Source organism: Orbicella franksi, chromosome 13, assembly GCF_964199315.1.
Source record: "Orbicella franksi chromosome 13, jaOrbFran1.1, whole genome shotgun sequence".
Taxonomy (NCBI): Eukaryota; Metazoa; Cnidaria; class Anthozoa; order Scleractinia; family Merulinidae; genus Orbicella; species Orbicella franksi.
The window spans coordinates 15,881,485-16,023,148 of record NC_138157.1 but is presented as its reverse complement, the minus strand read 5'-3'; the positions used below and the strand labels follow the sequence as shown (position 1 = coordinate 16,023,148).

The following is a 141,664-nucleotide window of genomic DNA, read 5'->3' as shown; positions in this document are numbered from 1 at the left end:
AATTGTTTCTCATGTTTTATAAATTTAAGAACTGTTTTTACCAATTTCCATTGTTTATTTTGAAAAAAGAGCTCAGTTCTACAAACTTTATATAATGTGTTTTGCTCCCTGAAAGTAATTACCCCTTGAAAGTAACAACCCCCCAAAGTAAACAGCTCCAAAGGCTGCTAATTCTCAAAGTAATGAGGGTCATTACTGTTGGAAGTTTATGGTAAGTTAGTCTTTTCATAATTAATGCTACTTTCTCTATTAAGGGGTAATTATATACTTCACAAAAAGAGGCAAAACAGCAGCTAAATAACAAGAGCTTGAGCAAGGTACATTGTATCAAGGTCAAATGTAGATATATACATCACAATTTGTGTAATAAGTTATATGCACAATGTAAAACTGCCATAGAAAACACTGGATAAATTGCTGGATTTATACTCAAGATATATCATCCATTTGGGACAAACTTTGGCAACTGACGGTAGTTCATCTGATAATTTGTCTTTGCATAAATACAATGAAACCCCGCCTTACAGTCACCTCGCTAATATGATCACCACGTTACTACGGCCACTTTTTTATGTCCTGGCCAAACACCCATTCATGTACATTTACTTAGAAGAAAACCCCATTAGTGTGGGCTCCCCTGTTACTATGGCTAATGGCCACATTCTGAAATCCCAACCTGTACAATCCCATATAAACTTATTCCGTTTATACCACCACTCGAACCAGTTATGTTCATTTTTCCAGTGTTAATATTGTATGAAATGATTGAAGTTTCATTTTTTTTTAAAGATTATATCTGCATTCCGGGTGCTTATTAAAGAACATTCATTTAGAAGATAGCGCAATTGTGATATATCTTATTAAGGCATCATTTGATTTAGACCAGTCATGAAATTTGGTACTACCTTGTTAATACAGCATGGTCTGTTGGTGACCGTATTAACGGGGCCACATTGTACAGGCAAACAGATGAATCATCCATCCAGGCAAACTATCACTGGCAGTAGTTTGTCCTGACAGGTATCAATGAAAAGTACAAACATGTACTTGAAATACTCTAATAACCACCCAAAAACGTCAGTTACTTAAAGCAATTTGGAGGTACCGTTACAGTAATACAGTTAAGAAATTTGTTTGCAAGAAACTGGGTTGTCACAATGTTTTAAAGTAGGCAGATTTGGCAACTTTTTTTAAAAATAAAATTGACTCCAGTCACCCAGACAAAAGAGAAGAAATGATAACAGAGAACATCCAAGAAAAACAGTTTTAACAACTGATAATATTTCTATTTCTGACCCATTTGCCATAACAGTGTTAGTTACCTTACTGGGCTATTGCTACTAGAACTGCTTGATGTTCTTGAACCTCCAGAGCTTCTTTCACAGCTTTGGCTACGCTTTCTAGATTTTCTTTTCTCCTACAAAGAACACACATGATACTACTCAGAGTAGATTGAAAGGTGACCAAATCCTGCACTTTGATTGATTACCAGAGTACGCAAGAAGAGGATATCGTGCCCACTTAGGATTACATTTTACTGTTTTGTCCCAAAAGAAAATGGTGCTTCATGAAGATGCTAATAAGTGGCCGGGTATTCTGGAGTTTAGCTTCGGTTAGCTTGAAGAGCACTCCGGTTAGCCAAAATTAGCTCAGGTTGCTTGCGGTTAGCCTTCATACTGGGGTTTATTCGACTTCAACTCAAATAAACTATAAGTCGCTTCAACCTGCAACCTGCAATCTGCAAAATTCAACTGCCGCTTTCTGATCTCTTTCTGCTTTTAGTTCATCTCTTGGAGAAAACATATGTACCGTAAGTAAAGGCTCTCCTTGCAGGGTGATCATCAGGTGGTATATATAGTGAGCCATCCTGGTAATAATTATATTAAAGTAAACTTAAAATAAGAACTTAGTAACTCTGCGAAGAAGCAATTGTGCGACTGGAACAGTGGACTTACTTTGGTTGCTTCAGAACTTTTAGAATTCTTGCTCGATCGACGAGGGCTTTCTTCCCGTCTGTCCGCCATTATTGGTCGTGTGGGGCCTGGATTGGCCTGGATCGATCAGATGGAATTTTGTTCACAGCGGAATTCCATGAAAAAAAATATTCTTCATGTAAGGGAACCTGAACTGGATCAACATGGCTGCTTGTAGCGACGGAAAAGTGAGAAAAGGAAAACATCTTTGCTTTTTCACTTTATATCAATCAAATGGTCAGATGAATTCCTCGTGCTTGATGATAATTAATGATTTATTTTTTCTCGCAGGGAAAAGATGAAACCGTTGATAGCAAATTAACTTTGTGGGTCGGGAATTTGGACAAGCGACTAAGCGAGTAAGCTAAAGCTTATGAACTGAGCTTAACTTAATTAATTTTGTGACAGGTGTGTTATATGTGCATGTATGTTTTTCAGGTACAATCTTCTGAAAATTCTGCAGCGTTTTGGAGAGATCAAGAACTTCCAACTCCATTTTCATAAATCTGGTGTTAGAGAAGGAGAACCTTGTTATTGTTTTGTTGAATTCAAGACATTTGAGGTGAGTGTTGATGATAAAAACAGAAGTGCTGTTCACGATGAGTCAATTTCCGTTTGCAAAGGAGATTAGGAGATTAAGGACATCAACCTGCTATGTTTTGTTTTAATATTTACCAGGAAGCAGAAAATGCATTGCATGGATTAAATGGCAAAATGGCGCTCTCAAAGCCTTTGAGTGTAAACTGGGCAAGGTTCAAGCAAATGGCACATGCAGTAAGTTTGTATAAATGTTTATTTTGATTATCTTTTAAATAATTCAGGGTCAAATATATGGATTTGGACTTGCTCCTGACAGTATCCTAGAAATGTGAAAGAAAATCTTGCCTCTGTCAGAATAATATTATTTTGCTTTCTGATGATGTTTACAGTTGTACTTACAATTTGAAAGCCAATTACCCACAGTAAATCAAAGAGGGCCGTGCAGGGTGGTCTCTGACATGGTTCACGAACAGAAAAAATTGCGATCACAGATCATGGAAAAAATTCAATTTCATTTTGAAAAATTTATTTTCCAGAATCACGAAAATAAGCAAGTTAATTACTCTTTTTAATAACCTGCTCTTAGGCTAGAAAGAGTCTTGGAAGAAAGCAAAATCGTGAAGGGCTAAGTAAAGGCTCCATATCGCAAGTTGCATACCTAAATCGCTCTTGATAGACCACTCTAACCATTCATTCACTTCCTGTAGTAAACGGCCAGAAGAAACAACAAATCTTCCAGAGGTCTTGCGTCTCAAAATCATGTAGAATACTTTGGTGAAATCACGAGTATTGGTTAATAAGTCAAGTTCTTCACGGGTCATGCAGAACCTTCAGGTCACAGATCACGAAGAGTAATTTCTTAAATTCATGTTTCATGGAAAATTAAATCAGCTAATCACTCATCACAACAATACCCCTGTATGACCCTCATCAAATCAAATCTAGCTTATAGCTGGTATACCAACTCCATACAGGGAAAGAGAGAACAAGGACACAAGAACAAGAGCACAATGCAATCTGTGGGCTCATCAGGAAACTCACTAAACAGGTGACTCAGACAAACTTGTGGTTATTTTTGTGGCCAGATTGGCGGGGGTTGCAAGGTTGGCAAGGATGATGCAGGTGAAAGAGTGGCAAGAGTTGCAGGGGTGGCGAGGATGGGAGAGTGGCAAGGATTGTGAGGGTTGCAAGGGTGGCGAGGGTGGGAGAGTGGCAAGGGTGGTGAGGGTGGTGAGGGTGGGAGACTGGTAAGGGTGGCGAGGTTGGCATGAGTGGTAAGGGTTTTGCGGGTGGCAAAGGTGGTGAAGATGGCAAGGGTGTCGAGGGTGGTGGGGGTGGCAAGGGTTGTAAGGGCGGCCAGGGTGGCGAGGGTGTCAAGGGTGGCTAGGGTGGTGAGAGTGGGGAAGGTTGCGAGGGAAACCACAAAGGCAATGGCAATCTAAGATATAATGAACAGAACAATGACTGTGCAGGTTCGTTATAATTCCTGATACATTTCTTTGCCATCCTCTGCAAAACAATGTCAAATGACCAAATTCTGGATTGTCTTGAGAACGTGAACCACTACGGATAATTTGTTAAATTTGTATTTCAAATTTATTGCTGTGTTCCAGATTCAGTTTTGAGGTAATTTTGACAATGATAAACAGAGTAAATGACTTTAGAGTACAACAAGATTTGTATTTAACACATAATTTCACTTTTTAATCGATGTTGTCCTCACTGTCGTCTAAGTGGTTACTTAAACTCTCTGATCTTCATTGTCTTGGGGTTCATTTGTAAAATTGATCAAAGTGACAAAATTAGGTAGATACACTCCTTTGATCCTTGGAGAGTGAAGAATAAAATATGCAGTGTTATAAATTATACACATATTTTTTGTTAACATGAGGTTCTCTCTGCCTTCAGCTGTGAATCCAAAATAAGAGCAATTGAGAGCAAGCTCAAACTAATGGAAAGTGGATGTGACAATAAAATGTCTTCACAAGGAAAACATCCCCTCCTTGTTCAGAGTGAGCGAGCAAGATCTCACCCTTACAAGAAGGAAGAAAGATATAGCAGGGGAAGAGGCAAACATGGAAGATGACAGACGCCTCTGCTAGATGCTATTTTAATATTCAATTGAATTTTTGTTCAGCTGGGGAACTGATTGCTTTTGGATTGAAATCTTGTTTTGGAACCTAAATTGACGTAGGTTGTCACTTGGATGTGGCCCTATGGTTAGCTCGGCAGACTTGACTTGACTTGATATCAGGTGGTCCTGGTTCAAGATCATTGTATTGAGTTTTTGGGTGAGACACTTGAAATTGTCCCAGCAGGTCTCTCCATCCAGGTGCATAAATGGGTACTAGAGGAGTTAATGCTGGGGGGTAACCCTGCAAAGGGCTGGCATCCCATCCACGAGGAAGTACAAAGTACTCCCAGTCAATTTATGCGATGCAAACTGGGATAAACTCTGGTAGTATGGACCACATTGCCTGACACTTTTCCCTTTACCTTACACTGTATAATCTGTCAAAAAACTTAAAGATATGGGTTGCTGACCAAGCATGAGGTCAAGATGGCTGGATAGTGGCCAAGATGCTTCATTTTAATACTTTAAAACTTTTATTATATAGCAAAGCAGTGTTGAGGTAAATCTGAGTGTTTTGATTGGTTCTTTCTTGGTTGGTATTTTTGCCTTTCAGACCTTTTCCATGTCATAAGTTGTGTATTTTTTGCTTTCCAAAGCCAGTAAATTCAAGGCCTGTGTGGCTACTTAGTTATGTATTATTATCTACTTACTAACCTTGGCTAGCTTGCTTGAGCTGTACTGTGGAATACTGGCCCTCGTTTGTTTTTTTACAGACTGTACGGCAGTCAGTTTTAACTGCCACGACCTTGGGCCAATATTCCTTAGTACAGCCCTTGTACTGGGTTAGTAAGAGGTTAATATTTTTAAAACGTTTCAAGGATGTGGTTTAAGAAAAATTACAAGGAGCCCAAAAGTTCCTAACCATGACATCCTGGGTGCTCAGTGAATAGCCATCTAATTTATTATCAGGATTGATGTTATATATATCCGTCTTTTTGTACGATTTTGTCAAGCATACACATCTAGACAACTAGTGGATGGTGTGCACTATAGAATGTTTTATTGTTATTAAGATGATTTCCAGTCGGTACTGCACACTCGAGACTTGTTTGTGTTTTTTGCTTTGTTTCATGTAAGACATCACAAAATGTAAACTTTCAAAGTTTCAAAACAACCGCCATTATGTATGCGAAGCAGTCGAAGCTTTATGCTTCATTCCTTCTCATAGCACTTGATGAAACAACTTCACAGCTGTAAAAATCAATGAAGCTGTTGGAAAAAGAATTTGAAAGGCCTCAAAGATGAGGTATGTGGTTCGTAACAAATAACATTGATTTGCATTCCATCAAGTGAGATTTATAGTGTTTACAAACATTAAGATGCTGAGACTACGCAGTATGGACTGGAAATCATGTTTAAGATATTTGTTTTATTAATTGGACAAGCCATACAACCAACAAAGTTTTGAGTTTAAAATAAAAACAAAATAACCACATACTGTCAACAGTGTAAAATTACATACTAACAGTTATTTACTGATTTTTTTTGGTGGCTTCTATAAAAATTATTAGTAGTAAAAGTAGAAAAAAGAAACCCAGTAAAATGTTAATTTGATTTACTTTGTACCTCACAACATTCTGTCTAATATGTTGGGTCAAGTTTAAGGCAATGATTTTCCTCACATGGAAACCCTTCCAGAAATTAACACCCCATTTTAAACTCTTTTCAGCATCTCTCACAACAAACCCATTGGTCATGTAAAGCACCCACAAAAAATCTGGCTTTGGAAAGCCTGGTTTTGCCCAAAATACAATGCTTGATAAGCCACAGTGTTTGTGCAGATTGGCACATAAATTCATTAAACATTTGAAGATGGCAATCAGAAGGAATCTGTGTCTTTATTGTGTATATGCAACTTATCTGACAAACATTGTACAAATTTGTTGCTATAATTATTAATTTGAATATTTCTAATGATAAGAAGGCAGAGATATTGGAGAAGTCTTTTCTGATTTTCACAGACAGGTGTAAATATTGCCTTTTATAATCCATCAAATGCTCATGATTGGTCTAAACATGTCACAGCTACTGTAGAATTGGGAATTTCTGAGTGATGTTCCCCAATATTTTGGGTAATGCTAAAACATTTTTGAATGATAATAAATGCAATACAATGCAGGGATGTCAATAAGGGCCATAACCCATAGTACCTGTTACAGCTGAGCATGCTTGATCTGCCCTTGTCATAATGGGTGACCTTGGCTGTAGTTGAAACAATTCACCCACGAAGTAATATATTTGTTATGGACGTGAAGATGAAGACTACCGGGTGAGTCGAAACTTAATGACAGCCCTGAATAATAGCCTCCATTTGACTTTAAAAATACATGTATACTCAGAAATGCTCAACTAACCAAGCATATTTCCATGTCAAATGGAGGCTATTGTTCATTTACCTACAAACAAGCAGAATTTGTATGTTAACGAAATCCACACAAGTTATAATGCTTACGGTAACGAAAACTGATTATTTTGATGCTCTCACGCTATGGATATTTGTACATGTTGGTTGGTAATAGTGTTTATTTGCAGAAAACAACAGATGTACAATGAGTGCTACAAAATTTACTTTCCAATAACTGTCTTTACATTAATAGTACGGATCATTCACCAAGAACATGTTTATGTTGTTTGTGTTCCAGTTTTATCGCGCACAGACCCTTGACTATGACTTGGCTGGGGCTTGTCTTTTCCTGTCTCTTTCTTTAAAACGCTAAGAAGAGTTTGAGAACTTTCAAGAATCTGCAACCAGAACAAAGTTTGATCAAAATGCAGTGACTAGTAAACAATAATATGACAAATTCAGAGTTTCCACTAGTTTTGATAGTTAACGGTCCTTGGGACCCCCAGTTCCAAAGAGTTATGGGTTCTTTTTGCTTTTCAGGGGTCTTTGCCTATTTACTAAAATTTTCGGACCTTTTTTCCTGTGTCCTTGGGACGCACCTTGCCAAAAAACTGTACATCCTTTTCATTTTTTGTATGTATAAGATACACACCTGTGCATTAATGGGAACTCTGCAAATTACAATAAAAATTATGGTCATCAAATATGATGGACTGCCTGTCTTCATTTAAGGCTACCCTACAACCTTAAAGATGTTTCACCTCCAAGAATTCAGTGTGTCCGGTTTAAACTGTAGATACCAAAACCCCTATTTCAAGCATTCGAAAGGTGATTTGGACCCTCGCATTTAGAGGTCATGAAAAATTTGACAATTCTTTTTATTTCAAAATTCTTGGTATAGTTTAATGGCCACCTATACAAGCTTTAATTTGATATGGGGGTTTAGGCATCTACAGTTAAACCAGACGCCCTTCATCGCTTGGAAACGACAACTCTAAAGGTGGGTATACGGTAACATTAAGGTATGCATGTACCCATTGTCCTAACCCCCTGGCCAGGAATCAATGTTTGTCATCCTAATACCTTGTTCTACAATGCACTAATGTCTATACTTACTATCAGAGAAAATTATATTGAAAGGCAAGTAGCAACTCAAATCATGTGCTAATTAGCAATATTCACACTCTCTTGAACACCTGTCAGCCTTCCCACACAACTTACGTTCCCACCCCACCTCCACCCAGAGGCATCAAACGGTCACAAAAGGCTTAATGGTGGATAATCAGTATATCAAATAGCAAACATTAGTCAATGAAAAGAAGCCAGCATTTAATGATCTAAATTCCAAAGCACCAAATTAATTGCCCATGGCCCAGGGTAGTAAACTCGATATTTAGCTTGTTGGTCAAAAAAAGGATTATAACGGCACACACGGCCAGGTGATTTCTGTGCAGTGAAGATTAGGCTAACCTTCATATAAGCTGCTTCTGTTTCGGCGATTGTTTTGTCATACTCGTTTCTGGATGCTATCTTTTTGGCTAGGCTTTCGTTGATTTTTGCCAACCTCTCGCTGAGGATACGAATGTCATTCTGAATTTTTCCTTTCTCTTCCTCCTCGTTGAGTATTTGTTTCTGGAGTTCATCTCTCTTCGTACAGAGATCTTCTATACCTTGATGTCAGAGTATAGACGCAAATTATTAAGAAGAAAATCACTCTTTTTATGAACAACATGGCGGCAGACATGACATCATATGTCAAAGTTTTCTAACTTCCCTGGAGCTCCCGTGAATAAAAATACTTACATTTCACCAGTTCATTGTTGTACGTCTGCAGTGTTGCCCCTTGTTGTGACATCGCAGCCTGAATAGAGCTGAAAATCCAGTCTTAAAGCTTACAATCGGGAACGACACAAATATCTTGTCATGAAAGATGTTTTTTTTTTTACGATCTCCCGCGTAATGTTTGGTTCGCGTTGTCCTGGAGCTAGTAAGTCCGCAATGCATCTTGGTAATCATATGATATTTTAAAACATTTTCTCAGAATGGCGGAAGATAAATACAGCCGACGCGAGCAAAAACACTTTCGAATTCACCTATCCGATTCACTGGGGAAATTGAGATGATTTAGATGGCAAAAATTTTCAACCTCGCCAACGAGGTGCTGGCCTCGATTTTCAAGCACCTAGATGGTCTCGATCTTGGTACGGTAGCAAAGACGTGCCAAAGATTCCGTAATGCTTCTCTTATAGACCAAATTTGGCAACATCTGTGTGAAAGAGGTAAATATTGCTTGTCGTTGCTTGTTTATCAAGCGAAAGAGAACGAAAGGTTCCATTTGTTGTGGAAGGTTGTCAATCACATCTAGACAGGCAAGGGCAAAAGAAACCCTGGTTCAATTCAACCTTATTACGCAATCAGAGTTGAGGAAATATTTATTATTATGTCTACAATTTTTAGACATTTTTGCCGGGGCTGAAACTTTGTGACTGTACAAGTGGCTAGTCTCGGTTGTTTTGTGAACATCATTGTCAGCACTGAACTAAACTGAGATACATGTAAAGAACTGGACTGTTTTGACACCATTCACAGACAGATGCATAGTCTCAGTGTGAAAATTGCATAAAAAACTTTATGGAGCTTACATGCAATAGGAAGCTTTAATAATACACTGACTAAAACTTCATAGTTTATTCATTTCAACAGGAGAGTATTATTGTCATTGATAGAAACTTTTTGCCCATTTACTAAGTCTCATAAATAATATAAAGATGATTTCTTTGGGCTGCAACTTTTCTCAGCTGAACACAGCAGTATTCACATGCATTTTAACTGTGGTTCAGTTTCAGTTTCAGTTTCAGTGATAACTTGTTACCATCAATATTGTCCTACTGTATCCTTGTGTATGTACAAGAAGTGAATTTCTTGAACTTCTTCTTGCTTTGATGCAAACTTGTACGTTTGCATGGTTTCATCATCAGTATGTATTATTATACCAAAATGTTAACCTCTTACCAACCGACCTTAAAAAATGCAATGAAGATGAAAGACAGTGTAGGCATTGGAAACAGGTATCCTCCTCAGCCAGAAAATTTTTAAAATCTAGGCATGCTTTCTACTTTGTAGCATGGTTTTGAAGTAGATAGCTTTATTGTCGTGGAAGGTGTGGATTTTGCCACATCTATGTATCATTTAGACTTCAGTTGTGTCTTTATCAAGCACTATATTCCGCACGAAAAGTGGAAATGATTGCAGGATTAATGTATGCAGTTAGCCTAAATTTACAAGTGAAGACGTGGAGTTGATCACAGTTAATATTAAAGCACTGAATTTGATTTACTTAAAATGACCTTATTTAACTTAACTTCACAATATCATGCATGTATATAAAAATTAGACAATGAATTTAAGATTATAGCACGTGGTGGCTGTTAATTTTATTGTACTATGTGTTTAGATTATGGTGTGTCATCTCTTGATCAGTGGCCTCTTTCTTCATTTCGGGAACTGTACATCATTGGTAGGTTTTTTGCTTTGTGTGCTTTGAGGAATGTTGACCTACATGTTGTTGGTAAATAATGAAATAAAAGAACAAACCATAAAGTTTAAAAATATGACAATGTATTTGAGAAATAGGAAACATATTCGATGTTCCTGTTAAGTAAAAAAAACATGGACACACAAGTTTGGAGGAGCAAGAAATGCTTTGTAAAAATGTGATCTGAAGTTGAGTGTTTCCCCATTTCATGATACAACTCCATAGCTACTGTAGAAAGAAACATTTAATAGATTATGTTATCTTTTTCTTTCAGGAAACACTACATTTACAAAATGTAAAGAAAGGAAAATCAATAATTTATTTCATCATCAAAAGTTCACATGATCAGTTCTGCTCGTCAGAACAAATCATATTAGTTCTAAATTTGCTGCAGAGTTACAGAAGTACATCATTCACCACATGCTTTTTTACAGGGTGATTTCTATGTCAATGTGACAGGGTGTATTACAAGCAACTGATTCATATGGCCTATTTACAAATTGTTGCAGATATTGTAAAATTCTAACTATAACTTCCTGTTTATAAGCCCCCCCCCCCACCCCAACCCACTCCAGTTATAGACCCCTCTTTATGTATCCAAAAAACAGTTGTTCTGGAAATAAGCCCTCCTTCACCTTGTGTACCTTCTCAGCAGTTATTTACCATTATGATGAAACTTATTCATACAATGATCTTTGTGCCCTGTGTACTTGTTTTCTTGCTTAATTTGCCTTGTGTTTCTTGTTCCCAAGAGCATAAAACATCTTTTTATCCTACTCAATGTTGGTTTCATTAGCTTATTTCAATACACCCTTTTATACCACTTATAAGCCCCCCTGGATGACAGCTGCTCTGATTATAAGTCCACCCAAACAGTGTCCCAGATAAGTGAGGGGTCTCAGGTTAAAAACCTGACAAGGTCAGCAACATGACCTGACAAATTAAAAGAAAATTTATAATGATTTGATGGGAACAGTGGGAATTGACCCGTTGGAATTGCTTATTGACACCCTGCATCAAAAAATTATCTGGAACCTTCCAGAAAAACTCCTTATGAAGTTGTATAAACCCAGGGTTTATTAGCAGAATTTTACCGTATGTGAAATTATGAATGTGTAATTTTTATTGTTTAAGCTGTGGTGCTATATAATAATTGTCTTCTCTTAACGCTTATCTATCTTTGTCCCAATTTCTCTGTGTTAAGTGCTACACAAGTTTGGCTGCTTACTTGGTGTATGGAAATGCAACATAAATCCTTATGGTGGTTTGCTACATATAACGGTGATGTTACTGAACATGTTATTATGTAATCGTAAATTAAGGTTGTTGAATTTTGATTTGTTGAGTTGAAAATTAATACCGGTACTTTCATTTACGTGTTTATTCAGTATTTTTTATTTATTTTATTAACATTAACGAAAAAAAATCTTGTTCAAGAGGATTTTTCACTGACTCCCGGTTAAATTTTTTTCCAATCTCCTTCTGTGACAGTTGTTACTTACAGGTGAAATTATAATTATTGTCAGTTGTTTATTGTTATTGCTAACAGGTGAAATTATAGTTGTTGTCAGTAGTTTATTGTTAATTGATTTAATAGTTCTAGTCATGCCTTTTCATGAAATGTTTTCTGGATTTTAATGATTGATGCACGCCGTGTCGGAATTTTTACTAATACTGTCTGAAATTCTGAGGCCAACATGGTTGTCATTCATTTGTTTCAGAACATCTTTTGTTTATTCTTCATTACTTATTAATAATATTATTTTAGAAAAAGCAGTATGGTAGTAATTTATTCTGATTTTCTTCTCCCAGGTTTCTCCAGGAAGGATTGAGGCTTTTGATTGTCGTGCACCATACGACCCTGATATCACAAGTGCATTAAGACCAAAGCTTATGTTCGCTATAGGGGTCCAGGATGGAGAACCAGTGATTCTATGCTATAGCAACTGGGAAGAAAATCCTCACAGTGGAAACCTCAGAGTAAGTTCAGCAATCTTATTAAGCTTTGAAAAGTAATTATTTGTTGATGTTAGCAGATCCTTCCCCCTGGCAAGATTCAAGGGGCAAAGCTCATAAAATAAATAAAATAAAACAAATAGGAATTTGCAGTCTGTGGCACATCCCACAGGGAGGCTCTTCACCCACTGTTTCCAGATCGAATGGAATTTAGAAGTGTTCAGACACTTGGTTTCTACGGAGGGAGGAAAACAGAAAAATCTTTGGAGCAAGGCAAGAACCAACAACAAACTCGGCCCACTTATGATGCCGGGTCCAGGTTTCAAACCCAGGTGACACAGGTGGGAGGCAACTGCCCTCACCACTTCACTGTCCTTGCTCCGCACGAGAATATCCCAGTCCTTCTGGGCTGTGAGATTCAGTGAAACATGTGTCCCATCCAGGGGGCTGGGCAGCATACACGTATGTTTGTGTTTGATTTGTAGACTCCCCCTAGTAGAGTTAATTTAGTTCTGAAAATTATTTGACATTGAATTTCACTGACAGATAAGAGATGACGTTAAAGGAAAACCACGTCAGTTCTGTATCGAGTGCAACAGCTCTTCAAAGCATGAAATCCCTTCAGACAGAGAAGAGGTTTGTCACGACATTGCAGCCTTGTTTTGTGCTTCTTCCTTCATGTATTGGATCACTGCAGGCTTAACTTTTCAAACAAACGTTGAATGGGCAATTCCATAAAATATCCATACCCAGCCATGGACGGCTTCCATATTTTAACCCTTTTCCCCCTTACCTTTGGAAATTCCAAAATACCCTACCCCCCATTTCTTCTGAATTTCAATCATAAGAAAATTTCCAGTGCAAAGAACCTTACCCCCCTTCTCCCCCTTGTGCTCAAAATTTCCAAACAGTTGTCCATGGTATAGGTAAGTATAATTTTCTGGAACTGCCCGATATTACAAGGAAGTAAAGTGTTTTTCTTTTTCATTTATTTGAATCTCGAGTTACTAATTTGTGTCCAGGGGTTTTGAAAGAACACCAAGAACACCAATGAGAGAATCAAAATCAGACTGTGATAATATTCCAAGTTTACATTTAACTATACTGTAAATCCTCAAATTGGCACCCGGGGCACTTATTTCAAATTTAGGAGAAGACAGGGGCGCTTATTTGAGGGGGGCGCTGATTAAATTTTTCCCAAATCGTGGCCTGACATGATCATTTTTTTAATACATCATCTGCGCGTTACAAAAAAAGCTGATCCTAAAGTTTAAATTGTGGCACTGTTAGTACTTAACATGTTCAACGTGTTGACTTAACGTGTTCACAAACTGAAACAATGTACAAATCTAATACTACATGACAAAAACTATACATCCTTTGTTGTCTCATTACTCATCCTCAAAATGGGGGGAGGGGAGGGGGGCACTTATTTGAGGGGCAGGGACGCTTATTTTAAATTTTGGCCGATAGGAAGGGCTCTTATTTGAAGGGGGTGCTTATTTGAGGGGGGCGCTAATTTGAGGATTTACGGTATTTTAGCCTTATTTTAATGGTGTAAAAATGCATTGTACTGTATGCCTGAATTACCCCTCCCCCTCCCCCCTCCCCACCTGTGCTCTATTTAATATAAACCCTTGGCTGACCTTGCGGAATTCTGATTTTCTGGAGATGTGGAACCTGCTGAAATGCTTGGTGAATTGAAGTGTTTATTTCTTTGTATTCACTTTATCAAACAGTGAAGTCTCTTTGACCAATCTGTATTATTTTATTTATTGACATTTGTAGGGCATGGGTGTTTTGAGAAGGTGGATGAAGGAAGAGTACAATAACGAAACCTTGCTATCTTTTCAACCTCACATGGTGCAACTTGTTCTCATGAGATATGTTACTATGCACTCCTTGCACAGGTAATCGTTCATTTATTTTAATAAATAATCTTTGGTTACTTTGAACACCTAGGTGAACTATGGTAGTTAACAAAAAGGTTTTCGAAAACCAAATCAGTTACTTACCAGTTAGACTAGTCAGTCAATCTTGAACTGTATTAAAACCAAAACCAAAACCAGAGTAATTGCCTGATTACTTTTGACACGCAATAGAAAAATGCTCTAATGTAATTATCAAACACGAAAGACTGTGACCATGTTTGACCACATTTCCAAACACTGAGAAGAGAATTGAATATTTTTGATGAACTTAAAGGTTTTGGGAGTGTGGTCAAACACTGTCTTGAGTGTTTGATAGATCTTCACAATTGAAACTAAAACTAAAGAGAAAACGGAGAAAAAGAAGTGCAACTGTAGTCATGGCAATGTGTAACTTAACAACTTATTATTATTAGTGAGTTTGAAACTTCATTGTCACACCACAAATTCATGTACATGCATAATGATTGTACTGTCTTGATTTAGTTCAGATAAGAACTTGTTGCAGCTAGATGTATTTGGAATGGGATTCCATCTTATTATTATAAGATGGAATAACTGATTATTAAGGCAATCTTGTTTATCTGTCTGTATGCTTCATTCCAGACAACCACTTCAGTTTGAACTCCTCAATCTTCAACGGCCTTCCCCTAATGACCTGGTGATGACTCCTGGTGTGTTCAAGGTACTGGAATTGTTGAACAAGCCACTTACATTAGTCAGAATTAATATGTCAGAATGGGTCCTTTCCCTGGTTAAGGTGAACTGAATAAACTGGCCTGCTCCCAATGTACAGTGTAACGTATTTCTTTTAGGTGTTTAATTAGGTTGCTTTGTATTAGTTCCCATTGGGATAATTTTATTAGACCTTTATATATCACTCCTTGTGAATATCACACCACTTGACGCCGACCAGTTAACTCAAGGCTGTTTTTTTTTATAAATATCGTTGTTTAAAATAGCGTGTAACCTTTTCTTTTATGCTCTGGCTTGTAACCTATATTCAGTGTGTCTCAGATTCTTGTAAATGAACTCAATTATTGCTGGCGGCTCCCTTCACTATTTGTTGTATTACTTGTCTCAGATATGTTTTCTATTCGGCTGAGCGAAACAAAATAGATTGAATAGAATGGGTCTTCAAGGTAATTGTGTCACTACAGCACTTATCATTAGCTGATGGTCACTTTTTGCAGGGTACCTACAGCAGTCACGGAGTGGAATTGGTCATGGTTACTGTTGATGACTATAAAATGACAGGCACGAAGATAACGGTATGTGAACAGAAATATTCAATTTAAATATTTATGGACAGCTCGTTAGCTTGGTAGCTGCATTGCTCAGTATGCTGTTTAACTTTTTAATGTTTTTCTTGCTTGTATTGTCATTAAGAAGTTTTCAGTTGTTGCGTTGCAATGTTTACAAACAAATCCTATAAGAGCACTACCTCTGAAACTGTCCTGATTGGTACCACTTCGAAAACGATGGGGCTACGCAGGCTAAAAACGGGCAGGATTATCTTCTAGCCTATACACCGATAAATTAGATACCTTTTTCTTTTATTGAAAACGCTCAACAACGCCTACAGCTCTACAACTTTTACGTAATTCTGTCTTCGGGTTTACAGCGGGTTAGCGCAAAAATTCAACGCCTTATTCGGTTTTTGTGGCCTCGACGTTTTTAAGAGTTTGAAGCGAAAATGGGAAAGACTTTTGTAAGAATTCGAATAAAACGAGAAGTAGTATATCGAATTGCGAGCATGTAACAATTATTAAATTCTCTATGTTGATTCGGCGTTCAAAACGTAACTTTCGGCTTGAAACTGGCGAAATTCGGAAATTTGACATGTTGAGCTGCAGTTTTGGCGTCAAAGACAGCGGAGAACTGCACGCTGCGGAATCTTTGGGTGACTGTTCTAGAAAGGTTAATCTGTTCAACTGTATTCATCTACAGTTTGGAAACACAGAGTGTGTATCTGTTTTCCTTTGTTAAAAGTGTGTAGGATCAGAACGCATCACATTTTAGCTTCACATGGTTACACGGTGGATTGAAATGGTCGGGAAAGCAATACATTGGTCGTGCGTTTTAATGGACCACAGTAAACAGACTGTATAGCATGTTCAGTGTAGCTCACTTCATCGTCTGCTATAGTTTATGCGAAGTTAGCCATAATTATGACCGTGATTTGGACGTCAGATCTTAATATAGTACTTGTTTAAAGTTTTATGATTTTATTCAAGGTTAATTAATTTTGAAGCGTATCTTTCTGTATGTTTGTTTGTCCATAGCTAATTATTTTTCCCTTAGTTTATATGCGTGCAAGCCAAGCGAGATCACTCCTTGAATATCCCGCTTAAGCTGTTTTATTTTGCTTGAGCTTTGTAAATAGACTTGTATGCAGTTATAAGTTCGCTAGCAAGCATAGTGCAACAAATCAGGCCGAATTTTTCATTTAATCGTATCTATGACAAAATTCTCGATTCTGATTGGTTTTCAGCAAGCCTATTTCTCACGTAATTGGCGCGCGATCATGTGGGTGTCCAGTTACAGGTATCCAATGACAACTTGTTTGTAATTTGATATCTGTAAATGGTAATTGAACACCTGGGCCATCCATGTTTTCCTACTATTTGTAAAACTTATAAAACACTACTAACTTATTCGCTCAAAATAACGTTGTTAAGACTTCATAATCTCGAAATTTGCTTTTGATACGATTAGAAATTGGACCTCGAGTCGTACAATTCAGAGAGAAATTTTCTTATTAAAATTTAGGCACGTTTTCTGTAGGTTTTCCTCATGAGTGCTGTTGGTTATTTAACTAAAGAAATTTTTTTAGTCGAACGCGTTGGTAAAAATTCTCCATTATGTGCTAGTTCACTAATAACAAACAATGTACCTACTCACCTGTAGGGAGATCCTAATGTGCCAGGAGGTCAGATAACCTTTGATGTTGACCTCAGACGGCCTATCACTGATGACCTAGAGCCTGCGGAGCAAGAACAAAATTTAGGCGTGTGTCGTGATCGAGAGTTCACCCTACCCTCTGCCTATGAAGCCAGATACACCAATTATCCCAATGTTTGCCTTGCCAGGTATAGACATGATATGCATTGTGCACACGGTATTGCTGGTATTTGCTCCTTAGTCATCTTTAAGCCCTTTGTTCACTTTGTTCTCTTGGTCTTAAGCCATGGTCTCCTGTCTCTTTGTATTCTGTTGTGCTAGCATGATTACTACTAAAGCTGTTTGCTTTCTGTAAGTCGTTTGCCCAGTATGATTCCTAGTAATATACCTTAGTGGGTAATTCTTTGTTAGCTCAATGTTCTAATCTTAACGTTGTTTTTTTCTTGTTAACTCTTTCTTGCTTTACTTGTCCTTCTCCTGAGGAGCAAATTTTCTCAATTTAGACTGTCACGGTTAGTCCCGTATTTTTTCCTTGTGCAGGAAGAGGACAAAACTTAAACCAGGGTCCGAAATTTACTTTTTTCGGCAGGCGCCAACTGGCGACTGAAATTTTTTTTTCAGTCGCCAAATGGAGAAATGTGGTCGCCAAAAAGTGGCAATAAAATTTTTACTTTGCAGCGAAACACAAACCAAAATTTTTGGTCGCCCGGGCTTGCCGGCAAAACATTTTCAGTCGATGTAATCAGGAATTAAACCAGTGCTGAAATCATCTTTTGACCACTTTGACAGATCTACATTTCCGCCTTTTGACGCCCAGAGAATATCTAAATCTTCATCTAATTTCTTCGCGATGTTCCGTCTCCACCTTGTAATAAATTGCGGAAAGATTTCAGAACATCTTTGGACACCACATCGCCTGGATAAATATTCATGGCGAAAGAACGCACGTGGTGTCTTGCACCCGCAATACGTATGTTATGGGAAACCGCTGAAAAAACATGGCAACGAAGCTTCGCGCTGATCGTCGCTGTGAGACGTTGTGGTAGATTTATAATAACAGGAAAATCGGTTTTATACTTCAAAAGCAGCGGAAAGGTAAAAAGGAAGTGACCAATTGGCGGGCGGCTTTGAATTTTATTTTAATCGATTTGGCTGAAAATCAAAGTTATTGTTAGTGTAATTATCGTGGCATGAAATAGTTAATCACCCGCTGGCGACCAGTTGTGAAATTCTGGTCGCCAGTGCAAAATTTTTAGTCGTATTGGCGACCAGGAAAGCGCAGTTTCGGACCCTTTAAACGTAGTCAGAGTTGATGATCAGCTGAAGTTGATCAAGATTAATTAACCGCCTTATAGAATTTGGGGTAAAGTTGACTGTTCGAGTGTTCGCTCATCTTCATTTTGCTAAAACGAAGGGGCTTTGTCCTCCTCTACCGCTGAAGTGATCAGTGCTAAGAGTAAGTGGTTAGCTGTAGTGTATTGTTGGGTCGACTTCTGTATCGTTTCTTGTGAACCGGTACGCGTGGAAAGCACCAACGAAGGGTCAAACCTTAAAATGTATTTGCCAAATTCGCTATCCTGAGTATTTACCTTTACCAACTTCAAGTGAATCAACCACTGTTTAGCTTGGACGCCGACGTAGCACAACGGCTTCTGTAGAAACTAATCCCTGAGGAAAAATGGAGGGACGGTTTGCGGTCCGTGCGCCAAGTCTGACACTAAATTTCTTGAATCCCGCCAGTAACTCGTTTCGTTTGGCAGCTAGTTAACCTGTTTGTGTCCTGTTTAACCTGTTTGTCCCTAGATATCACGGCAGAGGACAGATTGCTAGTCATGGGTTCATGTCTCCTCAGTGGACACCGGGCCACTTTGTGCTGTTTAACGATAACTTGTTTGGTTTTCGCTGGCTTGAACTGATGGCGTTCAGTGTGTACAGTAGAGCTACTGAACCTTACCTGAGATGAGGCCGACACTGCAAGATAAAAAAGCTTCACAAATGTCCATGTCACGTTATTTGCCGCCAGCCCTTCTCTATTCTTCCCGCCTGAACTATTGCACATTTATAAGACCAATTTGCCCAGGCAGTGATACATTTAGTGATGTCTAGCTACAGTCATCTCACGTTAGATAGGCGAGTGACTGAGAAAAACTGGACTTAAAGCCAATTTCCTTAGGAGCAGCATGTCTCTTTAAAGTTACAGAGGAGCGTCGGGGAAGTTTGAGAGAATGCACAGAACGGTGTGGAGTTTCTCTTAGGCTGCATTTAGTTTTCCCAGTGTCTTGTAAGTGTTTGTAAATCGAATGTTTTTCTCATCCATTAGAAATTACTTCAGTCAATTTTTTTTTGAACTTGTGTTGTGATAGAAACATGGCTTTGAGCCAATCAGAGTGCGCATTTATGGGTTATTTAAGGATACTTAGAGACTTCCTCAACTCTAACTTAAGTCTAATGGACCATTTTCGTATTCTTGGTTTTGGAGTGGAACTAGCTTGCAACCGAGGCTAATGCGGTAAGTCTTGTGAAATGCAAATCGCATAAGCCTCCATTGCAAGCTGGTTCCAGAATATGAATATGGCCTATTACTTAAATATTACATCCCTTGTCCTTTAGGGTTATTTTTGAAATCTTTTGTCTTGTGAATACGATTTTCAGGTAATTATTTGACAAGCAACAAACCAAGTTGATATATTAGTATTTCTCATATACAGATGTACATGTCACGAAAAAGAGAAAACGCTAAGTGTATAATAGTTTGTAAACCTTGCAGATTGACTTCTCAAGATGCGCAGTTGTCAAATTAGCACTAAAGTCCGGCCACTTTGTGCTTAGACCTTGGACAAATTGTAACAGAAAAATTTTATAACACCCAATAACATCTTCATATAGCCCAAGTGATTACAAAGGGGAAACGGTAATATTTTAAAATCAATCGCCACTCATTTGCATAATTTCAAAATGGCGCTTTGCTTGTGTTTTGTTTAGTTATAAGAATTTGCAACAGAAATCAGTCTACGCCAAGTAATTAACGCTTAAAGTGATCCTTACCAACATATAAATTCCAGGTAAAATATAATGGTAAATGTAGATAATTTGCATAAATTACACATGCGGCTTTTTGTTCTTTCTTAAAACGCAATTTGCCAAAAAATCGTCAAGGAAGTATATAATGTCAAAACAGTAACAAATTCAAATGTACAGAAATTAAATCGTCACAGAAAAAAAGGTTGTGAGATTAATTTACTGGTGTCGAAAACGGGAAAACGGAAAAACGGAAGTTTCACTCTGAAAACGCAATTAATGTTTGCCGTCCACACTACGCTGGGGGAATTTGAAAACGCAACAATCACCGGCCAGTTTGGATTTGTGGTTGAGGAAAACTCGGTCCGGGAAATCACATAACGCTATCGTTTTCGTGAAGCTCCGGTTTCAAAATGTTTTCCGTCCACGTGAAAACGAAAAGCCGGTGTATACAAACCAAATTCCTAATGCTGGACTTTATATGAAATCCTGTTGAATATTGAAAGAAGTCAGTCAAGGTGTCGAATAGCATACTAGCGTTGAGGTCTCAACCCATCGAGTTTAAACTAGTGCTCTTCACGCATGGAGATATTTTCTATGCCTCAGCGTGGTAAATTAGATGAGTTTCTTTGAGCGCCAGTTTTTGATCATTTGAGAGAGAGAAGTGAGGTTAGAGTCAAAGATGACCATACTGGTGACGTGGGCGTGTTTCACGAAAATTAAGGCAGCGAACGGGTAACGAAATATTTTGGACAAAACTACTACTTCACGTAAACTTAAGGTGGCTCAAAACAGTTTCCAGCACTTTTTCCAAGACATAGATTTTGATGGTCATTATAAGCACACTGTATCGGTTTATGTCACAATCAGTGGTATCAAAGAACTGCCCAATCATTGGTGAACATGTTCGTTTCAATTTCGTGGCACAATAAGTTAAGCTAGCAATAGGATGACCAGTTAAAAACACCTTTAATTTTATAGCTTCCAGCGCTTATAACTCAAAAACGAGCCCGGTGAGCCCCATTTCCTACTATCGAATTGTGGTAGGCATGATGAGATGCTAGGACTTTGTAGCGGGAGGGGTCGCTGACTGATCTGTCACCGGATAGACACGAACCACCCCGTCAATTTTCAGAATTTTAAAAGTAAGTGAAAGCCCCCTGCTGGAGTCTGGTGCAGGCTCTACTGAGTAGGAGCCAGGATGCGTTAATTGCCTTGGAATGAATGATCTGAATCAGAATTAATAATCCAAGAACCCTCAGATCATGGTGCTTCAAGGAACTAATCAACGAATCCTTACCCAGAGCCTGGATTCATCGGCTCCTTTGATGCCTCATGATCCGAGTAATCTTGGATCCAGATACGGATCATTCCAAAGGAACACAGTCTAAATGGAACTTCTTACTAGAGCTGCTACATTTCTGACCATCTGATGAGATAAGCCTACGCCAGTTGTATAAAAGAGTATCGGTTATTTGTACTCTGACGTGACTCGAAGACTTTGAGGTAGAAGAGAATAGATACCATTTTAAGAGTCAGGGAAGAAGTTGGAATTTCGTTGTTTAGGAGCCACTTAAGGAATTGCTGGAAACGAATCTGTGTTGGACTGCCATTTCATCCGGGAAGGGAAGGATATATTGAAAAGTCTGGTCAGTAAAAACGAGTGGAAAAAGAAAAAATAATAATAATAAAACAATGTTATCGATACGTATGGCAGTTTTCGTCTCAGAGGTATTGATGGAAATGCCTATTAAATGCTTCAACAGTTTCCTCCATTGTTTGACACTGAACGTCACAAGCGGTCTTTTTTTCCAGCGGTATGACAAGTTTTAAGTAATCTTTAAAACACTTGAAATAACGTAGCATTCTTTCAAAACATAACTTCCTCAAAACATCTTTACATAGTTTTTGCATTGATTCTTCGTCTTCTTCGCGACCTAAACACTATTGGGTTGTGTGATTTCAGTCTTTCCAATGATGTCCTCAAGCATGGAAAAATTAAGATGGGATAGTTTTGATTTTTTTTTAAAAAAGTGATTAGTTTCTATATTCCCATCTACTGCACGAATGAACTTGTGTCGATTAGTTTGGGAGAAATAAGTTTCGCATCGCGGAAAGTCGTGTTAACGTTTTGGTAACAATAATCCAAGCTCAGTGTTTTCGTTGTTTCACTGGCTACCCTTTCGTTCATTTACAACACAACATTTAATTGAATTTGTCAACAGCTTTATTATCAGCTAGTGGCTCTACCATTGATTACATGTCAGTTTTTCTACTCTAAGAATGCCTCTGTTGTTTGGAATATCTTCATCTTCGTATTTGTGTCTGTCTAACGTCCAAGGGCGCTGTAGGGATTACCATTGCTCTTTGGGCAGTATTTGCACCACCACAGGGAAGGGTTATCGTAGTAATTCCAACCAAAGAGACGAACTGCGTTGTAATAATCCAGAGCAGCCGCCCTACAGAAGGGCTTTTGGACCCAGTTCAGGCTCTGGCACAGCCTGTCCATGTCGCGTTTGAATGCCCGGTCACACTGATATCGACTCCATCCATTGCGAGTGCCCTGTGAAGAGTATTGAAATATTAACAACAATCTTAACAACTACTGGACTACTCAAGAGGGTCGACATTAGGAGATTTTCCTTTAACATTCGATTTTTTTCTTTTAGTTCGTGTTATTTTTCAGGGTAAACTAACGTTTTGTTTTTCCGCCTTTTTGCTACTGGGAAATTGTTAGCTTTTCTCACAAGAGATGATGAAGGTTATAGATTTCTCCCAGTTTTGTTTTCTAAAAATTGACAATTTTGCTCACGTGGACAGCCCTTGCGGTTTTACACGTTTTTCCGTCCTCCACAAAAACATAAGAGGGATTACTTTGGGAATAAGACCCATATGGAGGATGAACTCTTTCACTACTCATCCACTCTTGGCTATTCCAGTATTGGGTAATTTCAAGATCAACTTAAACGATAATTCTCGGTTTTCACCAGTCATGTGATCAAAGCTAAAAATCGTAACCATTCAATAGATAAATTCAAGAATCTGGGATATGATAGATGATTGCTATGTAAACAACCTCGCCAAGAGTCAGGTTTCTGCTGTTTTTCATTCGCCCGTTATTCACAGAAGTGTGTCACCCAAATTTATAGAGTTTTGTATGGAACCGCCATGTTTGCGCCCTTCGGAGGGGCACAAACATGGCGGCCGTAAAATAACAAAAACATCTGTCGTTGAGTTTTGCTATTGAAACGAAATAAATGCTTCTTCTAGTGCATCTAGTGCAAGCACCGTTTATTTCGCAAAAACTGAAGCGATAACTCATCTTTTGATCTACGCGACAGTCTTTTCGGGCCGCCATTTTCATGTCACGCAACGCAAAAGCTTGGAGTGCTCTATTACAAAAAGAAGAACTCTGTCGAGCTAAAACATTGCCAAACGTCACGTTCCTATAGGGTCTTTTATCTGATGAAACTAAAACGGCCTCGGAAGGAAAGATAATTTCTAATTTTGGAATAGGACTATGTTACATGAAAACCAAGAATTCTTACACAGGCGTAGCAGACGTCGTGTTTGTTGTAAGCTGGAGTAAAGCGGCGTTTGTAAAAATAGGGAAGGTTGCCAGGGACACTACAACCATTAGTGTAGCAGAGTGCTTCCACCTCCAGATTCAAAGACAACATCAGCAACACACTGAACACCACAAAGATAGTCATTCTCATGGCAAAGTTCTCCTGGGGGAAAAAAAAATTAGCCAGTGTGTTTCACAGAATATTTTTTTCAGGCATAAGTAATAGCCTGCGAGCAGGCTCACCTTTGAGTCATACACGCGAGCGGCGAAGAACAAAGCGGTCCGGCGGAGAGGAGTCTTCTCGTCTCGCGGCTTTGCCTCTCGATTTCGCGCTCGCGGCTACGCCGCGCGCGCTTGTGCTCCAACGTTAGCCTGCGAGCAGGCTAAATAAGAGAATGCAGTTAAAATCGGAGAATGTCAAACTTTGTCTACCTCAAAAATTAGTCAAAATTGCTTCACAGGTTTAATTTTCCTGAAATTTTAGGTTTGTCCATAACGGTAGATTTTGAGAAAAAAACTTAAACAAAGTTTCTAATGCCCAGTCGTCTTTGAAGTCCTCAGTAGTTCATTTTGGCTGTTTATTAACGTTGTATTGTTCAAGTGTCGCAAAAGTTTTCAACTGTATCCGTTCGAACCGCTGAACGCACGGCAAAACTCCTGACATGATGACTAGGAAGACCACTTTCTGAAAACTTTCTCTGCCATGATTGTGTCGCATGAGTAAAAATTTCTAAAAGAAGAAAAATGTTGATCTGAGACGTGTTGCCTGTTTTGTTTGCAAGCAGAATATCACAATAACTAATCCCACGAAATGGACGTACATGTAACCGAACCAAGAGAAGATCTATGTAAGTTGTTATACCCCCCAACTCAAATACGTTTTCCGATTGGAGTAGAACGTGTCACGTGTCGTGGGTCAAAACTCGCTAACTCCCTGGGGAAACAACAACTTGAACTTTCCACTCGCACGTGATCATGTCGTGCTCCTTGAAACCGCGGCAAATTTGTGAGTCAGCCAGCTCTCTCAAGCGAAAGATTTCTTCGCATTTTTTCCTATTTTGAGTTGGGAGGTATAACAAAACACTTGATGACTGGTTCCGCGCGAAACAGTGAGTTTTGTGTCCCCTCGACCTCAATGAGGGTCTCGGGGAAACATAACTCACTGTTTCCCTCGGGCCAGTCATTAAGTGCTTATTATTCAATCTTCTCTTGACCGAACTTATCTCCCGTTAACATTTCGAACCTCAGTATAGGATAGAAATTTGAGACGTGGAAAATTCATTACAATATCTTAGTTTTGAAAGCGCGGTCTTCAACGTTGTATGTAGATGTGAAATTAGACGAAAATTGTCTTTTCCTGTCTTTCTGTTCTAAAACTTCGATATTTCATAAAAAAGACGGTTGAACAAGTCAAATTCGGTTAAGTTGGTAACACGGTTTACCTCTGAAGCACTGAGACAGTCAATCAACAGGGTTTTGCTCGAAAGCAACAAATCTAAAAGCGGAAAAAAAGAAAAACAATGTTAGTAGTAAGTAGATCGAACGTGAAACGACAGGACATTTCAGTGAAGAGGAAAAATAATTTCCACAACTACACCGTTTGGCTTTGGTCCGTTTCTTGTCCGTACAAGCTCGTGTGTAAAATGCCATTTATATAGACTACTGATATATTGGTCATTGACCAAGGGTGACGTCAGGACGGCAGGATATTTGCCGAGTTCCTTTTTGTGTGTTTGTGGGCCGAGGCGCAGTCGAGGTCCAACGATAAACATGCAAAAATAAGGACGAGGGCAATATCCAGCCATCTTGGCTTAACAAGCTTCATTAAATAAAGGATTTATTATATGACATCAAGGGACCATGATCTCTTGATGGCATTAAGAACAACACTTTCTTGCAGGACCCGAGCAGGCAAAATAGCCCAATCTTGCCGGTTGGAAGGTTCGTCTTGCCAACTCGCGGAGCTGGACATGTAATAAATACCTCTTGATTTCTGCATAAACCTCTGTTGTTGGTAATATCAAATTTCTTGCTTACTATGTAAAACCGCTTGGATAATATCAAACTTTCTGCGCAATATAAAACAAATTTCTCAATAGAGCTTGTAGCTAAATATGAGAGTTGTCTCTGAATACGAATCTTGTGGCAAACCAACTTCCTGCGCAATTTAAAACTTGCGTCAAATTGAAAAACTTGTTGCCCAATACACGCCTAAAACCTACAGCAAAATAGAAAACGTACTCTCGAATTGCTAATAAAGAGCGGATAGAACTTGTGACAAAATATAGTTAAACCTCTACAATGGTCACCTGTTCACCTCGTGACAAAATTATCAGGCCGTTGTAGAGTGGCTTCAGTGAGAGCAAAAATTATGGGTCTGCACCAGGCCAGGACAATAACTCCCGCCCAGCTTTGTGACCAAGTGGACGCTATAAAGAGAAGGCCGTCAGCGGGGATTCAAATATAAGAAACCTTTTTTAAATAGAACACTTCTAACAAAAATTAACTGGGATTGTCCCGAATTAATGACTTGCGGTATAGTAGACACATTTTTGTGCAATATAAGACTCTTAACTTTTTAACAGAAAACTTCTAACATAATATAAGAATTGTCCCGAATGAAAAACTATAATATAGAGCTTACTTCTAAATACCTATACAAATTTGTGGTGAAGTATAGAACTTCAATTCCAGCGTAATGTAATTATACAATTTGTTGCTCCATAACTTGTGAAAAATGTAAAGCTTATTTCTGAAAACAAGTGTAAAACGTGGGAAAATCACTTCCTACGTAACAAAAACTTGTTGGTCAATACAAATAAAAGTACTTGTGACGAAGTATATAAGCTACCTCCGACTATGGATCTTGTGGGAAAGAGGAAACTTGAACTTTTCGTGCAATATAGAACTTGTAGCACAGAGCAAAGTCGTATTAGACTGGCTGAGTAATTTGTGTTATTCCAGAATGTCTTCTCGCATAAGTCTTGCTGAAATATAGGCTTAAACTAAATTTGTCGTGGACTCACTCGGCTGCGTCTCGTATGTCCACAACATTTTGACCACTGTGATGACGCATATCGTCGATAAGACTACAGACAACGCTAAACCACATTCGATTTGTTAACTTAAAAGGCCCTGCGCCTAAGAAACGACCGATGATTTCCGGCTAAAAAATAAAATCGGCCGATTTTTATCTCTCAAGTAGAGGTTACCGAATACTATTTAAAAATGAATTTCTTTTGTTTCAGTTTCGCTTTAAACCAAAAATATCGAGCCGCAAAGTTTTTCCGTCTGAAAGCAGCAAAATCAGGCCGAAAATAAGCCCCCGCAAAAAACTGTTCAGAAATTACTATCGCAACGCAAAATAATGAGAAAACTACACAGTGTTGAAGAAAAAGGCCTTTTAATGCAATATCATTCGATAAACATCAAAAAACTGCCGAAGCGATTAACAAATAAAGTTTCAAATATTGCATACTAAATTAGATGGAGCGTTGGAGCTGATTTTAAAATAATTATTTCTCAAAAGTTCAACGCTTTTGAAAGCAATCACAGTGATGAATGAGACATTGGAGGGATACAAATCACGTTTCTGGAAAAACATTTTTCGGCCAAAGTATATTGACCTTGTACAAAGCGTTCAAAGTTACCGTTTTTACCGTTATCCTGCTACTTCGGCGAAACGCTTCTCTTTTGCCAATACGGCCGTGGATAGCGTGTTAAACGCCACTTTAAACCTTGCTAGGCATTCAAAGACCGTCCTAAGTAGAAGGAAGTAGAATTAAGAGAGAAAGGAAGATGAAAAATACACAGAAAAAGAAAATAACTCGAAATTACCATCTCCTAACGAAAGTTGAATCTGGAAAATGTCGTCGCGTGACAGCGGCCATTGACGTTATTTGTATCAATAGCGGTGGAATCCAAACGAATGCACAAATGGGAAAACAATTTTAGTGGAAAACGTTTAGTGGAACAATGTTATGTTATTTTTCACAAATGATGGTCACTCAAAAAGAAAAACTTCCCCAACCGCCACACCGTTTTGGCCGCAGCGTGATCTGAGTTATGGGGTCACGACTGGATCTCTAGCCGCTGACCGCCCGAAGGACATTGCAGACTCGTTTTCCCACGCTCTTGCGACCTTTACGTGACCAATGACGTCACTGGTCGCTGTCACGCGACGACATTTTCCAGATTCAACTTTCGTTAGCAGATGGTAATTTCGAGTTATTTTCTTTGTCTGCGTATTTTTCATCTTCCTTTCTCTTTCAATTCTACATCCTTCTACTCAGGATAGTCTCTGAATGCCTAGCAAGGTTTAAAGTGGCGTTTACCACGCTATCCACGGCCGTATTGGCAAAAGAGAAGCGTTTCGCCGAAGTAGCAGGATAACGGTAAAAACGGTAACTTTGAACGCTTTGTACAAGGTCAATATACTTTGGCCGAAAAATGTTTTTCCAGAAACGTGATTTGTATTCCTCCAATGTCTCATTCATCACTGTGATTGCTTTCAAAAGCGTTGAACTTTTGAGAAATAATTATTTTAAAATCAGCTCCAACGCTCCATCTAATTTAGTATGCAATATTTGAAACTTTATTTGTTAATCGCTTCGGCAGTTTTTTGATGTTTATCGAATGATATTGCATTAAAAGGCCTTTTTCTTCAACACTGTGTAGTTTTCTCATTATTTTGCGTTGCGGTAGTAATTTCTAAACAGTTTTTTGCGGGGACTTATTTTCGGCCTGATTTTGCTGCTTTCAGACGGAAACACTTTGCGGCTCGATATTTTTGGTTTAAAGCGAAACTGAAACAAAAGAAATTCATTTTTAAATAGTATTCGGTAACCTCTACTTGAGAGATAAAAATCGGCCGATTTTATTTTTTAGCCGGAAATCATCGGTCGTTTCTTAGGTGCAGGGCTTCTTAAACATTGAAGAACAACTTTTGATCATTTTCTTGACATCGCAAGTTGTCGTTGCAACGGTATAAACTATGGCAGAAGTATCCTTAATTTCAGCTTTAAGTGCTTATAAGTAAAAAACGAGTTTGGTATCCCAATTTCATTGTTCTCGAATGGTAATCAGTTTGTTAAGAATTGTGGGAGCGGTAGCTACATCAGTTTTTCGAAAAATCAAATTTGCAAGACAACATATCTCTATTCCTCTTCTTCTTCCTGTTCTTCTTCCTCTCTGGTGCAAGTACATTTAGAATCTTAAAAGCGATGAACTGATATCTTTGGCGGGAAGCTGTCGAAAAATCACCAGCTTCAAATGGATTGTTTCAAGTGGAAAATTAACTAGAACGGTCTTGCCAAAGGAAAATGTTCAAAATAAAACGGATGCCCTTCGAAGTTGTTGCTTTTTTTGCATTTTTACGAACATGATGGGAAAACAGAATAATCTCGATTTTGTCTTTTACATGGGACGAACAAGTGCAACGAAGGAGGCGAGCAAGTACATCTTAACGGGATATCTTTTCCAGAGGTAAGGGAACTCATAATATCGTCTATGCTCCTATAACACCAGAAGGAAAATATGTAGTGAAATTTAGATATTTATAGTGTAATTAGTTTTAAGCGACTTTTCCAAGACATGACAACAGAATGCCAACAATTGTGGCAGACTTTTCCAATTTAACATCACCATCCATAGTCACAATATCATTCTTTTTGAGCGTTCAGTGCGCTATTGCAATTTTTATCAAAAGTAGACCATTAGATCAAGATTTCAATGAATAAACATATGTCGTTGACTCTTAAAACAGCGCCTTTTGTTGGGAAATTGGGCTAATTATCAACATCTTACTCCCGGTGGGGGGGGGGGGGGGGTACTTCCAGAAAAATTGGGTGGGGGTGTGCGGCCCGCTTCCCAAAACCCCTACCCTATTTATGACCAAAATCTGCGATATTCCCTACCCTATTAATGACCTGACCAAAAATTCGAAACCCTATTTTTGACCCTGTTTCAGACCTGCGTTATGATTGGTTCCCTAGTTCAGACCAATGTTAAGTTACCATAAACATAAGTTGTGAAGGGCTTTTGCTGTTTTTCTCTCAGTCGATAATGATGAAAAAGTGGCTTCGTCTTAAAAGCTTACCCATATGAAGGCTAGATTGCAGAAACCATACCCTATTTATGACCAAAATCAGCTAAAATCTATACCCTATTTATGACCAAAACGGCTGAAAACCATACCCTTTGGGGCCGCACATACCTATACAGCCCATATAAGGGAGTACCCCCCCCCCCCGGGATCTCATTCATCCGAGGATGTTGTATATGTAAAAGAAAACCAGAACTGCATGGAAGCTTACATCGTCAGTTTCTTGAATGTGTGAGATATGTCGCTTTACAAAACTGGAGCTAAATGCTTTTTTAGGTGAACAAAATTGTTCTCTCTTCTTTAAGTAAAGAAGTTCTCGTTAAAACAGGTTTGTGACGCACTGTGTAACAAAAATAATAAAAATTCAAGGTTTATTCTAACGTCCAGAACTATTGGCCAAAACGCTGTGTTTACTCTGGATGTGTCCAATGGGATGACGCCTTCTATTCGTGATATGACTATGAAAGTTTGGTTTGTTAGCGATAACAAGCTCGTACCTCTGAGAAAACTGTCTGTTGTTAAATATAGTAAAAATCGTTGTTCTCAAGTTTAAGGTGCATGTTTTCTACCTTTATTTCAAAAGGAAAATTTATTTTGTAACTGAAACCCTGTTGCATGAGTTAGTATTTACACATTATTTAACTTTATACAAATATAACATACACCATGAAGTATGTTAATAAACTGATTAATGCTTTTTGAACTGTAAAAAATACGCTTTTTCCTCTCTACTGAAATGGCAGGAACCTTTCTTAATGATATAATATTACAAACGTGGCGCGTCAGTGTATCGAAATTTCGAAGCCTTGGATCATACCATATTGATTTATCTATTTAGCTTTTGTAGCAAAACTAGCACACTTCTTTCTTCTTTTTCAGTTGTGAGTTGTTATTTTCATGCAAATCGTGATCAAACGTAGCTATATCCGTTAAGTCTCTAGTAGGCCCAGAAACCAGGATCAAGAGAAAAATAATTACAAAGATTAACTCTTTGATTGTGCATAATTACTTGGCTTATTTTATTTATTCCGGACAGTTCACTCACGGAGACGACGAACACGAAAACTGTAAACTAAGGAGAATTTAAAAGTCAAATATATGAAGGAACTGAATTTAAAAACTGACTGAAAAACACGGAGATCCAAGGTTTTAGCAGTATAGAAGGCTTCAATCAAGCATGAGGGCTGTATCAATTTTACGTTACGAAATATTTATTGTCATCATACACATTTGTTGACAGAAAAACTAACCCGGAAATATGTTGAGTTTTGTCTCTGAAGTTTAATTTATCATTCTAGGTGTAAAACATTTTCAACGAAAAGCGCTAAAGGATCAGTTCAGCACAGAGTTTAACTAAGAAAATTTTTCGCTTATTAAAAGTATAGAAAACTCGACCGCTGAGTTGATAAATTCACCAGGATTAAGGCGATCATCTATAATTCTCGCTGACTGCCAGGACTTTGCGAGTTTTAGTTAAAAGTTTTTGTCTCCAGTTAAGGGTACAGAGCCACAAGGAATTATTTTCTTCGTTTTTAAAGCGGTTGAAGTTTCTTCGCCAAGACAGTTGTATTGTAGTTAGTAATCATAGCTTACCTCCAAAATAACTGCGTAGTGTCTTCCGGGATTGTCTGATGCGACAATGGACAGCTAACGGTATGGAAAAAGAATAAGTGCTTTAGATATAAAGTGATCAGATAGCAACAATGAAACAAAAATCACAGGCTTACATCGACAGCTTGTCAAGTTGTTCAGAAAACGCCTCTGAAAGCTCAGATAAATTTTTCATATTCAACTTAACGTTTGTTTTTCATTTAGTGGTTAATGCGCTTCTCGTCTGAACAAGTCTGTAGAACAATACGTATTGTTCTAAGAGGTATTGTTTGATTGTTTTTTTTTTTTCGTTGATTTATCTCTAATGGTTGAAAAAGTCCTCTTGATCTTGTGCTATTTCGACTTTATCGATGGCGATTTTAAACCAATTCGGATCACACAAGGAGTGAAAATGTTTTTCATCGCTCAGTATTCCTTAGAGTATACTAAATTGTCAGTGAGTGAATATTGTAGTTACGGGTGATTGAATTTGTTTGACAGTTGCGGAAGTAAACAGCCTTTGTTTGAGTTTTGTTTTCTTGCTCAGTTTGCATTCGTTATGATATTAGCAGTGGTAAAGAGAAAAAGTTTATTTACAGCATTTAATATAGAATGAGCAAAAACGAATCTATAAGGCTAAATGGCTTGAAATTGTAATCCCTTGCACGTTTCAATCGTGATGGTGGCTTTATTAAAGAGAAAATGATATACTGTATTTCAATTATTTTCAATACAATGAAAAAGTCATTATCTATTCTTAGAACTAAACTACTTAAGTGCTCACAGACGTTTAAACCAAGAACGTTTGTCTCAGTTTTTATGTGGTGCAAGTAATTCCAGTTTGAATTTCGCTTCTAGAACGAGGAATGTTTGACTGTTGTTTCCATTGTGTGAGCCTGAGTGCTGACCGCGGTAGCAGGATTTGATGAGGAATATTTTAGTGACCATGTATTTCAAAGGTTAGCCTTATTTTCATCTAACTGATAACAAAGTCATTATCCCTTCTTTCTACTCGAGTGTGCATCTTATTACTTAAAAAATCAATCAAATTCACATCACTGTTCACAGCAATTATTTTACAGTGCATCTTGTTTCAGTGAGACTGTTTATGTTAATATTGGTTGCAATTATGATTTGTTCATTAATCATTATGGGTCATCATGGCTTTTTTCAATGTTGTAACATTTATTTGATATACAGCTGTCAATGAATATTTAATTTAAATCATTTTCTTTCGAAGCAACCGAGCGCGCGGGTTTTATGAGTGGTAACATAAATTTACTGGATAGCTGACGTGAAGACCGGAGAATGTGTAAATATTTAAAATCAAAGCGGGTGAAAAATAAAGGGGAAAAAAGAGAATAGTAGCTAAAGTAGTCGCTGGGTTTGTTCAAGCTTGTGTTGGGGGTGGAACTTAGCAAGTTTGTGAAATAATTGTTACTTTACTCCATTCTAGTGTTTTTTTTTTAATTTTCGCGACAATTAAATTTCGCAATGAAGTTAGTGAAAAAAGCAAACAGTTAAGAGATCCAGTCTAAATCACTAATTTACGTTTCTGAGTATATTTGTCATCAATTGAGCTCAGCAAATCAGTGATCCATCATTTGACTGGTTTGCGAAATATTTGAGTTCTGAGTTACTGCGGGGTTGCCTTAATTTTCTTAAATTTGTTATGATGATTATTAGTGAAGAGAGCAAGAGTCTCTCTTTAGAATTAGCGACGAAGAAAGGGTACCTTTTTAGCGGAGCTCCGGCGACCCGAAGGGCCGCCAAGCGGAGCCCCATACTCATATAGGAGAGAAAAAGAAACCCATGAGTTGATTTTCTCATGGTTATCATGGCTAGCGGTATTGCTCGTGGGCGCGTATGCACGACGGCGACGACGACGGATTTGCCCAACATGGCGGCCATACTCCAAATAATAGATTGACAGATATGCGACCTTGGTTTACCGTGTACTTCCTTGATATTGGACATCCACGTTATGATCAATTGACACCTGTCAAAACAAGGTATCCGCTGACCAGTATCACGTGACCATATCGCGGGCCCAAGTTTACAGCTCCTTGAGGTCACGTGTTTTTTTGGAGTTGACCGCCGACCAAGTGCTGGTTATCGATTGGATCGCGGGCTAATATTAGGTTAACTTGTTGGAAACAGGGCAGGATTGTTCGGAAGCCAGTTAACGCTGACCCAGGATTAAAAGTTAACCAAAATATAACTTTTTCTTCTATACAAATGTTTTTTGCTGTTTTGTTTTGTGTATAGGGTGATTATTAAAACTTAAACCAGAAGGCCAAACGATATACAGAAAACCTCACCGCAAAGTTTCAAAACTCAAATCAAAATTCTACTTTTTTCTGGGTTAGCTTAATCGGGCTTTGAACAACCCGGCACAGGAGCTACGCTTTTAGGCTGGCCTAAATCTATATATTAGCAGTATACAGCGATCTAGTCGCGATCGAGGACTGTATGACTGTCTCAACTTTACGTTACGAATTATTTGTTGTCATCGAACACATTTGTTGACAGAATAACTATCAAACTAACTAGCTAATATGTCGAGTTTGTTTCGGACATTCTAGCTAGTAGAAATTTAAAAAAAAAAGCGTTAAAGGATCAGTTCAGCACAGAGTTTAGCTTAAGATAATTTTCCGCTTATTGAAAATCTAGAAAACTTTGCCGAGTTGATAGATTCGCCAGGATTAAGGCGCTCCGATGATAAATTAGCATTCTCGCTGTCCACCGGGACTCGCCGAGTTTTAGTTAAGGTCATTCCACTGAAATAGAACCTACACTGAGATTTTCGTCAAACTTTGCCTATTGACTGTTTTATTGTAGGAACTTAAATTTGGAAATAAAAATGAGGGGCCCCCATGTTCGTTTAGGAACAACAGCTCCTTGTTTGTACCATATAAATACTGACAATAGCACCATGATTATAGCCACGATTGCTTGCTAAAGTCACGTTTCCGACGATTGTTTCTTGCTCAACACTGAGAATTGGCCCATATTTATTTTACCTTGAGAAATTTATTACTCAATTGAACACAACAGAAAAAAATGGTAGGTCACCATACCGGTTTTCGAGAAAATGACGATTTACCTCTATGGCGAGGTCCAGCCGTAAAGAAAAAGCCGCCATTTTTTAATGCGCGCGCTAATCACGCGTGAAATTATGCGCAGTAGGGAGCGCAATGCAATACTGGGGAATAACCTTAAAAGTATTTGTCTTTAGTCGAGGGATACAGGACTACAAGGAATTAGTTTCTTCCTTTTTAGAGCGGGTGAAGTTTCTGCGCCGAGACAGTGCTATGGTAGTTAGTAAACATAGCTTACCTCCAAATGACTGCGCAGTGTCTGGATTGTCTGATACGGCAACAGAGAACTAACAGTGTGAAAAAAGGATGAGTGTTTTAGATCTAAAGCGATCACAATAACAACAATGAAGCGAAACTCACAGGCTTACATGCTTGACAAGTTGTTGAGAAAACGGCTCAGAAAGGTCAAATAAAATGTCCCTACTTAACTTAACGTTTGTTTTTCTTTTAGTGGTTGATGCGCTTCTCGTCTGAACAAGTTTGTAGAACAGTACGTATTGTTCTAAGAGGTATTGTTTGGCGGTTTGTTTTTTCCTTGATTTTTCCAAATGGTTGATGGAGCCTTCTTGATCTTGTGCCATTTCGAATTTATCAGTGGCAATTTTAAACCAATTCGGATCACACAGCGAGCGAAAATATTTTTCATCGTTCAGTATTCCAAAGAGTATACTAACTTGTTAGTGAGTGAACATTGCAGTTACGGGTGATTGCGTTTGTTGGGCAGTTGCGGAAGGAAACAGCCTTTGTTTGAGTGTTGTGTTCTTGCTCAGTTTGCATTCGTTATTATATTAGCAGTAGTAAAGAGAACAAATTTATGTTCAGCATTTAATACAGGATGAGTGAAAATTAAACGAATGTATAAAGCTAAATTGCTTGAAATTGTAATCCCTTGCACGTTTCAATCGTGATGGTGGCTTTATTGAGCGAAATTATATATTTCAAGAGACCTCTTTAGCTTGGGCGGTTTGTGTTCCCATTACAGACCTCGTGATGATACTCTTGAGAATTCTTGCTTTCAAATTTTTAAATAGTCGCATGTATTTTAATGAATAATTTTAAGATGGATAAAAGAAAAATTATCTAGAGAACATTACGTGGTCTACAATGGAAAAAAAAAACCGCCTAAGCTAAAGAGGTCTATTATTTTCAACGCAGTGAAAAAATCTTTACCTATTCTAAGAACTAAACAACGCAAGTATTCACAGATAATCAAAGTGGCGATTAAATCAAGAAAGATTGTCTTAGTGTTTACATGATGCAAGGAAATCCAGTGTTAATTTCGCTTATAGAACGAGGAATGTTTGACTGTTGATTCCATTTTGAGAGCTTAAGTGATTTGATGAGGAATATTTTACCGGTCGTGAATTCTGAAGTTTAGCCTTATTTTCAACAAAATGACAAAGTCATTATTTATTCGTTTCATGAAATAATTTACGTATCCACAACTAACCAAAGTGGCGATTAAACTAAGAAAGTTTGCGTCATTTTCCTGCACTGATAAAACAGGTACTTTTCATAAAAAACGACACAACCCTTAGATGTGTATAAACATTACCTACTCATAGTCTTACACTGAATGTGCCAAATTAATATTGATTTTTATGTCTTTTACAATATCAAGAACTGTTACAAAAAAAAAAATTATAATGCAGTTTATTCCTCAAAAACGTTGCAGGCAAACAATTATTTGCTCGATCATGGATGTTTCCAGTTTGTTTTACTCGTGGCAGACAACGATTCAATGAATTAATTTATCTTGAATATTATGTATGTTGAGCCTGTGGAGCTTGTTTATCAAGAACTCAAATAGACCGTGAACAAGCTGTTTTGTCTTCTTTTTCTGATTTTTGAAATACTACGACTGCACATAGTTTTGTGGTTTCACCAAAGACTTGTGAAAATGAATTCTCTGTCTAACACGCATAAATGTTCTTGGTAAAGTTGGAATCGAGTGTAAAGCTCAATTTTTTTGGAGCAGGAAAAACGTTTAACACAATAACAAAAAGCTACAGCAAATAATTAAAAAAATCTACAACATGAGTCAAACAATTCTCGAGCATTCAATATCGGCATTAGACTTCCCACAAGTCGACCTTTTCTTAATCCTTCCCGTGTTCATCTCCCTCCAGCGGGGCAAGGAGACAATTTTGAAGCGACGAAGTCGCGTGCTTTCAACGGCTAAACCAACAGGCCACGGAGAAGTATTATTGGGAGAGGATTTCTAGAAAGTCTATATCGGCAATCTCACTGGTCTTTGTCTGGAGCGAAATTTTTGACTTGTTACTTCCAACATATCTCTGGAATTTTTAGAAGACGTACAAAGCGATTTAGTTTTAAAGCAGCTTACCCTGAAAATACTTAACGGTCAACAAATCATCTGGTCGATAGTGGATGTTTATCGTTTCTTTTCATTCAGTGGCAGTCATAAAGTCAATCAATTAATTTATCTTTAATGTTTCTGGGTTTTTGAGCCTGTTTCCCAAGAACGCAAATAGATTGCCCTCGTATCCTCTTTCTCATTTTTAAACCAAAATTAGCGATACAATGATTAACATTGAAGTTAGTTTACCGTGCTCATTTTCTTGTCGCTTACTAATTCAAGAGTAATTATTTAGTGCTTTAATATATGCGTTTGGTATCACACGCACTTTTTGAGCTGTTTGAATAATCAAGATAAACTAAACTCCACCTTCAGTCAGTTAGCTTTTCTAATCTAAAGTAAAATGAGTGAAAAATGTGTCATTACAAGTCGACCTTGAAGCTAAGTCGCGACAAAGAGAAGTCAGGAAATTCTGACGTAGAAAGGACTTTGCCGCGAAAGTCAGTTCTAGGCGATTATCTACATTCCCATTCCTATCGATTACCTTTCGTCTCACACTTATTACCTTCACTTTTTTCTCCCTCTGTTTGCTTTATTCCCACTCACTCCGTTGTTTTAAATAAATAAAATAAATATGATAATAAAATAACTTTATTTACATGTTTACTTAGTGTCAAGTGTATTCAGAAATGGTCTATTGTAGTGGGTCCATTTTGGTGATTTAACATAAACAATAGCCCTTTTGTTATTAGAAGCGCCGAGTTTCCGAAGCTTAGCGAGGAAACTTGTGATCATCGGAAAAATTGTCGGCATGACAAATTAGCTACCTTAGAGGAGTGAGGAGTGTAATTTTTGTTATCACAAGATCAATGTCCACCGGGGGAGCCCAAAGGGACACTTGACCGGCTGATCGAAGACACTGTAAGTAAGTAAACAAATGTTGCAAATAGAACATAATTTATTAAGAATCCTAACTGGTGGGAGGCTGACCAATTGGCTATTTACACAACGCGCTGGAGGAGTTGAAACTCTTTGCACCATTTCCTTCACCCTCCTCTTCCCTAAAAGCCTTGCCCCAAATGCCTGGCATTTTGTCCTCGCCTTAACTCCCTCACCAAAGTGCCAGTCCTAGCTGTTTGTTTCGCCTTAGTTTCCCTCGTCCTTCTCTTCCCCTTATAGTCTCGTTCCATTCACTTGTCTTTCATTTTGTCTTGCCCCAAATTCCCCTGCCCTCTCCTCCCTCTAATAGCCTCGCCTCATTCTCTTGCCTTCCTCTTTGTCTCGTCTTTTAAATTCCCCCGCCCTCTCATCCCCTTTTAGTCTCGCCTCATTCCCTTGGCTTCCTTTTTTTCTCCTCCTGATTTTCCTTCCCTCTCTCCTTTATAGTCTCGTTCTAGATCTATTCTCATGTAAGTTACAGTTTGTTTCGCCCGAATTTCCTCGAAATGTTCTCTCCTTTATGGTCTCATCCCAATCACTTGGCTTCCCTTTTGTCTCACGAAATTTCCTCGGTCCCTCCTCCCCCTAATAGCCTTGGCCTATTCATCTGGCTTACATTTCGTCCCGCTGTGTTTTCACTTTCGGCGGATATTTCCCCACCTCTCCTACCCTAGTGCGGGCCCCAGGGTTTTACTCAGGTGAGCAAGACCCCGGAAAGGATAACCTGCATGCAGAAAGCTTAACTGTAACAGGGACCAGAGTGGATCATGGAAAAGAGGGTCGTGATTTCTCTTTTACAATGACATTAAAAAAATACCAGAAAATTTAATTTATCAGTGTGGTAAAGAATAAAAAATTGACGATTTATAACCTTCGGATCGGAAATTTTTTCTTTTTTCCCACTTGACATGACTAAAGGAAAATTGGATCATAGTAATTTAAACTTGAGTTTCATGAGGAACATACGCAAACACAGTAAAGTGTAGTTAAGTAACGCCATTTGTTACGAAATTTTCTTAAAAAGTCGCTGATCATCAACATCTTACTGCGTGCACTGGTGAAAACAAGCTTTGGGCCTCAGTGATTGCTGAGATCTGAATAAACACAATCATTCTTTTGTTGCTGTTGTTGTTGCTGTTCTCGTTGCCACGCACGGAATAATCCCACGCGTAAAAATAAAAAAAAGAAAACCGTTCATTCTTCTTAGAGGGCCTTGATGAAGTTGAACAGATACTTCAGATAAGACGTGTTTTTTTTTTTTTAATAATAGCAGAGATCTCAGGCCTGCAAAATTAAGTTATAGCTGAGAATTGGGAGAAAATTAAACTGATAACTTAGACTAGCAGATTATGTCACCCAGACCCTATTCAAGATCATGTTTCTGCAAGTAGAATTAGTGTGTTCATTCTTCTTGGTTTTGTGCTTATGCCAGTGCTTGTGTCGCTGCCGTCCTCACTAGCTTATGCTTATGCTTGTGATTATTTTGCTAATGAAAGCTACACCTAAAAAGAGAGAAATAACCGCCTTTTTTCAGGTAACAGCACATGAGCGCGTGCGCGTAGAAAACGTAAGAGATTTCCCTCAAACTAAGCTCGATAGCGAAATAAATGCTCATTTTCTCTTAAACGAGCATGGTGACCCCCAATTTGTTTTTGAGGTATTTGCTAAGAACAGTCTAATAAAGGGCATATTTGAAGAAGAAAAAAGTTTGATAGTAGAACATGACTTTTTTGGAAAATAGTTCCGTACTGGGTGTATTTTGGCCAAGGCGAGGACTTCAAGCTAACCACGGAACTGTCCGAAAAATTGCAATATTCCCACTACCAGGCAATCAAAAACGCCTTAAATGAAGCAATACTGCTTATGTGAAGAACTGAAGCTTTGCTTTCAAGATAAAATTTTGTCTTTCAAGTAACCAAGACTTGAAGGTGATTTGAATGGTATGAAGGTGATTCGAATTTTTAACGCGCAACCAGTAAAAATACCCCATTTTAAAAATCTGCTGACGCGTAAACAAGCACGATGACCCCATTTTTTATTGCATTTTTTTAATGTTCATATCATGAATGTTAATTATGCCAAATTTCAAAAAAAGTTTGATAGTAGAACAATTTCAAGGGAATTACCTTAGGGCGGAAACGACATTATCTCCTGACGGAAGCGCTCGTTCCTAACCCCCCTCGAGGTGGGCTGGATAACTGTATTATCTTCGTCCGCCATCTAAACCGTTAAGAAAACGAGAGAAAAATGACAAAGTCAGATCGAAAGAGGCTGTGGAATTTCAGTACATTTTAACGTGAAAGTACAAGATGGGTTCCTGGTAATTTTAAAGATATCAGTTTTAAGGTGAAACACGACAACGCAGACCTACCATTCTCAATATAACCACCTTTCCTTGTTATGTCAGCGTAACTGAACTCTCTTTTATTTCTGTTTCTTTAAAATGTAGATCACTCTGTGTTTGTCACTCTAGAATTTTCACTTTACTAAACGATGGTTTTGCTCCAATATATTCATAGATTTGCATGGATACTTTCAAGAACTCGCGAATTCGATTGCAGTAAGAAAAGAAACTGCAAACTCAGAGCACACGCTTCTTCAGTTCTGGGGTATTCAATTACCTCTTTTAAGTCGTGGATACGCGAAGCGTAGAAACGACTATTAGTATGGGGCAAAATATGCAAACGTGTCACTCACTGAGATGTAAACTTTTGGCCGATAACATGGAGAGCCTGGGTACGACTTTTCTCCAAGATTGAGCGCGGCCATTTTGGTTCATGTGTTTCGCTTTTGTAAATATGTAGTATTTTGCCCAGGGCTTTTGCTCACACGTAGATGAAAGCTGAGAGAGGTATTTATGACTGTGATCATGTACTGGTCACAACAGCGCGGTAGGCGAGGTCAAAGAATTGTTACCAGTCAAAGTCAGGAAATGAGATCGTGTTTACCAGAGGTGGCTCATAGCTTTTTTCTTGGGTAAGGCTTCCAAGGTAAGCCTAAGGTAGCCTGTTTCTGTATTGTGTTTTTTTATGTACACATCAAAATTCTGGCGGTGCTGGTATCTTAAATTCGAAATTAAATCCGTGATTTAATTATTTTGTATTTTAAAATAAGCTTTAATTCACTTCAAGCAAAAAATTCAAATTGCTTAATCTTTTAATTTTGTTGTTCTTCACACTACATTTCTTCTGTATTCTATGCAGTTCGACCAGAATGAGCATTTCTTCAGCATCGACGATCGAGTAAATATGCTCTAAAATTTGATTGATAGATGGACAAATTAGCATTCAAGAGATTGTGTAGATCTAGTTTTTGTGAGAGAGATTTACTGTCCAAACATGTCAAACACAAACCATGTCAAACAAGCATAGTGGCTGGTTATGTATGTATAATCTTATTTTTGGTCTAGAAACGAGATACATAAGCAACTGTAATCAAAACTTGAAATAGTTTTGAATATTTCTGCTTTGCTAGTGAAATGAACACAAACAATTCCCAAGATAGGAATAAAATAATGTGATCTCGAGCTGTTTCCAAGAAAGAAGCTGTTGTTATTTTTATTGTCTACGTTACAATCTGCAATACCCTTTTTATTTTGTATTGCATCAAGCTGAGGGGACTCCCTATAGTTGACTCAAGGTGCACTTTTAATCAGGCGGTAGGTATGACAAAAAGGCAGGGATTTTAAACATGCATTGCTCATTTACCCACGAATAGAGAAGTAATGAGTCTACTGTAGATATGTGAAAGGGGTTTCAAGTTTAAAGCTACATGTCTATAAAAGGGTAACCTGTTCTGAAAAAAAAACCGCACTATACAAAAGGGAAAGTATATTACCTTGGGGCAGAGCCTCCTTGTGTAAAACTTGGTAAGGTCCCTTTTCCCAACCCCCTGGGCATAGTTACGTGGAGAAAACTTATATAACTGTGAACAAAATCATCCCCTTCACTTTGGGTTCAAATTCGATAAAACCTTTTTGGTACAAGATGTAGCAGGGGATTTCATGGAAGAGTATCATTTTCAGCCAGGCTTTTTCAAGTGGCCCTTTCTGGGAGGAATGCTGAAAACTGTTTGAAATGATTCTTGTAATATTTGCAGAAATACTTTTCTCTCTATTCCCACTTAACAGCTAGCTAAAACCAAATTGTTCATGTTTGCTTTGCCTGACTAATTAAAATATTTATATACATAAATTTTTTATTATTAGGCAGGGAGACCACTACAGCCTAGCCAATTACAGTGGATCTGTGTCCCGCTAAAGTAAAATTGTGCAAAATATTCTTGGCATTCTCAAGCTGATTGTCTTAAAATAATGAATGACACCATGGCATCATGTGACATATGTTCTGCATAATTGCAATACAGCCTTTTCATAATGCAACACTCGAATGTTAACTTAAGAAGCGCCACAACCAAATTACCTTGACCCAAAATGCACTGCTCAGTGACTCACCAATATTATACAGATGATGACCAACAACTCTAACTGGGTGTTAATTTGGGACTGGTGATTAAGGTGAACTTTTATTTAATGGCTTTGTGCAACAGACTGTAGAAGTCCATTGACACTACATGTACAAGTTAAGGTAAAAATAATTTTTTTCCAATGCCAATCAAAATTAATTAATATATTCCATTTTAAAATTTATAAGCAGTCTGAATAAACAGCCTGTAATTTGATTTTTGTTTGCTTGCCTAGTTACACTGCACATGCACTACCTGAGCGTTCAAAAAGGCTTTCAAAAAGTCATTTCTATAAACTAATTATAGATCAAGTAAATGTATGTAGGCAATGTATCAACGACTTCTTCATAGTTTCCTTTGATTTGATTTGATTTTCATTTCCCTTTAACTTTATGCTCTACATCGTTCTGGAAACTGACTTTGTTCCTTAGAATACCTGATTTCAGAAGTTTATCACAAGCTTTTTTTTATAAACGTTCCTACGTTGGTCCAGATGGTATCTAGGAAAATAATACTCCGAAAATATGACAAAACGTTCTCCCTAGTTCTTTCTCTGGTAAACGAGTTTCCAGCCTGAGTGAAAAGTCGGCAAGCACATTTTGAACATGGTTGCCTGTTGAATGCAATCCTCTTACAGTTAACTTAGCATAGTTGATACAGTTCCTACCTTGTTCCTGTTGCTATCAACTGAAGGAAAATGATGCATCAGCGATGTAACAGAACTTTTTATCGGTCTACAGTGAGTGAGTTCCATGTGAAAACAAGTTTTGCCTATGTTTACTTGTAAAATGCAAAAATAAGACCAGCAGAATTATTGGCTGGTTCAGGTTTAAATCGACCAATGACATGGACTCCTCCATTTTATGTATTCTTTTCTTTGTTGTCAAGATAAACACGTTTATACACGTTCGAAGTTTAATTTAACAGACCTGCAGCCTTATTGGTTACATTTATTCTCAATCAACCAATGAAATAGACTCTTATTCTAAATATACTTTCCTTTGAGGTAATTATGCACGTGGTATGACAGTTTGCAAATTTAGCGCTAGCAAGAAAAGGAAGAAAAAACAATTTACTCGTTGAAATCCACTTTCAAACTGACCTTGGTGGGAAAGTACTCTTTGCAAAAGAGCGATGTTGATGAAAGTGGACAAAGTTCGAAAATTCCGAATTCTCGTAGTTTTGTTGGACCTCCCGGCATGTCCATTTGCCTGGAAGTTTTTGCGTATCATCTTAATTTTGCTCCGTTTTAGATCAATTCTACCTTTACGAATTCAGCAATATTTCGCCACTTTCGGAAAATATTCACAGTTTTTGGATACAGTCTAATCAAAGTTGTTAATTTAATAAGTATAGATAAAGAACTTTTGGACTTGAATTTTTCACGTCTTAGGTTTGTTTTTTTTTTTTCTTTTCACTCAACATAGATGAAGGAAAATTGCACCTTAGTAATTGAAACTTATGTTTGTGACAAAAAATTAACACGACAGAAACGTTTCATTTTAAAATAAGCATGTGCATGGAAAGAGAAGTTCTTAACCTGACTCAGAAAGAAAATACGAAGTTGTTAAATTGCACCAAAAGTGATTCACATGAAAGGGACTTTCTCCGAAAAATGAATGTATTTTTGTATGTTTAAAGTGTTTCTCTGCACCGAGAAAAGTAATTAAAGTAATTACTAAACACTGAACTCAGTTGAATAAGAAAACTAAACAAATTACCTCTTAAGTAACTCAGCGTAACAGCACAGACTAAAAGGTAGAAACGAAAAGAAAAATGTGTGTAAGATGTAATTCAAAAACGAGCGAAAATGTAACTGCAAAATGTAAAAATGTAAAACTTATTGAAAGTCCCTTTCATGCCAAAGATTAATAACTAAAATGATAACTTACATTGTCAGCTTCTTGTATCGTTATTCAGGCTAAGCCGCACACTACTTCTCCTTTCTTTGTTTAATGAATTTCTTGTAAGATCAAGTTTGCCAAACAAGGTAAATTCTAATACGTGATGCTATCGGTCAAAACACTTTGTTTAACGTTCAGTCATGGTTTTGTCCAATAGAATGAAGCCTTCCATTCTTGTTCATTTTTGTTTGTCACGTTTAGTTTCCTTACTACTGATGAAATTATCATAACATACGCGAAATTACGAGGAAACTCGTGGTACTTACATCCCTTAATATGAAAATTTTCACTGTCTCCGTTTGGTTTGAAATTAAAAAACAAATGTCAGTCTTGAAACCAGATTATAACGGCAGTCTTAGACCCAACTCAAAAATCTGATAGAGTAGTCAAGGTTTAGCCTTTTCAATTCTTACACTGATGTGATTCACGTTTTTTTTTTTTTAACTAGAACGAACATTAAACTAGAATCATCAAGAGCATGAGCAAAATAATAAAGTATCTTGACTCAGAAAACAGGCTGGGGCTAATTATCTAACAACTTATCTCATTCTGTAAGAATCATTCTTATTGGATGCTACTGTTTTGTGAGCAAAGGAAAACTTTGCTTATAGGTTCGTTCTTTCTATTTTGAATCTCAAATTTAGTTTGTTATTTAAAATACTCGAAAGAAAGCTACTTGACACATTTTGGTCTTAAATTAATTTTTTTTCAGGGCACTAAATAACTGAGCAGTCCTTTTCCGAGAGTTTGCCATCTTGAATGTAATAATGCAGGCGTCTGTTCTAAGTGATCTTATTTTAAAGCTCGTGAAAATAATTCATTCTTGCTTACAGAAACAAGAATTGGTTTAATGTGAGCATATGACCAAATTATTTATATGTGAAATGCGATTACTTGAATTTGATAGTTTCTCCCAATCAGTTTTGGTGGAGCCAAACATTAATCATTTTCTATTTTCATATAACTAAAGACAAATTTTTAGCTCGACATCTGAACATTTAGTAAACTCAATTAAACGTATCTAAATATATTACCTTTGAAGTAATTAACACAGCGTTTCACTTGGTTTTTTCAGCAGAAACAGCAAAAAACTAAAATTTAGAAGAGAAAAATAGAGTCAGTGAGGGTTAACAACAAATTAAAACGAACAATGGTCTGAAATAAATAACCAGAACGGAATGAAAGCTTACATCGTCAGCTTCTTGAATGCTTGAGATATGTCGCTTGACAAAATTGGAGCTAAATGTTTTTCAAAGCGAACAAACGTTTGCTCTTCTTTATTTAAAGAAGTTCTCGTTAGAACAAGTTTGTGACGCAATGTGTAAAAAATTAAAAAAAAAATCAAGGTTTATTCTAACGGGCAGTGTTATTTGCTAGAACGCTGTTTAGTTTTGAAAGATCCAATGGGACGAGGCTTTATATTTTTGATGTATTTCTTCAAGTTTGATTTGTGAGCGTTAATACGTGCGAAGGTAAACATAATCTTCTGTCAGTTTTTGGGCAAACAATAAAACTGATTTCCCTAAACTTAAAACAATTATTTTCAAAACTTGAGCTTAGAAAATGTATTCACTAACAGAAAACATTGTTGCATGAGTCAGAACTCGATCATCTTTCATTCTTGATTCAAATAATTGAAATGAACGAAACAGAAGTTTGACTAAAAGATAATTAAATCATTCTGAGTATCATTAATGCCCTTTCAATTAGGAAAAGACCCCTCTCTTATCTGTACTGAAATGGCAGGAACATTTCTTTATGAGATAATGTTATTAACGGCCAGTCAGTGTATCGAAATTTCCAAGTCTTGGATCGTTCCATATTGACTGAATTTTTGGCAGCAAAACTGGCACACTTGTTTGTTAACGTTTCGCTTGTCACTGTTATTTTCCATTCCAATATCGATCAAGCATAACTATAGCCTTCAAATTTCTAGTAAGTCTACAAGCTTGATCACCTTGATGGGTCAGCTGTAGGGGCATATTTATGGAATATCTTGACTCTCGTTCTCTTGCACCAGTAGTAATTAAGTTGATCTTTCGGGCCTGTATGTTTGTTATGGTTCAAGCAAACTGTAAGCAGTCCATGTTTAATATTTGCACTGTTTAATTTGAATTTGCTAAGGCCTTAGAGCAGTATTAAAGAGATTGGGCATTCTTCAAGGTGGGTCCCACGGCAGCTTTTTCAGTTGAAGGCGAAAACGAACTCGTGTGTAGAGGCATGTTTTCTATCTAAAGGATGACTTAATTTTAATAGCGAAATTATGGTGGTTATCAAAATGACAAAAGTTCATCACCATGTGTGCGAAAATCTGAATATCTAATTCACTGTCAGAGCAAACTCTCGTTCTTTCATTCATATACCAAAAGTAATTTCAAGATAAATATATTTTCAAGTGAAAGTGTTTTAATCCGTTAAAGAATCGAACGGGACGAACTCTTAATCATGGCTATAGTTCACTAGGATTACGAAAACAGTAATTAAGATTAAAACTTTGATTGTGCATAATTCTTATTAACGACATTTTTTTTTTCAGTCATCTTAAAGCCAGATTTTACTTACTAAAACAGATCATTGGACGAATCTAAAGACAGAACATTCTATAAAACTAAAATAAGGACCTTTTGAAGTGGAAAAGGCAAATTTATCATTAAAGCGCACAGTATAACCTGAAAATTAATTTTAATTAGAATTATCAATTATTATTATTATATTGTCCAAGACAAAATGTTCCCTCGCGTTCAACGGAATTTCACGCGACACCGCGAAAATAAAACTCCTCTAAACTTCTAGAAAGTGCTGAAGTAAAAAATAGACTGTATCTTATTGATATTGAGTTTTACGGACTAGACAGAAGATTGTATTCAAGGCGGTTTGCTTGGACATGTTGCATCGAACGCTCGTATCAGTGTGTTCGTCTTGTTACTGAATGTAAAGAACATACAGACACTCAATTTGGGTCACTGGAGAAGATTTTAAAGCCTGGTTTTCAACAAGCGTAAGCACAAGCGCAAGCAATAGGGATGACCCAAGTGAAAACGAAATTCGACGTAAACAAAAGCACAAGTAAAATCAGCCGAACCTTCCAAACTGTTTAGGCGCGAGGTTATAAGGATCCAATGATTTCATTGGCTAAACATAACCACGTGTGGTAAATATGAATTATTATGTTTGCGCTTGTCCTTGCGTCGCTGGTGAAAACCAGGCTAGCTTAAGTGGCCAAACATAAAGTGTTTGATTTAGCTTCATTGTTTTTACTGCTAGATGGAATTTTCTTGATCAACATTCGCTTGCCAAATATCAGTTGTAAGTTAATGCTCTTACCTGCCTACTTAATGTTCAGCTGGAGTTCATACGATGACAAGAATTGCTGGCGATAAGGCCATTAGTGATCCCTGGAATTACTCGATTATGATCGCCTTTAAAACTTGTCGTTCGCGTATGAAATCTCTATCACGTTCCGGATTACTCTTTCCCTGAAAAGCAAGTAGAAGCCATGCGCCATAACATCGTCGATTTCTGTTTGCCCTTCAGATTTCCTCATGATAGGAATAACACGAAAAAATCCCGTGACAACGAGGGAATTTTTCATAATTCTAAAAGAGCAAAATGTTTGCTTGACAAAGTTTTTCTTTGACAATATTTTTTATGACGCAAGGTTTGTGTTCCTTCCAGTTCCTTATTTACCATGCGTCCATTGTTTTCAATAGTTCATTACGAATACTGACGTTTACGTCATACGTGTGTACATGTATGAAAGCTGTTCTCCGTATCCATTGAAAAAGGTTATGTTCGTTTGTATTTGTTTTCTCAACTCCAAACGTCAAGTTATGTTCAAATCAAAATTAGTGAATGATACAATAATTAACAATGAAGTTAGTTCACCGCACTCATTTCCTTGTCGTGTACTAATTCAACAGTAATTATTTCGATGGTAAAGTCCTTTAACATATTCGTTTGATATCACACGCACTTTTGAACTGCTTGTCAAGGACATCAATATCTAGATCACTTTGATATATTATTCAAAAATAGAACTGAGTGATAGATGTACGTTTACAAGTCGACTTCGAAGCTTAGTCGGTGAGTTTCTACGAGGCTTACTACGAGGGAAGAAGTTAAGGGCGAGCTACTAACGAGGACATCGAGCGAAGAAAGCAAGCCAGAAAAAACTACAAAAGAAAGGACTTTGCGAAAGTGTAATTCAAAGCGATTATTACTCGACCTGCCCTAACTGTTCTTTTTTCCCCCTGTGTTAGCTCCATTCCCACTGAGATTCCCTACCTACTGCTCTCATCTTCTCCTCCCTCACTTAACATTACGCCCACTACCTTGTGTTACTTTTTGTCCACTACTATTACCCTCGCCCAACTCCCCTAGTTTTCTTCTTGTCTCGCCCCAAACACTGTCCTCGCTGTGGGTCACGCTCTAGTTTCCCTTGCCCTCTCCTCCCCCTTGTGCTTTCGCCCCGTTGTCTTCGATATCATTTTATGTCTCGCCACAGTTTCCTGACCCGCATCCTCGTCGCCTTCTTTTGGCGTATTTTTTGTCTCGCCCCAGTTTCTTTCGCCGCTCTTCTCTCTCCTACAGTCTCACCCCATTCTCTTGCGGCTTAATATTTGTGTCGTCCTAGCTTATTACTCCCCCTTTAAATCTAACTCTTTTCTCCGGCCTTACTTTTTGTCTCGATCCAATTTCCATCGCCTTCTTTTCTCTCCCCCCTCTTATTCTCATGGTTTACTTTTTGCCTCTCTTCAGTTTCTTTCGCCCTCTCCTCCCTCTTATAGTCTCACCCAATTCTCTTGGCTTACTTTTTGACTCTCTTCAATTTCTTTCGCCCTCTCTTCCTTCATGTATTCTTGCCTCATTCTCTTGGCTTCAATTTCCTTCGCCTTATCCTCCCCTTACTGGTCTCTTATCTTACAATTTCATAGTTGTCTCGCTCCAAGCCGCCCTGCTGTTTCCTCCCTCCTTTTAGTTTTGGCCTATTCCTTCACATTACCTTGTATGATATATAGTTAAGACTATAGGTTAGAGAAAATTTATCGAAAAAAAATAGTCAAAATCAACAGAAATCGAATGAGTCAAATGATCATCTGTTCTCTGTCCGTTATCGTTTTCTACCTAAAGAAAAGAGTGACTCTTGGAAAATTTCACACCCAAATAGTTTTAAGAGTCCGAATTTGTACGTACTTTAAAAGGATCAAGCCGGATTGAATGTTGCTTAATTTTCCTGGTGTTTCTCATATATAAGCTTTATTTAACAAATAAAGAAGCCTAAACCGTGTGATACATTGTGATAAAACTCGACGGGCATTTGAGAACACGCCTGCGACTCGTGTTTTCTACATTTCTCGAGTGTTCTCAATGTCCGGAGCGTTTTATCACAGTGTAATACACGGCTTAGGCTTCTTCATTTGCTTTATGATATAGAGGTAATGTGGCCATAAACAATAAAACCCGCTTTTTCTTTGTTTTATACTCTGATAAAACATGGGTTTTTGACCATTCTGAGCGCGCGCAGGGTCCTATCTATATTACAAAGTCTGATAAAACATGGGTTTTTGACTAATCAGAGCGCGCGCAGGGTCCCATGTATATCATAAAGGTATATGTGCTTCAAAGGCAGATATATAAACACCACCGAAATGGATCAGCCTAGGAATGGATTAATTTACGCTTTTTGAGCTATGTTAGTCTGAAATCGGGTGTAGTTTGAAAAAGATCTGCAAGACAGACATATTTAAAATCTTTGAACAGAATTTTGAAAAGGACAAGGAGCAAAGTGAAAGACAAGAGAATGAGCTCTTCAATTCACAATGAGCTCTTCAGTGAAATCTCTTCAGGGTGTGTAAAGAACAACAAAGTAAGTCACATCTTTACCACTCTCACTAACGACATCGACAACCAATGTTCGTGTACACCTTTAATTTCATTTTCTGTTACATTTGTGCACCTTTCTAATCTAACGCCATTTCTTTCTCGTTCCCAGCTAAACGTTGAGCAGCTTTGTTGGGTCTCCACGTTGTTTGGCACAGGGAGGGTTGCACCAAGCTGGAGGATTTTTCTCCCAGTAAAGATGGCCAGCCGTTTGAACAGCTTTGTGGTAGACGTCTGCACCAAACGTTTTACACCTCTTCACTTTATCAGCCAGCTTCTTCAGCAAATCCGACACAGAAGAAAACAAAAAGCGTTTTCCTTTCACGGAGTTCTCGCACAGTTTGTACATGTCGCGTTTAAACGCGTCGTCACACTGCGCTTGGTTCCATCCATAGTGCTCACCCTGTGAACCGTGCAGATAGTTAGATATAATTCAAGGTCCCGTCCACACTACGCTGGAGAAATTTGGAAACGGCATTTCCACTCTGAAAACGCATCAAATGTGTAAATGTTTTCCGTCCACACTACGCCGGAGAAGTTTACAAACGCGTCCATCACCGGTCATTTTGGACTGGGACTGGGAAATCACATGATTGTCGTAATGTTATCGTTTCCGGTTTTCAAAATGTTTTCCGTCCACAGCTAAATCGCAAAGCTGGCGTTTTCAGATTCCTTCGGTTTGAGGCTAGGAGCGTCTTAGAAAAGCTCCGTTTTCGTGATGCGGAATTAGTGTCGTCGGTAGACCTAAGCGCAGAAGTAAAGCTGTGTTTTCAAGGTTCTCCGGCTTAGAGTGGACATTACCTATACTATTGTTCCTCAGTTATCAAAGCTTGATGAAGAACGAAATACAAACAGCGCAGTAATAAGCAATGCATCATAAAACAGCGCATATTGTACAACGGAACATACATTTTGAACGTTGGGGAACGACTTTCAACATTTATATTGGTAACGAGAACCGACGCGGGAACCTCAGGGGTTATTTAAAGCTCAGTCCTTCTTTGACTAAACGTATATAACTTATTGTCAAGCGTTTTATACATGAGCCTCTTGCTCGGGTATGGAGGGAAACCTCGTCCCACTCCTTATTAAAGATTATTTCTTATTAATAAACTGATTGATTGATTGATTGATTGTTTATATCACTTGATATTCCGTGTTTTTATAATTGCTCTTAAGAGCCACTCTACCTAACCACCGCGTGAGGTGCGGCACAAGGTCGGAAAAATGGACCCCTTGATATTTCGTCCAGAGATAACCTATGGTATGCTAAGAATCGTGATATAAGTCTTAGGTTCTAGAGTTCTTACATTTTTGAGAAAATTACGAAAAACCGTCCACAACCCGTGAAGCCGAAAAATCACAGAAGTGAGGTCAAATTTCACGATCAGATAATTGAACTCGCGTGAAGGCGCATAGCAAATTATGGGTTTCCTTAGTTTATAATTTTATTTAGGAGGTATTGCTAAGTTGCTTTGATGATATTTTAGACTTACAATTGTAACTCCGAATTCCTGGAGAGCAAGCGAAGAGAAACGAAGTTTCTGGACTTTGAAAATCAAAAATTCCATACCGTTTCCAAACATCTCAAAACATATTCGGTATTATGTAGAATTCTTTCAAAATTCGATTCTGGCAAGTACAAGAGCTGTTTTTGAACATGATATAATTTTTTTCTTGGCAAAAGTTATTTCTGAGGCGAGCGACCCCATGCAAGTTGACCCAATTTGACCTTTAGAGGAGATTTTATTTAATCAGGAAATGTAAACAATTCGACTAGCCTTAGCTCGCTTTCTGAGCAAACCATTGAAAAACCTTGCCATTTCCCATTGAAACTACCCAGTAAACCTGAGATAAAACTTCGATGGCAGCTTACCTTCCAAATGGGTGTTTGAAGGCAAATAATTTTGATGTTCTTCGATAATATTCCTGTGTCTTGCTGCCGCGCTCAGCCACCGGCCTTTTCATACGGCTACGGCATTTTCTAAGTGTCACCTTTCTCTGGCTTGTGCAATATTTTTGCAGGACCTGGATCCATGTCTTGCATATAAAGCATCTTCTGGGTATCTATTGAGTTTTGTATTGAATATTTCTAACGAAAAGAGGCAAGAAGTGAAGGAACTGATTGAACTGAAAAATAGACCCCGATAGATGTCACGCAGTCTTTCCATCTAAGTGATCACGTGCCGCAAATACATCTGCGTGGATATTTTTGTCTTGCTCTTGTTCATTTCTTCATTTTCTTCCTTACTAGCATACAATGTTTTCGTTTTGGTTTTTTGTAACTTTTTTATTTGTAACCACAAGCCTATTTCGAAGGAGAGTTCTTTGTATGCAATACTTTGAATCGGTGTATGTACACGCAACACATTTATTTTTCCCATTTTCTAGTGACTGTGCAACAAGCTAGAAATCCTATCTAGTTTTAGCTCCAAAAGTCAAATGCCTGGGCAGGTCCATTGCTAATGATTTCGTAAAGCTAGATTAAAGGGAATAGTAATATATATATATATATCTGAAAAAGGGCTAGTTACTAGCCGCAAAGCGAGTTTTGGTAATTTGTTTTAAATATATTTACCAATTTGCCCATGGCAGGTGAACACGCAAATAGGTCCTCTTCGTGGCGCATCTAACTTTTTAGGAATTATGTTCAACAAGATACTTTTTGATGCAGACGTAGACGCACGCTTTTATGTGATTCTCGAAAACTATCCCTTTGGAAACTGAGAATGATTTGCTTTTGGTTTCGCGCAAGACATATTTCGCATGTTTCTTTTCGTACGAGCAAAGAGCTCGTAAAACTGTTTTGAGAGTTGCCATCGAGAGAGATCTAAGTTTAAAACAGATTATTACCAAACGCAAATAGATCTGTGGCAAACGCTTTGTTTACCTCTTAAAAAGTCCTAAATATAGAATTCTCACGGTGTTCGAGCTATATATTATCTTTTAAAATCGAACTTTTCGATCACTCGCCCGATAAGCGAAGCTAGCACATGCGAGGCTCCTAACTTCTTGAATTCGGCAAACCTTATTACGCGGACAAACTCCACTGGATTAAAATCTTTACAACTTTACAAAGATATGTGCAGGACAATGGGTTTAGGTCTTTTGAACAGTGTATTGTATAACCTTGAGCGCTCACTTTGTCAAAAAAATAATAAAAAAAACACACTTCGAAATCAAACGTTATCTACAATTCGGCTTCCGAGTAATTAGGACGCATGTGTTTACCTCTGCCGAAGTTGAGTCATTTGCTCTGCGTCATCGGTTGAAAAATTGGAAGATGAATAGAAATTGCTCGTTTCAGCGGCTAGTTGGTGGCCAATGCGGTCAAGACCCTCGAAGCACTAAAGTCCAAGATTTAGTTCCCTTGCTAACTTGTAACAATGATATATCACGCCACAAAAGCTCGGTCATATAGACTTTCTTCTTAGAATCCATCATACTAAGATGCTACAGGAGATTTGTATAAGTTTGCGCTCTGCAGGAAATTTGTTTTCCGGCTTGCGCCCGCGCAATTTTGTTTTCAAAATCTTCCAGTCCCACCCCCCCACCCCGTCACTTTAATAAAAAAATGGAATGGGCCTTCCTTTACCTCAAATACATTTTGTTTTCACTCGCTTTAAATTCAAAGTTAGCACGAGGGTGGGGTAGGGGACTAGGGAGGAGTGAATAGGGTGTGGTTATGAACTCTTGGCTATTTCCACTACCCACTGAGCTGAGCAATAGCTGAGTGCACTAAGGAGAAAAACGGGAACTTGTCCCCTTTTAACCTGAAAGAAAAACGTATTTTGAGCGAAAGCAATTGAGTAAATTACTGTATTAAATATTTTGAACAAAAGACATGAAAAAGTCTTGTGTATGTTTATATCATGATGGAAAATCTTAATTAAATTGCTGCAGTAGCCATGTAATAAACCGTTAAGTGCATTGCGTGCAACATCAGCAAAAAAAGAAATTGTCTACATAGGAAAACTTCTTTCCCCCTCCCCCGTCAGAAAAAAGTTAATCACTTGGTCCGGAAGTGACGAAGGAAAGATTGCGTTACACTCACTAGACCGAGATTTACGTTAGATTTACGTCTTGCGCTTCAACCTCGTTCCCAGGGTCTCTTATCTTACCGCCCCCTGGCTCGCTCCAGGGGGCGGTAAGATGAGAGACCGTGGGAACGAGGTTGCTTGCGCTTACGAATTTTTTTATTATACAAGAAATTAAATGAATATCAAGAGGTTGCTCACTGAGAGGTAGATATTGCAACATATGGATTGATTTTCCGGATAAGTGTTGCACAAGCTTAGCCTGGAACCGGCGTAGAAGCTCGATGTCAAGATATGACCCTAAATTATAAAGCGCGGCGGCAAGAAATCAATGGAAAAACTAACTGAGAATATCAAAATTATTTGCCTTCAAACACCCATTTGGAAGGTAAGCCGTCATCAAAGCATTATCTCAGGTTTACTAGGTAGTTTTAAAGGAAAATGGCAGGGTTTTTCAACGGTTTGTTCAGAAAGCGAGCTAAGGCTAGTCGAATTGTTTACATTTCCTGATTAAACAAAATCTCCTCTAAAGGTCAAATTGGGTCAACTTGCATGGGGTCGCTCGCCTTAGAAATAACTTTTGCCAAGAAAAAAATTATATCATGTTCAAAAACAGCTCTTTTACTTGCCAGAATCGAATTTTGAAAGAATTCGACATAATACCGAGTATGTTTTGAGATATTTGAAAACGGTATGGAATTTTTGATTTTCAAAGTCTAGAAACTTCGTTTCTCTTCGCTTGCTCTCCAGGAATTCGGAATTACAATTGTAAGTCTAAAATATCATCAAAGCAACTTAGAAATACCTCCTAAATAAAATTATAAACTAAGGAGAACCATAATTTGCTATGCGCCTTCACGCGAGTTCGATTATCTGGTCGAGAAATTTGACCTCATTTCTGTGATTTTTCGGCGTGACGGGTTGTGGACGGTTTTTCGTAATTTTCTCAAAAATGTAAAAACTCTAGAACCTAAGACTTATATCACGATTCTTAGCATACCATAAGTTATCTCTGGACGAAATATTAAGGGGTCCACTTTTCCAACCTTGTGCCACATTTTTTCAATCTCATTCGGTCCCTATAGACAGTCGCTCTTAAGCTCCCTGTTCTTGATCTCGGTCATTTACGAAGCCCCAAATAACATATGTGAAACACAGCTTGATATGTGCCCTTTTACAACGTCTTATCGTATCCAAATTCGCAATTAGCCAATCAGAGGCCGTGTCTACTGTTCTGATATCCTACGATATCAAGTCACTGACCTGATAAGGCTACGATATGATGCTCACTTGGCCGAATTTGGGTACGGTAAATACCTAACAGTACCTTCTTGGTACGCTTCGACTTCAGGCCCGTTTGGTCTTGCCATAGGAACCATGGCTCGACCAAAACTCGCCTGATATTCCTCCGAAGGTACGATCATATAGGTATAAATATTGCACGAATCAGCAAACTCGTGCTGAATCTTACACAGCTATAGCAGACATCGTGTTTGACGCAGGCTGGAGTGAAAGTCTTTTTGTAAATGAACGGAAGGTTAAACGGTACACTGCAACCATTAGTCTTTATGTAGCAGTTGGACTGTGACGTCACTTCCGGGCTCATCAACAGGATCATCAGCAAGATGGTGGCTAGAATTGGTACCATTCTCATTTCGACTCTATTAAGAGATGAAAGATAAAAAGATAAAAATTCGACATTTTTAAATTCATTGTAAATCCATCTGGCGCCATTTGATAGAGCGGACTAAATGTCTTTCACCTCAATGAATTCTGCAGTAGGAAGTGTTTTGTGGTATCACCGCTAGTTTAGCTTCGAAACGAATTCCGCTCATTCAACTGGTCAGACAACCTCATATATTTCAGTATCTTGCGAAGAAATTCTAGTTTTTCTCAGAAATCACCTTATATTTCAACTGCTTTCAAGTGTCCGGGTATTTATAAATCCGAACAAAACCTGATGTTGGCCTCTGGTGTTTTAGTTCAAACTTTAAATTGTGTAAGTATCTTACACCCTCTGCACCCTACCCCTTCTGTTAGTTCTTTCTTAGTGATAGTGGAATATAGTTCGTGACTAAAAAAAAATAAAACGTACACGCGGGACACAGTCTCGATGATATTCCTGTAATTTTGGTCAATACCGTGCTTAAGGTGTAACTGTGCATAAGATGCTCCTCAGTAAAAACGAATTGCAAAGGGAGAGCAAATTGAGATTACTTTTGGGGGATTTTTCCAAGATGTAACTGACTAAAGAATTTGAAAAATTAACGTCTACTTGACTCATTCAATTTGACTTCTCAAACTCATTAATAATTCATCAAGTTTTGACAATGGAAATCATGACCGTGACGGTGTTTAGATATCTGATCTAAATTAGCATAGATTTTTACGATTTTATTTCTCCGTTTTCTCCTTAGTTTTAGTTTCGATTGAGAAGATATATCAAACACTCAAGATAGTGTTTGAGCGCATTTCCAAACACCTAGAAGTTCGTCAAATATACTCCTCTGCACGTCGTATTTTCAACTCTCTTCTCGGTGTTTGGAAATGTGGTCAAACACGGTCTTTCGTGTTTGATATGTTACAAAACATTATAACACTCCTTTTATAACTTCAGTGCACTTACATAGGGATTTTTAACAAAACTAAAACATTATCATTAGGTTTCCATCGGTGAAAATATGTTTCTAAGGATTGACGTTTGGACGTTAATCGAGATAGCTTATAGTGTCCCCGTTTAGAGCTTGTTATCTAACTTCAAATCTTTGCTTACCTTGTTTAGTGAAAATGAGAAATAACTAGTATACACTGTAAAATGATTTTCTCCTACTAGTACTTACTAAAGCTTTACATGTTGTCTGACCAAAGCAATTTCTGTAAGCCTTTCAGGGAAACAAAACGTGTAACTTAAAAATTGCATTGTGTTTACATACTTATCTTCGAATTCTTCACTGCCCCTCGAGATCTTCAATCTTTGGAAAGCGGTAACTCAAAAGGCGATATAGCGTGATAAACGAACTCGTTTTATATTGCAGGGTTAGCAATTAACCGATACATCCATGTCTCTCACTGGTTAATGAGCTGTGATAGCCTCAAGCACACGGACGCCTCAATTCTCTAGTACCACTTCAAATATCATGTGCGTGCTATTCCATTTAGAATGATAGAGCCACTTTAAACGATATAAACAGTGCTCCTCGCATAAATAAATTCCGAAAAAATTAAATGCTTATCAGCTGGGCCTGTCAAACACATTTCGTGATCATTTTTAATCCCACACCCAAATTGGCAAAGGTTTAAGAGACATCTTTTGACGACACCTTATTCATCACGTAACGATAAGAAAGTGCCTTCGATTGAATAGACTATATTTTTTGCCACTGTCTTTGCCTCAAATGAAGCTCTCAAAAATAAAATTTCCAATAATGGATTCCTCTTTTGGAATAGTAATCATTACGGACCGGATGGGTAACATTTTTTCCAGATATACTAAAAAATTCCCCACACAAGTATGCCGTGCAAATAGAATCCTGCGCTCTGGTTCAAACCAAGTTAGCAGCTTTCCGTTACACATTCTCACCTATTATTCTCACCTATAGTTTACATATTCTCACCTAGACTTGTATTTCCGGGAACTGTGGTGATTTAAATAGCAAACAAGTCTGTAAATATATATCATTCGACAGGCGCCAGGTCAGAACTTATCAGGACAATATCGCCCCAATTTTTTTTGTTCCAGTTGTTTTGTCGTACGACTATGACAAGTTTATTCAAAAAAGTTTTAATTCACCAAACTGTCGGCGAGACATGAAGGAGTTCTCAGAGGTCAGGGTGACTGTGGGAAAATTTATCTTTTTTATAATGACTTGAAAATTAAGCAAACGCACGAAATTAATTTTATGAGCAGTCCATCTTAGGGGTTCTTATTGAAAAGTTCAGACCGCATACGAAACCAATCAGATTACTAGATAATATATATATCGTGCTTTGAACAAATTTTAATTAGCCGTAGTTGACACGAATCGTGGGTGTCACTGAAAATTCGTGTTTTTATTAAAGTTATATTGATATTTGCAAAGGCTTTGGTTTGACGACTTTAAAAAACGCTCAGACAACACGGAATCACAAACAATCTGGTGAGAATTGGCCCTCTGATATAATACTATCTTCCGAAAAGAACGATTATCTATATATGTTTTGTGCCGGCAAATAAATGGATGGTTGTTGTTGTTCTATAAACTCTACCGAGATTGTTAAGGAAAAATTGATCATTTAATTTTGATTCACTTGCCTTAATCGTAGCTTAATTGAAAAAACTTGCTTATTTTATGGTTTGTCAAACATAATTTGTCCGGAAGAAAAAAAATATTATCATACATAGCATAGAGGGTTGTTCGGGGGAAGTTGCCGTCGCTAATGATGTGTGTGAATCTAACAGACGGAGCTAGGGAATTCGACCTAACAAAAACATCAAACCCAGAAATGTTCGCAGACACTGATTATGCAACAAGCCGCCATCTTTTTATTTAGTGATGACTAATTGAATATCAGAGAAGACCTTGTCGGGAAAAGATAGGCGGTAACCTGGGGATGAGTCAGGGGGAAGGTGTTGCTGATTACATATCATGTCCACTACAAGAAGTATGACCATAGTTAATTGAGGAGAATGGTTATGAATCCCGGTAACCATCAAAGGAGCAAACAAAGATGCCAAGATTTATGTTGGAAGGTCTACGACCGTGTATAATCTAATGTTAATCTTGCACTATGCATGAGTTACGTCACCAAAACGTTCCCATTGGTTAGTTCCTATTGTGTCTTGTGCACGGTTAGGGCTAAAAACCCAAACAAAAACAAACAATAAAGAGCCTAGTCTGGCCTCATAACGATTCCTCTCTGTTAACTGTGAACGACGAATTCACGTGCATTGACTTTCAAAGTCTCTTGATTGCGCCCAATGTAACAGGCATTTTTCTAGAATGATTTCCTACACTACATAACAATGAGGCAAGGCTGATTACTACGTAGAAAGGGACAACGACATGATAGCGCCCAAACTGAAAGCCAAGAATTGCAACCGTGGACAGCTGTTTCGACCTGGTTGGGTCTCGACAGCCTGGTGTAGCTGCAAAAAAATAGAACAACCAGCTTAAGGAGCAATTGTCTGGTAATGACCTCAGAAGAAACTCAAAATCGAAATCTATACTATTTTCATTAACAAGTCGCACTTTTTCGGGGCTAATTCATGAAAAGAGAGAGAGAAAACGACAGTAAATGTTCGGGAATAGACGTATTGATTTTTTTCTTTTGAGTTATGTCCAGGAGAAATTTTGACATTCAGGGGTATGATATTCGTTTGCTATTCTTCTCCACGACTCAACAAAAGAACACGAAAGAATTCATGAATCTCCATCAGTATAGCTGTTTATTATGACCAGCTAGGGAATGTACACTATTATTTTTCTGGTCGGCATTGTTTTGCTTTGTTTCTTAGCTACAGTTTTAGCCACCCAAGACCTTCTTGGGATCACCAAGGCTCTTTGTGCATGCATAATTTCTCGAAGTTGGCATGGCCAAAATAGTAGACCGCGTTGTAATAAACATCTGCGCCAGCCTTGCACCGCTTCACCTTGTCCGATACCACTCAGTTGAGCCAATTCCACACGCTTGTCAGAAACCTTTTACCCTTGGTGCTCCGCTCGCACTTTCTGTACTTGTCGTTTTTGAAAGCTGTATCGCCTTGTGCTCGAGTTCAGCCGTGTAGTTGACCCTGTCGTGAGAAAACTGTGCAATAAAGTTTTTCGCTGACTTTGAAGCAATAAAATTGAATATTTATTAGCTCATTACCTGTGAGCTGTCATAGAACTTGGGATACGAGTCAAGAGGCCGCTGCTCCATACACTCTTTTTCATAAGAGTATATTTTATGAGAATATCGAGCCCGAAATTTGCGAAATTTTAAGATTATTTTTAGAAGAAACCCGAGGCTTAGAATTTGAATTGAATACAATTATGTGTGTTGAAAATTTGTAAATACAATACAGTTTTATCTTTTTAACTAAATCGTATATAATTCTTCCTTTCTCTAAAAGACAAATCTAGACAAAAAGGAACAAAATTAAAACAGCACTAGCGGTATGTTCGATGCTAAATTCATTTCTGCAAGAAGTTATATCCTATAATCAAAGAATATTCATAAAACTGAATATTTTCAGCCTAAAATCGACAGAAAAAGAAGAATAATCAGCCTGGACGGGGAAAAAAACAACTATTTTTGTAGTAAAAAAAGAGTATCAGAAATTTTGTAATAATGCAAAAGCTCAAAGTTTGGTCATGTTTAGTCTTCATAGATTCGAGACGTCTGTTATTTTTCCAGTCTCAATATAGAACTCTGGTCTGCCCGATAACTTAGAGACGAAGTGAATAATTATTGCCTATTTCTTCACGTATATTAAAATCAAATGCAACTGATCTTACACAACTGTAACAGACGTCGTGCTTGTTGCAAGAAGGGTTAAACATTGTTTTGTATGGAAACGGACAGCCACACGGGATTCTGCAGCCATTGGTATGCACGGGACATGAGCTTGCGGTCGGGTTTGCCTTCGCTCCAAGGAAAACAAACATCAACATGCAGCACACACAGGGCGGAAAGGCGAGTCAAACTATCTGAGTAGAAACATTTACAATAAAGGGGAGGAATTACATTGAGTACAGGATTCTGGGCTATAGTGACCATCGAGGGGTGCGACCATCGAGTGGTGCGACCATCGAGTGGTGTGACCATCGAGCAGTTCTTTCATCTGATACTACTTTGTTATACTGTTCAAGGCATGCACTGTCAAAGAAAGTAATTATCTAACGCTGAAAACAGAAGAGAATTAAACTAAGGGTACTTACCAATATTTTCTTCCTCTCTCTAGAGACCATGGAATAAAACCGAGTCCCTTACAGACTTGAAATACGGTCCTGATGGGATAGAACCAGATGTTCTTACTTATGCCTTTTCAAATCGTAATTTCCGTATGTTTACCAGCTAAGTATTTCAAGTGGGTTTAGCAAATACATACCACTATGCTGTGTAAACCGAAGAAGATGAATGCGCAGTGAGAGAAGGCGGCCATTGTTTAAACGTGTCTCACAATTTCTCTTTTTGAAGCTTGTTTGTCTAATTATACAGAGTATTGACCGAATTTTAGTTAAAAGCGCTTTTCCTCAGTCAAGGCAATTTGATACCTGTATTTATTATCCATTCTGCACTCAGTGGAGTGCAAATATTGCGCAAAATAACTGCAAATATCCCATTTGTATAGTACGAAAATGGTTAACCAACATTGGGAAAAATGATAGCTAACATTGGCTCTCCTGACCTCTCTCAGAGAACTCACGCACAAAATGTATTTCTTTTAGGTATTTAATTAGGTTGCTTTGTCTTAGTTCCCACTGTGATAATCAGACCTGTATATACCACTTCTTGTGAATATCACACCACTTGACGCCGGCCAGTTTACTCGAGGCTGTTTTTTTTCTTCTTATTGTTTACATCGTTGTTTAAAATTGCGTGTGACATTTTCTTGTATTCTTTGGCTTGTAACCCATATTCAGCGTGTCTCAGATTCTTGTAAATAAACTCGATCATTGCTGGCGGCTCCCTCCACTATTTGTTGTATTACTTGTCTCCTCTACTTATAATAGAAATGTTTTCTACTCGGCTGAGCGAAGCGAAATGGAATAGAAAAAAGCACTGTGGTTAAGTCTGTCAAGAAAGAAAAAAGTTGGATAATAAATCCATAGTCTGCAGTATCGCTGTAGATTTGCTATTATCGTTTGATGCATATAGCCAAGAGCTCCACCACGTGACTTGCAAATAACATACTTATGAATAATGGTCTGCGCATGCGTAGTACCGTAAATAATATTCTGCTCATGCGTAACATGCATAATTGTAACCACGCTCTTCTTGTGAAAAATGACGGATCGCTTCCCTGAACTGTCAGAGAGTGATTTATGGTCTGAAATACATGTGGTTGATACGAAAACGAAAATGTATTTAATGCATGGAGTCAGAAAATACGAAAGGAATTCTAATCGGAGAACTCTCACCTGTATCTTCACGTTTTCGCGACTGATCGAGAAATTTTCAAAGGCAAATTTCCCGCAAGAGTCAACTGCACGCTTCTGATTGTTTTGTAAACAATGAAAACACGCAACGAGCCGAGAAACTCCTTTAAATATGAATTAAGGAAACTTAGTGATCGAATGATGAAACAATTATTGTATTCGGTTATCGCAAAATATCGTGATTTGTCAGTGGCGATTGCCAAAGCCGAAGGCTGAGGTAAATAATTGATCTGCAAGACACTGACAAATAACGATATTTTGGTCAACGTCGTCCAATAATTGTCAATTCGCTCATCCATCTTGCCAAAATTTAGCAAAATTCGTAAGAATCTACGTATAGAGATGGTTTGATTTATATTTTACAGACGGATATTTTGAGCAAAATTGCTATTTATTAGTCTTACACTCACAGTTAATTTTTCCCTCACAGAGAAAAATTAAATGCACTGACTTGAGACGGACACACAGTGACTTGTTATAGGAAGATTAGTTTCGAAAAACATGATAAAAAACTAAAAGTACTTTTCAGTCTTATTATTCCTTCTTTGCCAAGTCGAGCATTTTACCCACCTAACATTTGTTTTTTGCACGTTGATAAGCTTCGTGGGGAAACATCGAAGCACTTACGGCTTGTCAGAGGGTAGCCTGCGTCGCAACCGTTCCCGTACGCTGAACAAAGAGCTTTTTTCGCGTTCTGGCAGAGCGAAAACTGGCACGAGAACAAAAAAAAAAAAAAAAAAGAAAAAAAAAAATGACAAAGTGGTGGTTTGCTTTGGCCCCAATTTTTGTGCGACCAAATTTTGTTTGCTTGCCCTCTCCTACGGAACATTTTCTGCACAGGCTAGTGCCGGTGGGTCAAGAAATCAGGCCAGTAGCAAGACGACAATGATTGGGTTGGAAAGTCGGGAAAGAAGTGAGGGTGAGGAAGCTAATGGAGAGGTTCGAGTTAACAGGCCAGACCCCTCTCTCCCCGTGGGCTTAGATTTCGTCTGAACACCTTGTCGTCCCTTTCTGTAACGTATATTATCAGTTTGTGTCAACTTGTCTGGAATGTCGTTCGCCGCAGATTTGCCAAAAAAAAAAATGATTTCAGTTTCCCAACGAAGTTATTAACAAAGTTTGCAAGGCTCAGAGCATCTATTACTATCCTGGAGAGGGTGCAAACTATAAGGTAGTTGATTAATTCCAGATTTTCCACTTGTTGAACCCTCAGCACCTACGTACGGTGTTTAGAATTTAGTTTAGGGGTTGTCATGAGTGAATTGCAATCCATCCGGCTGTGTCTATTTCATTTGAGTTGCCTTATCTTTTGAAAGGTAATTACTGACCGACCTGACCGATGTCATCTCCGATCTTTAACAAGAACCCATTCCTGTGTTAGTTGAAACTCCTTGGGTTGCGGGGCAATGCGAAGTGGACGAGGGTCAGTGTTCAGAGATCTTTAGATATCCCGGAACTGAATTTTCTTGGCTTCCTGTCTTCGAAAGAAGTTGAACGTCTCCAAAGATCTGCAATCCCCTGAGCGGAACTAAAATCTAGTAGAAATGGCGGCAACTGCAAATGAGAGGGCCTTGGGTCCGAGACAGGCCCAATATACGGGAACTTTGAAAAATCTCAAGCAAAATGGCGGACGTCGATGATAGAGGTTCGGTCGGCGACGAAGAAGGAGGCAAAGATCTCTGGTATTAAGATAAAAAATGCTTGTGCATCAAAGTTAAGTTTGAGCAGATTGTAATAATGGTGCCTGTCTGTTATTTTTGTTCCGCAGGTCGGCGATTTTGAGTGACGTTTCAAGTTCAGCAAGCCGAAAACTTCCATCCAACAAGTCGATAGTACTGCTAGGTTCGTTTTTGCCCGCTTAACCTTTAGCTTTCTTTCATTCTCTTTTTCCGTTATCTGCATAGTCTTACAAAGTCCTTTCTTCAGGATACGATGGTTCAGGAAAAACGACGTTAATATCCAAGCTTAGAGGAAAAGAAGACGAGATTAGCAAGGGCCATGGACTGGAGTACACATATCTTGAAGTTCATGACGAAGAGAGAGACGGTGGGAAATCGTTTAACTCCAGACTTTAAACTTGGCTTTTTTCCTCCTTATTTTTTTTGACGCATCTCACAATAAATATTTTCTTGGATCCTTTAGACACCACTCGGCTCGGGGTTTGGATATTGGATGGTGACCCTCTTCACAGAAGTCTTCTGCAATACGCACTAACACCCAAAAGTGTTATGAACACTGTTATCGTACAAGTTGTGGATATTTCTAGACCGTGGACTATTATGGAATCCTTGCATTCGTGGACGGAGGTTCTGCGAGAGCATATTCACTCGCTGAAACTTTCACCAAAGGATTTGAATGAAATGGAGGAGCGAAGTAAGTAAATTTGAATTGATTTCGTAAAAATATATTTCGAATTGTGGTGGACACGATCTAAAAAAAAAATATATATTGCCATACAGGCGTAGCAAATTGACTTTATTTCTGTTTATATAGCTGTTTCGCAGACTTATGCAGTTGACACTTTGTAAAATGTCAAGTTTTATTTTATATGGTGTTTGTTCGTTCGCAATTTTAATTTTCCAAGAGGACGTCGTCTTTAATTGATAGCCGAGTCGTATCCTAACACATTCGGAAAGCCGTCGATATTGTCTGGGAAAACAAGAAGATCGAAAAATCAATGTATGCTAGTAAAAAGAAAGCAGAACTGTACTTTACTGTACTGTACTGCACTGTACAGTACTCAAGTGTTGTTGAGTTACGAAGCTCTAACGATTTGTACGGTTGATTTACCAAAACTACCATTTACTCGGCGAACAAAAAAATTTATTGGTTGGAAAGGAATGCTTGTTAATTGTTGGCGTTTATTTCACATATTTACTTTCGCTCTAATGTGATCAAAATGTTACCTGCGAGGCCATCTCGAGAGAGAAACTTGTTTTGATTTTGGTTTTAATGAGTGAGATCAACTAAAATGATTTAACAGTTGGGGGTCCAACCTCATGTTTAATTAATAGAATAATTTTAGTATTCTAGTCACTTTAATTTAATCTAAATGTGCATAATTTTCCAGTTCTATGTTATGATGCATTTTAGCCATTTAACCATGCAACCTGCACTCCGTGTGTGTGGCATTATCTCAGTCATTGTAAACAGAAGAAATTATCATTTTAGATAGGGTGATGTTATGAAGATAGCAGAATGTTTTGGGAGGCATTGTGTTACCCTGGTGCAAAGGCAGATTTTGTTTGAATGTGGTCTGTAGTCTTGTAGTGTCGCATTACTGATGTGAAAAATAGGAAAACATAATGGAAACTAGAATTTTCTTAATTATATGTACAGTTGTGTGTATCATTATCAATTCATTTGCAGCCAGAAAAATGTTTTACACAAATTATCTTAGTTTATATGGGAATCAAGTGATATTAAGCTGTAATTTTTATTGTATGATCTGTCAATTTGATACCAAGCTGATTAGCTGGTATGCAACTTTATGATAACATTCGTTGAATTATTTTGATAAATAACTCATACAGGGAGATGTTATTCTGTTCTTTGTTTAAGTTGGTTCCTTTCTTTTGGTCCTTGAAGTCAGCAATGAAAAATGTATCAATGTACAGTATTTCATCAATTTATTATCCTGGGTTGCCAAGCTTTTTTTGTATGGTCCTTCAGTTTTCAAGTTCACTGCACACAGTACCTACATGTACAGTGTTACATAATGAAGAAATTTTGGGCCATTTTAATGTGACAAAACAGTACATGAAATGTGCATTTCAAGAAAAAGAGACTAAATGTTATATACTCTGTTGCATGTATATTTTTGTGCTGGAAATCGATTGCTAATTAGATTGCCAGATCTAATTAGTAAACAGTGTATAGTGTATTTCTGGCTGTCCAAACTTTAAGCCTAATGGTCGTTCACATAAATTTTGCATCAGTTTTTCAAACATTATGATCTTTATGATACCATAAAATTCTGAAAGTAACTACCCTTGTTTGTTATCACTGCCAATAGGTACATGTACATGTATATTACATGTATAAATTCCCTAATTTATAACAACAAAATTCTCGATCATGATTGGTTCTCCGTGTGCCTATTTATCATGTAATTGGCACGTGATCACGTGGGTGTCCAATTACAGGTATCCAATTTGAACAATTGGATACCTGTAATTGGATGCCTATGTGATTTGCACATCAATTACGTGCGCTTTAATGGCTTCCTTCGCAATGTTTCCTACAGTTTTCAAAACTTATGGAAAGCGCTACAGACGTTTTCGTTCAAAAGAAGTTCTCAAAAGACATTTTTAATTCCGAAATTTGTTATACGTACAATTAATTAGTAATTGGACCTTGTGTTGTACAATTCAGGGAGTAATCATGCTTGTGATTTCAAATCAGCCTTGTGCTTTGCACTCGTCCAATTTTGAAATTACTCATGCGATTACTCCCTGAATTGTACTCCACTCAGTCCAATTACTATTAAAAATTGACCAGGCCTGTGTTGTTCAAAAGGTGGATAATACTATCCACCATATATAACTATACAGCGGATAGCCCAGTTTATTTTGTTAACACTTATTGACTGGAGAGCAATTTATCTGGTGGATAGCGTTATCTAGTCTTTCAACAACTGGGGCCAGCTCTTTGTCAGCTTAATGCAGGTACATGTCCATGTAACTAAGCTAGCAAAATATTGTGCTGGTGTAGCAGAGTTGATAGGTTAGAATCCAGCTCAAGTCTGATTTTGTTTTCAGTGTTAGTACAGTCGCTTGAAAAATCTCCATCTTATTTGTTGTAGTTGTGCGGCAATTTCAAGAGTATGTGGAACCAGATGAGTCAACTGAGGACAAAAGGAGGTCAGGAATAAAGGATGAGGACAAAGTTCTTCTTCCACTTGATGAAAATGTGCTTACAGATAATCTCGGTATACCTGTGGTAGTAGTTGTCACAAAGGTTAGTATGCAATATTTGTATAATTATTTAGACAAGAGTTCAGCTGTTCAATATATTTCTTAACGATCTGGAGATTAAATTAGGGAAGGAGGCACTTGGTTTTAAATATGCTGATGACTGTACGATTATTCAACTGTCCAAGTTAACTTTTTTCCTTAGTGGCCATTTGGCCACTGACTGTTCAGATTTGGTTGCCAGTGAAAAATTTTAGTCGCCAAAATATATGCATAAATTAATAATTAATTAATAATAAATAATAATCTTATTATTATCAAACTGTATTATTAATAACATTTTCCTTGAACCACCAAGTAAATTGAAGTCCCGTTCAGTGAAAGAACTACCTGATGTTGATTCAAATACCGGTATGCTTTTATTGGAATGATTGATGATCAAATGAAATAGTTTCTGATCACAATGAGAAAGTACTATATTATTGCAACAGTGTTGTGAGTTGATCACAATAAGATAGCCTCATTTGCAGCTGAATGGTGGAAAGTTTTCCAATGTTTATCAAGGCGGCATCAAATTCTTGCTGAGACCATAAAGTGAACACTATTTTTACCTTATCGCTTATGATCTTTTTTAAATGTTTAACCTCGTTTTCTGCTTGAATAAGCAAACGATATAAAACTTCATCTGAAAATTAAAGACTGCATTGAAATGGACAGAAAAGTTCACGCTCAAATTGTTTGTCATTTTGAATTTAATATGCGAACCGCAGAATGCGAATACTCAACGCGAAAATACTTTCACAAGTTTTAGGGCAATCACTAAGACGGATATTTTTTATTGATGAAATCTTTGACAATTTAAATATAAACCCAGGTTCGTTCACACAAGTGAAATTTATTTACAACTGCAAGCCGCTTTTCATCACAGTTTTTTTTATTTATAGAATCCCCTGTGCTTGTGTTATCAAGTTTGCTGTAAAGTCAAGTATTTTCGTGTCCACTGAAACAAAATACGTTTCTCAAATACATCTGGATGTTTCTCATATATATACTGTGGATCCTGTCACCGTCAAGCTTTCCAAGCTTTTGCAATAGGCCCTTTGCACGATCCGGTCACATGGTGCAAAATCACACATGCTGGTGAGCAAGTTGCGCAGTGGGACTTCCAAAACAAAGGCAGGTCCAGGTTGACTGGTATGAGTTGCATTGTTTTGGAAGTCCACTGCGCAACTTGCTCACCAGCATGTGTGATTTTGTACCATGTGACCGGATCGTGCAAAGGGCCTATTCCTCTTCTTTTTGATGGCAAATGACCGGATTGCGTGCGTTGTCTCACGTTTCCAGGTAAAATTGTCATGTATCAAAGTTCAGTCGAGTGGAACGAATTTTGTTGTGTCCCAAGCTCAACTGGATGCAACTCCTTGATCTTTGTTTACCGTGTAACAGTTCACTTTATTCAGTCTCCATTTCTGTTGGTTAATATCCCACAACAACTAGCTTTGCAAAGTGAATTCTTAATGCTCAGAACGTTTTTCTTTTCGCTCTGGGTGATAGTCCGCTCAAGCTCCTGACGCATAGGTCACGTTAATTTTAGTCACCGAGCTGGTGACTTGCGTTCTAATTTAGTCGCCAACTCCAAAATTCTAGTCGCCATGGCGACTAAAATGGTCGCAACTTGGAGGGTTGTTATTGCTCCGGTATATGATGATATAGATCACTCTGCAGACTTAATAAATGAGTTTGTACGGTGGGCAGGCCAAAATAGAATGAATTCAAATTCTACAAAATGTAAAGAGCTTATTATGTATAAAAAATGACACACTGCCGAGGTATACAATAGTATTTTAGGCATAACACAGACTAGCACAGTAACCATTCTAGGTCTCACATTTCAGCCGAACTGCAAATTCAGCACTCATCTTAAAGAAAGTTATGTAAAGCTAATAAATGCTTGTATGTCATCAGATGCCTCTGAAAAGAAGGATGTTGCCAAGCAGAAGTAGACCATTTATTCTCTTCCATGGTTTTACCTAATATTACTTACGCTTTATCTGTGTATGGTGCCTCCGAATCAGAGCTAACTATAGCTCAGCAGTTTTTAGATCGATGCTTTAAACGCAGTTATATATCCAAGAAATTAGAGATAGGTGAATTACTTAAAGTGCAAGATTATAGAATTTGTAGGAAGGTTTCTAATATCCCGAAGCACCCTCTTAGAGCTAATTTCCCTGAGACTAAGATTACAAGATACAACTTAAGGAATAAATCTTCCGCAATGCCCGCCATTCACTCGGACCGTTTCAAGAATACATTCTTTAATAGGATAGTTTTTAAGAACAATGTAGCTTTGTAAATAGTGTACTTTTTGTATTCGATTTTTGTATTTGTTTCTATGTAAATATCTATCTTATTTAGAGACGTATTGTAGCCCATTAACATTGTTATATTTAAATGTAACATAAGATATGTAATTTTAACTTTTGAACAATAGACACTTTATTTATATATTTAGACAGTATACAGCATTCAACAATAATTGTTTTCAACTATGGAAACCAACATTAGATTTTCTGGTAAATGCACGTTCACAAAAAACAGCAACAACAACAACAACAACTAAACAACAACAACAACAACAGCAAACCCAACCTGATTGATTCCAGTCGTAAAAGAAAGCTTCAAGCAAAACTGGTTTTTTGTTAATGGTTTGGTCTCAGTAGGTTTCTCCTTCTAAGCGATTCAACCAAAATTTCTTTATGGCTCTAAATTTGCCCAGCAGTATGTAACGAAAGTCCTGTCTGCTAAAGATAGTCCAGAACTACACATGTTCATAAAGTAGTTAATTTAATTGCAGGCTTTCGTGCAAAAAGGGTGTATATAGCATTTTGGGCCGATTTTTATTTTTTGCAGGATCGAACTAATTTTTGGCAGACTGACTTGTTTTGACATGAAAAGCATCGTTATGTAATTGTTTTTATTGATTTGCACTTCGTTTTCTTTTGGGCCACTGGATTGTACTCATCACTTACCAGATGGGTAAATGTACGTACTGTATTTAAGTATACATGAATACTTGTACAGTATCCTTGGACTTCTGGGTTGGCAGTTGAAGAACATGCACATCTAAGTCCACTCAGAATGGTCTTTGACCTAGCACACAATGCTTTCAACTTGCCCCTAAATGCAACCTGGGAAATCCTTATTTTCTTTACGTCCTGCAGTTTTACAGTAGTACATGTTTTCTTTTGAAGAAAAATGTCTGGTACTGTCTGTAGATTACACTTTGGAAGTATTGTAGATTGAACTAATAAAGGCTTGTTTGTTATTTTGTTTCAGTCGGACTGCATGTCTGCACTTGAAAAAGACAGAGATTACAAGGAAGAACACTTTGATTTTATTCAACAGCACATAAGAAGGCACTGCCTAAAGTGTATCCATGATACATGTACTTAACTGTAAAACATGCAACATGGAAAAATGTTGTACAAACCCATGTAGTATGGTCCTGCAATTATAAAGTGACGGGCATGTACATGTAAAGCTGTTAAATATTGTTCTTAATCACAACTATTACAATTAAGTTTACACTAGAGTTACAAAAAAAACAAAAAACAGTCTACAGAGTATGTTCCTACGCATTCAGTCTACACATTACAGACGACCATCTTACAGTATGCTACATAGTACAAGTACACTAATTACAAGACAATATTTAGGGGTTGAGCTGGGGGGGGGGGGTCCTGGGGTGCCCATGACCCCCCTTTGTAAGCCTTTTTTAGCAAGCAACCTACAACAGGTGGCATACTAATCATACTGATCATTCTCCTCATCCCATAGTATCTACATGTATTTTCCTAATTTGCCACTTCCCAGCAGGACATGAATTTTGCAATATAAATGTACACTGTACATATTATATAAATATGATGGCCTCCTCATTTTCCCAATGCAACAACTGAAAGTTGAATTTGGCATTGATCAAAGAGGGTATGCAAAATTTACATGCATGGATGTACCATACAGGTTGATTGTTGGTAATTGCAGACTTCTTACTGTGTACAGTAGAAGGCACATGTGAAAAATGGTGGCTTCTCTCTGCTTTACACATGGGCATGTCGCTTCTCATGCGATGTGCCCAGTTTACAGCTTTTACAGGTACGTAGACATTTTCTGCTCTCTGAGCCTGGCTTTTCACAACTTGTCTTGTGGGCAAGTCTTAAAAGCATGTCTTTGTACACGTATGTTATAGAATTTACATGTACAGTGTGAGACATGTTTGCAAAATTGAGATATTTGCAAGTTCATAGCCAGTGGGGCATAGTGTTCCAAGTTAGCTTTAAGCAGGGCTTGGAAAAAAATGAATTCCAGCTTGCCTTGGACAAGTCTTAGTTTGTTAGATTTTAATGATTTAGTTTGCAGATGACTTGTCTTGCCCTTTGGGCAAGTGAGAATAGATAGATAGATAGATAAACTTTATTTAAACACGATAATAATTGAAGCTAAAAGCTTGTGGGGTCGTGTATTTAAATTTAACTTTGCTAAAAATTTAAAATTACGATTAAAATGTTTAGATTACAATTCCTAGATTTACAAAAAGTGCATGCTCAAAAGGAAAATCTACTTGTCTCAGACAACCAGATGGCACTTTTTTTGAGCCTTGTTTAAGCTCATGCACAATGTGATTCAGTGAAAAATAAGTTGACATTGTTTTATCTCAAATCCTTGATGCAGATTTACTTGTACACCTGCAAAAATAATGTGTGTCACAAATTTGTGTCACAATTTGCAATTTGCATCACTGACTGATTAAAATCATTCTCATATTTTCTTGTTGTTGCTTGTCTTCCTTGACACATGTTAGATGGTGCCACCTTGTTCTACACATCTGTCAAAGAGAATAAGAACTGTAGTATATTATACAGATATTTAGTTCATCAAATATACGGTCTGCCATTCAATAGTCCTGCCCTGGTTGTGGAGAAGGATTCAGTGTTCATGTAAGTAAATATTTGGTCTGGAGTGAGTAAAAATAATGTTTTATACAAAAATTTTGTTTAAATGTCTCTGTAAATGTAACTGGTAGGGACATTATTTTGTTAGCTCAACAGTAGTCATCAGGGCTGTCATTAAGGGCTGTAACCTTTAACACCTGTTATGGCTGAGTATATGTACGTTTGATTTTCCCTGGACGCTATGGATGAGGTTGCCTGTTGTTGGTAGAATTCACTCACAAAATAACAAGTTTGCTATGGGTGTGGAGAACAAGGCTACGGGTGACTCGGAACTTAAAGACAGTCCCGTTCATACAGAGGATGGCAAAGGGTTTGTTTGTGACACGTGATGAAGGCAAAAATCATTGTGTGACACGTGAAAAGCATTTAAAAGACATAGAAATGCACATGATTTGCACATTTAAAGGGGAAAAAAACATTCAAGAGCATCTGAGATGTGTGAATTTTGTTAATTAAAAATTTAAGTGTGAAATGGGAACACAACACTTCCTTTGCAACTCTCTATACAATGTACAATTTTCAGTAGGAGGAATGATGTTTTGTATGTACATGTAACTATCAAGGAAGTATTATTTTTTAAAGTGAAACCTTTCTGTGCATTTTCAAGGCTCTGGGCTAAGAGAACCATATAAGCAAAAACGTAAGTTTTTTCAGTTGCACAAAGATAAAAGTTAGGTGCCTGTGGTACCCTGCGCTTCTAGAACACAGCCCTGATTTCCTAGGGATTGCACTTGGCATGTTCTGGCTTTGAGTTCTTGGTTTGTTTCTTTGTGCTTCTAATCAATAAGTTTTCTACATGACTGTACTAATCAACAATCTGGGTGACTATTACATGTAATAACCAATTTTTACAGTGTAGGTGTGCAAACTATAAACAAATAATAGTTTATTTGCTATTTTGCCATTTTGATAACCCGAAATAAATTACTGAAAGAGCTTTGAAAGAGCTGCATGAAACATTGAAACTCTAGAAATTTCCAGGGGGAGTGCCCAAGGCCCCTTCATTACAGAAAAGGGTGACCTCCCTCCCTGATCCTCCTCTTCCTACACGACGGCTGCACCAGCTGGGCCAACCCATCCTTGGGGACCTGCCTGATAAATGGTGTGACTCCCTGCTCCAAAAACATAGCTGGAACATGGCAGTGCTGTATTATAAAGGCAACTACTGCAAGTGAATATTAAAGACAAATATGAACTGGTCATGCAATCATATTTATTATTAAGATCAATGTGTAAAACGCCCATGGGTACAGACTGCACCTGCGAAATTCGTTACTTTTTGAGCAAACTTTTTATGCAAGAATATTTAAATGTGCAATCTAACATTTCAATGCCGTTTTCGTTACAGCCCAGCAGGATGGGATTCTATAAAGAAAATCAACATTCTGAGCGAACACTTAAAAGCAATCCAGCCTGAGGATGCATTTGATGATCACATCGTTAAACCACAGTTGAGAAAGGTAACGTTAAATAACATCAGTCAGGAGCAGGGGTGTACAGAGTCTGTAGTCTTCAGATAGTACTGTATGGAAATCTATACATGTACCTCTTACTAACTTCGTCTTCTTCACTGTACTGTAAGTTACAGTTTAATTTTTTTCCCTTTGATTTCTGGTCCAACCTGAAGCGTGCGTGCCACAAATCAAAGAGGAAAAAAGTGGGGATCTGTAACTTGTCTTACATGTCCTGTAGGGACCAAGAAGACGAGGCTGGTAAGGTATTTGTTATATTTTTATTGTGTGTCTGGTAGGCTCAGGAATGATTTCTTTCCATGTAGAACGTTGAAAGCAAAACAAGTCAACTTGAAATCGTTGTTAAGTCGTTAGCACATTTGACTTCACAATTTGAAGTGCTGGTAAAATACAGTTTTAAACTTTCACAGTAAGCACTTGGCGATGAATCACAAAACACTTTGGCAATAAAAACAGCTTTAGATTTTAGCAGGCGGTACAGTAAAATGCAGCTTGCTTAATTGACCAATCTCAGTGTGCATAGTAACTGACAGATATGATAAGTAAAATTAAGTAGTTTGTAGATCTGAATAAAGGAAGAAAAATAGAGATTTTGTGTGGAAAAAATGAAAAAAAGTCTGGAATTTTTACCAGACTGTGACAAGTACTGAATTGCAAAGTGAAATCTTTGTCATCTGTCTTAATAATTGGACTTAATGTGCTCCTTCCAATAAGTGTCCCGTTCCTAACAAGCTCTCACCACCAGTGCTGTTTCTTAATAACTGCCCACATTCCAATAGGTACATCTTACATGTACCCCTTGAAATTATTATCATGTATTTTGGGAAATGCACTGGTTTGTCTTTAGTGTCTGGATGACGAAAATAATGCGTTGGAAAAAAAACTGAGAAGAGGTCTGCATATTGTTCAAGGCTGTGGTCTAAGAAAAATTACGAGGAGCCCAAAGGTTCCTAAAAATGAAATCCTGGGTGCCCTGTTCTTAAGTTTATGTGAAAAAAGTCAGTCTTTCGAGTTGCCCAAAGGCAAAAGTTAGGTGCCTATGGCACTCGGGCGTTTCTAGTGCACAGCCCTGTTGTTACGTTCTTAGATTTATTTATATGCTACGTGAAGGCTGATTAAGGTTAATATAGGATTAAAAGATTGCTGTACAATGTAGATACACATAGTGTTAATACAAGGACTTTTCGAGTTATCAAAAACATCGTAAGTGTTTTCTGCTATAATTTAAGTGGTACATTTTATTTACTGGTGACTGACGTTTGCTATTTCATTTCACAGCCAATACAAGACAAAGAAATTCTTGCAGAGGACGAGCAAACATTCCTGACAAAACAACAGGTTAGTTTGCTATTCAAGTTGTAGTGTAGGCATAGTGTAGCCTATACTGTACTGTACAATCACATTTCTAGACTACGAGTGGTCCCTTTTTTTGCGTAGTCCTTCGTGCGTGACGGTCACGCTCAATGCACTAAACGAAAGGGGAACTGCTTGGATTCTATCACATGTATTAAGGACGGTGCCTACTTTTGTTAGTGCGCACACGTTTTGCGCATCACGCAGGGCATGGTTTAAGCGCCACGCGCGCGCTGGGTTGACATGACGCAATCAACTACGCTACCGAGTACACGACTAAACTGGAAGCAAAATTTTCCTACTGTGACCAAATCAAGTTTAATGAACCTGTACTTAAACCAGGAAGGTCAGAGCAGCAGCATATCGCTAACCACTAACTGTTAACGTCTTCCAGCTGAAAAACTAGCTGTTATCTGTCGAAAATTATACTGAAATCCAACTGTAAACATGTACCTACAGATGGCGTAGTGCGCGCGTAAAACAAGTGCGAGATACACAAATGTTTTACTTACTGGGGTGGTGACAGGAAGAAATGTAACAGGCACCACAAAAGTTCAAAAAAGGATCAACAACTTTAAAAAACGTTATGTTATGAAATATAGGTGGCAAGCCTATTCAGCAGGTGATTAGTTTCTGGTTGTGAGCAAAAGATATTTAGACTGTATTTTAGCTGAAACAGGAGAAGGCTGTCAGAGACACTAAAAGTGCTGTTGCAACGATTTTGTTATTAAAAACATACCAAAAATGGTTTTTATGTTACCATTTACCATGTAGTTTTCAGATCTTTATAAATGTGTTTGCTTTTCTGTATGTAAAGGCGAATTCTAAAGAAAGCTGTGAAGAAATATCCTCTCCTTCTATTTTCAGAAAAATGCTGATGTCAGCATATTTGTTGAGATTCAAGGCTAATTATCTCGAAAAAAATGCGTGGCTACCCTCTTTTTTCTTTGTGGATTCCGATAGCCCTGCAAAAATCTACTTTTTCCGCAAGGTCCTAACCTGGCGCAAAAACCTTTGTATTTAGTAGGCACCGTCCTTAATTTTGTAATTTTAATTACAATGCAATGTAAACATTTAAAAAAGTGCCCTATCGCTTGAAAGCAATAGGGTAAAGGCAATTGGGTACTTTTACCGTGTTTACATAGCATGAGGATGGTTGGGAGAATTCGAGTCAGTTTGCGAGACAACTTTTGAGAATTCTCCCAGCCCTCAAGTGTTAAGATGAGGCTATGTAAACATGGAAAAAGTGCTCTGTTGCTTTTATAAAATAATTGTCAAAAATACGCGCGAATCTAAAACGTCACAACCGTGTTTACATACTCTCATTTAAACACACCTATCGACCAATCAGAGCGCGCGCGTAGTAGCTCAGTTATTTTATAAATAATATTGTGATCTCTCCTGTAATGGTGACAATAAGCGTGGTAAGTTTTCTGAACTATACTTTTCTTTGACTAGTCTATCATATGACCCTCAAAGCATTACTACATGCATATTAAGTGTCTCTTATTTTGACGTTATTGTGTTGTTATCTATTGTATAGCAACTGCTTCAAAAGATGCCTGCAACAGTAGCATCTGGTATAGCAAGACAACAACCGGTGAGTGATGGCCATCTCTTCCTATACTTACATGTATCTCTGAAAGTCAACTCTTTTCTTGTTATTTATCAGCTTGGACTGAGCTCAACTGCTCAAGTGAGGGCACTTAAGGTTACAGTATACCTTCAGGGGTGTCTCGCGCGCAAGCGATGTAGCGCGTGCAGTTTAAGCTGTAGATACCTAAACCCCTATACCAAATTAAAGCTTATGGAGCTGGCTATCAAACTATACCAAGAATTTTGAAAGAAAATGAATTGTCGAATTTTTCACGACCACTAAATGCGAGCGCCCGAATCACCTTTCGAAAGCTACAAGTCAAAGCGAATTTCGTTTTTCGCCAATTTAATTTTTTCCTCGGTTTCAGGGCCCAAAGCGCTTAAAAAACGTGTCTGCGTTTTAGCATATTCGATTGCAGTAAAAAGTTACAGAACATTTTCGAAATAGGATTAAAAAAATGTGGAGTGATCGTACAAAAATCGCTCTCGAAGAAAACGTATTTCGAAATTAACAATTCCCAGACACGCTTTTGTAGTTTATATGTTAAACTAGCCACTGTCCAAATTTAAGAGCAATTGAACAAATTCCCTTTGAGTTATAACTCTTTAAAGTGTCTGCTTCAAGCGAAAAAATTTATTCGAGAAAACAGCGCTAAGAAAAATTTTCTGCTTCCCGAACAAACTCCGCCCACAAACGCCTTTAACTGGGTTCTCAGGTAACTAAGCCAATCAGTGCAGGGAAACTTTATTACCGTTAACCTCCTGGTGAAATTTACGCGCGAATCTCTAAAAAACTCTTGTGTTTCGCAATGCGCTCAAGGAACCGAAGGCAGAGAGATAATTTTTCTGTAGCTCGGTTTTTCTTGAAGCTGGTCTAGCAAAATGGGGAAGACTAAAAAGGATACGAACGCTAGAGTGGCTGAGCGAAGGAAACAAATAAAAGACAGCGCGGAGAGCAACTGTGTGTGGGCAACTGTGCATGGATAATATTTCAAATGGTCTCAATGAGTCCGACGATTCGTCGATATCGGACTCATCAGAAGAGTCTCTGTCAGCATCCCTGTTATTGTTGTCAAGTTCCGAAATTTTTACAGAACCTTTCTTTTCTCTCACCACGAATATTTGCCCGCCTTATACGATAACTATAGCTTCATCCGCGTGGCGAACATTCGCTTCTTCACTCATTGATGTATTTTCATTCGTTCTTCGCTGTTTTCGCTTTTTCGAACCGGTCCATGGTTTAAACGTGGTCTATGTTTACTTATAACTTAATAGAGACACGCCTAATATCAAAAATGCTGGGTAGTCAGAACAACAATGCTGATCAACTGAGTAGTCAATTCGTGACATCCATATAGGTAATTCCCGCGAAAATCGTCTCGGTTGATTGCATACGTGCCATAGGGCTGTCAATCAAGAGGTAAACTTTTACTTCCGGTGAAAACGTAAAACCGCCATTTCTCCGCCAATATTTAGCCTTTTTCAAAAATTTTTTTCAGAAATTAGAGATTATTCTTCGACCTCTGTTTTGACCCAAAAATCCAAATTTGAAGAAAATTGCCGACCCGAAGGTATACTGTAACCTTAAAGGAGCTCAGTCGCGTTTTTTCTTTTAGTTATATTGGCCAGGTACAAAATTACCTCTAAATTGAAGGAAACCTAAAATAGGAGTTTAGTAAGATAGGTTAGCACCAAAGAGACAGAAATGAACCATAAAAGAACAAGGATGGTTGAGGATAGAGAAGATTAACACGGATTACAAACGACAAACTTGATGAATTTAGGTTGAACTTTTCAAGATGAGGTAGCTCGTTTAATAGAGCCAGGGGACTTGTTCCCATCTCCTTCTATGGGGCGTACCTGTAGGAAATCATGGTAGTGGAATTCAGCATTGCTAAGTCTTGGATCTGTTTTGCTGATTATAACTGCAGTACCATGAAACTAGTCGTTCGTTGTTTAGTTCTAGTTGAGCAGAATGGAATGGGAACTTGTGTACCCAAGTGTGAAAAAGTAAACTTAAATCTGTAAGGCTTAAACTATGGCTCATATTGTTAGGACATTCCTAAGCCCCGTGGTCCTGGGATGGGGAGTCCCAGTGGCAGGATAAATACAGACAGACGGCCTTCAGCTGGAATGTCCCCAGGACCAAGAGGACCAAAGGTACATTTTCTTTATTAGTTCCAACAGTTTAGTGGTCATTTATTTCAACAGTGGGAGATTTTTTACTGTAAAGCGCCATGAGCCATGGATATGGCGCTATACAAATCTATTATTATTATTATTATTATTTATTTCTTTTAACAGTAATAGACGCACTGTCCGTACAACTCCTTTTGATAGCAAGCCCCAGCTCTTGAGGTTGTGTTGGGTTTCATATTGTCTTATTACACACAGAGATTTTTCATTTCCATTTGACGACGAGGACGAGGTGGAAAATACAAAAATAAGTTTACAAGTTCTCTAAGTTGATTGTGTAATTGGTAACCGGTCGTTTCGCCCGGCAGCCAGTTCGCCTGACGTTAGTTCGCCCAGATTAAATTCCCTCCGCCCGAACGGAAAGTTTAAAGAAGGATGTGATATTTTTTCCCTTTAAACTAGACAAGCGAAAAAGACGACATTGTGGGCGTTACGAAACAAAATTACACAAAACATGTTTATTTCTCGTTCTCTAATCCACTGACTACGGAGCTCAGTAACAGTCTGGGTGAACCGACTATTCGTCCGGGCGAACTGACTTTGGGGCAAAACGACCGCAATTCTTGTGATTCGCGACCCAGCGTTCTAAAAAAATACATGAAAAGCAACTGAAACTGGGTTTACGTCGATAGGTTGAAGGTGGGAAACCAGGAGCAGGCGGTGCGGCCAGTGAAGGAGTGTTGGCAAATTTCTTCAACTCGCTCCTCAACAAGAAGAGCGGGACTGGTGCGGCCATGGGGCGAGGCGGCACTGCCGTGAGAAGCGACGCCGCTGCCGAGTTGGATCGCATGAACAGAGCGAAGAAAATGGTGCCCCAGGGCAACGCGCCCAACGACACAACGGAGTCATCGTAGAAGGTGTAGCAATTCCTCTAGTAACCCATAGTAGAATATACAGACTGTTATTGAGCACGCATTGCGTGCCTGTGGAATTTATTTTGTATAAAGCTAGGCTATTATAATTTGTTCAGGTCCAGATATAAAGGTGTTCAGAAGACAAGTAGATGAGATGTATACGATACAAAGATATGTCGGGGGAATAGTCAGTAGCCAAGAGGAAAGCCGTGGTATGTGATCGATCGATCGTCGGAAGCTTTAAGAGAAAACGTAAAATAATGCGAGAAATAAACTGTAAGCTACAATGTAGAAAGCGGCTTTCCATGGTAACTAGCATAAGGTTACTCGAACAGGAATTTGTGCTGGTATGAAAAACCTTTTCCATTTTCCTTCGTCGTATTTGTGATGGTTTATGTCAGTGTGTGCGTTGCCATCACTCTCGTATTGTGTACTGATGGTTTTCTCAGCAACCCAAGAAAATAGAATTGGCTGATGGCGCCGTGAGGAAACTGAGGTGTAAGGTTGCTTGACTTCGTCGGCCGTTAAAGTCATGGTTTTGTTGTCAGCAAACGTTGATCAGATGAAGTAAGTAAGGCGCACGTTCGTCAAAACAAAACAAAAAAATGGTTACTACAGTTGTTAAATACAATTTAAGGCCGTGTTCTTGCTGATCTTGTCAGTGCAATCAAGTGAACGACGGCTGTTTTTGGCAAATCTCAGTAGAAAAACTCGGCAGAATTTTCGTCTTTTACTATCCTATCAAAACAAGGCTTGATCAGTCGCGAGTATTCGATAAATTGTCTTGTCAGTATGGCCAAATAAGGTTACATCATGTTGCCTAGTAACTTCGATGACACGCAAACCGCTGGCTCGGATAATTTTCAGAGATACAATTCCGATTGAATGATGTAGCTTTGCTCTCGTACTTGAGACGATGAGAAATCAAATCAATTCTTTCCTTGTTCTCTGTAGTTTTGTTGACCCAGTTTGTGAAGGCCGAATTGAACGTAAACGACAGTTGCCGAAATAGAGTTGGATGAGGGTTTTGTTATTCCTTTATTTACTCTCATCCTACTCAACAAGATTGTGTACTCAATGTGGCTGCACGAAGTTGTACACGCGTCCGGCTCCTTCTCGCAACACGTTGCGCAACTCAACAACGTTTTTAAATAGCAATGTATTGACACTGCTGTGCGAGAAAATGTTTTCCTTAGTCATGACCTTAGGGTAAATTGTGGACATTTAACTGAGCATCCCTCACGCATCTTAAATTTAAATTATTGGTCTGAGATGTTTTTCTATTCATTCGGAGCTATCTCCTGTCAGTTTCTTAACAATTTATACGATCGATATTTTTCTGGATCGTAATTGTTCAGTACTAGTTTTGGGTCGGATAATGTTGTGTAATTTTTCGCCGTCGTCTGCCGCAGTAATTTGAAATAGAATTTTATACCTAAATTCCTTTTTGTTCCCAGTGGAGGCTTTCGCCTCCCAGGATACTATATAATGTTCTAGTAAAGGCTAGGGTATCCCTATTTGAAAACTGAAAATGGTGCTTGGAAAACCTTTGGTTTTGTGGAAACAACGAATTAATGTAACGTCACAAAAGTAACATACCAAACAAGAAAGGCCGTGTTTGAACGCATTTCCAAACACCGAGAAGAGAGTTGAAAATACGACGCGTAGCGGAGTATTTTTGACGAGCTTTGAGGTGTTTGGAAGTGTGGTCAAGCACCGTCGTTCGTGTTTGATATATCTTCCCAACCGAAGCTAGCCTGCGAACAGGCTCCCGGTGAGGACGGAAAAAAATTTCGGAGAGCGAAGCGATCGGGGCGGGACGGGGAAGCCTGTAGACTTTGTTTTTGATGTGCCTATCCGCTCTTGGTGATTCGCCTGTAACAAATCAGTCAATGAGGTAATTAGACCTGTCAAGAAGCTACATTTTCTGTACCTGCAAATAGTTCTAATCGACCTAATCAAATAGCCGGGCTGGGCGTCATGATATAGAGTGCAAGTTAGCAACATGTTCACGGAATATTTCAAACTTTGTACCTCCTGAGCTAATACTTAGAGAACTTAAAACATATTTTGGAATACTGAAATGAGCCTGAAGAAATTATAAGCAAATGATAGAGGTGTCAAACTCTGCGAAGCGACAAGCAGATAACAGCGGAAAGTCCGGATGCCTTTGACCTCTAAAAAGACTTGCTATAGTACCGCCAAACGGCTCCACTCCACTAGCTTCTACTTCAAATTCCTTTCCATAACAGAGCATAAAGTACCCATCAGAATCACTTGTGAAATAGCGAAAGTCGAGAGACCGAAAATTAAAAGAGAACGGCAAATGCACTATTGTGACGAACCGTAGGAGTCATGTAATTTTACAAAGATCTGTCAAATATTCATCTCAAAGAAGTCAACAATCAGCGATTTAACCAATCATATCATTATACCAGGAGCTGGTATCATAGAACGGGGGGATCAATGAAATGTCTACAGGCTCCCTCGCTTCGTTCGGGCTCACCGGGAGGCTGTTCGCAGGCTAAACCGAAGCTAAAACTAAGGAGAAAACGGAGAAATAAAATTATAAAAATCTATGCTACTTAGAATCAGATATTCAAACATCGTCACGGTTATGATTTCCTCTGTTTAAACTTGATGAATCAGTAATATGTTCGAGATAGTGGCTGACAACAGTTTCCAGCGTATTCTATCCCTAATACTCTGATGGTCAATACTTTCTTTCTTTACCAGACGATGCTAAAATAATGGTATCACACAAATGCCTAATCATTGGTTAATGGGTTGTGGTCATACGAGCGGGCAAGATGGAGCTATCTTGCCCGTTCGGCACTACCCGCCGCGTCCCGCAAGAAAAATTTTTTCCCCGAAAGCCATATAATAAATCCTTTATTGACCAAGCTTGTTCGGTCAAGATGGCTTGATATTGGCCTCATTCTTGTTTTGCGAGTTTATGGACCTCGACTCCGTCTCGGTCTATAAACACGTAGAAAAAGAACTTGGCCAATATCCAGCCATCTTGACCTCACACTTGGTCAATAACCCATATGTATTGTTTTTAAAATATCGGCGCCATTGCTATGGTAACCTGTTATGACCACAACTTGGTCATAAGCTTGTTCGCATTTGTGTATTACTAATATGTTAACATCTCTTGGTAAAAAATGTACCATCGATTCCCCAGACCGTAAGATTAACTGTTGGAAAATGCTGGAAAGTGTGGCCGGCCACCTTGACTATTACTTGTTCCTGATAACTTACAATTCAGCAAAGTTCAATATTTCCGAACGATAAAGCTTGTTTTGGAATAGTTTTGCTGATCAAAATACAGACTTCATGACCGATGTTAGTTAGGTTATTTATTGTATCTCTGTGTACAGTCTGCCCAAAGGTAAAAAGCTGTAAAATCGTCTAATAAACCGTCTTAAATGTATCCCAACTGTCTTGTGTTCTGTTGACTGTAACTGTGTGTGTTCAAAATTCTCTCCTCTTATTCTAGAAATGTTCTTATTCCATGCTCTCTTCTATTCTTATGTGTGCTGGGCGGACAGCGCGATTAAGCTTCGGTAAAAGAACATGGAAACGAGGCGTGTGAATATATATTATATATATATTATTATATTATATGAGTAATAACGAAGAGGCAAGATTTGCTGTTACTCCGAGTTTCGTGCTTACGCACTCATCAGACAGTATTTAATGATAAGCATTCCTATCAACTAGGTATATATACACGGTATTAAACAATAGGCTAATTGCTGGACTAGTTGCATTACAATAAGTGATAGTTATACTGGAAAACAATAGGTGTGAAGACAGAAATTACGGGGACGAGTATAAACTGCGTGGGTGCAGTACAATATAAAGAAAGTGTCAAGCGTTCTTCAAGTAGAATTTGTTCTCGTGCCGGCATTTAGAAATAAGTTCTGATCTTTTGTTTAGTAGATTGTCGTTGCTATGTTTGATAATCATTAGTTTTTCTGTGGGGCAGAGGTCGCATCGTTTGGAAATGTTGTTGTAGGGTCTTGCACGGCTAATAATTGACCATTTGATGTTGAAGTCTTGTTTTTTGTCGTGTAGTTGCCAGATGTATTTAGAAAGCTCGGTGCTGTTGATGTGTTTTCTGTGCTTAAATGTGGATTTGTGCTGCGAGAATCTCTGTTTGAATGTTCCTTCTGTCAGTCCAATGTAGTTCTTGGTTGTGTTGTTAGTTGTAACTTGTGCGTTGTAGATTACACTGGAAGTCAGGCATTTGTTGTCTAGCGGGCATTGGTCTTTTTTGCGGCAGTTGCATTGCTCTCCGGTGATTGCGTTGGCGTTGTTGTCGGCGTTTGTTATTTTCATGTTGTGTTTGTTGATTACTGTTTTCATGTTGTCCATGCAACTGTAGCTGACTTTGACGTTGTTTTTGTTGAAGAGGCTGTGGTATTTATGTTGGTTCGGAAAGTGCTTAGATATGAGCTTCAGGAATGTTCTACCGATGTTTGTCTTTACGTTTTTACTAAATGGAGGGTTGTACCATATAATGTTTCTTTGTCTGTTGCGTCGGGGGCGTGTTGGTTGATTGTCTTCGTTGTAAATTAGTGTTTCAGAGTATCCGCTGGCTTTCAAAGCAGTTTCGTAGATTGGTTTGGCCTTGTTGAATTCGTGTACGTTGCATGAGTTGGCGGAAATACGGCGATTGATGGATGCTGGAAGTTGCTTTATTATGTTAGGTGGGTGGTTAGACTTTGTGTTGATGTACTGCGGCTCGTCGTTAGGCTTTCTGTAGGGGCAGGAGGTACCTTTTGTAAGATCGAAGGTGACGTCCAGGTAGTTAACAATTTTCATGTTAGTCTGTATGGTAATGTTAAGTCCATATGTCTTGAAGCGTCTTGTTATGTCCTTCCTTGTACGGTCTGCTTGAGGTCCGGAGATGTTTTTGAAGATGGCAAGTCCGTCGTCTCTGTAAAGCCCGATGTTGTCTATCCCGTATATGTTACACAGGTCGTCGAGAATGAATAAGCCTACGAGCTCGCATACTTCGGCTCCGTCGAAGCTGCCCATAGTAACGTCAAAAGAACTGTTGTTTTTCTTGATCCAGGCGGTGTTACTGTCAAAGAGAAGGGATTTTCTTGAATGCATAATAATATCGATGTCGCGGTCCGTAATGGAAGTGAATTGTTTGGCGAAGTTGATTGCGTCTGTAAGAAGTTTCTCAGTAATGGAAGGGTAGAAGTTCTCAATGTCAAATACGGCGAAGGTATGTTGATCTTTGTGTTGTATAGAGGAGAACCAGTTGATGACGGATGATGAGTTTTTCCATTGGTTAAGGCCAGTCTTCTGTCTCACAGTCGTGTTAATGTTCGCGAGGATTTCTTTACTGATACGTCCAATCTCACTTTTTGCAGGGTTAATGAGTCTACATGTAGGTTTGTTCTGGAAGTTGTCTTTATGGTCTTTGAGTGTTATAAAAGCCTGTCGTTCAGCCATGCGTTCCGCGCGGTCGTCAATGTTCAGATTAGTAGCAATGACTTGAGCTTCTTTGTTAATAGCAGTAATCGTATTAGAATTTGCTTTCTTGTACGTCGATGTGATATTGTCCTTGAGAAGCTTGTCGTGCGAAGCTTTGTCTACTTCGTAGTAGTTGGTTGTTTTGTCAGCAGGTATGAATGTTTTTGTGGAGTTGTTTATTTTCCTAATGTCTTGTTGTAGATGGTCTTGGAAGTCATCTCGTATTTGCCTGAATTCAATGTTCTTGATCATTTCGTACACGTCAGTTTCAAAGTTGTTTAGGTCTTCGTTCTGAGGAGGGCATTTTCTTGATTTAAAACCAAAGTTGTTGTTGTCAATGTTGTCGTCGTCGTTGTTGTGGTCTGTGTTATTCTTATCTTTATTCTGTTCGAAGAAGAAGGCTTTCCAACGCATACGCTTGATTACACTTTCGGTCTTTTCGATGAGTTTCTTGAGGTAGGAGTTTCTTGGTGGAATAGGAATGTTCTTCATTGAATAGTTGAATCTTGTTTTCTCCATTGTGGATAACGGCGATCGGCGAAAAGTGCTCTACTGTTGTTAAGCAGGAGCGAATATAACCATATGAGGAAGTAGCAGATCCCATTAAAATAGTGCTCAATACACATATAGTGTAGAGCTGAGTATATGAGTAATAACGAAGAGGCAAGATTTGCTGTTACTCCGAGTTTCGTGCTTACGCACTCATCAGACAGTATTTAATGATAAGCATTCCTATCAACTAGGTATATATACACGGTATTAAACAATAGGCTAATTGCTGGACTAGTTGCATTACAATAAGTGATAGTTATACTGGAAAACAATAGGTGTGAAGACAGAAATTACGGGGACGAGTATAAACTGCGTGGGTGCAGTACAATATAAAGAAAGTGTCAAGCGTTCTTCAAGTAGAATTTGTTCTCGTGCCGGCATTTAGAAATAAGTTCTGATCTTTTGTTTAGTAGATTGTCGTTGCTATGTTTGATAATCATTAGTTTTTCTGTGAGGCAGAGGTCGCATCGTTTGGAAATGTTGTTGTAGGGTCTTGCACGGCTAATAATTGACCATTTGATGTTGAAGTCTTGTTTTTTGTCGTGTAGTTGCCAGATGTATTTAGAAAGCTCGGTGCTGTTGATGTGTTTTCTGTGCTTAAATGTGGATTTGTGCTGCGAGAATCTCTGTTTGAATGTTCCTTCTGTCAGTCCAATGTAGTTCTTGGTTGTGTTGTTAGTTGTAACTTGTGCGTTGTAGATTACACTGGAAGTCAGGCATTTGTTGTCTAGCGGGCATTGGTCTTTTTTGCGGCAGTTGCATTGCTCTCCGGTGATTGCGTTGGCGTTGTTGTCGGCGTTTGTTATTTTCATGTTGTGTTTGTTGATTACTGTTTTCATGTTGTCCATGCAACTGTAGCTGACTTTGACGTTGTTTTTGTTGAAGAGGCTGTGGTATTTATGTTGGTTCGGAAAGTGCTTAGATATGAGCTTCAGGAATGTTCTACCGATGTTTGTCTTTACGTTTTTACTAAATGGAGGGTTGTACCATATAATGTTTCTTTGTCTGTTGCGTCGGGGGCGTGTTGGTTGATTGTCTTCGTTGTAAATTAGTGTTTCAGAGTATCCGCTGGCTTTCAAAGCAGTTTCGTAGATTGGTTTGGCCTTGTTGAATTCGTGTACGTTGCATGAGTTGGCGGAAATACGGCGATTGATGGATGCTGGAAGTTGCTTTATTATGTTAGGTGGGTGGTTAGACTTTGTGTTGATGTACTGCGGCTCGTCGTTAGGCTTTCTGTAGGGGCAGGAGGTACCTTTTGTAAGATCGAAGGTGACGTCCAGGTAGTTAACAATTTTCATGTTAGTCTGTATGGTAATGTTAAGTCCATATGTCTTGAAGCGTCTTGTTATGTCCTTCCTTGTACGGTCTGCTTGAGGTCCGGAGATGTTTTTGAAGATGGCAAGTCCGTCGTCTCTGTAAAGCCCGATGTTGTCTATCCCGTATATGTTACACAGGTCGTCGAGAATGAATAAGCCTACGAGCTCGCATACTTCGGCTCCGTCGAAGCTGCCCATAGTAACGTCAAAAGAACTGTTGTTTTTCTTGATCCAGGCGGTGTTACTGTCAAAGAGAAGGGATTTTCTTGAATGCATAATAATATCGATGTCGCGGTCCGTAATGGAAGTGAATTGTTTGGCGAAGTTGATTGCGTCTGTAAGAAGTTTCTCAGTAATGGAAGGGTAGAAGTTCTCAATGTCAAATACGGCGAAGGTATGTTGATCTTTGTGTTGTATAGAGGAGAACCAGTTGATGACGGATGATGAGTTTTTCCATTGGTTAAGGCCAGTCTTCTGTCTCACAGTCGTGTTAATGTTCGCGAGGATTTCTTTACTGATACGTCCAATCTCACTTTTTGCAGGGTTAATGAGTCTACATGTAGGTTTGTTCTGGAAGTTGTCTTTATGGTCTTTGAGTGTTATAAAAGCCTGTCGTTCAGCCATGCGTTCCGCGCGGTCGTCAATGTTCAGATTAGTAGCAATGACTTGAGCTTCTTTGTTAATAGCAGTAATCGTATTAGAATTTGCTTTCTTGTACGTCGATGTGATATTGTCCTTGAGAAGCTTGTCGTGCGAAGCTTTGTCTACTTCGTAGTAGTTGGTTGTTTTGTCAGCAGGTATGAATGTTTTTGTGGAGTTGTTTATTTTCCTAATGTCTTGTTGTAGATGGTCTTGGAAGTCATCTCGTATTTGCCTGAATTCAATGTTCTTGATCATTTCGTACACGTCAGTTTCAAAGTTGTTTAGGTCTTCGTTCTGAGGAGGGCATTTTCTTGATTTAAAACCAAAGTTGTTGTTGTCAATGTTGTCGTCGTCGTTGTTGTGGTCTGTGTTATTCTTATCTTTATTCTGTTCGAAGAAGAAGGCTTTCCAACGCATACGCTTGATTACACTTTCGGTCTTTTCGATGAGTTTCTTGAGGTAGGAGTTTCTTGGTGGAATAGGAATGTTCTTCATTGAATAGTTGAATCTTGTTTTCTCCATTGTGGATAACGGCGATCGGCGAAAAGTGCTCTACTGTTGTTAAGCAGGAGCGAATATAACCATATGAGGAAGTAGCAGATCCCATTAAAATCATTAGAATCAAGCGTATGCGTTGGAAAGCTTTCTTCGAACAGAATAAAGATAAGAATAACACAGACCACAACAACGACGACGACAACATTGACAACAACAACTTTGGTTTTAAATCAAGAAAATGCCCTCCTCAGAACGAAGACCTAAACAACTTTGAAACTGACGTGTACGAAATGATCAAGAACATTGAATTCAGGCAAATACGAGATGACTTCCAAGACCATCTACAACAAGACATTAGGAAAATAAACAACTCCACAAAAACATTCATACCTGCTGACAAAACAACCAACTACTACGAAGTAGACAAAGCTTCGCACGACAAGCTTCTCAAGGACAATATCACATCGACGTACAAGAAAGCAAATTCTAATACGATTACTGCTATTAACAAAGAAGCTCAAGTCATTGCTACTAATCTGAACATTGACGACCGCGCGGAACGCATGGCTGAACGACAGGCTTTTATAACACTCAAAGACCATAAAGACAACTTCCAGAACAAACCTACATGTAGACTCATTAACCCTGCAAAAAGTGAGATTGGACGTATCAGTAAAGAAATCCTCGCGAACATTAACACGACTGTGAGACAGAAGACTGGCCTTAACCAATGGAAAAACTCATCATCCGTCATCAACTGGTTCTCCTCTATACAACACAAAGATCAACATACCTTCGCCGTATTTGACATTGAGAACTTCTACCCTTCCATTACTGAGAAACTTCTTACAGACGCAATCAACTTCGCCAAACAATTCACTTCCATTACGGACCGCGACATCGATATTATTATGCATTCAAGAAAATCCCTTCTCTTTGACAGTAACACCGCCTGGATCAAGAAAAACAACAGTTCTTTTGACGTTACTATGGGCAGCTTCGACGGAGCCGAAGTATGCGAGCTCGTAGGCTTATTCATTCTCGACGACCTGTGTAACATATACGGGATAGACAACATCGGGCTTTACAGAGACGACGGACTTGCCATCTTCAAAAACATCTCCGGACCTCAAGCAGACCGTACAAGGAAGGACATAACAAGACGCTTCAAGACATATGGACTTAACATTACCATACAGACTAACATGAAAATTGTTAACTACCTGGACGTCACCTTCGATCTTACAAAAGGTACCTCCTGCCCCTACAGAAAGCCTAACGACGAGCCGCAGTACATCAACACAAAGTCTAACCACCCACCTAACATAATAAAGCAACTTCCAGCATCCATCAATCGCCGTATTTCCGCCAACTCATGCAACGTACACGAATTCAACAAGGCCAAACCAATCTACGAAACTGCTTTGAAAGCCAGCGGATACTCTGAAACACTAATTTACAACGAAGACAATCAACCAACACGCCCCCGACGCAACAGACAAAGAAACATTATATGGTACAACCCTCCATTTAGTAAAAACGTAAAGACAAACATCGGTAGAACATTCCTGAAGCTCATATCTAAGCACTTTCCGAACCAACATAAATACCACAGCCTCTTCAACAAAAACAACGTCAAAGTCAGCTACAGTTGCATGGACAACATGAAAACAGTAATCAACAAACACAACATGAAAATAACAAACGCCGACAACAACGCCAACGCAATCACCGGAGAGCAATGCAACTGCCGCAAAAAAGACCAATGCCCGCTAGACAACAAATGCCTGACTTCCAGTGTAATCTACAACGCACAAGTTACAACTAACAACACAACCAAGAACTACATTGGACTGACAGAAGGAACATTCAAACAGAGATTCTCGCAGCACAAATCCACATTTAAGCACAGAAAACACATCAACAGCACCGAGCTTTCTAAATACATCTGGCAACTACACGACAAAAAACAAGACTTCAACATCAAATGGTCAATTATTAGCCGTGCAAGACCCTACAACAACATTTCCAAACGATGCGACCTCTGCCTCACAGAAAAACTAATGATTATCAAACATAGCAACGACAATCTACTAAACAAAAGATCAGAACTTATTTCTAAATGCCGGCACGAGAACAAATTCTACTTGAAGAACGCTTGACACTTTCTTTATATTGTACTGCACCCACGCAGTTTATACTCGTCCCCGTAATTTCTGTCTTCACACCTATTGTTTTCCAGTATAACTATCACTTATTGTAATGCAACTAGTCCAGCAATTAGCCTATTGTTTAATACCGTGTATATATACCTAGTTGATAGGAATGCTTATCATTAAATACTGTCTGATGAGTGCGTAAGCACGAAACTCGGAGTAACAGCAAATCTTGCCTCTTCGTTATTACTCATATACTCAGCTCTACACTATATGTGTATTGAGCACTATTTTAATGGGATCTGCTACTTCCTCATATGGTTATATTATTATATTATATATATTATATATATATATTAGCCCATTTACCAGTTGCCTTAAGCCTCTTTATCAAAGCGAGGCCTGGTGCACAACCATTCATATGAAAATGAGTTTAATATGCGTGTGAATGAAAGCTCATTTTTATGTGAAAGGATGGGCACCAAGACTCGCTTTGGGAAAGAGGCTAAAGGTAATTCGGAAATGGCCGATTCCAATATGGCGATATCTGAAAGGGACTAGAGACGTCTACAGCTCCAGTTTGAAGTGATATTCCTGATACTAGTTTTGTAGCAGGAAACAAGCAGAGTAGAAAAAAGCTGATCTTTTTTTGGCTGCGACGTAGGCGCGTATCGGGTAAAAGCCTCAACCTGAAAGCAAAGTTCGTATTGTAGTTTTTTACTTCAGAAAATAGAATAGGATGTTCTGCTATTTTTCGCTGAAATACGTGTATTTCAGTTTTACTTGCATTTAGCCTGGTTGTATTTTCTCCCCCAAAAAGCTCAGTGTTGGTTTTAATTTTATAGTTATTGACAAAATAACCCGAACCATAATAACGTACAGCTCGACAGCTTTCAGCTGATGGTCCTTACGTGTTCCTCTCGGCACGCTTTCTCTTTAAGAACGTTACAGATCGCGTGGTTGTTCGGTTGCCGGCACACATGGGGCCGTATTATTGCCAAGGTTGCTTGAACTTCGTTCTACATGGAAAGAGAGATTAAAAAAGAACAACAGTTGCAACAAAGTTGAAATACTGCTCGTCGCGATCGTTGTGTGGGTTTTCACCCTTAAAGTGAGAAACTCTCGCTGTAAGCCCAGGTGTCATCTAAGCTAAGGATATCTTCGTCGCTTAGTCCAGAATTAACGTTGGTTAAGAGCGGCAACTTGAAATCAGTTAATACAGTGTAATCCCGATTTCTCTAACCCTGGATTTTTTGTTCCCTTAGAGATTTGAGAAATTGGCTTTCCACTGTACATGACTTGTATTTAATATGATTTGAAGTTCAGCGTCGGTTTGGGTGCCAGAGACGTTTCTTGCGCGGTTTCTGACCCGGATTTCATACATACATACATTTTTTTTACATACATTTCCAGATTCGGTCGTGTGTATGGATCAATTAGAAAGGAACCTTGAGCATTCAAACAACAGAAATGGCCGTTGAAACCAGGAGTAAGATATCTGTTCTTTCGTCCGTCGTGTAGTTTGTCACGGTTTGTCACACGATAGTTCTGACGCGCACACAGTTTGAAGAAAACCTCTAATTTATTTCCATTTTGTTTTTACCATGACCATATTTATGTTCCAAGCAAGCCCGATGCTGGAGGTCGTACACAAAACAACAAACATACCAAAACTAATCTTACAACAAAGGCGCTAGCGACTCGCTCCTTGCAATGTGATGGAGTGAGTCGCTCGGCAGTCGAAACTTCGTCTGGTTTGTTGTTATACTTTTTATTCTAGCTCAAACTTACCAACAATGAAATGAGTGGCAAGCCTATTGTACAGGTCTCCTGCTTCTTTTAATTTAACATTCTTCCCGAAAATATTGTACAGAGTGTTCAGAAAACGAATCAACACAACTTGAGAGGGGAGGGGTACGGCTAGTCCGCGCTCCCCCCGCTTTGACCAGTACATCTGGCATTTCCCTCCTAAATCAAACTAATTCAGTCACCTAAATGACTTGGGTCTCATTTGGTACATTCTTTATCAAATAAAGTTAAACTTCAATATACATACATATTGACACAAAGTGTTCGGACGCCGCTCACTTGTGTGGTTTTGCTGCACACTGCGAAATTTTGCTTAACAAGTAAGCATGCTTTTTTTTTGTTAACGAGAATGTTTTGCAAAGTGGTTAAACTCCGAAGCTAAAGTGCCTCAGGAAATCGAGTTGCTGTTGAAGTAACGTAGTTGTTTTAGTTAATTTTGTTATACTACAGTCTAGTCCTTTGAGGACCGTTTGTCTTTTGTTGCTCTCTTCTTCTTTCGTCGACGTCGTCGCTTGCCGCCATCTTTCAATACGTCCACCGCGTTTGCTTCGTCCGGAATGCACTCGTACCAGATTTTTAAATACTTGTACACGTTCCCGCAAGAGTTGTCGTCGAAGAAAATGTTTGAAGCCACCACTTCGCAGGCTTGTTCGTTTTTACACTGTCCATTAACTTTGCTGATAGTGTTTTCCCCGTTCGTCTCGCACAGTCTGTCCGCGGTGAGCCCAGCTGGAATCTTGGGACACGTCACGTGATCGTCACGACCCCAGAATGACTTGGTGACCTTGATGAGTTCGTATTGTTTGCATTGTACCCAGCCCTTCTCGCCTTCGCAGATTACAGTGAAATTCTGGGAGGGAAAACGAAACGTGTTGGTGAGAAGAGAGAAGAACTGTATTACGCACAGGGCAGTTTGAAAATATCGCTCGTAATTAGTCTTAACCTTCTTCTTTGGTCTTTTCTAACTTAGAGACAATTATTTTAAGTTTTCCTTCAATTTAAAAGTAGAAACTCAGGGAAACTCACCGGCATAATCGGTTCGGGTCCAGCGGGACCCATAGGACCTTGGGAACCTGGTAAACCAGGGGCTCCGGGAAGTCCGGCAGCACCGGGGGCACCCTGCTCTCCGGGATCTCCCTTGTCTCCGGGTATACCGGGAGGTCCGGGTGGACCGGGAGGTCCAGGTGTTCCTGTCGCGCCCGGAGCACCGTCTTCTCCAACATGACCAGGTGACCCGGCAGGTCCGCTTAATCCGGGTGGTCCTGGTTCTCCGGGTGCTCCCGGGGGTCCGGGCGGACCGGGCGGGCCGTTAAGGCCTTTCAAGAAGAAACCAAGAGTGAGGTTTTGTTCGAGCAGCTGACTGACCATGAGTTGGTCAAGAAACGGTTGCGTGATACGGTCACCTATCTTCGGCCAGTCGGGAAGGATTTGTTGTGAGTGCTGTTGGATAAAAACGCACGAGATTACTGTGTGATACAAATACAGGTCGTTTAAATCATGAGTTAAGTGATCTAAGAGCAGAAGCAACATTTAGTAGAAACCTGCCAGATCGAAAGTAGGGATGAATTAAATCCCGAGAACAGAGTTATTAAGCAATACACCTCAACGCGGTCGACAGCACGAATCAACTCTTGATTCTGAAGTAAAAGGTCGGAAAAAAAATTCACAACGATCGATACCTGAAAGCGTTTCGTGTCCTGTTTATTCGCTTTTACTTTTTTCCTCTGATGGATACAAAAACATTACCTGACTTAGAATTGATCATCTAGTACCTGCTAAGATCGTTTGACTAGCCGCAAATCACATCACTACTCCAGTCAAGTTGTCTATATTGTTAAAAAATAGCCAACTCCTTAGACTTCACTGGTAACTTCTACGACACGGTGATGTATTCATCGGTGCCTGTTTTGCTTTGTGTTTTAAACATTCTTGGTGTTCACGTTAAGCTTAGCAGCAAATTGTATTAAGTCTGAACGACTCACTTGTAAAATTCGGATGGAATTTTCGACAAGGTCGTAATAGATTTCGATTCAACTTGAACTTCTCAGGCAGAATATCAATAACTAAGAAAGGTCTTTTGTTGGATAAACGAATCAAACTAGTAACTTCAACCCTTCATCCCGAAAATGATCAACATGCAAGTTCCCATCACAATATCAATATGTTTTCCAGCTTACGGGTGATGGGAAAAAAGATGAACAATCTTAGGCGATATTGTCTCGAAGTACTACCAAAATATTGGATGTAACTGGTTAAATTCAACTTATGGCTCACTAGAATGAATGGAAAATCGAACAACTGGCACTGAAACAGTTTAACTGGGCGACAAAATCTCTAGCGAAGATAACGTTTTCCACACGTAGTAGAATGAGATGGATTTTTCGAAACATTACTTCAAATATCGCATGTTCCGTCGTGAGCCTTCCCATGATAAGGAAGTTGTGCGGAATTCACTGATTTTTGTAGCTCTGATCTCTCCTAAATCTTTGAGTGCATCCTTGGCTAAATTATTTAGCATTCGCGACTAAGGAAATGGACATTGTTTTCTAATACTTTAACTTCGTAAATGTTTTTCATGTCGTTTTATGTTATATTTTAATTCACACAAGCTAAACGTGCACGGCGTTTTTCTGCTTTTTACATCAATTACGATTTTCAATAAAATTTGCACTTCGTGGCATGTAAGACAAAGGGAATGTCAAAACTTACATATTGTCGCACAAGAAGGCAATAAAGTTGTTAAAAAACCTAAACATGACCATTTTAGCAGAAGATTAATAATAACAATAGCAGAGTGTTTACCGAGGAGGTCAGCGTTTAGCACGAAACTGGCGTGTCTTCACGCACACGAAAATAACGGAGGTTAACATTTAACGCGCGTGCAATTCGATCCCGGAAAGTTGTTATTATCGGGTCAGAGTATTTTGGTTATTTTGTCTGTGCAAAGAAATCAAAGGCGTTGTGGAGAAGAGATATTGACTTCAAGCGAAGACCATTAATTTGGCTGGTACTACCTGTTCATTGTTTACATCAGACAAATGTTATGCATCGACAAGCAAGCAGCAAAGAGCTGGAAAATTATACGAAAAAAACGAAGAAAAATACTGATTAAATCGAAAAGCTCGTTTCGCTTTGAACTTTCTTTATACTTGTTATGCTTTTTTTTTTTCGTTTGCAAAAATAGATCTTTACGTTTAGTCTTGAATAAGTATGTTCGGCTTATGGTAGCAGTTAGACGATAATTCGAAACCGTAAGAATAAATGAACCCTTAATAACATGAAAGAACAATGTCGGGCCCAATTATGTGCACGAGAATTCAACTTCAAACATTGAAGGCTTAAGGCTGTGATTTTCTAACTGCAAGATCGGTCAGTGAACTGGTAAGAATACACGGTCCGTTTGCTTCGTTGCAGTCGATATATTTTTGCAGGCAAAGTTTAGTCAAAACATTTGGCAAAAAAAACGTCTTGCATTCTGGCAGTTTTGTGGGTAAATCCACCATTAAGTTCTTGAATTCACGGTTGTGGGTCAAGAAGAAATAACACAACGAGCCACCGAAAAACGACCTGTTCCGCGACTAAGTTAATCCGTTGGCGCGTATTAATAATACATAATGAGATTTCTAGTGAACAGTGGCGAAAATAAGCTGTACTTACCGAACATTCTAGCCAAACTAGGCCCGCAAATAAGGCAAGAAGGCAGCCTATGCCTCCTCTGAGCCCCATAACCTGGCGGTGTAATGAACAAGAGAACAAGTGATCAGTGATTCTCGAACACCCTGATTTGTCATTAATTATTACCGAGTTGTGATTCATCTCATCGGCAAAGTATCTTAGGCGCCAAATTTTTTTTCCCAAATCCTGAAAAAGCACTAAGATTTCAATTCCTTTTTTAAGCCAAAATGTGTTAAATAAATCTCCATTTTTGACCAAAACGTTTCTTAGTGTCTTAACTATAACTCAAAGTTGATCAAGCGTTGACGGACCAAACTTACGGTAGTTAAACTTAAAACTCTGTAGCCAAAAATCGAAATTTGGCAAAGCAGGATTATTTAAAGTTACATTACATCAATATATTTCCCTTTTCATGTTAGGTTAAGTTTTAAAACGTAAACGACGAACGTCCACAATCCCTCTACCAAGTAAAAACTTGGGAAAGAAATGTCAAACGCAATAATAATATTAAGTCACTTGTTCCCTGTTAACATATAGATTATTCAATAAAGAAGGTTGTGTAGCTCGACTATTATGAACATCAGCCCAAGTTAAGTCAACCTTCACTGCCCACATCCTGTTGCAAGATTCCTCTCTACATCGAAACACAGAATCCTCCTTTTCCAACGATCGCGAAAATTTCACGCGATAAGGAAAATAGACCTTATCCAAACAGATGGGTGAATGTGTCCAAGCTATGCCAACGAAATTCTTGCTGATGTCCCATTTGTTTGGATGAGGTCCACTCCCGTACCGAACTCAGACTTGTAAAAATACTGCAGCGTTTCGTAAGCGGAAAATCGAGCGAAATGTCCGCGGAGGAGGAATCGCGTTTTGTAAATAACGAAGTTGGTTTACCACTTAATTCTCCCCTCTCCTTTGTGCGGTAACACAGTAGTGGTTATTCCTTCAGTGCTCCAGTTCAACACAAGATGTTTACGAAGTTTGCCAAGGAGACTAACCTGTGACAAAGCTTTTTGTTTCCGTTGGAAAAGAAGCCCTGTCAGTCGACGTTACCGTGAGGTCTGAAACAGGCTCAGGTCTCAAATGTTTCAATACTGGCGCTCGGGGGGCTTCCGCGCATGTGCGTTGCCGCCGTCCAACCACCTTCCCGTGCTTGACGTGGCATTACAAAGGAGGAAATTTTATTTGGCATGACGTAATGCAAGCTTAACATGCTTATGTCTCGGCGGGCCAATCAGCGCGCGCGGTGCAGCTGCCCGTAGAGTGAAACAATGGCTAAGTCATGGACCAAATCGACTCTTAGGTAATATTGATATAATTGGATAGCTATTTAATAATAAAACATAACCTCTGGTGAACTGTCAGGTACGGGTTACACACAACCAATGGTCTTAGACGTGTTTTAACACCTCGTAACCAATCAGGCGCGAGCTCTGGCGTCAAGTTGTACTAAGAGCACAAGACCTAATTGACATCACAGAGCGGGTGGCGCACAATCCGGAAAAAAAAAAATTTTCTCGATTTTTTTCGATCCGAGATAGAAAGTCTTTGATTTTATTACAGATTTTGATTTAACTGTGGTACTTTTCACTTATGACAGCTCGAGCATGCAACAATTATTGATTGAGAGGTAAGACTGTCGAAGCTAATGAACGTTTAGTTTAGAAAAGCTGTCCGTTTGAGAAACGAGTCATCTGTGTAGTTTTGTTTTGACTTATAAGTTGCTCCACTGAACATTCAATGAGCAAATAATAAATTGTTTTCAATTTGTCTGTCCGGTTTTTTGTGCTCTAGATTAAACGATTCCATTAAGAAAAATTGCTTATTTGGCAAAAATGTGATGATGTGATCAAACGCCTGACTAAATCGATCCGTCGAGGAGAAATTCTGTTACCTGAGCGAGATTAATTTGTATCAGACTTCTTGAAACAGCGATGACGGTATAGAATAGACTTCCATTGTAAACATAGACATGTCTCGGCGTTAAGAGGTTCACTTTGGCACGGGCTAGTGAAGGCTTACAAAGCCCAATAGAAAAACAGACAAACTTAACTCCGTGAAAGATCGTTTGTCACATCCGATGGTTATTATGCCGAAGAAATGACCGGTTTGCACTCGTGAAATCATTGAAGAGGCATAACCTTTAGTCACAAAGCGTCGCTTCAGTGGCGAAGCGCTGTTAATCGTGCGCGCAAGCGTGTAAAAACGTGCGGTGAAGCGTTTTGTCTTTGCGCTCTCAGGAGCTCCAATCAGCCGTGCATTTTCGAAGGAACTGCGCTCAGACATTACGTGAAAGTCTGTAATGTCCAATTATAAATAACTTGCTTTTGTTTTGTGTTTTTGTTTGGTGCTAACAGCCTTTAGGGTTGTTCGATTCATAGTGAGCTCTTGAAACACTGGCAATCATCAAACAAACACCAGGATTTCAAAACGCACTGGAGACCATTGCGTACACGTGAATGTACTCTAATGTACTCATTTATTATTTTTAGCGATTTCCGCGGGCGCAGTTTGACATTTGGCCCTCATGCTCCACAGCACAGTCGCACAGTGCGGCGGTTTCTTGGATCGAGCCAGTCTATGTTCGGAGCTTACCAGTGTGGTTTTGTTGTGTTTTTGGACAAGACACTTCACTCACACTTGGTCTGTTTTACAGCCAAGAGTGAAAGTGTGTACCGAACTGTTCGCAGGAGGGAGGGGAGAGAGTGGCAATATAGTAGGCTTGTCAGAGGGGTAGAGCGTGCTTCAGAATCATCAATCGACGAGCCCACTTAAAAAAAATTAGGAGACCTATTGTCTTTCTCCAGCTTCTCACGGCTCTGGAATCCTAAATTCTTGAATCTGCGCGCGCTCCAGCGGTCCAGATCTTCCCATCCGGGTCCCGGTTACGGACCGCTCCGAAATTTTCCAACTTTAGCAACTTTTCAAGCTTTTTGTTACACCGTAAGACACCGTAAAATGTAAACATTCCGCGCAGAGTCAAACAAAGCAGCAAGTAAAGCCATTTTTGATTTTACGTGAATGTGTGACGCTTAGACTTAGAGCTCATTACTCAACTTAATTTCGAGCCGTGCCTTTCCTTTTCATTAACATCAATTTTTGTCACATAACGGACATTTTTGGCCAAAAACCAACCTTGTTAAACGAAATATTTCCCCACACAATGTCACATGTAAAATCAGCTCTACAAATTCTGCAAACAGTACCGCTTTTTGCGCCCGAAAATGTCAAACGCACTCGTACGCCAGATTTGAGCTGAACAGCTGCGGCCTCGGGCCGAGCCCAAGACCTCTAGATCTGGCACAGTTTTTCCCAACACGGACCTTCCGGCCTGGCAAATAACATATATGGAAAAGGACCTCGATATAACGACACCTCGTTATAGCGAACATATTTTGCCAGTTCCTTGGGCCTTCGTTATATCAAGGTTCCACTGACTGTATTTCGTACTTTATTTTGGTCCGAAAGAATAAGAAACATATTGCGGGCTGATGGAGCATTTCATTCAGTTTATATATTATTCATTTACACTTGCTGCAGTGTTTCAAGGAAAAAAAATGCCGTGAAGACATAGCGGGCGAAGTCTTTTTTTTTTTTCAGTTTTCGATAGCCTAGCGCGAGGGTTGCTAACAACTGCGTGGATCCTGTTTTGCTGTACATTTTGTGCGCTTTGATATATCCCACATAAATTATCTCGGTGGGAGCATCGCTCCGGTCACGCGGAGTTTATGGGTTCCAACCTGCTGAAGCCCTGAATTTTCAGTTTTCAGGTTTACCTCGCTGCAGTTGCTTAAATCGCAAACAACTGCAAGGGTCATCTAACAACAAAATGAGACAGAAATAACCTCTGACAGTTGCTGCGTCTTATCACGCAAACTCTTCTGTACATTGAGCGAAAGAATACCCCTTGTACAAATACAGATATGTTATAAGGTCTGGAGAGGATCTGCTTTTGTCCAAAATGGGATATCAACTTTGATAACTGGACGGCACCCCGCGCCAAAAATGTTGATAACTATCACATCCCCCGTACAACTTCAACCCGGCAAGGTTCACCACTCTGAATAAGTGGGATGGTATTTGTAGGTAGGCCACGAACGGGGGTAATGGACACGGCAACGCCCAGCGTAGTTTCAAAGGATAAATACAACGTTTACAAATGCAACAGAAGTAGCAAACAAAACTGCAAAGTTATATAATGGAGCACTGGAACTGGGACAAACGAGTAAGTAAGAACGAGGATGAATAAATGAATTAGATGACTTGGTTTATCACTTCTTTAGACGAGTTGCGAAATGGAAGAAGTGACATCATCATCTCAAGTACGTGCGTGCCTTAGGTAAACTTCTCAATAGTTTCGTATTGTTTCAAGGTACTGGTCGTCGCCGCAGCAATTAGGGTCGACAGCCCTGGAGTCCAACTCTGACCGGGATCGTAGAGTTGTCAGTGTTCTTTCCCTAGGCACTTTTCTCTCCTCTCTCCGCCCTGAAGTCTAAATGGTAACAAGCACACTGTTAGGGGAGGGCCCTGCATGTAGGAGAAGGTGTAGGGATAAATCCCTTTTTTCAGCCCAAACCTCGCCCAAATCCTATTTCCTAGCCTGTTATTTGTCCAATCGTAGCCTCAATCCCTATCAGACCGGAATCCTATTTTCTTGTTGAAAAAATAGGCGGAACCCAGTTCCCAGCTTACACCTTCAGACCCCTCTTAGGGTAACCTAAGAGAAACGTAGAAGAGAGGGGTTGATGTTGATGTATCAGTGTAAAATTACTGACGAAGGTCTGAAGAATAACAAAACTGATCACCGACGTAAAATTCAGTTTTCTAACTTGTACTACAGGAAATGTGTCACGATCGGTACGGAGAATTTGTGCGGAGAAGCGTCGCGTGACAAACGTAACCACTGGGAAGAAGACTACGAGAGTTTGGAAATATCAGGCTAGCGTGCTTAGCAAAACTCGGAGAGTCTCTTCAGAAGACTTTGTACCAGAATACAGGCCTGTTTTTCTAGACATAGATAGTCGTTTCTTATGGGACAGCATGGAAGCGAATGGGGCTTAAAAGAAAGGGAAGAACAAAAAAAGACAAAGAGCGGAACAAGAACAAGATTCCTGTCAAATTAATCAGCCTGTAAGTACAAAAACTGTTTGCGTATGTTTAATAGCTACCATGATTATCATCACAGTCAGTTGTTTTCAGTGAATTAGAAATGTCAGTTTAACGTCCATTTAAAAGACTTAAAGGGCAGGGACTTAATTAGTGTATTATTTGTTAAAGGACCTGGCTAGAATTGAATGATGAAACAAGGGTTCCCCATTTTTGCTGTACAGTAAACTTACGTTCATTGGTGAATGCAACACTTGCGTTAGGGGAACAAAAAATAGTATCGCAACACAGCCCGTCAAAGGCGTTGAATTTGCGCAAATCTCTACTGTTTCCTTTCCTTTTTCCGCGTGAAAGTATTATTAGAAGTGTGCCGACAGGCTGTTAGTTGTAGAGCAGCCAGAAAAAGTTGCATGACCCTTCCCTATTTCCTCTCTCGTCCCTTTTGGTATTGCTTCCAGCTAACCGAATTTCTGGAACAGGCTAATCGCAACGATGGTTTCCTAACTAAGCGTGCAACCTGTTCTAAAGCTCTTCTTCATGTCTCAGACTGAACGACAAGCAAAGTAAAGCTACCGCGGCCTTCAAGTGGGGTCTAGTTGTTATAACGAGTATGCCAATGTCGTTCAAATTCTCGAGGGAATCACTTTCGTGAAACGTTTGTTCCATCTAATGATCTTATTTCGGTTAGGTTTCTAACAATATTGTTTATAACTTATATCTGCATGACAGTGACCTACTCGAAAGCTCATTGGCTACTTTGGTCACTGTACACAATGAAATATTGTTTCTTCTAATTAATTTCTATCTCTATTTATTTTTCCTATATCATTGCAAACCATCTTATGTTAAGTTGTTTTTCTGTAAATAGTGTGCAATAATAAAAAACTGAAAACTGAAACTTTTCAGTGTCAGTTTCTTGTTAATTTTCATGGCTTCGTGTGATTTACTGCGGCGAGAGTGAACTCTTTCGTTTATCTTTAGCACCGGGTATCGTCCTTATAGTTCGTTTGCCGTTTTGTTATTGTCCTCTTCTAATTTACATGTGATGGGCATGTTACGTTATCTTTTCTTTCTGGGGAACACCGCATTTTCCATTACAGAATATATCAACTTTGCGTTTAACATGAGTGCGCAAGCTAAAAGTAACACAGCTAGAAAAATACCACGTACTGCGCACGTGTGCCTCGCACACTCGTTTACACCATGCGCCTTAGTTTTTAGCGGATTAGCGCACACGTCAATCCACTAAAGCATCGCAATATCATTTAAACTCACTGTGTTTGAAGTGTGCATTGTATAAAGTGCATCCGGTTTATTTAAAAGCGCGCTCTTAAAAGTGTGGCTACGGAAAACAGTTGGCGTGGTTCGATCAAAATGTGTGGTTAAGATTTATTTCGGTTTAAATGGTGAGGAGACCTTTACCTTCCACCTCAATCCTCCCTAGAAAAAAGATGGAGGCTGTACATTTTACCACAATACCATGCGAACATAATACAGCCTGTAAATTACAAGAAAAGCCACATTTTAGCAGTATTTTTTCATGTGCTATCGACATTGTCTACGCTGGGTTTGAAGGTTTTAGAACGCTTCTATACGTTTTTAGGAGCGTTTTTTAAGTTTCCTTGAGCTACGAATTATGGGTAAATGTACCAATCGCCATCTTGTTTCCGACGGCGGATTGATCCGTGACCTAACCAGTATCACTAACTATTCTAAATAGCTAAAGTGTTACAATAGGTAGACAGGTGCCTGGCGTGTCGTTTCTTGAAAAACTTTGAACTTCCGGGAAAGCGGATTTTAATCACTAGAAGTGAAATCGAGGACATAGTCTTTCTGCGACACTGGCAGAAAAAATGCCCTGGAAGGCCCACCCATTCTTCACATGTATTTCTTATTAGATGTCCTGTTGGCTCGTAAAAAGTCATGGCTTGCACATCTTGAAAAGTCTAGCCTAAATTTTTCAAGTTCGCTTCTTGTAATCCGTGTTAATCTTCTCAGTCCTTAATCATCCTATTTCCTTATGGTTTATTGTTCTCTCTTTGGTGTTTTTCTGACTTAGTAAACTATTATTTTCAGGTTTCCTTCAATTTAAAGGTAATTTTGTACGTGGCCAAAATAACTAAAAATACCGTGACTGGGCTCCTTTAACAATTTTAAAGTTGCTATAGAGCTGTCAAGTACTTTGTAGCTGGTCATCTCTCGTCGATCGAGTGCGCAAATAGTAATCGTGACAATGTGGTTGTTGGAAGGATATGGTGAGAGCGTGAGTGTAGAATCCTGCGTAGGGAAAAAAAATAGCGACTGGTACATTTACCCATAACTCTTAGAGCACAAAATCTTTAAAACCACCATCATAAAAACGTACAGAAAAAGTTCAAAAATCTTGAAACCTAGCATACACAACGTCGATAGCACAGGGACAAATTTTTCAAAAACATGGCTTTCCTTTACTTTATAAGTTGTGTTAGGCTCGCATGTTATTGTGGTAAAATGTACATCCGCCATCTTTTTTCCTACGGAGGATTAACCGCTTGGCTTAGTCTCGTTCGGTCACTGAACAAGCCAAATAAAAGAAACACAAAGCAAAGAAATGATCCGTGACGCGAACTCACTAAAGCATGGCGGCGGCGCGACTAGTCGTAACTGAATGAGGTTGTGCTTGTCTAACATATTGCCGTAAAATGATCTAGATTATACCAGTAGAGTTACTCAACTTCTCTGCTCTGTGGCAGGTGAGGCAAGCAAGCCAGACAACAACGTCATCGGTGATCCTTTGTCAAGAAAGCGGTATCACACAATCCCGCTCTGATTCGAAGGACGGTCAAAACTCAATTGCAATGTCTTGTTATATACTCCAGCGACCGAACTATCGTAACACTCCAGAGTGGAATCTGGTTTTTTTTAAACCACCGTAGTCATTGATGCCATTGTTATGACAGGACACAGCACTCTTTTTTAAATAATATAATCAAGCATTAAACCATCCTGCAGCTTCCTCCAAAATTTGCCTCTCGTAGTTTTCCCGATATTTTATCTTGGGCTTCAAAAAGTGTTATAATATAACATATTCCAACAAATCAGTTTCTTTACATCCGTCTCGCGATCATAGAACAAAGGTTTCTTGTCTCGCAGTTACACGATACCACACCATAAAATCCATTAAATAAATCGTTGGTTGTCACCCCACCCCAACCAAGGGCGCAATCCATACATTGCAAAATAGCATTTTCTGTCGTATCACCGTTTTCGCGCACCAAACGAAAATAGCTTTCTGAAATGCTTGCAAATCCCCTTCTTATCACATCATAGACTCCCTTGCCGACACTTTCCACAGAATATGACGTACCTTCGATCTCTAGCTGCTTTCAAAGTGAGCCGATTAAAAAGAAATGAGGCTGACAGGAACACGCCCGAACCGGCCAATCAGCGCACGGAATCGATCAATTGAATGGCAGGTTGTAGTCGAACCGGTGGCTTATGGGTAAGCCAGAACAAGTAAGGCGAGAACAATAGTTTTAACGTCGGGGCTTTGTTGTTCGCGTTCAACTGACGTCTAGCCCCGTTTATTCTTGTTTTCAGAGAAGGAACAAGATCTATTACAAGACATTTCTTTGTGAGTAGCATGTGTGATCTGTGGTTGGCACAGCGGTGTTCGAAATAGGAAGACTTTTGACGAGACAACACAGCAACCAGACTCGTAAGTAAGCTTTTGATCTTTGTTTTTTTAGCTTTTACCATGAATCGGACTGGGTGAAGAAATGGGTGGACTTCTTCAATTGTGCTTTTCAAATTACAGACATTGACTTTTTAAACTCTTGATTTCTCGTTCAAAGTTAAAAGGAATACCGATTAGCAATGAAACAAGAAGACGTATTGTAAGATTTATTAAAATTGCTTGCTTTCCCTAAATAGTTACGACGGCAATATATGGCATAACAAGTCGATAATGCCGTTATTTAACGGTCAGGCGGTAAAACCCGACTAAAGATCAGTGTTTTCAATACTTTGACGCAGCTATCCTTATTTTACTACACCTTGAAGAAAATGTCGAGTTTTGTTTTTGACAGCTTTTCGCACTTATTCCAAGTGCTTCGCATTTTTCTCGCTCTTGTACAAATTGAATTAGTTGTATTGACCTTTCCGTGGTGGTCACCAGTTGCCACCTGTGCCATGTTAGATGGGAGAACGAGCGTCCCTTTGCCATGGCAACCATGTTAGTAAACTTTGACAACGGGAATGAAGTTTGCTTTGAGAAAGTAATGTTATCACTGTGAGTCTAGATGCGAGGTAGATTTGTATAGAAAACGCATTTTGGTCACTGTTGTCTTTCGTGCCTTCTCGTTGTAAAGACGTTGTTTTTATGACAACTTCGAATGTGCATTATAAGGAACCGAGAAACCAACAGTGCATATATCAAAGTATTTTGTAATTGCTTCATATTTAACATTTCTGTTATTTTTGAATTGGTTATAAAATCAAGCTTTCCTATATTAAGAGCGCCCAAGGCTACAACAAAGGACTCCAAATTTGATTTTGTAAAAAAGTAAGTAAGAAACAGCAAAAGTACTGCTCGATACCTTCCATTTGAATGGTCACACATCAGGGCTTCACCCACAACCGCAAGTTTGAAGATAGGACAACTTTACCAGCATGCTACCATATAGAATTATTCTGTTCAATGTTTAACTTTCATTTGAATGCACATAGGCTAGCATTACATCGACAGAATTCAAAGCTAGAAAGACTTCAATTTTGTCTATGGGAACTACAAGCCGATTGCTTGCGATTAAGAACCATTAAGCACCCAGGGCGTTTTATTTTCTCCTGGCTACTTCAACGGGCAATCCAGCTTTGATGTTGAAAACTTTTATTTGTGCATAAAACCTCAGGCAAAAACTGCTATCCTTACTCCGTAGATTCATTTTGACAGATTTTCAGAAGGAGGGTTTTCAGTTCATATTTCCGCGTAATCACCGCGTAATCAAGAATGTGTGCTGATCTAGAAAAAAAAAAAAACCAAAAAAAACACCACCGAGTTTTAATACCTGCGCTTCAGCTCCAATTTGCTCTCAGTTAAAATCAAGTTTCAGTTTGTTGACTTTTCCGTTAAGTTTTTCTATTATTATTTTTGCTTTATATGTTTTTAGCGTTATTAGCGATTTAGTTGAACAATAGATATGTTGTTGATGTCTGGATATACTCTCATAAATCGTGAGTGCTTTGGTAGCCAGATTCTCAGAAGACATCTTCATTGTTGCGTTTATAAGTCTGTGATATTCATCTACCCTGTAAGTGCATGAGGAACTTTGATCTACTGTAGTTCTATCTCCACTGAAACTTACCACTTCTATATTTACTGATAGAAACCCAGACAACATATTGTTGTCAGTAACAGTATATGTAAATATTGTCGCTACGATCAATGTCTTTCAAGCAATTCCCGCCTTTTCACATTGCAAATTAAACACTCTTGGCAAAGACTTGACTTTATTTTATGTTTTTGAATGATCTTTAGACTAGTGTTTAAAGAGTTCTTCTGAAAAATAATGTGAGCTGAATTGGCAAACACAAAAACTATCGCACAAAGATTGGTTCAGTTGTTTGCTGGCATTGTAATATACTAGTAAACCGTTTGGCACTTGTTACGTTGGACAAAAAGCCAAAAAGAATCTGTTTTTATTTCTTCCACATTTTATCATCATATTTTTTGTTTCATTTTTGCACTTTTCACTCGGAAATCTTATCAATTCTTTGATCAGATTGCAACTTATTTGCTGTTTCTAGAATTCTTAAAACACGGTGCTCTCCAATCTATAGATCCAAGTTTTTGTAACAGGAATCATTCTACTGATTGACTGATCAGGAATAAGTTTTGTATTCAAATTTCTAAAAGGGTCAACTGCACTTCTATTTGAATTAATTGGGAAGGCGTAGTTTTCAACAGGCCAAGTTTTCAAATGACTTTTAAAGCCCTCCTTTGAAAGTAATGTTGAAATGACTTTTAATTAAAGCTCTCCATTGAAAGTAAAGTCCAGTTATTTAGAACTCGACGGGGATTGTTTAACTTCGTGACCTAACCTTCTGATGAATTGAATGGTCTCTAACTAAGATAGTTTACTGCAAGACGGCATTTACAAACTCCTGGAAGAAATATAAGTTAAAACTGCAAATCAATAGCGTTAATCAGTGATAGGGGTTTTATAGTGGTTTTGTTCCGCTCAGCTTAGCGAAAGAAAGTGCACTTTTCTTGTAGTTCTATTTGATCGGCCATGCGGATTTGATTCTTTACTGAGGCTCTTTTGAGTATCACAGGCAATAAAACAGTATTTTTTCAGTATTTATCGTGTTTATGGAGGAAATTTGGCATGTTATTGAATCTTCTTCCACAACAAAAGTGATCCTTCCAGCGTAAAACATTTTCAGTGTTGCGAAGAGAGACAGAAAATTAATTAATGGCTAGTGAAGAGTACTCTGATGTGCACCATTTGAGCGGTTTTTCGCAGTCAGATTCACAATTGATGCTTTACGCAAAATCTTAAGTGAAGCCAGATAACTTATTAGAATCAGAATCGGCCGGTTTTTGATTGCTATCTTCCCCCCCGGATAAATTACATTTGCACAATAGTTGAATGTTACGATTGTTATCTAACAATGGAACTGACTGTTAAACTCACAACAAGAAGACATCGATATCACAACACCGAAGTATTGTACAGCTTGCTGCTTTTGTGCGCAGAGGTGTCGAGTGAAAGAAAAGAGTCATAGAGCCAGGAAAAGACAATCACTAGAAAATGCCATTAAAAATTATCAACCTTGAAGTTATTCACTAAATCTTAATACGGTCAATCAAACATACAAGAGCGGGTTAAGTGAAAATTTCATTGATCAGTGATTCTAGGATTATAAACGACTGATCATGTTTTAGGATCGATGTGTAGAACCTACTAGAGAATGAAGTTCACAATCTTTGAATTTTTCTTCACATCATTGTCTCCTTGACCTCGATAGCTCAGTGTCCCATTGACACCTAAGTGTTTTATGACACTTTGGTATTGAGTAACATTACGTCAGAGCGCTTTCATTTTGCAAGACAAAACAGGGAATAAGATAATTTGGAAGTTTCGCATCACACGAGGAAGTCTTGAGTGAAATACTAAACGAAGCAAAATGTTGCAACGTCATGTTTGATCGGAGGTGAAAACCATGCAGGAAAAATCAGTGATTTGATCTTCGAGAGCGCGTGAATAAAAAAACTCCAATGTTTATTTGACTGTGTAGTCACACTCTGGCAACCTGCTCGCGCGGAAAACGGCGGGCGCTGATTGGCTGGTGGGAGTTCAGGGTCAACACATTACGTCATCGTATCTTAATGTTGTGTATCAAGTGTTTCAACTCTCACGCGGGGCCGGTGATGCCACGTTGAGCGCGTTACCATATCGCCGCTAAATATCGCGGGCTCAGTTCAGGCGCCGACGCTCGACCAATCAATCAATCAAAGTTCTCTTATTGTGGAGAGAATTCGCCAAGTCAGTTGAGCAAAGAGCGCGAACATCTTTCCTTTAGTGCCAGCCAAATATTTTGGGTTCTACGGGCTGACAACTGCAGGTTGGTTTTGCATAAGTGGATGTTTCCGTCATTGGCCGTGAAACTCTGTGTGGATCAAGTGGTTGTTTGATATCGGTGGGAATTGCCTCGGCTCTTCTGTCCATCCTTAGTTCGCTAGTCTTTTGACATCGGAGCACATTTCACAGGAGTGTGAGAACCGTTAGATTCGTGCGTGGTTGATTTTCCGAACGGAGAGATTACATCTGTTCAGGACAAAGAATTTCAAGGTGTTTTTTTATCTGTATCAGGACTTACATGATATCACTTTTAAAGGACCTTTCCTGCAGACATTACGGGTGACATATTTGCTAGTGCAAGTCTTGTCCCACCGATATCGACGATCTACTCCACTGAGCGGCGATATCATAGCGTTAAGTGAAGGTATTTTTAAGGGAAATCATGGTAAGTAAAAAGCTTTTATCTCTAAAACTTTCAACGGAACTGTCATACATCTGCTTGTGTACCTCGCGTTGGAGTAAGACTCTGTAATGAAGACTATCAGCGCGAAATAACTTTGGACGAACGAGTATGACATGAATGCTGTGTATTTACTCTCAAATTGATACTTTCCTTTTGCACGCTTTGGAATTGACATGATATCCACTTAAATGTGATTTCTAGAGGAAGAGAATTGTGCAGCTAAAATCTCGTTATATCTCGTTGTCTGGGATACAACAGGTGTAAGCTGAACCTGTCAATTTGGGGAGGGGAAAGGGTCGCTCAAACAAACTTAAACTTCCCTCAAAGGAGGGTTCCATTTTGTCTACAACTGTCAGAACTTCCTAGATGAAGAGTTAAATAGTCAAGTTTTATTAAAAAGGAAAGCCCGCGAAGAAGACTTTTTCCAAATCTCATTATTCTCGGCTGAAAGATCATCGTTAGCTAAAGATCCAAAAATTGCAAACCAGAACTGGAAATGTCAAAATACTGCTTTGTGATTGGTCGAGTGGTGACAGATTTTGCACACCTGTCGAGCGGACCAGTCAAGAGAGTGTTGCCTTCCCTTCATACAAAACTACGTTATCCCCAAATAGTTTAGTCATGAGACAAAGATAATTAACAATTCATTCACCAGTTGTCTAATATATAAACAATTTACTGGTGGGATGAAGTCACGGTAGGCAGGCTAGATACCCCAACGCCCCATCTCCCGCCTATGTTGGACTGCCAGAAAGGGCCGGTCATTTGAAAATAGTGTTTTCTGTTTGTTCCCTAGGTCATGAGGATCGCATCCTTGGCGGTACTAGTCGCCATAGGCCTAGTCCATTTCGAACTATCGGTGAGTACTGGCTTTCAAACGATTCAGTAGTTTTGGTTTACAAGGCATGTCGGCTTAAGCGATCGAACGTTTGATCAATCGAACGATTGATCGATCGGTTGGTGGTTGATCAAGGGAGCGTATCAGTTTGGATGACTTAGTTCGTGCTTACGCAAACTAACTATTTGCAAACGCTGAGAAATTAATATGACATCTTATGGTCGTAGTTCAGAAGTTTCTTACTTTTATGCATTTAATGCACTGCAGTATAATTTAGGTTTATGGTTATTATCTTTAACAGTCATTTTTAGCTTAGAGTGAAAATGGTCAAGTGGCGTCTTGGGTTAATGAATACACCGAAAGTTGTTCGGCGTTAAAGTTGATTATTAGGCAATGGCTAACAATTTATCTCAAGAATAAAAGGCTTTGTAGAAGAAGGCCATATAGATTATAACATATCGTTTGACTTTTAATCGTCTTGGTACCATTTGAAAATGTTTTGATCGCGCGCCATATTTGGTGTCGTCCCACCTGCTTGAACGCCAAATATGGCACAAGTGAAGTTAACTGTGAAAGGAGTTACTTGTTAATTTTTTACAATTACACGTCGTTCAGATCTTTTTTTTTCCCTCCGTTTACTTGCTATATTTCTAGCCAAAATTTCTTCTATATGACGAGAACGACCGTGATTTTTAGAACGTTATCGAGTTGAAAACAGGACTGAAAGGTTTTGAGGGAAAAGACATCACAAACAAAGATTAACAAGTCAGTCCAGGAACAGCCTACCGCCTTATAAATCCTAGCCACGATCGATGTTTGCGGTGGTTGCGGTCGTTTTGGCGTCATTACATGCGGCCACACACAAATCGGTAACGACCTTCTTTGAACATAAGTGTGCTTGTAATTCAACGGTAAAATGGGGTTAATATCATGGTGGCGTGTGATATATTCCCTGGTGGCTACTGTGGCGGTAGTAAGCGGTAGTTCATAGCTATGTGTCTAATGGTAACTTTATCAGGCCGTTAGTTCGATTTACTGCGATTTTAGTAGTTATTACAAGAGAAGTCACGGTGGACCCATCTTTATATACCCAGTCAAATTGTCCTTATATTTTTATTGGTTTTTACCCATCTGTAGTTGAACCAGTACTGATATTAAAGCGCCGTATGCATATGTTAATCTTACTCTTCTTAAGTCTCTAAAGGTGTCTTATAGAATCTCTTAAATTTCAAACTCTCATTTAGAGCAATGTGCGTATTATCTAGATAGGCTGAGACTGATAAAAAAGTGAATGCACTAAATTGATTGATAGGGTATAGTACTGATCTCAGTTTATTTAAGCACGGTATTGACTAGTTTGTTTGGAATAAACATTTTTGGAACAAGGTAGTTTACCTCAAATGGGGCCTTGTACTCTCTTAGAAAACAAATAAATAGCGTCGAAACTGTGGTAGATTGTGAAAATAGATCTTGCCATTAATTGTTTTGAAGAGTTAGAATAAATACAATCGATAAACACCAGTATTCCAACATCAACTCAATTTGCTCCATGCCGTTCTTCTTCTTGCAGGCGTCGCTGCCCGTGTCTCCAGTCCCCCCTCTGCTTAACAAACTACTCAAGGATCAGAATGTAACGCTGGGCTTCATTCTCAAAGGATTGCAAGGTCCGCCTGGTATGAACGGTATGGCAGGAATGTCCGGATCCCCAGGACCTCAAGGACCTCCGGGATTTAAGGGAGACCCCGGTCCTCCCGGTTTCCCAGGAAGTCCCGGTCTTCCTGGAGCTCCTGGTTTCCAGGGTCCTCCTGGTATGGACGGCGCTCCTGGTGCTCCCGGTTTACCCGGTCCTGCAGGTTTCCCCGGAGGTAGCGGTATGCCCGGTATGCCTGGTATGCAAGGTCCACCGGGTCCCCCCGGTTCTCCCGGCCCTACACCAATTAGATACGTAAGTAGAGTGATTTACTGTTTTTCATTCCTGTGTATACCTAATAATTCAATTCTGGATTCTCTCACCCTCTCACTCCAGAGAGCAATAATATTGTAAGGAGAAAATAGAAACTGATCACTCTTCTGCTTTCCTCGTACAGAACGGCACAGTGAAATGCGAAGAGGACACAGCCTGGCTGCGATGTAACGAGTACAAACACATAAGCATAATCTCCGCTTTCTGGGGAAGACGAAACTTTGGTCTGTGCACAGAGCACACAGGAAACCTACAGTACAACAAATACTGCCCGACAACGTCTCTCTTTCTCACAAAAGTAAAAGACGCCTGCGAGGGGACGACCATGTGCGAAATAAGATGCACAAAGTTCTTTTTCAACGACCAGTCATGCACAGACGTATACAAATACTTGGAGGTCTACTACAAATGCATTGAAGTAATAAACGGGCACGAGGTTGTCAACGAGGACAACTTACTCAACGCAAATTTCTTGGGTTGAGCGAGACAGCGAACGAACAAACTTTCTATTGGACGTAACTTTGCTTCGCTCTTGGCTGTATCATTTCACTTTGCTGGAAAAAGAGTTGTATTTGTAAAAACGGGCTTGCCTGAGGAAAAAAAAAAGCGAATAAATCGTATGACAACCACCAAACGGCGAAGTCCTCGAATTTCTAATTCTTCCGCGAAAGAAGACGACATACATGGTTAGATGTGTTTCAATGCCATGTGTTATATCGATTTAAGGTAGTTTTCTTTCTGTAAATGACATGATTAAATCATCTTCGTAGAATCGATCGATATTTACTCGGCTCGACTCATTATGAAATTTAACGAATACATGACTGTATTAGTGAGGTAGGGTGTCCAGTTTTAGTTTCTCGACAGTTATTTTTTTTTGTTCTATAAAGTCGCCACTAAAGCGTGTGCAATAAACTGAACAAGGTTACGGCACAGTCCCTCCCGACCTGGCAAGAGAAACCACTAAAGAACGCGATCACTAGCTGGTTAAATCGTTTGTGTATGATATAGTGCGATTTTATGATGTAATCTTCACTCTTATATGTAAATAAACTGGTAATGGAATGGTTTAATGGTGTACCCGCTAGCGTAGTGCTAGAACAGTCATTCGAAGATGATTGCTATTATTTGGTGACTGATCGAGATACATGTGAATGAAATTCTACTTCAGCAACATGAAGTACAAGTTTGTCAATAAACGACGTTACCGTTATCTAATGTATCCTTGTTCAAACGCAGCTTTGTGTTGTCTGTCAGTATCCGTCTCTAGCAAAGTGCGCTAGTTGACAAGAAGCTGAAAAACGTTGTGATGCGAAAGCAAGTCAAAATGGTGAAGATAGAATTCAACCGCGGCGCGACCGGCCTATATTGAACAAAAGGGCTTTATAGTCCCATCACGTGCAGCTCAGAAATCACTGTGAAATCTAAGCTCTAAAACGAAGCGATAAGAAGCTGCACGAGATAAATTTGCTGAGACACATTATGAAGTCACAGTGTGGCGTATAGCTGCATTACGGTAGCGCGCGCTGGCAACTGGCAACACGATAATAGCGCTGTCAAACTCGGCATTGCCTTGCCTTTTGCATGCAAAATATTCAAATATTATTATAATTACTGCCAGCAGTTTTGCCACCTAACTGCGAGACAGTGTCAAATTCCACCAATCACCCAAAACTATCTTAAATTAAGGAGGGTTCCGCCTTTTGTTGGTGCGCACATGGTTTGTTCATCATGGGACGATCGTGCTAGAAGAAGAGGGATGGGGGTAAAGGAGGCTCTTGTAGGAAATTGGAAATTATTCTAATTCTACCCTTGTACTTGATATGCAGATCGATTCTAAATGATTAAGACTAGTTTTGTTTGAATCTCCTAGAAACGTACTCATTTGTTCTCATAAAACCACCGTTGCCATGCAAAGAAAATTGAAGCCTTATTTTAGTACAACTTCCCGTTCATCGACTGCTACAATCTTTCATTAGAAAAAAATGGCGGCTATACATTTTACCATAATAACATGCAAAGCTAACACGGCCCATAAAGTACAAGGAAAGCTATATTTTTGCAATATTTGTCCCTGTGCTAACGACATAGTTTATGCTAGGCTTGAAGATGTTATCTACAACTTTTCTGTCCGTTCTTAAGAGCGTTGTTAAAGTCTTCGTGCGCTAAGAATTATGGTAAATGTACCAGTCGCCATCTTTTTCTTTCCGTGGAGAATTGCTCAAGAAAGGGCTTGCTGCAAAATCTTTACTACTGAAAGATCCGAAGAGTTTCCATAATGTACTGAAAAACGCTCCGTTGTTAGAGTTACAGAAGAACTTGATTTCATGTTATATTGAAAAACTTTTAAGTTTTTCTCAAGCAGCAGGAACATTCTCAATGTATTGGCAGGAATAATGGTGCGCATGCTCCAAGTCTCAATCAGTTAAACTCCTTACAGCCCGGGAAGCCTGGAAACCCCATTAGTCCCCATGCCCTCTGGTCAACTCTTGAGCGTGTAACTTTCTATGTTTTTATATACCTGATTCTTGTTGTTCGCGCTGAAAAAAACTGTCTCAGAAATTTAAATAAAGTTAATAATTTTACCGATGGAAACCTGAATGAACGTCTTTTTGTGTAGAACTAACTTGACGCAGTCAGTTCTTCGACTCGCAGAATCATGTATTCAACAAATGTATTTCACTGGAGAAACTTGTTGAAATGGCGTCGCCATGCCCGGCTGGCTTCAGCTGTGTCTCACGGTATGTTTTATTGGAAATTTCCTGTGATTAATTTAAACAGTGATCACGAATTAAATGCAGTTGACGCCCGAGAGCTTCTCCTGTATTTTTTTTTCTACTTTACTGCTTTAGTATAGCTAATTCTTGCTACGAGTATTCTTCCAATACTGTTGTATTTTGGGGGAGAATATCAACGGTTTGTTTGTGTTTTCCACTGGTGTGTTTCCATTTTCGTTCGCAGGACAAACTTCAGAACTTAGAGAAACTAATTCGACTAAAAATCTGAGCAAATTGTTCCATGACGCCATTTTGGATTTTGTAACGTCACCCTTGTGGCACTGTCAACAAAACTAAGCGGTGGGCCATTTGAGTTTTGAGAGGGGGAGGGGGTTGAGTGATTTGTTACAGGCACGAATTTGTTTAAATCCTTACATGGGCTAGAATTTTTTTTTTCTGGAAACGTGTGATATTTTTTTTGTCGGTAACTTGCTTTTAATTTGGCTTTTTTCGGCAGTGGTCGAGTACATAAATGTCTTTTTGGCACAAATATGCTTGCAGGATATTTTTCAAAATAGTTTTCAAAATCACTCGCCCCTCCCTCAATAGTCAAATGGTCCACCCTAAAGAGCTATAGCAGGTTAATGTGACATAACAAAAATAGTCAAATAAGCGATATCTACATCCAGTTTTCTCCCTACACCATGATGTTTATTTTATTTTCGTTCAATGAATTTTACCGTTCAAAATCTGTTTTCAACAGTTAAGCTGCAAAACGTAAAATTTGTTCTCGTGTAGCTGACGTATAACGCCATATGAGGCTTGTGCAATAACAGGGGATCATTTGAGCCCAAAACATAGTTAAGAGAGGGGAATGGTTCTGAAAATCGACAAAGTTTTTTTGTTGTATGTTTTTGTTCCCTTTTTTGCCTTGACCGTGCACGAAACACAATAGTTGTTTACTCTATACTGAGGAACTAACCAATAGAAACGTTTTGGTTACGTAATTTATGTATAGTGTATGAGCGCAAAACAAAAGATTGTACACGGTCGTGGACCTTCCAACATAAATCTTGGCATCTTTGTTTGCTCCTTTGATGCTTGCCGGGCTTCATGAGCAGTCCCCTCTATTAACTACGTCTGAAATAATCCGCGCTCTGAATATATTTAAGTGGTCTTAGTCCCATAGTATTGAATATTATGTTCGTTCATCGCTCAAGCGAGAAAACATTTTCTACGTGTTATACATATGCAGATTTGTAAGCGGTTTTCTGACAAACAGCAAATAATACAAACAAGCGATTCTTCGTTTTATGAAAAATTATCAGTTGAGTAATTAAGGCGCGACGAAAGTTTGGAGACCTGCAGGTTTCAACGTTCAACTTGTGTTGTTTTCACGGGCAACTTGTCGGCCTTTGATGTCATTGGCAGCAAAGCGCGGGAAATTGCAGGCGACGATATTGTTACCAGCGGAAACGAGGAAAGTTGCCCGTGGCAACACCGTAATTTTAAGTCCAAAACTTCGTGACCAAACTCAACTGATAATCGTAGTATCTGGGACACCAGGCAGTCAGTATCTCGCCTTTTTCATGACATCTTCTCGTGGAATCCAAGTCGTCTTCAGCGAACACAAAAACCACCGGTAAAGCTTGTCGCCTATCGATCTGACCGAACATGTAATTTTTTACACAAATCTTTGCAGACGATATAGACTTCCTGAATTCAGACAATTCAGTGAACAAAAGAGGGAACTTCCGCACTAAATTCTTGTGGGCAAACCGGACTAGAAAATGGAGGCGTCGAAACGTGCCTGCCTTTTTCATTGAACGTTTCTGGCTTGAAAACCTTCCGGACAAGCTGCAGCTTCACTGAGGAAAGCACCAACAGAGCGTGTAACAGTTTTCCATCTTTTTCAGCAAACGCTTTTGCATGAAATCCTTTTGATCAGTGCAAGCTAGAAATTCAGTATTCTGCAACAAAGCATAAATAGAGCGTTTGACAGTTTCCCCTCCTTTTTCACAAAAAAGAAGATTTTTACGCCAAATCTAAGTACATGCAAACAGGCCGACATAAAAGATTCAATAAACAAAATTGCTTATGAAGTGTTTGACAGTTCGATCATGGCGCGCTTCTCTCAGGGAATTCCTTTTGAAAAAACCTCCTGCAGAGCGTTTGGCAGGACTTGAACGCTACATCAAGTAACGACAGGCATCAGACAAGAAAATCCCAAAATATTCGTTTCAAGGTGATGTGGTTCAGCGAGTTTGGCTAAAACTTACACGCAAAGGTCCTCACATCTTGCTCAGTAGGTTTTCAAAACCGTGACATCAATAACATAAGGAAAGCTGTTGAGAGCACAAAGGGTTAGAATTGTGATTTGTTCGTCAGCAGAAGCGAAACACAACGACTGCTTTTTCTTGGAATGAAGTTTCCATTTTTTACTTATATCAAAAACGGAGACTATTGTATGCTGCAGAAAATGACCATGGAAAAGTTTGAAAAATTTTAATCAGAGGTAAGCTTGTAAAAAAGGCACAGTTTTACGCTGGAATGTCTCAGACTTACTTGTCTTGGTTAAAAGAGAAAAAGAACTCCACTTCCAGCCAACAATTTGTAGTCTCTCCATAATTTCAGTCATTTCAAATCCGAATAATTTAATATAAACTGGTTTATTTGAAAACTGCCAAGCAATATTAACGTGAAATACAGCAAAGATTAGTCAGTTTAATTTAGTCGGAGTAAAAAACTATTAAACAGTCCTAGCAATAGAAATGGTTTGTGATAGTATTGTCTGTGAATTGTAGATTACTGAGTTCCTGTGATGCTTTTAAAATGTTACATTTTAAAGTGCAAAGGAAGGTCAATTCTACGTGTGCCCTTAGTAAGGGACGAAAGAGAAACATGTAATAGGTAGATTAGAATTTTGTTGATAAGCCTAATCGCTTGAATGAGTAATTTTCAAAGTTCATTTGAGTATCTACGCCACCAAATTTTATAAGGACACTATTGTGTATTTTTATTTCATCAAATAGCGGTGTTATCACGATTGTTTTGAATGAAGACTCTAAAATCCACCACCAACTCCGAGATGAATAATTTCATGATATAATGCCATTTTTAAACGGCTAATCTTCGTGGGCTTCAAACAAAACTCTTAAGGCATTTTTGAGGCGTTGATTGACGACACTTCATATAACGCTTGCAAGCTAACTACCACTGTTTGCTTTTATTCAAGCGTGGTGACTGAATCACTTAAAAATCGCTAAGCGTTTAGACAAACTGGTGTTTGACGCGCACGCTCACTGAGCGCAATATTGGCGGGTAAGTGGAGGCGCGTGGCGCGCTCTTGAGGCATGACGTAATGAAAGTGACAAGTTGAGCCACATTACCTAACAGCTTGGATTGCGAGGGTGACCAAACCGGACCGGCACAAGAGTGTCGATTTTCTAAAAGTTTGGATTTTTCCCGTCCGATTCTCTGGCCTTGGATTCTTCAAGAAAGGTAGGGGCATATCGAAACTTAAATCATTTGATCAGCACAAATTGCCTGATTCGTATATTGACACTGAAGGCTTGTGAGAAAAATAGAGAGACCCCTGGAATTCAACGAAGCGAAACGCAGATCGTCTCGCAGAGAATAGAACCCTAATCCAAGCCTTCAGAAAATCAGGTAGTTTTTGCTGTCTCTATTTTACCGCCGGTTTTTTCACTTTGATGTTCCTTGTATTAAATAGTCATAGTTTCCATTTCGTAAAAATCAATCTACGGAAACATCCATGCCAAGCCAAGCCTGAAAAAGGGTTTGATCATTCTTATTTTACATAGGATATATTTGTTTTCGAGACGGACGGGAGAAGAAATGAAAAACGGTTTAAATTATCTAACGATGTCGTTTAAACCGAGCAAAAGGTTGTTTCTTGTGTCGCGTATTCCTTTACCCTTGATTTTCACTTGGATATAAATGATTGTTTAAAGAAGTACCTGTTTGCTCGTACAAACATGATTAGGCAATAAGAAATCACAGCGGTGATTTTAACCCAATATTTTGACTTAGTTAATTGTTTTCATTCCTTATTAGGAAGACCAAAAGAGCCACTAAACTGATGTAGCGAATATTTCCTACACGTTCAGCTACTCGCGTTCAATGTGAACTTGCTGTTTGCTCAGAAGTCACTGAACTCGCATGACCCGAAAGACCAGTGTCAATTTGATCATGTTTTTAGCCTGTCAAATTAACTGAAGTGTACAACTAAGCGCCAAATGGATCAGTGATTTTGGAGAATGTTTCGGTTATTTACGGTCGATACGGGGCGTGATTAGTATCCTCTGAAGCGCCGAGAAAAACTCCAAGCGCGCGAAGAACGCGCCAGAGGAAATTTCGCTATCGCGCGTGTTTTTACCTCCCTTTTCTTCAATGATCCTTGAAAAGAGAGTCTTGCTGGGATTAACCATAATAAGGCCCTCCTTCGTTTACAAACTGCAGTGGGATTTTCCGTCGTAAGTTTATTTATGATGTCTTGAACAAGTTTGCTCTTGTTCGAAATTTACGATATCAACTGCGCGAACTAAAGTGTTCTTGCCATGCGCTTTCTATGGTTTATTAGGATTTCTCATGCTTGTCATCGAAATTCAGTCTGTGGTAGCTTACATATCGGTATTTCTTTTATTTTTAATAGAAAAAAAGTGCACCAGTATTTTTAGCTCAATCAGCTACAGATTTACCATGGTAGGCAAAGAAAGTTGATTTTTCACAAGAACGTTTTCTGAGTTGCTCTCGAAGTCTTTGTCTCGTTATAAGGATAATGTTCTCAGTGGTCTTCAGTGTCCGACCTAACCAAGCGATAATAGGCTACCAACCTGATGGTTTTAGCTTGGCATGATTAGATAGGAACAGAAATTGGGGCAAATTATTGATATTCGAAATAAAAATAGGACTCGAGCATTATATCTTATTGTTACTTAATTTTGTGGGAACTTAATTTCGCGTTAGAACGGGCATATTTGGCGGGATTTAAATTTCGCGATTTGCACCCCCCCCCCCGGCGCCAAAAAAAAAAAAAAAAATGCGTTAACTGAAAGGAACTAATTGTCGCAAAATTGTCAAACCATTGATCTTCATTTAAAAAAAATTATGTAGTTTCAGAATTGGCACGATATTTTCCGTAGCGATGGTTTCCCATGACACTGAGCAAATTCAGATAAGAAAACTACCCAAGCAATTCCTATACTTTCTCCCATCCGTTTGGCAACATATAGTTAGTTTTACCTCACTGCTAGTCAAGTTGTTGTAAAGGCTTACCATCTACGTTGATTAAAGAATTGCAAAGCCAGGTATTAAATTAGCCTGCTTAATTTCGCAAAAACGTTTTTTCGCGGGTCTTCAATAAGGTCTTAAATTAAAGACTTTCATTAAGTGTCGCGAAAATAAATAATAATAACGGTACATTAGTATCGCTGAAGGGCTACCCAGATTTATAACTCTACAAATATAATGCAACTATAAACAAATTTAGCGATTAAACAAAATAAATCCACAGATACTTTTGTGATATTTTTTCATGACAATAAATGCAATTATGAAAATTCTGTTTTGATCTCGGGACGTACTGAAGTGTTTTTAGGTCCTGGATCATATGTTCCTAACACTTGTTTTCATCACAGTAAATTGTTTGTTTATAGTTTCAGATTTCAGGTCATTTCAGAAAACACTGGGCTCTTTACAGTTTATGCACCCAAACAAAACATGAAGAGCTAATCAAAGTAAATTCCAAATTTTCGAGTTATAAATTTCAGTCAATGAGTCCGAAATATACGTACTGAGCTCATACACGAGCGAAAGGTGTACATTTTTATCTTTAAATGTTGCGATAATAGACTAGCTATGTATTTCTCTAGCTTGTCAGCTCGTTGAGAGAGACATTTTGAAGGCACTGAACAAAAAGAACATAGGTTTTCAGCCTCTAATTCATCAAAGGACTCTTTCAAGTGGAAAAGTGACAAGCAATTGTCGTTCCATGAGAAATTTAAATTATTTATTGGAGAAAAAGTAAGCAATGAAACGAGTACAGCGAGGGCCTTAACATGGTTTGTAAATATAATAAATTTGCCTCATGAAAACCGTCTGAAGCTGTGTGGACCGTTTTGCATGAAAAAAAAAAAGCATTCACTAAAAAAGTCAAACTTCTTGAAAACACTCTTGCGACACATTTAAACGTTTTAAGTTGGTGTTGTAAGACTTTTTAATGCGGACAATCGAGGCATTTTAAACCAAATGTTTAGTGCTACTTTTAAGTTCCCCTAAAACTTAAATAACTCAACACGTCAATTTTGTTGCATGGTGTAAATACAAGAATAAAATAGCGCGGTTTTTCGTGGAATTGGTAGTGGAAAGTTCTTGATATTTAGTTGTATGACGTTCTCATTCTGATGCGGAATAATCGACCCAAATTCGTACAGATCTCTTTTCGATCGTTGTTGTCTTCTCTCAGTTTTATTAGTTGAAAGGATTACTTAGATGATAAACGAAGGAAGCGTTAACGAAGATCACACTCTAATTTCCGGGAATAGAAGGGGGCGGTTATGATGTCAGCCCTTCCCAGGGTATGAGTGCAGGTACCAGTTACTCGCCATGATAGGGTAACTTAACCAGAAAATCTCTGATCACTCATCTTGTTTTCGCACGTCTGTATTTTTATTTTCAGGCTATGAAGGCTGCAACAGGCCTGCTCAGGCTGACTTTAGGCCTCGCTTTGTTTGTATTAGCGGTAAGTGTGTGTAGTTCTTTCTATTTCTTGATCAAAGTAATACCTGTGTCAGCGTTTAGCTTGCTTCGTTTATTATAAGCTCGGCGACTGGAACCGCGGAAATTCTAACAAGGACGTGAAAGCTATGAAGGTCCCAGTCAATCTAAACAGCCTTATTGGATATTCCGTTCTGAGTGGCAGTATAGGCAATGTGTATTCTAGAACTCATTTTCTCCTCTAGTTTGTTAAACCTCAAAGGTAATACTCTATTTTACCGTTTCCATCCTAGAAAGAATAATTTCAAATCAGAGCTTCTTTTTCTGTTGAAGTGTTTAGATCCGAAATTCGCATTACCTGACAACCTTATCTTTAGAGACTGAATGATTAGCAGAATCAATAAGTCAATCATGCACCGTTGAAGGCTAATTCAGTAAAAAACGTTGAATCTTATTCAAACAATTAGTCATATTAGTTAGTCGTATTAGCCTCACAATGTGCGCCGGGAAATCTGCACCTTCTTTCATATCCCACTAAAAATTAGAATGAAAATAACTCACGACCGACACATGGAGAACATGCAACAAATTGGGAACCTTCAAACAACTTAATTTGAAGTGACAACTGCTTCTTGATGTCAGGATCTCAAACTGATATCAATGCATTTATTCCTGCCATCCGTCCGCACGTTTATTCTCTTTTGGCCGCGCGTATATTTCCCGCGTCTTCGCTTTCAAAAGCATGCAGGCAATCTGAGAAGCAAAAAGGCCATTGCAACTGTCATTTACACACGTATTCTGTACAAAAACCGTTGATTAAGTGAAGCTGACTAAAACGTCATTGATAACCAGTAATAAATACTAAAGCTCTGCAAGTCTGTTTGTGGAGAAGTGTTAACAAAATGTTCCCTAGTCTGATGTCATTCGCCTTACTTCTCAGTTGACAGACGTCCTTATCCAGAGCAAGGCGAACCAGACATTCCGTTAGGGTTTTAGATGGCTCCTTTTATAGCTTTGAGTATTTTTTTAGGGAAAGGGGCTCTATTGTTCGTAAGACAATGATGAGAAATCAACTACGCGTAGGCAGATCACCGAGAGAGAAATTCAAAATTCTTCGGGGGCGATAAGTGTTACAAACCCAGCTTTGGGTGGGAGGGTTGGGAAAGGATTGTTGCAGCTTGCACACGTCAAAAGGGACCAGGGTGGGGGAGCTTGTAACAAGAAGAGCGAGGTCTAGACAGTAAACCAGCGAACACAAACGCTTGTTAGGTTCAATTAGATGACTTTGAATGGTTCATTGCGTTGAAAAATCCTAACCATCACAATAGACCTTTTTCATAAATGGCTGCCAATGATAAATTATTTTGTAAGTATTAAAATAACCTCGTTTTTGAGTAAATAATTCAAAAGAATTTTTACTCCCAAACGAGTTTATTGAGGCTAATTTAAACGCATACAAAAGAATCTTAAATTGGCAGCTACTAATGAAAACGGTCTATAGGCAAAGTCTGATACGGACTCGCTTGGAAAGGAAGTGGAGTTACTCACAAGCTTTTCAAAGGACGCAATAGAACGCTAATAGCCTAAATTTCTATTTATCTATTTATTTATTTGTTTATTTACTTTTAGCACTGTTCACCTATGCCGCGCAAACCACATATACTTCAGAAGCGTGACAACATTTTGAGCTACTACTGGGATCAAAAACTACCCCTCGGGTTTTTTGTCAACGGTCAAGGTGGTTTGATGGGACCTCCGGGACCTCCTGGACCTCCCGGGACCCCCGGTTACGTCATGGGTGGAAGTGGAAGTGGAAGTGGTGACGCCGTTGCTCGTGGAGGAATTCCTGGGCCTCGTGGTCCCCCGGGACCACCCGGACCTCCCGGACCTGGAAATGCTCTTACTGTAAGTATAAACTACTCCAGCAGATATTGTAGAGCTAAACAGGAGAAAGTTTTCAACGAAATTAATGCTTATTCGCTTGAGTTCGGGAAAAGTCGAGAGAAGCAAATATAACAATTGTCAGAGTTGTAAGCTAAGCACTGTTCCAGCAGAAATCTATCTGTCAAATGTCTATCTGTAAACGTATCATTGCTTTTACAATTTTCATTATTTGCCCTCACAGCCTTGAAAATGCCTCGGAATTTCTCTCTCTGTAGGGTCCTCAGGAAACCATCACGTGCGAGGGGGAGAAGGAATGGATCGAGTGCCCGCAGTACAAAGTTATCAAAATCAATTCTGCTTTCTGGGGACGTGACGATACCGCCACGTGTACCACGAATGGCGTTCAACACGGACTCAGCACCTCCGACATGTGCCCTCAAGACGAATCGAACTCTATGACCAAAGTGGAAGGACAGTGTAAAGACGAACAAGCCTGTGAGCTGGCAGCCACATCTACTTTCTTTGACAAGACCGATTGTGGACAGGTCTATAAGTATCTCCGTGTCAACTACGAGTGTCTACCTAGCGAGTCAAGAGTGAAAGCAGCTATTCAAAGATCAAGAATAGTCGGTTAATTTGATTCTCTGTGTGACTGACATAGCTTCTATCACGTGATAAGCTACGAAACGTTTTTACCGCCTAATATGGTTAGGCTGTCCGAAACATCCGGGACTTCATCGTCAACCAGCTTACTTGGTAACCGCTTGATCGTCTGTCGGGGAAAACTTCATCTGACGGCACAAATCATGTTTCTCTACATCACGTATTGACCTTACTCTGAACACTTACGAAGGACTGGAGAATAAAAGTTGGCAGCGAATTAACATACCACGTCATGTTAGACGGTGAAAAACGTTTTGCTTGAGATAAAGGATAGATAAAATAGAAGGATTCGCTTTTCGTGATGAGTTTTTCAGAGAACATTGTGTAAAGCTTTGCTGTAAACTAGGAAAGCACTTCATTCCATCACATTACACATTATTTTTAATTTAATACCGAATGTGTATATAGTAATGTTTCTAAAATCTTTGGCGCATATTTTACGTGAGCCTCTTGGATTCCTTGTAAAAAATTACCAGCGGTTACACGGATGTAACTATGCGCACGATCTAACAGACATAACTGACAAGTGGACAAACTGACTAGACACATTATAACGCGCTGTTATAGATTCTGCACATGCTCGTAGTAGTTGTGTTAATCACTGCAGTGGACCTAAATCATGCTTGTGTTGCTATTGAATATAAACTCATGAAATTTGTGACAGTAAAGCTCTATGGTCTTTTGAGATTTATTGCGTTTACACTGAGATGTGGGAACTGAACGACCCTTTAATATCATGGGTGACAAAATTGCCATGGTATCGTTTGGCGCGAAATTTCTCGATACAATAAATAAGTCAAAAGCTCACTATTGTAACCGTAACTTGCGTTTGTCACCCACGATATTAAAAGGTAATCAAATGATATACTAGTGAAATTGAGCGAGGGGAATTATTAGAATTTTGACAAAACGCGCGTCAAATTCTTTCCCAATTTTACTCGTCCTCATTTGATTACCCATACAAATGGGACTCAGGCACGGCGACCTGTTCTTCGAGCATGCTTTTTCGCCGGTTCGAAAAAAAACTCAAAAGTGTCGCCTCCACACTACAAAAACATCTTTGTCTTATTGTTACAAATCTCGTTAGATACAGCCGTATATATATTTAAATTCAGGAAAAGTTGTTCAAACACTTATAGGGTAACTGTCTTAATTATTTGTGAGCGTAATCATTTGTGTTTTCGGAGCGTTTTCTCCTTCCACACTTAATTATAAACACACAAAAAAACGGTGATGTGCGGCGAGAAAACGTCGTTCATGTGATTGACTAGACACCAGTGTTTTCGAAAACCTAGCTCTGTTTTCGTTGTCCTCCCTAATACGATAGAGTTCCGTTTTCAAATTTTTTTCGTCTGGACTGCGTTTTTAATTTAATGTGTTTTCGGTAGCTTTAGTATGGACGACTGTAGTGAGCGAAAACGCGTCCGTAGTGTGGAAAGGGCCTCAATCCAGGCATAAAACTCTTTTAACCTTCTTTATTGCTTTATTGTGTAGCTACCGGCTTTTAGCCATCACAGGTACGGCTGACATCCTTCAGGGATTTGTTGCTTAATGTGATTCTTTGAGTCCTAGAATTGCTAGATGCCCATTTCTTGTGAAAAAAAAAACTTCAGTTATCCAGACTATCGCATGTGAGGTTGCAATGTCAATCAGCGTAGCAGCTTATTTTTGATATTTAAATTACAAAACCTTTCCTAAAAAGTTCTGCAAATCCTGGCCCCTCATCCCTTTTGCTCAGAAGTCTCAGAGTCTGTCATAGTTTAACACCCTAAACTAAAATAAGGCAATTGCAATATATTGTTGAAATTAGTCAAGACCAGTAAAACGATCAGCTGCAAGCGTAATTGTTGATTTAGTGACAGTTCAGTATGAAGGAGATTACGTGGATTGTATATAACCGCTAACTGCAAGAAATGCTGTAACAAAGTAACCAGTCAAAATGGCGACGGTGGAAGCCGGTGAGGACGTGTTTGTTTCGTTATGGTAAACTCCAGTGTACTCACTTTTTCGTTTTGCTTAATAACTGAGAAAAACAATAGGAAGTCTGCGATGGGAATCAGAGCAGCAAAGAAGAACGCAAAGGTAAGCGAAAGGAAATCGTGTACAAATCAATCGAATCGATCGAAGTGATCAAATAGAGGCAGCAACATTCCCCAGGGAGGAATAACCCGTGTATGTATAATCCCTATATCTCATAATAAAACCGCCTGCTCGCACGTTAATATATCACGAGGATCTGCGTAGTTCATGCGAAGATCTGTAAGGGGGAATGCATCTCGGTGGACAGGAATTTGATTTCCCTGATTGTTACTATGGTTTATAGGGTAGGGAATTGGACACCATATTGGAGGAGTAGTGGTGGGGTGGAGAGGTGGGGGGGCGGGGGGTTTAAACACGTGAACACGTGACCTTGAAGGCAAAGCATTCAAAAGCAGCTCGTTGTTGGAAGGCTTCTAACAAGCAGCTCGTTGTATTCCGATTTTAATGATATACGAAAACAATACTTTGAGCAAAATGTATCCATCGGATTGCTCCATTGCCAGTCCAATATTCTCTAAGTATTGCACCGGGTACTGTCCCGAATGATCCCGCACGATCGATCACCCTTAAAGATTTTCTGTTAGTTTTATGGCTTACGTTACTGAAAGAACTTGCTTTCAGATAAGAAATTAACTTTTTCTTTTTCGTACAACTGTCTGTCCCTTCTGTTGTTTTCAGCCTAGTCGGTACCCAATCAGAATTGCGCTTTGAAGTTTACAATGATTTCCAGTCCGTGATCGAGGCTTTTTTCCAAAAATTTTCAGTCGGGTGATAAATTTCTTATTAACCAAGCTTGGTCGGACTGTACTATGAGAAGGTCGGCCCTCGGTGACCGTCTTTTTTGTACTGTCGAGGCCTTGGGGCCGTCGCGGGCCTTTCATGAGCCGATTGGGCGGGGGTTGACTTAGGGTTGGCCCGGAGGAGATGCTGAAAGTTCGAATTGATGGTTCCACGAGTTCAGTAGTTTGCTCCAAGCTAGTTTGAAGTTCACGCTTTCGAAATAGGTCACTGACAAAGCAGGTGTGTTTTACAGGTTGCAAGTCGCAGGTGACAGAAAACCCTAATATCAAAATAAATCTTAACCCTATTCTTACTACAAGAACAACATTTGCCTAGATATATTTGATGAATCAGACGCCATCCAATTCCTGGATGAAATGTTATTCTCTGTGTAATAGGGCGTGATAAATTTGTGTCGCTTTCTTAACCCGCAATCTGTAAAATAAACCTCCCTGCGCCGACACCTGCTATAGATACATAGTCCTTCTTGTGCAAAGAAAGCTTTAATGTACAAACGAGCCTAAAAAGATAATGGGTTATGTTATCTAGTGTAACAGGTATCAGGACGACAAAATGTTACCTGAATGCTAGCAGTTTCTCGTGATAAGTAAACACCGAAGTAGTGATCTTCCAGTGGTAAAGCCGTGGCCAGCGGGAAGCGTGGCCTTGCTGGGAATTTAAGAGTCAGTGCCGTTTTATCGCGCTATTCTTGCTTACGCTCCACACATTTACAGAAAACTACAGATTCTTATGAATCCTTACTTAGCAATACTCTATGGCCAATAGGTTCATCGACAACTGCTTTTGCCTGACAAATTCGGACGGCATTGCATAAGTGAGAACGTAACGGTTGTGGGGTCATTATTAAGAATTGTATATTAATAAAATAAAAACGTATTTCTTCTCTTGTTGATTTAACTTTCCAAGTCTTGACATTTTGTACTTCAATCGATTAGGCAAGCACTGGAATTTTTATAGCGCAAGATGCGACGTATGGGTTTTGTCTCGGCTCTTCTGTGGTCTGCCATACCCTCTTGATATTTCTTAATCAAGATCTAATCGATCTTGATTATTCATCTTGCCATTTCAGAACGTCATTTACTTGTACACGAGGAAATCCCTCGGAAGCTATCTGGCACCCATTCCACTCATCATTCTGCAGTCATATCCAACTTTCAAAAACTTCGGCACGCCGGGACACATCGATTTCTCGAAGAACATCTCAGACACCGGAAAGGTACAAGTTGGACGCTTCTCACAAACATGGCGTAGAAACTTCAAAGTCTCGCCTGCCGGTGGACAGAGCTTCAGTGGGTTGGAGTGATTGTCAGGTAAACATGTTTTAAGATCGTCCCTTCCCCAGAACGCAGAATTGATTTTAAGTCCCTCCTCCTCTCCTGCACAAGACAACGTTAACATATTCCCCTGGCAGCCCAGTGCTGTGGCGTTCCCTAGCCGAACCCATTTGGTAAGGTTGCTTTCAAACGCAGGCAGCCCAATCACCGTGACAAGCCAAGACAAACACCCCAGTATATAACTCCATTCCAACTGAGGGCGCATGCTAAAGGCGCCAGAAAATCACGAGATAAGATAGATTCAATGTAGAGCTTATACTTCCTCTAGTTTGTGTTTAATAAACCGCTATTCAGGTTATAACAGAAATACTGTATTATTAATGATTTTCTCTACACGCCAATTGACTTTGTGATCAGAGCACCTGTAGTTCTTGGCCTTGTTATTATACGCCATTTGTCCGCCTCGTGCGGTAGCCGTCTAACGAATTTAGCTTTCCTGCTTCACCATTAATTGCTGATTTACTTCGTTAGGGACATTAGCATTTTGATCTTTGCTGCTGAGATTCTTGTTTCTCTTGGTTTGTTTTGGAGGGCGTAAAAACCGAGAGATCTTACTAGAATTGCACTGCTTACTGAGAATCGTCACGAATACAAGAAACAGGAGTCGAGAATTGGAAATGCTCAGTTTCTTTACAGTGGTCTATTTTCTCTTGTTAATTCAGTTATAAACAATGCCCGCGGGAACAAAGTATAGCGACTGCTGATAGCAAATTTATCGCAAAATGTGGTCGTTTTCTTTCCGAGGGGATCTTAATTCCTTTCGTCGTATTATAAACAGCCATAACGCTGACATTCACCACAAACACCTCTGGTTGTTAAAAACTAAGAAACTGTTAAACTTATTTAACGTTACGTTTTTGGTCATTATTCTGTTAAAGAACTCCGGCACGATAGGGATTTGACTGAACTTTTACAGGGAATAGATTGAGATGACCTTCTAATCTTTTCGACTCGGTTAGTTTAGTTTTTGAGTCCCGCCTGACATATCTGCAAAACAGCATTGGTCGCTAATTGTATCGATTCTATTTGTAATAATCTACAATTTCTTCGTGGACTTGAACGGCCCAACGTTAATGCTGTGGAACACGGCAAACAAATTCTCTCATTGTTTGAGCTATCGTCGATCCGATGAAGATGATTTTATCTCAAAACGCCCAGTTAATTACCACAAGCTCGCGTTCTGTTCCCGACGTCAGATACAAAATGTCATAGTGACCTGTGATTTAGGAACAGATTGATGACCTGATCATAAACAAACAGGTGTCATGGCCAACCTGTCAACGATAAACAGCCATCGGATTGTACTCATAAAGAAGAGAATTCTCACCAACAATCGCTTTTGCTCCAAAAAATTTTAACAAAAGGAAAAATTATCTCGTTAAATCACCCGCGATTCACTAATTTTCCCCAAAAAGCAAAGGTGAAAGACGTTTGAGCGCATGCATTCTCAACAAGCTTGCATACCAGGGAGATGACATAATTACGTAAGCTGGAGGATGACTTTATGAAAACAGCATTTGCACGCACCGCCGGCCTGTCATAATTTTGAAAAATTAGAAAATTCTCTCCGTCCAAGGTAACTTTTGACCAGTTTTTTTCAACGTGGTTTTATTTCAGATTTCATATGAATCTGATTTTTCGAATAAGTGGTATTTCATTCGTCTGTTTCTATGTTTGTTCGTAGCTGACGGTCAGTTTGTCTGCTCGATTTGCTGGTCACCCGAGCAGTCTACCTGTGACTTAATATTACGAGGTAAGAACGAACTTGTTCGTCCGTCAGTTTTTATGTTACTGCTGGGGTTGAAATGCTTTGTTCAGATTTGAGATTATCACTTTCATCTGTAGCCTGTCGTTATTGACCTTACGCCTCACTTAGCTTCTGGAGAAGAAACAAAATGGCGATTAACTAAGCTCGGCTGTTTCGATTCCCTGATCGAAGGGTTAATTTACTACAGCTGAGTACTTAATATATAAATAAGAGTCAAGCCATTTCTTCTTTATTGACTTGTTTATGAAAGTCAGAGAATCATTGCCAGCTATTCTCGGCCGCTAAATCAGTACAGTAAGATTTAATTTTCTGCAAGATGTTTCATGGTCGCCCTTTTTTGCATAGCAATTGAACTCAAAACGTTTTCCTACAAACTTCCTTTACAACAGTTCGTCAACAAAACTGGCAAAAGCCGAGCAGTAAGCAAACGGCAATTGTGCCGAGGAGCCCTTTCTTCCACATTTAACAGGTAGGACTGAAGAGATTTATAGACATTTGTACTGCAGAAAAGCTCTTGGCTGAAAAAAAGAAACGTCCAAGAAAATGACCTAAGTATTTCTAAGTAATCAGCATTCTCCTTGTTGCGTATGGGACACTTAACATTATTCTAAAATGACCGGAAGTTGAAAAGATGAAACCACATACTGAGATTAAACTGGTGTCTTGAACGATAGCCCTGGTTTAGAAAAAGCCGAGAAATTTTGACTTAACTCTAACGCTCAAACGTCAGCTGCCCATCTTAACTCTAATTAAACGAGTGTTAACTGTTTTGCAGCTCAGGTCATTAGATCAACATAACCCCGTAGCTATTGCTGACATGACTTATTGTGGAACACTTGGGACAAATTTGAGGCATGAAAAAGTCTCAGGAACGCTTTTTACATAAACGTCTCTTTATTATTATTTTTATAATAGGACATTGCTTTTTGTTGTTATTTTGCATGACTGACCACCTGGTTTTCTTTGTAGTCAAAATATGACGCTGCAACTGACAGCTTTGACCACGATATTAATTGTCGCTTTAGCCGAGTGTAAGGTAAGGACAAATGACATTTATAGACCCTTTTTTCTGGTTGCTTACCTGGAAATTAGCTTGTGCGTCTTAATAGATGAACCGAGTCCTTACTGAGCGTGGAGTGCCTTTTTCACGTGAAATTTAAATGAAGTTATGGTTTTCTTTTGTGCGTGTGCGTTCTGTTTGGTTTGAGGATGCATCAAGATCTCTTGTTGACGATTCCTCTTCCTCTCGATCTGTTTGACAACACACTGTTATTGCGAGCACGGAATAAATGTCATTTACTATTGATATACTGTATGCTATCTTTTTTGCTACATATTAAAATTTATCGCATATAACTAGAGAAAATTTGGGCACCCAGCATAGTCGTTACATCTCGGTTGAACTGACTCTTCATAACATTAAAGATTGCTCCTTCTGAGTGTCATGAAACATTAAAAGAATGAAGCTGTCTGAAATGAACTTTTATTGCTGCGTCGTGGAATTGAACCCTGTTTTATATGATCACACTTTACAGCTTAGCGATGTCCCCGACAATGTTCAGCTTCAAAAGGATTCGGACATCAATTTAATGGAAGTCTTAGAGAGCCTTGCGCCTGTCCCTAGCGAGGAAGTGGTAGCTATAAGACCCAAGGGAGAGGGAATAGAGAGATTCAGACGACGAGTGGAACCTGCTAGTGGAGTGTCATCTCTTCCAGATCTTCCAGATCTCCCAGCACCCCAAGAAAATAACTCGATCTTCAGCCAGAGACCGTTTTCTGACAGTGGAGCTGCGCCTCCCTCGGGAGAAGGTGAATGGGACAGTGGACATGCTGCGTCGTCAAAAACAAAGAAAAGCGTAATCACTGGAGAGGATGCTTCTGGTTCTGGGGAGGGATCAGGAGTTGTAGAACAGGAGAAAGCCAAACCTGTTGAAGAAGATAAACCAGTTGTGTTGAAACCCTCCAACTCTGCTACTGAGTCCACCTCAGCTAGCGAAGAGGAAGGTAGTGCTGTGACTACATCAGCTGTAGCTGCCGATACGTCGGAAAATTTTTCTGAACCACAACCGCCACCGGTCGCCATTTCACATAACGCCGAAACAAAACAAACCTCCGCTGCTGTTGCTGGCACCGCGTCCTTCAACGCCGCGGAGCCTGAGGAAGCTTATTCCGCCCAGCAGTTGTCACTGACAAACAATACCGTATCGAATCAAACCAGCAATGCAAACAATGAGTCGGCTACTGTACCAGTTACCGAGGAAGAAGGTCAACAAACAAGTGCTAACGGTGATCACACACCTGAATCCAGTGGATTAGCAGAAGGAGCTCATCCTGTTACATTTGCCGATTCTAATCAGGAACATGTAGCATCAGGATCAGGGGAGACAGAGGAGTCAAGCGGGGGTGGAGTGAATGCGGATGAACTTGCCTTCATTGCTGGTCTTCAAAAGGCAAAGAAGCAACAGGGCACGGTACCGCAAACACCAAAGAGGACAAAACTCCCAGGTAGCATAGGAAACGACGAAGATGACAGCGACGATGATAGCGATGAAGTGAGTGGAGATGTCAGTGGAGAGCAATCTGATTCCAGTGCAAGTGGCAGCCAAGAAGATGAAACCGCCTCCTCTGGCTCAGATGATGTTCAGGACGTCAAGGGTCACCAGAGGTCGGATACGAGACATGCACTTTGGGAAAATGATTCACGAGAAGAGGATGACGCTTCAGCTTATTCCTCAGGCTCGGCCTCTGACGAAGATGAAGATGATGACGATGATGACGATGATGAAGATGATTCAGGAGAGTCCAGCGCTGACGAAGTAGAAAGAAGAGACACCATAGTTGATGTGGCTAGTGGATCTGGAGTAAGCTTCCTTTCGGGCGTAGGCCAATCCGAACATGATGAAGGCTCTTCAGAAAGCTCCGGGGAAGATGATGATCCAGGGGATGCCTTGCCAGGCAGCATTGGCGAAGTAAATGACATTGAAAAACTCGAGCAGAAACCTGCAGAACCAGTGATTGCAACTGGCTTTGCCTTTTCGTCTGGATCCGGTGAACCTGTGGCAAACAACGTGAAGCAAGCGGATACGTCAGGTTCTGGTTTACCCGAAGAAGCTAAAGCCCAGGATTCAAAGATAAAATCAGTGCAAGATAAAATACCGTCAAAGCCTTCCACTGTATCAAAAGTGTCAGGGGAAGCCCAACTTCCGGGCAGTTTTGGTGGTATAACCGACATTGAGAAACTTGAATCAGACGACCGTGCTGATGCAGCTTCTGATGCGTCTGGTTCAGGAGAGTCTACTCCAAGCCTGGTAAACTCGGGCAGTCAATTAAGCTCAGAGGAATCTTTATTGCAACAGGTTTTGCCAAGTGCTTTGTCGGGATCTGGGGAGTCGGAAAAGCCAGAAGAAAGTCTCCCAGGAAGTATAGGGGGACAGATTAGTATGGCTGAGGTAGACGATTCCTCCAACTCGGGGTCTGGAGATGAAGCTGTGAAGATAGTCAGTCCTACGTCAGGTACGGGTTCGGGAGAAAGTCCAAAGACCCGTTCTCATGTTGCTGTTGTATCCGTCGCGCAACAGTCGCACAGTTCTGGATCAGGAAGCGACGAACAGCTCAGCGGCTCTGGAATTGCTGACGACCTTCAGTCTTTAGTGTCTTCATCAGAGGACGAGACTCTTCCAGGTAGTGTTGGAGCTGTGGGTCCTAACCTCATGACCATGGCTTCTCCGGAAAACAAACCAGGCTCTGGCATGGCAGACCAGTCAGGTTCTGGCTCGGGAGTTGGCTCTGGGCTACATGAAGAAGACAATTTGATGAAGACATTTCAGTTTGCCGATAATTCTGGATCAGGGTCAGGGCAAGTGGAAAACGATGAAGCTGCATCACCAAATACGATAGAAACAACACAGGTCTCCGAACCAGTCACGGCCTTCACATATCAAAATAATGTCTCTCAGTCAGCCAATTCGACGATCATTTTGCAGACGAAGCCTTCAAGTGAAAAGGTAGAAGGCAGTAGTGGGGAATTTGGACTTCTCAAATCCCTTCAGCCTTCCCAAGGATCTGGTGCTGTCGAGGAGCCGTTACCAGGTGGATTTGGTAACGGAGATAGCGCCGACATCCAATCTCTGGCTGGATCTGGAGGGGAGGATGCTTCTGGCTTCACTTTTCAGTCTGGATTTGGATCCTTCCTCGATGAAGGAAGCTCTGCATCTGGATCAGGAAGCCTCGACGTGGCATCTGGCGTATCAGGTAGTAGCAGCAGCGGCAGCGGTAAAATTTCTTATGACTCAAATGAACTCGAAATGTTGGCGAAAAAGGACTATGCCCCAACAGTTTCAGCATCAGCATCAGCATCAGCATCAGCATCAGCAAGCGCGGAACAGGACAGTGGATCAAGTTCTGGATCGGGCTCTCAACCATTACCAGTGGCCAAGCACACTTATCTGCCAACGCCCAAGAAAGTAGGAAAAGGGATTTCGTCCACTACGTTGGCTGCATCTGCATCTGCATCAGCATCAGGATTTTCTTCTTCTGGTCAGTCAGATTCTGGCGCAAGTGCACTTCCAGGCAGTGTTGGAATCGAGGAATCTTTTTCGTCCTCTGGATCGGCAATCTTCGACACTTCTGGGTCAGGATTTATCCCCAACATTGCTGATTTCCCACAGGAAGATTTACTGAACACAGAAGAGGCTTCGGGTCCTGAAGAGGTCAACGTAGTTGAGTCCGGGGCCGGGGAGGGGTCTGGTGCGCAATCTTCCGGTGACCAAGGCGTCGAGGAGACAACCGTTCGTTCTCGCACTGGTAAGGTGAAACCTATTAGTTTCAACTTAGCCTCAGGACTTCAAGCTGATATCGTACCAGCAAACTTGGGAAAGATACCTCTGAAACTGGGTGTCGGATCAGGTAGTACTTACGGCTTAGGATCTGGGGCTGGGATCGATTACGGCTCCGCCTCGGACTTCCTGTCTGGCTCGGCTGGCAGCGGTACCCTGGAGCTGACTCCGGCTACTAATCCTTCTGATGCTATTGTGAACCTGTTCGGTAGCGCATTCAGCCCGGCTGAGAAGGAGGCAGACAGTGGGTCGAGTAGCATTGTGGAGGACGGATCAACAGTTAAACATCAAAAGCAGGGGAAGAACAGGCATCTGATACCGAGCAGTGGCAACGATGAGATTGCTCCCTATGAAGACAAGGAACAAGTTAGTTTTTGCTCCAGTTTATGAATAAAATTAATCTCGTGGCCCTTTAATTTGTCTGTGAATGAAATTATGCTATGTAATGATACCTAATCAGGGACCCATACTTGAATGATGTGCTGTCCTTTTATAAAAAAAAAAATTAGGATTTTAATTTGATTTTATACTAATGTTATGCTGTCCATTTCGATACGCCAACAGCTATCTCTCAACAGTTACTCGGCCTTCGTTTGTTCACAATTAATATCATGGATAAATGTGATTTCAGCAAAAGGCAATTTTATGGAATAATTTCTCAATCTCTAATCACTGTCCACAAAATTTGTTTGGTTGGTCAACAGTGTTTTACCCAGAATTTAAAGAACATTATGAATTCATTTGACAGAAGGTCGAGAGAGATAAAGAGATAATTTATCTCGTTTTCCAGGTTGAATATGATCTGCCCAAGCCAGGAGATACAGTGGATCAACAGCTGTTGGACCGCTTTATGATCAGTCAGATCCTAGAACAGAATCTCACGTTATTCTATGGTGGACTTGCCGGTCGTCCGGGTAAACAAGGCTCTGTTGGTCCCCCAGGAGCACCCGGCATGCAGGGTATGTCGGGCCCCATGGGTCCCCCTGGTCCACTTGGTGAAGTAGGTGCCCCGGGTGCTGACGGGGAATTCGGTCCACTTGGTCCCCCTGGCCTTCCCGGCCCGCCTGGTTATAAAGGGGAGCAGGGACCACCGGGTCTCATGGGATTAGCCGGAGAACCAGGGGCTCCCGGAATTCCGGGGCCTTTGGGAGATATGGGACCTACTGGCCCGGAAGCTGTGATGCCGGTGAGTATTTTAACTTTTGAACTTAACATGGTTCCGATATGTGTTATTTTTCTTATTAATACAGGAAAACAAGATTCGTGTGAGAGAATTTCATCAGCAATGTTTGCAACGTCTTAAAAGCGAAATTCTCTTCTTTGTATCCTTAGAATTGCTCTTACATCTGCGAAGGAGAGAAGACTTGGCTCCAGTGTAAGCAGTATGAAACTATCAAAGTAAACCGCGCTTTTTGGGGACGAGAAGAAAACGCATTCTGTCCTGAGGCCCCAGTTGGTCTCGATGCGGACAAAGTTTGCGAGACTGATCCAGACAACACGTTTAAGAAAGTTGAAAGCCAGTGTAGGCACAACCAAGCTTGCGAAATCGTGGCTTCAAACACGTTCTTCGACGATCCAACGTGCAAGAACACGTTCAAGTATCTAAAGCTCTGCTATGAATGTATTCCGGACGAGGTACATGCAACTGATGTTTTACTCGATATGGGAAAACGTAGGAAGAGAGGAACTCGTCTCGAAGACATTCTCAGAAAGCGAAGAGAAAAATCTAGAGACAAACTGTTGAACGATCTGTGGAAACATCCATACCACGGGAATGTTGTGTAAATGGCTGTTTTCAAGATTAGGACTTTTCTTCTGAGGGATAGTTGTATATAGTTGATATCTTGGCTTACTTGGTCTTGTTATTCAATAGACGGGTCCAAGTCTAGTCCACACAAAGTAACATTATTCTGGGTTGGGGGAATGGATCAAGACTGAAGACATACACTTAGTCACGCAGAATCAATGTAATCTGTGAAACATTTTCCTATAGTTTCCTGATCCAAAAACGCCGTTGAAGTCATCCACATATACACAGCTATCGCTGTTTTCAATGAAATGGCAAGGGTTTGGATTATTTTCTTGATCATTGTTTCATAATTGGTTTAGGAAGCGTATATATCGACGCTTTTTTAAACTCGGAAAAGTAGCTGACATGCATGGTTACGATGTAAACAGGTGCATCACAACTTTCCCCCCCAAATGACGACGTTTTCGTAGAAGAAAAGAAAGAGGATTAAATTTTCTGCCTTTACACTCAAGGCGTTTCAGGTCGAACAGAGCTGTTATTAACATATAGCGGTATTAAAAGAGTTGGCTCTTTCATATCTTTCATTTTATTCGGCCTTTAGAGGACAAGACTCGTTGAGACAAGTTGAAGAAAATTTCTTCACTGAATCTCTCGGAAATAGAGAAGTATGATCACAACTTCAAAACCTCTCGCAGAGAAGCTTAAGCAATGAGAGTTTTTATTCGTAGGTAATATATAATTGCACGTTAAAAAGTTCAAATCCTTGAAATGTGAGCAAATTCCTACCCAGCTCGAGTATGTTCACCGTTTTCCTTTCTGGGAAAATACACAAAATGAATTCTTTCTGTATAATAATGTGATTATTTTATATTAAAGACCTAGCTATTAAGCTAAATCATTAGTATTGTAAATAATAGAGACGTGTCGCCCTTGCGGTAATTTGGAAAAACAGTTTCTGTCCTAGATTGTCCATAGTGTAACACTCAAACGTGTCGTGTACTTAACCTTGTAGTTCGTTGTTACAGAGGGGCATGTATGCGTCTAGGGTGTTTTTAAGAGCATTTCCTAGAATAAAAGGTTTCCAAGAAAAGTGACTTGTCAGTGTGAAATATTGCAGAATTTATTTGATTTAATTCTCTCCCGTTGATGGAATACTACACTTCGTTGTTTGGTTGAATATGCGTAGCGGAATTGTTTTGTGCAGTTTGTGTTTTGTGAGACACTCTTAGTTAAGAAGGACATTTTAGACCCCGTGCCTTGCTACAACCTTCGTATCAATGTTGACTTAATTTCGTCCGTGATTGAATCCACACTAACATGCAACAACTTTATGGGGTCGGGTGGGTGTCAGCTGATTAAAGATTTTGGGAAAAAAAAAGAAAAAAACCCAGCATTTTTGGGAGAGTTCTGAACTGCAATTTTCTAAGTGGTTTAGCCCAAGAGCTTGCCGATTTCAAAATTATCTGCAGAAATCAATTTAGTGGCTGTGATTGGCCGTTTCTCGTGAGCATAAAATCATAACCTGAAATTTAGCAACCAGAGACGCTGCACGTATCTTTGCACTTTTATGACATCAGATGGAATTTTTCAAAAGAGAGAGACGACGTCTGCCTTCCAGGACACCGCGAGTCCGTGGTCCATGCATGGGTGTAACTTGAATGGTTTAAATCAATCAGGAAACTGTACAATCTGGCTGATCCACTGAGGCTATCCAAAAATGATTATAATTTATCTATCCAGGCTATGTTCCACCTATTAATATCCATAATGATCCGTATTAATTTTTGACTGGGAACTTACAGTGGAAATTCTGTGCTATTCCTCAACATCTACTCTTCCTCTCTTCAGTTCAAAAGTGGCGCCAATATCCTTGTTAAGTTTGATGTCACTAGCTTCAGTCTCCGTTCCCCTCGGCCGGTTTGCTAAATAATCCTGATTTAAAAGATTCAAAAAAAAATTTCGCGGCTTTGATCAAATGCAAAACTTTTTTGCGGCATTTTGCTCCATATAACGCAAAGATTTAATTGCGGTAAAAAAAGTGGTTATAGGCACTTAAATTATGAGTACATTTGTACACTTTTCCCTCGGCAAATTTACAAGTACAAGAGGAAATGATTTTAAAAGAAGTCCCTTTGTCCTCAGAGCCTTCGACGGGAAGCATAGGGGTGTTAAAGGACCAATAGGCTGCGCCTCGTGAGTCCACAACATTTTGACCACTGTGATGACGCGTATCGTTGTCGATAAGAGCACACACCACGCTAAACTACATTCGATTTATTAAGTAGAACATGGAATATATCGCTCTAGGTGACTACACGATGGGATGCCCCCAGTTACGAATTTTTGTTATCCTCCTTGATCCTGTTGCTGTTAGGGGTATCTTGATTGCATAAACTATAAAAAATTATTAAAAACTGGACATTGCATAATGCAATTCAAGAGTTTTCATTGGCTTAGCCATTACGGTATAACATGGTAAATAAGCGTACGGATACTATTGGGGGGCGTTTTTATTTTTATTTTATTTTTCTATATTTAGAGGGATTTTTAATGAAACAAGTATTCCACTCACACTTGGAAGATATGAGATGATTATAGCCAACTCGGCGCTACGCGCCTCGTTGCCTATCTACCATCACATATCCAAAGCGCGTTCGTGGAATAATTATTAATTATTACGTATTCTTTCCGATCCTCCACTAAACAATAATGTCAAATCTAACTTAGCCTAGGTAAGGAGCCGTGTACCTTTCCTATGTATGCCTTAGCCCTCATTAACTAGCCTGCGTTGCAACCGGACGTGTTGCAAAATCCGCTGTATTAGTAGTCCTACACCGGCGGTTTTGACTGTCCGCTGACGCAGGCTATCATTTACAGACCGAAATCCAGTTTCTGGGACAGTCCCTTTTTGACAATTTCATGAAATGATTCTTCTTGTCGAGGAAAAGGTTGTTGTTATTCATCGTGGTAGATGCAATAATAAAGTGTATTATCGTTTGTCTCACGATGTAGTGAGACACACCCACGAGACCGGCCACTATCCTATCTGGAATGAGGTCAAGTTTATTGATCGAGATCCTCACTGGTACACACGTAGGGTCAAGGAAGCTATTCACATAAGACTTCACCCTAACAACATCAACAGGGATAGTGGAATTGAAATTCCTGAAGCATGGATACCCACGATCAAGAAACACAACAACAGGAGAACGGTACAACAGCGGACCACTGAGGGAACAGCTACTCGCCGGAACAATGGAACAATAGGAGGATCGAAATGCACCAATCACAGCCGACCTTTGTGATATAAATGATACCGTGCAATCAGTCGACCTCATCGCCTGAAGAAGACTAGCAGTAAGCAGTCGAAACGTCGCGATCTACATCTCAAGTGACTACATCGTGAGACAAACGATAATACACTTTATTATTATGATTCTTCTTGTTTTTTTGTTTTTGTTTTTTTTTCACATGACTGATGAATGGAGTTGGTTGCGACGATCATAACTAGAACTTCGGCCTCCGCTCATTCCAGTTTTTGAAAGATGAAGTCGTTATTAAAAATCCCAACTGGCACAAGTGAGCTATTCAATTTTCTTTGTCAAAGTTACGTAGTGTGAAAATAGATTTCACAGACCCCCTCGCCGCAGCCGGAAGCATGTAAATACTCAAAAGTTCGCTAGAAATAAATAGAAGTGATGGTTCAAAGTATATTAGAAAATGTGTGTAATTGAACCCAGCATTCAGGTAAGGTAAGGTAACCCAGGTAAGGCAATGATGCAAACTAATAACATGAACTGGTGATAGGAAAATTGTTTTATCTCTATAAGCTATCTTAGTTGTCGTAAAACCACTTATGGCTACCTGATATTTGGACAAATAATTCTCACCTTTGAAGGTTTATCAGTGATAAGCCTTCAAAGGTTCAAATTCTTCGGTAGTGAGAATTATTGGTCCAAATCAAAAAATTTTTATAAGTTTATTGCAAGTTTATGAATACATATACAGCAGCGCTTAAACTGTTGCTTAAACTTTTGTTTAAACTGTTCAGTAGAGTCTGTATTATCAAGTTTTGGGAGAAATTTGTTTTTCAGCAGGCCCCACTTAAAGTAGAACTTTGGATTAAGGTGGCTCAAAACAGTTTCCAGCACTTAGATTTTGATGGGTCATTATAACCACTCTTTATCAGTTGATGCTACAATCATGGTATCCAAAAACTGCCCAATCATTGGTATTTTCGAGACGCAATAGGTTACCATAGCAACAGTATGACCTGCTAAAAACACCCTTATTTTCAGCTTAAGGGGCTTATAATTTAAAAACGGCACGAGGAAATTTTTGTTATTTATCAAATTTTAATAAGCATGATAACACGCAACTTTTGGCAAAGTTTTAAAAAAATCTGTACATAGGGTTCAGAGCTACCTTAAACATTTGAAATTTTAAAGTGGCTCTGAACCTGATTGTAGCATCAACTGATAAAGAATGGTTATAAGGGACCGTTCATTTTTTATATGGTCGGGGGGGCTGGTGGGATTTGGGGGGGGCCATGCGAAAAAAAATGGCTTTCGAGGGGGGGCCATCCCAAAAAAATAAGGGAAAAAGGGGGGGTCACGTGAAATATTTTAGTAAAACTTTAAAATGGCATAATGTTTGAATATCAAAAAAATTGCTGTCGAATAAACATAGAAGGCAGGATACAAATTTATTACAAACTTTCCTTCTGCTTTAAAAAAACGTTTGGCGACAAAAAGCATTTGTAGCTACTGAAAAGAAGTATTTAACACTGTTATTTTCGAATGCAACTTTCACTGGCACTCATCTTCATCTTCGCTGTCGTCGAGTTCTTCGTCGCCGCTTGTGTTGCTATGGGAGTCTCTTTCACCAATGCTGCAAGAAGCAGCAATGCTTTCCGTCAGAGTGTACTCTTCAGGGTACATGAAGGTGTAAACATAATTTCTGACTTCCTGCTCAAGGTTGGTTGTGATTCTGCTTCTTGCAGCATTGATGAAATAATTCCCTTCCAAGAGCTGTGCGATGTATGGCCCATCTCTTGTAAATAACGACGTGGCAACATCCTCAACTTTAATGTACTCTCCCGGGACGGCCGTTCTAGGAGGGTACACAAGGCATTGTGGAAGATCATTTCCTAGCGGGTTTCCAACACAGATTCCATAAACTCGCTGGACGTTGTTTTCAGTCCGCTTCCTCTTTCTTTCATTTGACTTTCTGCGGTTTTCTTTTTTCCTTCTCCTTTTGTTGATGTGCTGTTTGAGTATGCCCTTGAATATGCTGTTATAG

The 141,664-nt window shown here is 39.3% G+C and overlaps 11 protein-coding genes and 1 pseudogene across 22 annotated transcripts in view; 7 read left to right on the top strand and 5 right to left on the bottom strand.

The window, feature by feature from the left end:
* Positions 1-2,055, bottom strand: part of LOC145464760 (uncharacterized) — a 6,167-nt gene extending 4,112 nt beyond the window's left edge. The window contains exons 1-2 of the mRNA XM_081448550.1: positions 1,956-2,055; positions 1,323-1,417 (exon numbers count right to left, since the gene is read on the bottom strand). Coding sequence (XP_081304676.1) covers positions 1,323-1,417; positions 1,956-2,024 — 164 coding nt within the window. The 5' untranslated portion in view covers positions 2,025-2,055. The remainder of the gene's footprint in view (positions 1-1,322; positions 1,418-1,955) is intronic.
* The window catches only part of LOC145464767 (uncharacterized), a 57,517-nt gene extending 16,574 nt beyond the window's left edge, over positions 1-40,943 (bottom strand). The window contains exons 1-4 of one of the 5 annotated variants that reach the window (XM_081448560.1): positions 31,597-32,437; positions 25,343-25,395; positions 23,881-24,063; positions 22,378-22,895 (exon numbers count right to left, since the gene is read on the bottom strand). In XM_081448560.1, coding sequence (XP_081304686.1) covers positions 22,662-22,895; positions 23,881-24,051 — 405 coding nt within the window. In that variant the 5' untranslated portion in view covers positions 24,052-24,063; positions 25,343-25,395; positions 31,597-32,437 and the 3' untranslated portion in view covers positions 22,378-22,661. Of the gene's footprint in view, positions 1-20,692; positions 22,896-23,880; positions 25,795-31,596; positions 32,438-34,932 lie in introns of those variants that run through there. The other 4 variants (XM_081448559.1, XM_081448558.1, XM_081448557.1 and 1 more) reach the window with 4 other exon arrangements.
* LOC145464763 (putative RNA-binding protein 18) lies at positions 2,071-5,270 on the top strand. The gene is made up of 6 exons (XM_081448553.1): positions 2,071-2,161; positions 2,265-2,332; positions 2,412-2,535; positions 2,652-2,747; positions 3,488-3,561; positions 4,422-5,270. Exons 1-6 carry the CDS (start codon positions 2,138-2,140, stop codon positions 4,597-4,599), a joined length of 564 nt encoding a protein of 187 aa, XP_081304679.1. The 5' UTR covers positions 2,071-2,137; the 3' UTR covers positions 4,600-5,270.
* Positions 5,363-8,932, bottom strand: LOC145464768 (microtubule nucleation factor SSNA1-like). Of its 2 annotated transcripts, XM_081448562.1 has the most exons (3): positions 8,795-8,932; positions 8,462-8,661; positions 5,363-7,389 (listed from the first exon to the last, which is right to left on the bottom strand). In XM_081448562.1, the coding sequence occupies exons 1-3, from the start codon at positions 8,844-8,846 to the stop codon at positions 7,270-7,272; spliced, it is 372 nt and encodes a 123-aa protein (XP_081304688.1). In that variant the 5' UTR covers positions 8,847-8,932; the 3' UTR covers positions 5,363-7,269. The 2 variants fall into 2 exon arrangements, with proteins under 2 accessions (XP_081304688.1, XP_081304687.1); XM_081448561.1 differs by lacking the exon at positions 5,363-7,389 and having other exon boundaries at positions 7,397-8,661.
* LOC145464752 (F-box only protein 31-like) lies at positions 9,029-20,695 on the top strand. Its single transcript, XM_081448540.1, has 10 exons — positions 9,029-9,270; positions 10,446-10,508; positions 11,731-11,807; positions 12,339-12,506; positions 13,029-13,118; positions 14,271-14,392; positions 15,017-15,095; positions 15,604-15,681; positions 17,321-17,502; positions 19,118-20,695. Exons 1-10 carry the CDS (start codon positions 9,120-9,122, stop codon positions 19,275-19,277), a joined length of 1,170 nt encoding a protein of 389 aa, XP_081304666.1. The 5' UTR covers positions 9,029-9,119; the 3' UTR covers positions 19,278-20,695.
* A 9,252-nt stretch (positions 40,944-50,195) lies between the features above and the next one.
* On the bottom strand, positions 50,196-57,974 carry LOC145464764 (uncharacterized). Of its 2 annotated transcripts, none has more exons than XM_081448554.1 (3): positions 57,853-57,974; positions 55,710-55,899; positions 50,196-50,604 (listed from the first exon to the last, which is right to left on the bottom strand). In XM_081448554.1, the coding sequence occupies exons 1-3, from the start codon at positions 57,915-57,917 to the stop codon at positions 50,314-50,316; spliced, it is 546 nt and encodes a 181-aa protein (XP_081304680.1). In that variant the 5' UTR covers positions 57,918-57,974; the 3' UTR covers positions 50,196-50,313. The 2 variants fall into 2 exon arrangements, with proteins under 2 accessions (XP_081304680.1, XP_081304681.1); XM_081448555.1 differs by having other exon boundaries at positions 57,172-57,930.
* A 5,781-nt stretch (positions 57,975-63,755) lies between these two features.
* Positions 63,756-81,198, top strand: LOC145464748 (cytoplasmic dynein 1 light intermediate chain 2-like). Its single transcript, XM_081448535.1, has 12 exons — positions 63,756-64,040; positions 64,127-64,200; positions 64,285-64,404; positions 64,501-64,731; positions 67,163-67,317; positions 70,608-70,701; positions 72,133-72,268; positions 73,632-73,743; positions 75,034-75,093; positions 76,652-76,708; positions 78,760-78,864; positions 79,533-81,198. The coding sequence occupies exons 1-12, from the start codon at positions 63,982-63,984 to the stop codon at positions 79,752-79,754; spliced, it is 1,425 nt and encodes a 474-aa protein (XP_081304661.1). The 5' UTR covers positions 63,756-63,981; the 3' UTR covers positions 79,755-81,198.
* On the top strand, positions 67,349-70,615 carry LOC145466196 (uncharacterized; annotated as a pseudogene).
* A 9,544-nt stretch (positions 81,199-90,742) lies between the features above and the next one.
* On the bottom strand, positions 90,743-99,224 carry LOC145465576 (uncharacterized). 3 transcript variants are annotated; one of them, XM_081449351.1, is made up of 4 exons: positions 96,796-99,224; positions 95,881-95,952; positions 93,250-93,663; positions 90,743-93,073 (listed from the first exon to the last, which is right to left on the bottom strand). In XM_081449351.1, exons 2-4 carry the CDS (start codon positions 95,947-95,949, stop codon positions 92,675-92,677), a joined length of 882 nt encoding a protein of 293 aa, XP_081305477.1. In that variant the 5' UTR covers positions 95,950-95,952; positions 96,796-99,224; the 3' UTR covers positions 90,743-92,674. The 3 variants fall into 3 exon arrangements, with proteins under 3 accessions (XP_081305477.1, XP_081305478.1, XP_081305476.1); XM_081449352.1 differs by having other exon boundaries at positions 96,900-99,224; XM_081449350.1 differs by lacking the exons at positions 95,881-95,952; positions 96,796-99,224 and having other exon boundaries at positions 93,250-95,618.
* Positions 99,225-102,356: 3,132 nt separating this feature from the next.
* On the top strand, positions 102,357-112,906 carry LOC145464830 (uncharacterized). Of its 3 annotated transcripts, none has more exons than XM_081448631.1 (4): positions 102,357-104,704; positions 109,829-109,891; positions 111,441-111,815; positions 111,958-112,906. In XM_081448631.1, exons 2-4 carry the CDS (start codon positions 109,832-109,834, stop codon positions 112,312-112,314), a joined length of 792 nt encoding a protein of 263 aa, XP_081304757.1. In that variant the 5' UTR covers positions 102,357-104,704; positions 109,829-109,831; the 3' UTR covers positions 112,315-112,906. The 3 variants fall into 3 exon arrangements, with proteins under 3 accessions (XP_081304757.1, XP_081304756.1, XP_081304755.1); XM_081448630.1 differs by lacking the exon at positions 102,357-104,704 and adding an exon at positions 107,676-108,612; XM_081448629.1 differs by lacking the exon at positions 102,357-104,704 and adding an exon at positions 108,996-109,014.
* Positions 112,907-117,775: 4,869 nt separating this feature from the next.
* LOC145464831 (uncharacterized) lies at positions 117,776-124,506 on the top strand. Its single transcript, XM_081448632.1, has 4 exons — positions 117,776-118,051; positions 121,251-121,313; positions 122,918-123,193; positions 123,448-124,506. Exons 2-4 carry the CDS (start codon positions 121,254-121,256, stop codon positions 123,805-123,807), a joined length of 696 nt encoding a protein of 231 aa, XP_081304758.1. The 5' UTR covers positions 117,776-118,051; positions 121,251-121,253; the 3' UTR covers positions 123,808-124,506.
* A 4,032-nt stretch (positions 124,507-128,538) lies between these two features.
* On the top strand, positions 128,539-139,048 carry LOC145464828 (uncharacterized). Of its 2 annotated transcripts, none has more exons than XM_081448627.1 (6): positions 128,539-129,586; positions 129,695-130,247; positions 130,748-130,814; positions 131,314-134,979; positions 135,404-135,799; positions 135,946-139,048. In XM_081448627.1, the coding sequence occupies exons 2-6, from the start codon at positions 130,102-130,104 to the stop codon at positions 136,396-136,398; spliced, it is 4,728 nt and encodes a 1,575-aa protein (XP_081304753.1). In that variant the 5' UTR covers positions 128,539-129,586; positions 129,695-130,101; the 3' UTR covers positions 136,399-139,048. The 2 variants fall into 2 exon arrangements, with proteins under 2 accessions (XP_081304753.1, XP_081304754.1); XM_081448628.1 differs by having other exon boundaries at positions 128,540-129,763; positions 130,168-130,247.
* Positions 139,049-141,664: the final 2,616 nt, after the last annotated feature.

Excerpts from the sequence above, each read along its gene's own strand:
- LOC145464831 (XM_081448632.1), top strand. The coding sequence starts at position 121,254 with ATGAAGGCTGCAACAGGCCTGCTCAGGCTGACTTTAGGCCTCGCTTTG. Across the intron at positions 121,314-122,917 it reads TCGCTTTGTTTGTATTAGCG|CACTGTTCACCTATGCCGCG; the intron begins GTAAGTGTGTGT and ends ATTTACTTTTAG. Across the intron at positions 123,194-123,447 it reads GACCTGGAAATGCTCTTACT|GGTCCTCAGGAAACCATCAC; the intron begins GTAAGTATAAAC and ends CTCTCTCTGTAG.
- LOC145464763 (XM_081448553.1), top strand. The coding sequence starts at position 2,138 with ATGGCTGCTTGTAGCGACGGAAAA. Across the intron at positions 2,536-2,651 it reads TTGAATTCAAGACATTTGAG|GAAGCAGAAAATGCATTGCA; the intron begins GTGAGTGTTGAT and ends AATATTTACCAG. Across the intron at positions 2,748-3,487 it reads TCAAGCAAATGGCACATGCA|GGAAAGAGAGAACAAGGACA; the intron begins GTAAGTTTGTAT and ends AACTCCATACAG.
- LOC145464748 (XM_081448535.1), top strand. The coding sequence starts at position 63,982 with ATGGCGGACGTCGATGATAGAGGTTCGGTCGGCGACGAAGAAGGAGGC. Across the intron at positions 67,318-70,607 it reads TGGTAGTAGTTGTCACAAAG|TCGGACTGCATGTCTGCACT; the intron begins GTTAGTATGCAA and ends ATTTTGTTTCAG. Across the intron at positions 76,709-78,759 it reads GTATAGCAAGACAACAACCG|GACATTCCTAAGCCCCGTGG; the intron begins GTGAGTGATGGC and ends TCATATTGTTAG.
- LOC145464768 (XM_081448561.1), bottom strand. The coding sequence starts at position 8,846 with ATGTCACAACAAGGGGCAACACTGCAGACGTACAACAATGAACTGGTG. Across the intron at positions 8,662-8,794 it reads CAACAATGAACTGGTGAAAT|GTATAGAAGATCTCTGTACG; the intron begins GTAAGTATTTTT and ends TCTGACATCAAG.
- LOC145465576 (XM_081449350.1), bottom strand. The coding sequence starts at position 93,753 with ATGTTGCTTCTGCTCTTAGATCACTTAACTCATGATTTAAACGACCTG. Across the intron at positions 93,074-93,249 it reads GACCCGAACCGATTATGCCG|AATTTCACTGTAATCTGCGA; the intron begins GTGAGTTTCCCT and ends TTTCCCTCCCAG.
- LOC145464764 (XM_081448554.1), bottom strand. The coding sequence starts at position 57,917 with ATGATATATATTTACAGACTTGTTTGCTATTTAAATCACCACAGTTCC. Across the intron at positions 55,900-57,852 it reads TCCCGGAAATACAAGTCTAG|AGTCGAAATGAGAATGGTAC; the intron begins GTGAGAATATGT and ends ATCTCTTAATAG. Across the intron at positions 50,605-55,709 it reads ACGATGTCTGCTATAGCTGT|GGTGAGCACTATGGATGGAA; the intron begins GTAAGATTCAGC and ends CACGGTTCACAG.
- LOC145464828 (XM_081448627.1), top strand. The coding sequence starts at position 130,102 with ATGGTCGCCCTTTTTTGCATAGCAATTGAACTCAAAACGTTTTCCTAC. Across the intron at positions 130,248-130,747 it reads CTTTCTTCCACATTTAACAG|TCAAAATATGACGCTGCAAC; the intron begins GTAGGACTGAAG and ends TTTTCTTTGTAG. Across the intron at positions 135,800-135,945 it reads GCCCGGAAGCTGTGATGCCG|AATTGCTCTTACATCTGCGA; the intron begins GTGAGTATTTTA and ends TTGTATCCTTAG.
- LOC145464752 (XM_081448540.1), top strand. The coding sequence starts at position 9,120 with ATGGCAAAAATTTTCAACCTCGCCAACGAGGTGCTGGCCTCGATTTTC. Across the intron at positions 9,271-10,445 it reads GCAACATCTGTGTGAAAGAG|ATTATGGTGTGTCATCTCTT; the intron begins GTAAATATTGCT and ends CTATGTGTTTAG. Across the intron at positions 17,503-19,117 it reads CCCAATGTTTGCCTTGCCAG|ATATCACGGCAGAGGACAGA; the intron begins GTATAGACATGA and ends GTTTGTCCCTAG.
- LOC145464830 (XM_081448629.1), top strand. Across the intron at positions 109,892-111,440 it reads TAGTCCATTTCGAACTATCG|GCGTCGCTGCCCGTGTCTCC; the intron begins GTGAGTACTGGC and ends TTCTTCTTGCAG. Across the intron at positions 111,816-111,957 it reads GCCCTACACCAATTAGATAC|AACGGCACAGTGAAATGCGA; the intron begins GTAAGTAGAGTG and ends TTCCTCGTACAG.